The sequence below is a fragment of the Camelina sativa genome, chromosome 11 (assembly GCF_030686135.1).
Source record: "Camelina sativa cultivar CO46 ecotype springtype chromosome 11, ASM3068613v1".
NCBI lineage: Eukaryota > Viridiplantae > Streptophyta > Magnoliopsida > Brassicales > Brassicaceae > Camelina > Camelina sativa.
The window spans coordinates 23,673,272-23,795,167 of NC_141890.1; the positions used below are offsets into that span (position 1 = coordinate 23,673,272).

At 36.2% G+C, this 121,896-nt stretch overlaps 8 protein-coding genes, 2 long non-coding RNA genes, 2 other non-coding genes and 3 pseudogenes across 14 annotated transcripts; 10 read left to right on the top strand and 5 right to left on the bottom strand.

The window, feature by feature from the left end:
• Positions 1-2: 2 nt before the first annotated feature.
• LOC104723947 (phosphoenolpyruvate/phosphate translocator 1, chloroplastic) lies at positions 3-2,745 on the bottom strand. Its single transcript, XM_087472358.1, has 9 exons — positions 2,091-2,745; positions 1,747-1,869; positions 1,489-1,641; positions 1,184-1,269; positions 996-1,080; positions 795-914; positions 642-710; positions 427-556; positions 3-344 (listed from the first exon to the last, which is right to left on the bottom strand). Exons 1-9 carry the CDS (start codon positions 2,472-2,474, stop codon positions 268-270), a joined length of 1,227 nt encoding a protein of 408 aa, XP_087328484.1. The 5' UTR covers positions 2,475-2,745; the 3' UTR covers positions 3-267.
• Positions 2,746-12,323: 9,578 nt separating this feature from the next.
• On the top strand, positions 12,324-14,386 carry LOC104723948 (uncharacterized). Its single transcript, XR_757463.2, has 5 exons — positions 12,324-12,779; positions 12,877-12,938; positions 13,026-13,137; positions 13,336-13,391; positions 13,874-14,386. It is a non-coding gene; the product is annotated as an uncharacterized LOC104723948 (long non-coding RNA).
• A 22,330-nt stretch (positions 14,387-36,716) lies between these two features.
• LOC147934292 (small nucleolar RNA R71) lies at positions 36,717-36,800 on the top strand (annotated as a pseudogene).
• A 3,047-nt stretch (positions 36,801-39,847) lies between these two features.
• On the top strand, positions 39,848-40,867 carry LOC147934293 (uncharacterized). The gene has a single exon (XM_087472574.1). The coding sequence runs from the start codon at positions 39,848-39,850 to the stop codon at positions 40,865-40,867; it is 1,020 nt and encodes a 339-aa protein (XP_087328700.1).
• An 8,826-nt stretch (positions 40,868-49,693) lies between these two features.
• On the bottom strand, positions 49,694-55,347 carry LOC104728173 (uncharacterized; annotated as a pseudogene).
• LOC147934294 (small nucleolar RNA R71) lies at positions 54,692-54,798 on the top strand. Its single transcript, XR_015573309.1, has one exon. It is a non-coding gene; the product is annotated as a small nucleolar RNA R71 (small nucleolar RNA).
• A 7,446-nt stretch (positions 55,348-62,793) lies between the features above and the next one.
• On the top strand, positions 62,794-64,517 carry LOC104723950 (uncharacterized). The gene is made up of 3 exons (XR_757465.3): positions 62,794-63,377; positions 63,867-63,934; positions 64,193-64,517. It is a non-coding gene; the product is annotated as an uncharacterized LOC104723950 (long non-coding RNA).
• Positions 64,518-73,744: 9,227 nt separating this feature from the next.
• LOC104723951 (kinesin-like protein KIN-4C) lies at positions 73,745-76,948 on the top strand. Of its 2 annotated transcripts, XM_010442381.3 has the most exons (12): positions 73,745-74,054; positions 74,341-74,454; positions 74,541-74,657; positions 74,759-74,839; positions 75,080-75,148; positions 75,276-75,369; positions 75,458-75,489; positions 75,728-75,801; positions 75,944-76,021; positions 76,106-76,250; positions 76,347-76,697; positions 76,776-76,948. In XM_010442381.3, the coding sequence occupies exons 1-12, from the start codon at positions 73,944-73,946 to the stop codon at positions 76,830-76,832; spliced, it is 1,323 nt and encodes a 440-aa protein (XP_010440683.1). In that variant the 5' UTR covers positions 73,745-73,943; the 3' UTR covers positions 76,833-76,948. The 2 variants fall into 2 exon arrangements, with proteins under 2 accessions (XP_010440683.1, XP_087332344.1); XM_087476218.1 differs by lacking the exons at positions 73,745-74,054; positions 74,341-74,454; positions 74,541-74,657; positions 74,759-74,839 and having other exon boundaries at positions 74,865-75,176.
• A 422-nt stretch (positions 76,949-77,370) lies between these two features.
• On the bottom strand, positions 77,371-80,610 carry LOC104723952 (xylogalacturonan beta-1,3-xylosyltransferase). The gene is made up of 4 exons (XM_010442382.3): positions 80,022-80,610; positions 79,794-79,915; positions 78,600-78,975; positions 77,371-78,209 (listed from the first exon to the last, which is right to left on the bottom strand). The coding sequence occupies exons 1-4, from the start codon at positions 80,394-80,396 to the stop codon at positions 77,547-77,549; spliced, it is 1,536 nt and encodes a 511-aa protein (XP_010440684.1). The 5' UTR covers positions 80,397-80,610; the 3' UTR covers positions 77,371-77,546.
• An 8,945-nt stretch (positions 80,611-89,555) lies between these two features.
• Positions 89,556-92,759, top strand: LOC147934295 (uncharacterized). The gene is made up of 9 exons (XM_087472575.1): positions 89,556-89,705; positions 89,778-89,867; positions 89,978-90,173; positions 90,603-90,934; positions 91,075-91,278; positions 91,357-91,752; positions 92,025-92,099; positions 92,231-92,316; positions 92,429-92,759. Exons 1-9 carry the CDS (start codon positions 89,556-89,558, stop codon positions 92,757-92,759), a joined length of 1,860 nt encoding a protein of 619 aa, XP_087328701.1.
• A 13,035-nt stretch (positions 92,760-105,794) lies between these two features.
• On the top strand, positions 105,795-106,539 carry LOC104723953 (defensin-like protein 82). Its single transcript, XM_019232566.2, has 3 exons — positions 105,795-105,823; positions 106,007-106,099; positions 106,291-106,539. Exons 2-3 carry the CDS (start codon positions 106,018-106,020, stop codon positions 106,476-106,478), a joined length of 270 nt encoding a protein of 89 aa, XP_019088111.2. The 5' UTR covers positions 105,795-105,823; positions 106,007-106,017; the 3' UTR covers positions 106,479-106,539.
• Positions 106,540-107,472: 933 nt separating this feature from the next.
• Positions 107,473-110,486, top strand: LOC104728174 (uncharacterized; annotated as a pseudogene).
• A 2-nt stretch (positions 110,487-110,488) lies between these two features.
• LOC104723954 (uncharacterized) lies at positions 110,489-111,700 on the bottom strand. The gene is made up of 3 exons (XM_010442384.3): positions 111,541-111,700; positions 110,947-111,158; positions 110,489-110,874 (listed from the first exon to the last, which is right to left on the bottom strand). Exons 2-3 carry the CDS (start codon positions 111,067-111,069, stop codon positions 110,566-110,568), a joined length of 432 nt encoding a protein of 143 aa, XP_010440686.2. The 5' UTR covers positions 111,070-111,158; positions 111,541-111,700; the 3' UTR covers positions 110,489-110,565.
• LOC104723955 (putative chloride channel-like protein CLC-g) lies at positions 111,421-114,881 on the bottom strand. Of its 2 annotated transcripts, XM_087474716.1 has the most exons (7): positions 114,638-114,881; positions 114,347-114,547; positions 114,076-114,253; positions 113,743-114,005; positions 113,299-113,568; positions 112,089-113,217; positions 111,421-111,774 (listed from the first exon to the last, which is right to left on the bottom strand). In XM_087474716.1, the coding sequence occupies exons 4-7, from the start codon at positions 113,751-113,753 to the stop codon at positions 111,619-111,621; spliced, it is 1,566 nt and encodes a 521-aa protein (XP_087330842.1). In that variant the 5' UTR covers positions 113,754-114,005; positions 114,076-114,253; positions 114,347-114,547; positions 114,638-114,881; the 3' UTR covers positions 111,421-111,618. The 2 variants fall into 2 exon arrangements, with proteins under 2 accessions (XP_087330842.1, XP_087330843.1); XM_087474717.1 differs by lacking the exons at positions 114,076-114,253; positions 114,347-114,547; positions 114,638-114,881 and having other exon boundaries at positions 112,089-113,212.
• A 5,766-nt stretch (positions 114,882-120,647) lies between these two features.
• On the top strand, positions 120,648-120,754 carry LOC147934296 (small nucleolar RNA R71). The gene has a single exon (XR_015573405.1). It is a non-coding gene; the product is annotated as a small nucleolar RNA R71 (small nucleolar RNA).
• The last annotated feature ends 1,142 nt before the right edge of the window (positions 120,755-121,896 follow it).

Sequence of the window (121,896 nt, forward strand, 5' to 3'; positions counted from 1 at the left end):
CATTGAGTGTGTTGACAATATATTCTTGGAAAACTGTAAAACATTTTAAAGTGTTTAACATTTGTCTAGACACAGAAGAGAACAAACAACTTAAAGAAATTCTAAGAAGCGATGGCTGCAGTGAAAAAACTTAGAAAGGGATGATGAAACTTCATGACCAACCCGCGAAAGAATAAAACCATCTATCTGAAAACTTCAGCTCGAGAAATTGTATAAAAAACCAAAGGGGCCGGAGTGATATGAGATTAGGCATTAGCAGATATTTTCTTAAGCAGTCTTCGGCTTTGGCTTGATACCCTTCACTCTGGAGTATAAGAAGACACCTGCAAGGGCGATTCCAGTTCCTGCAGCAGAGCAAAATAAACAACAAATGAGCTCCAAAAATTTAGCTTATTCACAGAAGCCAAGAATAAGACTGTATATTACCAAAAGCATTAACAGGCGAGACAGGTGTCTTGAAGAAGATGACAGAGCTCACAATAACCACAACACGTTTCACGCAGTTTCCAACAGAATGTGTAACAGGTGATACTCTCGCCAATATCATGTACGACACCTGTATTTTCCGCGTTCCACAAAAGTCAATTCAAAATTTTTATATGCTCAAGTGAAACAACATAATCTATAAGAAAAAAGCTCACCTGCTGGTACGCGTGGAAGCAGAGTGCAGCAATAAGAGACTTTGTGTATATTTGTTGAACATTCACACCCTGCAAAACCGAAATGGGCTGTTAGTAACTGGAATTATTTGCCAAGGATAATAACAAAATTTGCAATATATAAAATATACTAACAACTGACTGAATGTATGAAGGAGTGAATTTGATGCCTTCAGAGAAGAAGGTCACAGGAGCCATCAGAACGAGAGACATCAATGTTATAATTGAGAAGAGGGTGATGTTGTCCAGAGAATCCTGCCGATACGCAACATCAAATTTAGCTATTTTATTCCACAACACGTCAATGAAAATTTGATCCATGCACAGGAAACTTACATCTTTCTTAACCATGACTTTCTTACTCAGCACATTACGGGATTGGTTAGTCAAGTTTGACGCCATTGCACTCGTAAATCCAGCCCTGCCACAAAAGTTAACATAGTAAATATCTGAAAGTTGTCAGAGGAATAGAGATAATCACAACATAAAAAAAAAAATGTCACAATACTCGTCGACAAACTGACCAGTTAAATGAGACCTCTGAAATTGAAGCAAGTGCAACTCCACCAACAATTGGTATAATGGCACCAATTACCCACGGAGTAGGCGCCTAAGAAGAAGTTGGTAAATAAGTTATGCTTTAAAACTTCAAAACTGGTGAAGACGTTGCACATATTTTACACAAATCAAACAAACGCGATGACTAATATTAACTATCATTAATGGGATGGATGTTCGCAACAAGAGATAGGAACCTAGACAGTATACATGAGTGCATCAATCAACTCCGAGATGTGAAAAAAAAAACACAAATAAAAAAAGAGCTCACCTCCCCAAGAAACATAGCAGACAACAAAACAGAGAAGAAAGGCTCCATGGCTTTAATGGTGTGAGTAAAGGAAACAGAAACTTTCCCGAGGCTCATGTTCGTAAACAGATTACCAAGTGTGTGCACAACGGCAAGCGGCAAGATGGCCGCTAACTATCAAGGTAAACAAATCAAAGTGAGTGACATATCTCCAGAACAAGAAGCTTGTGATAAACAGTATCAATAAAAAATAAAATAAAAAAAGCAAATAAAACACACCTGGGCACCAGTGATCTTGGGTCTCTTGTACAGGTTAAGAGCCCACATGATCGTAATGAGAACACTACCGACAGCAAACTGAACCAAAGTGACAGTCATTGGAGCGTGTAGAGCTTTCAAAACCTGCAGGAATCACAAGAAACAAGAAACTATAATTGGTTCTCTCAGAAATCAAAAATCCACAAACCTCTCTCCCGTTCAATATGACAATAGATTACAATTAGATATATAAACTGTTCCTCTATGCATCCTATACTCAACATATCCGTTCCGATTCAAAGCCGATAGAACAGTGAGTCTTGAGACTAAATCAAAAGCGAAACATTGGAGTTCAGATACAATACCTGCTTATTGTAGATGTTGAAGTAGATATTGAAAAGGTACCACATAGCAAACAACAAGCCAAGTTCTAGTATCTTCGACAATTTCCCACTCTTCTCTCCTTCGTCAGCGCTCTCAGGAACTGCAGTAGCGGCGGTTTTGAAACGATTCGTGTCCAAGGACCGAGAGATCGAAGAAGGGACACCGGACCAAGCTCGGAGAGGCGAATCAGATGAAGAGAGACGCCAAGACCGACGAGATAAAGAAGGAATAGAGACAACATTTGGAGAAACGTCGAGATCGTTGAGGTTCGAAGAAGCGGCGGTTACGGGGTGGCGAAGAGAGAGCCGCCGTGGTTTTAGGAGAGGGAGCGACGGAGAGAGAGAAAACACGGCGGAGCTCTGCATCGTGGTGGAGATCTGAATCAGAAGTTGGTGAGAGTGGAGAAGGAGAAGGAGAAGGAGGAAGGCGTTGGAGACTCCGTCGAGTGGGTTGGTGGGGACTAAAACCAAATACAACAACAACGCTAGTAGCAATTGTGTTGAGGCATCGTCTTATTTATTGAAATGAAATGTGAGAAAGCGTTCTTCTATATTTTTTAACCTTTAGGAAAACCATTATAACCTTCGTTGAAAAGTCCGCCTTTCCAAACTTTTGGTTTGGGGTATAAATCAATACAGTTTATATTATAAGAACCTATACATTATACGCGCTACTAACAAGACTAAGAGGACGATTTGAAATTTATTTTATTTATATTGTAATTTTATATAAAATATATTTTATCGTAATTATTTTTTTTTAAAAAATAAATAAAACATTATGCAATAAAATTATATGTTAAATATGATGGCTTGAAAAAAGACACTCATTTTGTAAGTTTTATATTGTTAAGGATTTTAGATAAGTATTCGTGCTATCACACTGGTTAAATTTTATTTTATACAAAATTTTGTATATTTTATATTTTAAAATAAAATTTTAATATGTTGTATTAGATTATATATGAGAAATTATTTCAACAATGTATATTCTACATCATGACTTGAATGTCATTATAAGACATAATTTTGTAAATTTGGTTTTTAAAAAGCAAGTTATTATATTATGAGTAATTTAATATATTGTTATACTTTTTGTTTTAATATACTTGGTTTCTTGAAATTCTTTCATATTATAGTGACATATTATTGATATTGCTATAACAAATCAATTTAGAGTGTTTATTGTTTCTAACTTTTATATCAAGTTTCAATATATTAAAAATATTTCAAAATAAATTATTTAAAGTTTATTATATTATATAAAATTATAAAATTCAACAAAAAAAATATGAAATTGAAATTAAATATTCAAATTTTGACCTGTTACTCAGTAAAAATTTTAATTCAATAGATATTATTTTAAAAGAATAATATTACTAAAGCTTGAATATTTTATTGATTGAACAATTTATATTTGTTTTTAAGAATTCAACTTATGGTATATCTGGAAATAAAACTATTTTTTAATTATAATAGATAATATGATAATTTATTTGTTTCACAAAATAGAATCATATATAAAAATGAGAGGTGAAGTGTAATGATAATTAACAAATTAATATGTTAAGTTAGATATCAAAAGATTTTATTTGATGAATAATTTAATAAAGTAAATTAATATGGTAAGATAGATGATATGATTTTTTAGAATATTCTCTTTAAGATTTTTGGTATAACCTATTTATAACCAACTTATTGAAATTATATAGTCTACAAAACAATGTTGTACTTCCGTTTTATTATAAAAGGAATTTAATTTTTCATATTTAAATTTATTTTATAGATTTTTTCTTTTGATGATTCAAAATAGTATTAACAACTCTCATACATCGTGTTACCAAAAGATGTTTTGCCTTGCCATATGCACTATTACCTGAAAGGAAAATTGAAAATAAAGAATCTTTTTAATTTTATCTATATATATTTTTATTTGTAAATTATCAACTATGACTAAACTACTATTATAATATAAAACTAGATGATAATCTGCACTGTGCAGTGCGGGGAAATATTTACGTAAATTTTGATTTATTAGTTCAAAATAATAGTATTATCTTTATTTGATTTATTCTACGTATTTTATAATTTATAAACTTAATTTACTTAATTAGTTTCATACTCCTGTTTCGACTATAGTCGGTACAATAAACTTAACGACTTACCATTATTAGGTTTTGGGTATAATTGCTTAAATTTTATAGAATTGGTAGAATCAAGAAAACCCTTATTTACTCGTGATCCGCTTTACAATTTGTAGCGGTATTGAGTCAACGTAAAAAATAAATTAAAGTGCAAGAAAATTATATGAGTGGGAGGTAGAATAGAGTATAACAAAATATTTTTGTTACTAAAACTCATCGATCTCTAAAACTCATTATCCAACTACATATGTCCATCTATCCGCCTCTCTAGGCTCGATACCTCTCGCGAAGAATCTCGCACCGGTCATCTACCACTGCTCCATCCTCCTAACATAAGATGGAAAGTCCTCTACATCTGCAGCCCTTGGCTGCACTCCGCCACATGCGGCACAACTGAGCCTGCACTGGTACCCCTCTCGGTAACCGCTCCAACAGTATGCCAACAGATCCGCCAAGCGATCATCTCGACCCTGGGCTCCATCTGCTGCAACCCCACACCCGGGTTCCCAGCACCCCCGGCACGCTCACCGGCTAACCCCCTCTGGTCCTTCATGATACGCTTGCGACCCTCTGACGTACCTCCTCATGGACCTCTGGACCACACACTCGCTGGCCTCGGGACCCGCCCGACCATGACCACGACCACGTTCCCGTCTACGACCAACAACTCAAACACCTTTATCCACTGCACTTCCAAGAACAGAAGCTAACAAGCAATCTTAACATAATACAAAAGCACAAAAACCAAAACTCACCGTGGAATCACACTGTATGCTCGAAGAGGAAGTTCTAAGACTCCATGCCACACAAAATTGACTAACTCACATAATCAATCAAGACATGCAATCCCAAACATATACAGCACAAAGCCTAGTGAACCCAAACTTAGAACCATAAGGGCTCTAATACCAAACTGAAACGATCCGACCCGTTTTTTTAAAAATAAATAAATAATAAATAATAAATAATAATAATAATAATAATAATAATAATAATAATAATAATAATAATAATAATAAGAATAATAATAATAATAATAATAATAATAATAATAATAATAATAATAATAATAAATAAACTACAACTAGTGGTCTCATACCCACTAGCCACCTAACCACAATCACAACCAACAGCGAAAATAACCAATACCAATATCCAATAAATATCCAATAATAAAACCAATATTATAACATAAACAATATCCAATATTCAACCAACAGAAAACATAGAACAGCAACCTAGCAATGTTTCTAATGACCCAAATCTAGCAACCTAATAATGTCAGACAACAACCAATCGAGTCCCTAGAACATCCTCCTCTTCATTGCCTTGATTCCACGATCACACTTTGTCTTTACCTGCACCACAAACACAAATTGCAATGCATGAGTATTTTATAAACACACAATAAGGCAATCCTCCCATCTACTGGGCTATACACACAAGCAATAGAGACATCTCTAACCAACACCCAACAATCAACAATCAACCATAACAAAATAGGACTCTGCATCGACTGACACCAAGCATGCGTCGACCGACATGTACGGGGTTGCATCGACCGATGCATGCTCGACATAGCACGAAAACCCTAGGTTTTACGCACCGTTCTCGCACTTGCATCGGCCGACGTACAAAGTGCATCGACAGATGCACATGCCGATCATCGTTTTTCCCCGAAGCTTCTCGTCGGATCTTCTTTCCTACAACCACAAAACTTGATCCCAAGCCACAAGAAAGCTTCCTAACGTCCCAAATACATTCTAAAAAGCCAAATAACACATAAACAAGCAGATCAGAGAAATCTCCAGCTTAGATAAGCCATGGTCATGCACTTACCTTTGCCAAGACGATTTTGAACCTTAAACAAGCAAGAAAACCCTTCTAGGAAACTCCTACAACGATCCCAGCTACAGATCTCTACAGGAACAACCTCAAGCTCCCAAAATCTCACCAAGAACACTTAGAACTCTTTTCCTCTCTTCTTTTCTCTTAGAAACGGCTAAACTCGTTGAAAGAGACAAAACACTCGAGTTAAGGGGGTTTTTCCAAACCCAAAACGCAGCGTTTAACTTAAACTCGTCCGCACTAAACCGGCTATGCATCGACCGATGCACCCTCTAAACCGGGATTCCGGTTCGCGGATGTTACAATCTTAGTCAAAATCATAAAATTTAAATATTTATAAGTATCAAATAAGTTAACCTGTAAATATATATACATATATATATGTTTTGAATAGTATGACAGGACAATATATTACCTATTGTACGATAGAAAATTTAGTCGATTTTTTAATCATCTCGTAATATTAAAATATATATATCAAATCCTCTAAAATTTTGAATTAATTTGTGAATGAACGAAATCTTTTAGAAAATAAGATCATCAATTGTAAAAAAAATTCTAAAAAAAAACTTGTAACCCGCACTTTTTAGATAGTGGAGTTTTAATAATTTTCCGTGGATAATTATTTTTATTTTTATTCGAATGATCAAAATAATTATTTAAGGAAAAATAATGTTATGATTGATCATAATTATTATTTACGATTTTCTAGTAAAAATATTTGTGTAGATGTTTTTGAAAAATTAAGGTTAAAATTTTGTGTAAGAAAGATTGGATTTCTAGCTATTCAAATATCATATGTCATAATCTAATATTAATTTTATGAATAATTGTTTTATTGATACTATTAACGAAAGTAGGTTTTTTTATTTTAAATGATTAAAATATCTTTATTATAAAATTGAGATTTTCTGAGTTGATTTATGACTAAATGTATTATGAATTATTTTTTTGTATAAATTCTCTTAATACGGATTAAGTTCAAAATAAAAGCATTAACTTATGTAAATTGGAAACACTATACTTTTGATACCTTTTTATGATTTTGATAATTTGTAATCAAAAAAAGGAAAAAATTGGTTGATATCATGATTTAAGCCTCTTCATTATTTAAATGTTAAACAATTCTTCATATATTATATAAGTAATGTGTTGAAAAATAAAAGAAAAACAATCTAAAAAGCAACTATAATGAGTATATTTTAACTGAAGAATATTTCATTCTAGATAGTTAGCACATGAAAATGTATAGATAGTTCCCGTGCTATACATTTTATAATATTTTATATTTCATTTACTTAGTTTCATACTCTGATTTCAACCCGTCTTGGCTACATGATATAATGTTCAAATCCGTGAATCATATAAATTTGATAAAATCATAAAAATAAACAAAACCTGTATTGAAGTGGTCATGTTTAGAAATCTAGATTTAACTTTTTGATTTTTTTAGTTATATATATTATATTAAACAAAATATAATATTTGTGATTTCTTAGATTTTAATATAATATCTCTGCGTCGATGTGCAGTGTAAATAAATATTTAATAAATTAGATATAATATTTTCTATTTTCAAAATATAAGCGATGTTGTATCTTAGTTTTAAAATATGTATGTCCTTATTAAAAGATTTAGAGATGAATATTTAATCTTAGTTTTATAATAAAATTAAGTTTTATAATTGTTCTAAATAGTTTATTATTGTTTCCTAAGATTTCTGAAACAATAAATGAAATCTGTTTAAATAATTTCAAAAGTATTGGGCTATAAAACATAAAATTGTTTTATAAGATTTTTTATTTTTCTAAAATATTGTTGTTAAAATATTTATAATATATTTTTCAGCTAAATATTTATTGTTCAAAATTTTTCTGATTTTATAAGATTTTTTTAGTTGAAAAATAAAAAGAAAACAATTAATAAACACTAAAAAATAACTATATTAATATTTACGTGAATTTGTTTTCTTTTAATAACTTATTAATAAAAAATATGTTTTATGGTTACAACAAATTAATATTAAGATGAGATTTTATATTTGGTAATTAAATACAGTGGCATTTTGTGTAATATACTACATGGAGTAGGGTTATTTGTTTAAAGAGTTGCTTAAATAATATAATAGAGATTTTAAGACGTTTAAAGAAAAAAACCCAGAAAATCATGTTAATAAACAACTATGCACAAAACAAAAATTAAAAGAGATTTTGTGATTTTGTTAAGGATAATTAGTTTTTTATATCAATGCTTTTTGTTATGTAATGTCTAAAATATATTTTCTCATTTATATATGTTCTAAAAAATTTAGATTATACATTTTATTTTTACATGTTCTACGAATTTCAAAAGTGAAATATGTTTCAAAATTTTCAGAATACAGAATTTTAAATGTTCTACGAAATTCATAATACATATTCTATACTTACTTTATGTTTTACAAAATTTTCCGGTACTTGCAGCGACAAAACGAACAAGCCCATCACATTTAATGAACTGAATTATTGACCATGAGTAGTCATTCTGATAACCACTACAAAACTAGATCATCATCCATTTGCGTACTTACAATGCAGTCAAACTCAAATCCATTTAGTTGAATCCTACATTATTAGTTGTAGGTTACATAGCATCAAAAGCACTCAAGTTATATAGTAATTTCGACTCAAAAGCACTTGTGTCTTGAGTTTTGACTCAACATAATCATAATTTTACAAACATTTTTCCAAATTCGAACATTGAAAAACTGTTGTTTTGTGATTATTATGGTAGGCACTAGGCTGAGTCGCACAAAAGGAAAAAGAAAGCCTCCACTAAATTTCTTTATACACATCAATTTAGAGAAGCGGGTAGGTGGAGAAGCATGGTACAAACAAAACACATGTGTTGGTCAAGAGGGGGCCACAATCCTACCTATTTTCAGAATCAAGGCCTTATTAGGTACATCATGAATCAAATTCTTAGATTTATGTTTGGCAACTCTCTTTGATCGAGATACTCATGACAACATAGTTAGAGGAGTATTTGGTATTGTGGCTTTTATAACGGAACTCTAAATGCTTTAAAAATAAGAGATAGAAATATAGAGTGAATCTTACATTACTAATGGCTTTTTTAAAATTGTTCACATTTCCTACAATCTCTTATGGCGAAGAATGTTCTTTAATTCTAAGTTTGTTATTTTTTTTTTTTTTTAAATATACACTACATAACTCTTATCTTTTTTTTTTTTAATCACATGCCTTATCAAACAAAACAAAAGTCGAAGATAGAGGAAACAATAGAGGAGATGTTGTTGTGAAGACGATTGTTGTCCTCTTTCCATAATCCATATACGTTGATTGTAGCCTGAGAAGCAACTCTTTTGAGGGTTAAAGACACATTAGCAGAAGTCAAAGATAGATGAGGACATACCCGTCGACAAATATGAAAGATGATTGGTCTAGCCTGTGAAGAACAAGCTTCCAAATCTGTTCACTGAACTCACAATAGAAAAGAAGATGGTCTCGGGTTTCTCTCTGAAGATTGCGGGTGCAGCAAAGCGCATTGTTGGTGATAGCCCAAGAGTGAAGCCTTGATCTTGTTGGGAGTTTCTCCAAGTGAGAGATCCAGAAAGTGAAAGCCAAATTGGGAATGTTTCCAGGATACCACACAACTTTTGCCCTAGATTGGTAGAGTCAGTTGGTCTCAAATGATTCTAACTGTGAGATGTTGTAAAGATGGTTTTAGTTATTAAATTTGGCTTTACTGTGGGCTTCCAAGTCAAAACAAATTGGCTATGAGTGGAGAGACCCTAACCTTTTATATATTAGTTTATCCTTTCACATCTTTCCGATGTGGGATATTTAACACTAATACCCCCCTTCACGCTCAGGCATGACCATCTGAAGCGTGGGCATATGTGGGAATAACATCCACGGGGTGGCCCAAGAAACAACCTGCTCTGATACCATGATAAATTTTATAGAAATAGAATAGTTTATTGTGTTGTGTTTCATAAGATTAAGGCATACATATATATAGTGATTAGCTTTGACATATTGCTAACACAACATAATGTAAACTTTCCTAAACACATAAGGAAATAACTTGTACAATAAGTAATATAAAGATCTAGAATATATTCTTCGGATTGGGCTTCACTTCATTAATGGAGCAGGTGATCCTGTCGATCTAGACATTTTCTAAATTCCGCTGTTATAACTTTGTGATCTTCACGCCGATGGAGACGAAGGTGATGGAGACGATGAAGAACCAGCTGAAGACGTGAAACTCTTTTCTTCACGTTCTTCACGTGATTTTGTGTTTAGTTTTAAAATTTCAATAGGTTGTTTAATTTGATTTTGGGGTATGTGTCTCTTTAGTTAAAGTCAACGTTTTTTGGTTTTAAAATAAGTGTTTTTATTTATTTATTTTATTTTATGGATTTAGTGGAAGAATTGAGAGATCTTTGAGAAATTATTATGTTTTAAGGATTTGGATTTTTCACAAATATTTGTTTATTTTTTTTTAGATTATTCTTGATTAAGGGGGAGTTTGGTTATGGTTTAACCATTAGGAGAGTTGGAAGTTTATTGGAACGCTCATGTTTAGGTTATTATTAGTCCGATTTGTGGACTGTCCATGATAAGGACAATTGTTTGTGGAGATGCAGGATTTGCGCCCACGAGATTTTATTATTCCCTTTTACCAAAACCGAAGACGAGCTGAAGTTTCATCCCTCTTCTGAAGATTGAAGTTTATACCTTGAAGATTTTGTTGACATGATTTGTCTGTCCTCGATATAATGTCCACGACATAGGTGTTCCGCTTTGTGGTTGCATAGTTTGCGTTTTGCATCCCACCTTTGTCGTGCGGGGGAGTATTAGGAAAGCAAGATGTGTATCTTGCGGACCAAGTAATATGGACCGTAAAGTCCGTTAATGAAGTGAAGCCCAATCTGAAGAATATATTCTAGATCTTTATATTACTTATTGTACAAGCTATTTCTTTATGTGTTTAGGAAAGTTTACATTATGTTGTGTTAGCAATATGTCAAAGCTAATCACTATATATATGTATGCCTTAATCTTATGAAACACAACACAATAAACTATTCTATTTCTATAATATTTATCACTAGTCTTCTAGAGAAATTACCAGACTTCCAACTGTATATACACCATGTCCTTTTTGACTTGATGGTGGATCGATGGCCAGAAGATTTGATGATTAACATAATTGGTATCGCATCATCATTTGCAGCCTACAAAAAAAAAACACATTAGAGTAAACGAGAAACGATGAAATGACCTTTTGATAAACAAGAACTGAACATCATTATGCTTCCCACCAGAGCTCACACTTCATCCTCTGCTAAAGAGCTGAAATTTGGGCAGTAGTGACTCTGATTGTTTTGGTAGTGACTCTGATGTCGTATTAAACTAAGCTTTTGGGGAACCATGATGCAAACGAGGGTACAAGTGGTTCTGTGGGAAGATACGAGCCTTCATCAGTTCATCTATTGTCGCAGTGATGTTCTCAAATCGGGAAAATGCAGTGGCTATGACGAAAAACAAGAGTCATGTTCATAGGTGGACGATGCAATTGGTCTGACCTTTTTGTTTGGAAATCCTTCAAAATCTGACCTTTAACGGTGTGATTGTATGAGTCACATTTTTCAAGTAAAAAAATTAAAAAGTCTCTTATAATTCTTCAAAGTAACTCTTTTTTAAAAAAGTTGTAATAATTTGAATAACAATATATTTTAATTGAGTTTACAAATTATGGATTAAATAACAATAGATTCTGAATCATTTTAAATGATTTAACATAATTTTCAAGTTGAATAACATAAAACTTTAAAAGAGTTTTAAAAATCATTAATTGAATAACAAGTGATTTTAAGAATACTTAAAAATCTTATAAAATATAAGTTCAATACCCCTCCTAGATTTTCTGAAATATTTTCTTCTTGTTTCGAAATTTTTTTTACACTTCACCATTTTCAGATATAATCTTTTAAGAATACTTTATCTAAAAAAATATGTAAGATCTTTATAATAAAAATTACGAAAATTTAGTTGTATATATCTGGTTGAACGCGTGCGTTTAGAATTTAACCATCTATCTATCTATTTATATATACATTTTTCAAGTATATTTAGCAAATAAATCCTGAACTTGCCACCTATTTACAAAACTGCCATTGGGTAAAAAGATTGGATAGGGTAAAAAAAAACACGCGGACCTTTAACGGGTCGTGTAAACCTAATGAAAATATTATCTTCTTCTGCCGTCATCGTTGTCGAAACCATTTGCAGAGATTTTGTTCTTTTTTGTGCTTCCATTCTCGAGATTTACTTTCCTCATCATGAGAGCGTATCATTGTCGCAAAAAAAAATATTATAGGAGAAGGTCATCAAAGGTATTTAGAGAAAAGATTAAGGAGAGAACTGGATATATCTTCAAAGAGGAATTGGTTTAGTCGATGAATTGGGGGAGAAAGGGGAAGACGAGATATGCGATTCGGAATCAGAATAGAAAATTAGGGATTCAAACACGAACGAAGCTGGAAAGAAGCGACCAGTTCTTGAGACAAGTGATGGCGAGGGGAAAAATGAAAAGAGAGATAAGAAGAGGAAGAAGAAGAGTGATGATTTCAACAATTTTTTATGGTTCCATGAACAAGACAAAGATGGTAACTCTCTTTTTCTTAGTAGAATTTATATTGAGGTAACTTTGCAATGTACGTCTTGGGTTTTAATTGGTGTCACTGTTTTTTTTTTCGTCCCTAGGAATTAGGCAAGAAGAGAATAATTTGATCAACTTCGTGCAGAAAACCAGAGACTCTTGCGAAGTATGTGATACTCTCCAAACATTTTTCCAACGTTTTGCAATGAACTAACAATTGTCTTTGGTTGTTGGTATGTGTTGCTCTTTTTAGGATAGAAAGTAGAGATGTTGTCTTCTGTTATGTTTACCAGTAAAGGGATAATCCCAATGCTCTTGGTAGAGCCGACGGGAGCTGTGTATTGACGACATACGGCATTATCCTGGTAAGTTAGAGTTTTGTTCTGAAACGTTTACGATTATTAGGTGTAGGCGTTTTGTTATTTAGTTTCAAAATTTAGTTTCGTTTCATACTCAATCCAAACAGCTCATCAATCACTTTTGGTTAATTTCGTTTCATATTTGCTCTGTGATTTCCTAACAATTTGTGTTTCCTCTATATATGCTGCCTCGGTTTGCAATAGGAGCTTCTTTTATCCCAGATTGCATATACATCAGCGAGAGACGCCGACTTGCAACAGTGAGTTCTTCTTTCTACTTTTTGACCTCTCATATTAGTTTGTTGTAGAAAAAATGATATCAGTATATATTAACTGTGCCAGTATGTTGCATCGTTAGCAAGGCCTCTCATCTATTGCCATGGCAAGTATGTGATTAGGTATAAAACCAAAAAATCTGTTAATTGGTTGGGAGGAATTGACGTTATTAGATAAAACAAATGTTTTAGTAAATATCTTCAAAAAATTGGATAATCTTTGATGATTTGATGATGTAATGTAAATTATTATCTTGAAAATATTGGTGAGAGAAGCCAACCTTGATTAGCTTGATCTTTGAAGTTATTAGGCCATGTTTTTAAAAATAAGTTGATAAGATATGCTACATAGATGTTTTGATAATGGTGCTTGTGTGATTGTTTCCATTTTCATCGTGTATGTTGAAGTATATCAGCGAGAAGAAGAACTTTATTTGATATTATCAACTCAACTTTTACAATTGCAGGTTATTAGATATATATAGGTTAATACTCCATCTGATGGATTCAGCAACCGGATACGCTCGATCCTCCGTTAAAGACATTCAGTATTTCAGGACTTGGAGGACAACACCGGAACAAGCATGACTCCGTTGTGCGTCTTAAACATCTCCCCACCGGAATCGTAGCTCAGGCCGTCGAGGATCGTTCGCAGCATAAGAATCGTGCTTCTGCTCTGAATCAACTAGAGTCTTCTTTTTCTCGCTAATTAAATATATGGAGTTATTCAAGACGAGAGAAACAAATTTACGTTATGCTCGATGGAATAATGCAGAGCCTAATAGAAGATAGGGTTACCTCTATGAGTGGTATACATGACTATACAATGTGGAGATTTCCATGTGTCCTAACACAAGAAGCTGTTTCACCTATATTAAGTTTTCATGTTATTCGTTACTGTACTACTAAATAACTTAACCACATGTCTATAACAAAAAAGCTTTACCACATGTATCAATAATAGACTGAGGTATATACCACTCATAGAGACACATAGTGCTACAAGTACTTGAAAAGAGATTACCTTACTGACTTTTTTAGCAAAAGAGATTTTAGCATATCATATCATTTCTGTTTGTTCATTTTTTGATTTTTTTGATGTTTGCTTTTCAGTTCATCTTAACAAAATGAGAGGAAAGGAAGAGAAAATAGAAATCTAAGATTTGTCTTGACAATACATTAAGTCAAAAAAGATAATGATTAAATTATTGATTCAAAAATAAAAGTTTGTATCTGGTTCACTTTGGACTTATCGTTTTATACCGGATATAAATTATTATTTTTATTTTTTAACACACTGGATATAGATTATTTTATACTTTAATTTTTAAATATATAGTGAATATTTACACTAATAAAAATTATAATATTACGCGACAAAGTTATATGATGGAAATAGTTTGGTTTAATCTATATATACGTTTTTGGAGACATTTAGCAAATAAATCATGAAGTTGGAACCTATTTACAATTATACCATTGACATTAATTATTAATTTATTTTTTATTTAATTAATTAATATTAAGATTTTATTTTGAAAAACAAGATTTCCCATCCTAATAAAATTTCCAAAACAATAGGAACCACTCCCTTTAATATTAAGTATTAAGTTTATAATTAATTTTATTAATATTAAGTTTTCAATTTTACGAAACAATAGAAATTAATTCTATGAACACACACAATACTTTCTTTCTATAAATAACTACTTATTTAATTGTATGTTATATAGTTCATATACTATAAAACAATAAACCTCAAACAAAATACTTTCTACACTAACTAATACTCTCTCTGTTTCACAAAGAGGGTCATTTTGATACATTGCACACAAATTAAGAAAAACTTGAATATACATATAAATGAATAATTTATCATTTAAATTTAATAAAGAAAGTTTTGGGTTAAGGGTAAATTAGAAAATTTGATGTTAAAAATCACATTGGAAACAGAGAGAGTATATGTCTATATTTGTAAGGTTGTACATTTTAAAAAATACAAATTAAATATTAGTTATTAATATAGTTAATCTACAAAATAATTAACATTTTATTTTTATCAAACAATAGCTCTGCGGTTTACCGCGGGTGAATATCTAGTGTTAAATAATTATGTAACACCTGTAATGTTAAGTTGTTTATGAAAAATACTAGCCTTTTTGTCAATGGTTTCAAACCCGACCCGGAAAGCAAACCGGAACACCTTTTGAATCACCGGATCATCGGGTCGACCCGATCCGACCGTGGGTCAATAATTCACTCAGTTTCATTATATATAATCATATATATATATATATATATGTATTATATCTTGGTTTTATGAATATCAAAACAAAAGTTTTCGTATCTTATCATAGTAAATTAATCTTTGAACATTACTTATTAAATTTCTAAACCTTATGATTTTAAATTCAAAAAAATTGAGTAGCAGTAAAATATAATAATGTTGTAAAACACTTGGAGTGGACTTCCATAACCGGCCCGTTATGTGTCTTGATGTGTAAGGCCCATGGACTATTTAATATTGCCTAGTCGGTTTTAGCCTTTGACATTGCTATATATATATTGTAACCTCTATTCGATTCTAATAATAAGAATAAGAGAATTACAACTTTCGATTCTCTAGTTCACAACACGTTATCAACACGATTGTTCTAAAGATCCAGCTGAGTAAAAACCCTAAAACCCTAACCGCCGCCGTTCATCTTTCTTCTTCCATCAAAACCCTAAACCACCGTCGTTCCTCCCCTTTGTTCGAAACTAGTTCCTGTTTCGAAGATCTATTAGTGTTCACAAGCAAACCTGTGCTCGTGTTCAAGTTTTCATGTGAAACCAGTTCGAGGTTCGTGATCCGGTATGTGGGTGGTTCGCGGTTCCGGGACGTGAGCGGTACAAGGAGCGGTTCGAGATCTGTTCGTGGGAAAGCAGCTTGCAGTTTTGTTCGAGGTTTGTGGTTTGTGATCAAGGAATATCTGAGGTCTTTAGCTCCCAGATCAAAACTGGTCAGACCCCTTTTTGGTGTTAAGGTAAAATCGAAAACTTATGGGACCATATAATCGAACTTGGATCTTAAAACCATTGAACCCTAAAATCTACAAGTACACAATCAACAAACAAAACCCTAAGCTTTTAGACCCTAAACTCAAAATCTTAAAAACTCTAAAATCGATTTGCTGTGAGGTTTAGGGCTACTTAGATTGTTTGAAAATTGAACCAATTATGATATGTTTAAAATCCGGTTGTGTTTGATTGTTTGCTTGGTGCATGAGAACCTTAGAACTTAAACCCTAAAATCGAAAATATTAATCTGTTTGTTCTAAGTTTAAATTCTGATTGTTTTTGATTGTTTGTTTAAAATCAAAACCCTAAAATCCTAATTAAAATCGGAATATTAGAGAAATTCTATTTTCCTAGACTTTGTGTTTATCCTGTTTTAAGAAAAAGGAAATTTTATCTAAGAAAAGGAAAATTGCTAAAACCTGAAATTGTGCATATTTCCTGTTCATTCTAGAACTTGTCTAGGACTGTTTACATGCATAAATAGGCCACGAAATTATGTGATAAAACAAGACATTATCCACGAAAATAATCGGCATGTTTCGGTCTTAAATACCGCATGTCCCAAACGAAAATAAATCCATGGTTCGGTCTTAAATACCACATGGCCTAGACTCAACCTTTCACACCAATAACATACTGCTTCAGCAACAGTATCGTGAAAGGGGTTTCAAAACTTATGCAAGTCTCATCTCTTCTTTACTGCTTGCTGAGCAAAACAATGAGTTGTTGCTAATAAACAGTGCAATGAGACCTCCAGGTTCTGCCCCATTACCGGAAGCCCACAAAGTCGATTTGACATGGCAAAGAAAAACCCTAAAGAACCCTAAAGAGCCAAAAGAGACTAAAGAGCCTAACTATGTCCATAGGGACAAGTGTGGCCGTGGCCATGGGAGAAGTGGACATGGTGGTCCTGGTCGTGGGACCTATCAAGGACACAATTTTGGTGGTCAAGGTCGTGGAAACCGATTCGGCTTCGGCCAGGGTCGGGGTAGAGGCCGCGGGCAATTTAAACCGTAATATAAGACCAAGTCCACTTGCCATAGATGTGGTATGGAGAACCACTGGGTAAAGACATCCATAACTCCTAAGCACCTTGTTGATCTCTATTAAGAGAGTTTGAAAAGGAATCCAGAAACTAACCTGGTTCATCTCGATGGTGAAGAAGATTTCAACCATGAGAATGATGACCAATTGGATTATAAGACTTCAGATTGTCTAGGAGAGGATAATTAAATTTAAAATTGTCTTGATTTAATTTCTATGTTTTATGCTTTGAATTTTATTGAATTATGATTTTGGTTTAAATTCAATTATATTATTACCTTTAAATATGCATTTGTTATGCTTTTATGGCTAAAACATAATTCTTGTCCATATTGAGAAATGGATGAGGACAAGAATATAATTTTGTGGTGGATAGTGGATCAAGCCACACAATTTTGAATGATAAGAGTTATTTTGCATAATCTCATTTTGAAAAATGCCAATATTAGCAGAATAGCGGGTATAACAAGTTTTATTGAAGGCTACGGCCAGGCACACATCTTGAACTAAGTGATGCCTTATATTCACCCAGCTCAAAAGGAGCATATTGAGTTTAAAAGACATTCGTTTGAATGGTTTACATGTTGAAACTAAGGGTGAAGGAAACCAAGAGTTCCTATACATTATTGAAATCACCCAAGGATATAAGAAAATCCTAAGAGTTTACCATGCTAAGATTAATATGATAGAGGCTAATTTGGCAATGAACAAGATGTTCAATGAACAATTCACTTTATGGCATGACCGGCTTGGCCATCCGGGTTCTAACATGATGCGTATGCTGATATTAAATTCAAATGGGCACACTCTTAAAGAGAGAAGAGTTATTCCTAAAATCTCACATATGTAGCATGTACACAAGGGAAACTCATTATAAGGCCATCACCAGGAAAAGTAATTAAAGAGATTTTCCACTTAAGACTATACGTCTAGATAATGCTGGTGAATTTACATCCCAAGCGTTTAATGAATGTTGTATGTCCATGGGGGGAAGTGTGGAACACCCTGTGGAACATGTCCATACACAAAATGGATTAGCTGAATCCTTCATTAAACGGATCCAATTGATTGCTCGACCATTACTCTGAAGGTCGAAGCTTCCTGTGTCGGCTTGGGAACACGCAGTAATACATGGAACAGAGTTTATACGCATCAGGCCATCTAGTGAGAATAAATATTCGCCATCCCAATTATTAACGGGTCATGAGCCAGACATATCCCATCTAAAATATTCGGGTGTGCCGTTTATCACCTAAAATAAATATGGGACCTCAAAAGAGGATGGGAATATATATTGGATATGATTCTCCCACCATTATTAAGTATCTTGAGCCAACTACAGGTGATTTATTTAAGGCCAGATACGCGGATTGTCAGTTTGCTGAATCCGAATTTTCGTTGTTGGGTGGAGAGAATAACAAGCTGGTCAAAGAGATATCATGGAATCAACATCCTTAAATTGGCAAGATCCTCAGACTCTAGCATGTGATGCAGAGGTCCAAAAGATTATACATTTGCAAAAGCTAGCTATTCAATTGCCAGATTCCTTTGCTGACCCAAAGAGAGTAACAAAATCGTACATACCAGCTTGTAATGCACCAGTACGTATTGATGTTCAGAAGGAACACAATAATCAAGTTTCTACAGAATCTAAGGCTCGTTTGAAATGAGGTAGACCGTTAGGTTCCAAAGATAAGAACCCTCGGAAATTTAAGAAAGGTGCAAAACAAACCGAGGTTAAGGAAATTATAGACATGGCCGCAGCAAATCCTAAGGTACCATATGAGGTTTGGGACGCTGAACCTCAAGGACCTGAAGGTATTGATAATAATGAGATCTCAATCAATTATATCATGTCTGGAATAAAATGGAACCGTAAGAATGTCGACATTGATGAAGTATTTGCATATAAGGTAGCACTTGAGATAAATGAGGATCATGAACCCACGTCTATATTAGAGTGCACTCAAAGTAAAGATTGGCTAAAATGGAAAGAAGCCATTGACGTGGAGTTAAACTCTTCAAGGAAGAGAAGTGTGTTTGGTCCGATCTTGAGGACAACACCTAACATAAAACCAGTTGGACATAAGTGGGTCTTTGTAAGGAAGAGAAATGAGAAAAATGAAATCGTGAGATATAAAGCACGGCTTGTAGCACAAGGATTCTCTCAGAGACCAGGAATAGACTATGAGGAGACATACTCCCCTGTGATGGATGCAAAAACATTTAGGTACTTAATAAGTCTGGCTATAAGAGAAAAACTGGATTTGCGGTTAATGGATGTTGTAACCGCATATTTATATGGTCCACTGGATAATGAAATTTATATGAGATTACCAGAGGGTTTTGAGCTCAAAGATAAGAGTGGTTCTCGAGAACAGTACTGCATTAGGCTGAACAAATCCCTTTATGGACTGAAACAAAGTGGTCGAATGTGGTATAATCGATTAAGTGAGTATTTAGCTAAAGAAGGCTATAAGAATGACCCAATCAGTCCATGTATATTTATAAAGAAGTTTGCAAACAAAGGGTTTGTAATAATAGCAGTGTATGTGGATGATTTAAACATCCTTGGGACCTCTGGTGAAATTGCCCAAACAGTAGAATATCTCAGGAAAGAATTTGAAATGAAAAACATAGGTAAGACTAACTTCTGTTTGGGATTGCAGTTTGAGTACATAAATGATGGAATCCTTGTGCGCCAAATGGCATATACAGAAAAAGTACTCAAGAGGTTTAATATGGACCAAGCTCACCCATTGACCAGCCCAATGGTTGTGAGGAGTCTTGATTTGGATAAAGATCCATTTGGTCCAAAGAAAGCCGATGAATAAGTTCTCGGTCCTGAAGTGCCATACCTCAGTGTTATAGGTGCGTTAATGTTCTTGGCTAGCCACACTAGACCGGACATATGTTTTGTCGTGAACCTCCTAGCGAGATTTAGTTCTTGTCCGACTAAAAGGCACTGGAATGGTGTTAACTATAAGGGACGACAGACTTTGGTTTATTTTATACTAACTATAACAAAGAAGGTTTAGTTGGTTTTGCTGATGCAGGTTACTTATCGGATCCACACAACTCTAGGTCTCAAACCGGCTATGTATTTACACACGATGGTACAGCAATCTCGTGGCATTTTATGAAACAAAGTATTGTGGCCACTTCGTCTAACCATGCGGAGATCCTAGCAATTCATGAAGCCGGACGAGAGAGTGTATGGTTGAGGTCAATGACTCAACATATTAGAGCGAATTGCGGTATGGTCAAAGACAAAGAGCCAACCGTAATCTATGAGGACAATACGACCTGCATCGCACAGCTCAAGGAAGGATGCATCAAGGGAGATCGGACGAAGCACATCCTACCCAAGTTCTTCTTCACACATGAACTACAAAAGGCCGGAGAAGTTCAAGTGGTACAAGTGCAATCATGCGACAACTCAGCCGATCTCTTCACCAAAGCATTGCCAACTACTACATTCCAGAAGCTCATGCACCAGATTGGAATGCGGAGGCTTAAGGACTTCAGGGATGCTTAGAACAGGGGGAGCAATGCGTGCTGTACTATTTTAATGAGGCAGCACCCCCAAGCTTATTGCACTGATCCCTTAGCATCGGCACGGTTATGTCTTCCAAGGGGGAGTGTTGTAAAACACTTGGAGTGGACTTCCATAACTGGCCCGTTATGTGTCTTGATGTGTAAGGCCCATGACCTATTTACTATTGCCTAATCAGTCTTAGCATTTGACATTGCTATATATATTATAACCTCTATTCGATTCTAATAATAAGAATAAGAGAATTTCAACTTTCGATTGTCTAGTTCACAACAAATAAGAAATTTCTAATAATAAAAAAGGTTAAATGAACAAATTAAAACAATGGTGAGGGAAGAAATAGAAAAAAAATTACACAGTTTTCATTTTGTCCCACATTGACTGAACAGTGGAAGAAGTACGTGGTTGCTTCACTATATAAGTCAAACCGAGAAATGGATTAGTCAAAGATTAAAAATTATTTGCCAATTAGTCATTGGTTTTAACTCAAACCGCTGTGCCAACCGCCAGGTCAACTGCTGGGTCAACCACCGGTTAACCGAGTTTTCCTTGTTTTATCCAATTTTTTTATTGTCCGAGTTTGAAGTGTAATCTGGACTGGGATACCTTCCGGTTCACGGTTAAACCGGTTCGACCGGCCAGTCCGAGTTTCAAAATATTGTTTTTTATTCACCTCTTCTTCTCTCAATCAATCAGAATCTTCTATCAAATATTTCATTTAAAACTAAATCAAAATAATATTAAAAAGCAAAACAAATTAATGAAACAAATTATGTATACTTTTAATTAAGGAAAGTTAAATATTGGCTAGGTTTAGATTTTTAAAATTAGAACAAAATTATGTGTCTGTTTGGGTTGATGATGTACTTTTACTTCAATTAAATTATCAATCCACAATTTGCATTAATCAACTCACTAAAAATACACAAAGATGCTTAATCTATTCTTAAACAGGACAAAGTTCTTTTGTCACAATCTTAACTGACAAACTGATTCAAGAAATAAAACAAGACAATTCAAAACAAGCAAAATCAAAGAAACAGAACACAACTAGCAACAAGCTTTAAAAATCAAGATTAAACAAGTGAACCTTGGGAAAGGTTATTGACTTGGGAGATAGCTAACCAATCCTAGATGTCTAAGCAACAACCAAGAACAATCCTATGGCTAAGAACACTTATGCAAATCAATCCATTTCCATGATAGAGATTCCTATGCTAATCAAGTGATAATCAACAATTTTCGAAGGCAATCACAAGGCAATCACAAGGCAATCATGCATTATAAACAAGTTTAAATACCACTAAGCACCCTAATCATCAATTTCCATTGGCTAGAAATGCAAAGCTCTTGATTAATTTGGTTCAGGAATTTCATCAAACACCTTATGGGCATGGAAATCCTAATGTCTAGATTCAAGCTTGATCAAGGCTATCTAGCATTAATAACACTAATCAAGATATGAAATACATAAATAAAGCCCTAGACATTAAAGATCAATCATCTATCTCCCTAATCTACCTAGCCCAAAGTTCTAAAAGATCTACTCACTCATGGTTATGATCACACAAAGGTAGAGGTTTGATCTTTGTGAAATCATAATTGGAGATTGTAGAATAGGAGATTTGAATAAGAAATTGCTATTAAAAACTAAAAAGTACTCAATCATTCAGCAAACAAAGAGTAAACAAGCTTAAGAACTCTAAGTGGCTGCTAAACAAAAGATAAGATAAGAGATAAATCTCCCCTTAATAGGGTTAGAGTATTTATAGGAAAGTAGAAGAGAACCCGGGTCAACCCAAAACAAACTGGGTCAAACCCGGTTCAAAAATAAAACAAGTGTGGTGTTGGCTCCAGCGGCCATGGCTTGGCCGCTGGTCCAAACGATCAAATGCATCTCCTCTTCACGCGGCCACCGTTTGGCCGCTGCTCTTGGCCGCTGCTCCAAACGATCATTGCACGTCTATCTTCCATCGGCCAGTGCTTGGCCGTTGGTCCTGACCGATGATGGTCGTGTATGCTTCCTGATCCCTTGTCACTTCTCCAATTCCACTCCTCTTTGCCTCTTTGCATCAAAACAAGTCCAAATGCTCCAAATGTGTTGAGATTACTCCAAGAACCTGAGAGATAACACACTAGATGCAAATGCTCCTAAAACAACCTAGAATGACAAGATTATGCAACAAAACTATGCAAAAACAAGGCTTAAACCCCAACAAAAACACAAGATATCAACTCCCCCAAACTTATCTCTTGCTGGTCCTCAAGCAAGAACCAAACAAAAAGTGAGAGAGAGAGGTTTGAAAAAGGGATTCAGAACCAAAAAGCATCAACAAAGGATTCAAATCACAGTCCTTAAATGTAATTCAATGGTGCTAAGATCAATCAAAGTCCTTACTGATAACAGGTTTTTCGCCCAGGGTATCAATTCCCTACGCACTTGTAGTACAAAGGGTTATCAATCCAAATGGTTGTTTATGCTAGCAGGAAGGATGCAATCAGAACAATGCAAGTCAAGCCAAGCAATAATGGGGTTTTGTCTAACAATCCTAAAATAATAAAAGAAATGAATATAAACAAGGAACCACACGACCTAAGCACTCGATGCAAGCATTAGAGTACAGGATCGGGTGGGGTGATTGAGTAAGCAAAGAAGGTATGAACAACTCGAGGGGTTACTCGAAGCAGGTGATCGTGTACCTGTTCGGGTAAGGGATCGAGTGATGAATAGAAATGCAAGCAATTAAAATACGAAAGCTTCTAAGGATGGGGTAATCGGATCCTAAGTATTCCGAACCAGTACAGATGTCTTACATGCCTCTATAATCTTGTTAAAACACTCTCGTGATAGAAACAATCAACCTTGATCACTCCCCTACCCAACTCTCGTTGGAGAAACATGACCAAGCAGGCATTAAGATCCGATTCATTATTGTCAGTAAACCCCTTACTCATCTAATCTCTTAGGCTAAGTGAGTAAACCTCTAGCATTGGTTGATTCAAGCATCTCATCTACACCTCTCGGTGGTAAAACACCTTAGATATAATCTCACCCTCTCGGTTTGTTGACAACATTAAGAACACCAATCTAGAAGGAAATCTATTAAACATATATAATCAACTAAGACATCCTAACCGATCAAGAACACAAAATCATCTATCCCATCCCTAGAAACTTTACTACACTACTCGGAAATCATAGCAGGAAACATCAAAGCAAATATAAACGAAAATGCATTATATTAAACGATAAAGTAGAGGGATAAGAGTACAAGATAGAAATCTAAAGAAATGATAAAAAGTTATGAAATAAAATCTAAAACAAAAGGGAAAAGTGTTTGAGTCGCTCAGTTCTCTCACAGATGCTCTCGCTCTCTGGTTGGAGGGTCTGCGGCGTGCTCGTTTGCGAGGAAGGAGAGGAGGGGTTTATATATGGAAACCCCTTTGACCTAGCTTCCCAGACCTGCCCGAGGGTCTACTCGATGGGGTACACGAGGATGAGGTCGAGTAAGTCCTCGGGTAGATCTTCGGGTTGGTCTTCATGCTCTTGGATCCTCCTTGATCGTGTTGGGGTTCAGACTCGTTTTTCCAGCTCGATGGCTCCTTAGGGTACATCTTCGGATTTGTCCTTGTTTTTCCCCATTTGAGGCTCTTAAGCACCTGTTTTCATCCACAATATGCAAATGCAAAAATGAAACACCCTAAATGGCCTAAAAGTGAATTTCTACAGTTAATGACCTAAAAATGCTAAGTTAAGGGTATGAATAATGCAAAATATGGACAAAAAGGGATGCTAAAAACATGTAAATTAGAGAGTTATCAGACCCCCAAACTTAAGTCTTGCTAGTCCTCTAGCAAGGAAGTAGGAGAGTGCGGTTTGAAAATGGGGACTCATAACCTTTATATACTAAGCGAAGGATTCAAGCTATAGTCCTTAAAGATAGTTTAATGGTGCTAAAATCAATCAACATACTTACAAATATTTTTCTATGCTTATTACCATGCATCGATCTAGTTCAACCTCCAACTAAAAGTAGAGTACATCTCTTTCACATTCAATTAAGTGTTTGGCGAATTCTTGCAAATGGAAGGTGAATCAAGCTCAATCGGTTTCAAGGGCAAGGCTTTTTAGTAAGGTGGTTTCAAGCAAATTCTTTGGGTGGTTTTCTCTCAAAAGAAGGAATGCTAGACAGTTGTGAAAACTATCTAAGATTGAGAACAATTTGGGCATACAAAGCTTAACTCTTGATAATCTACCCTTTTCTCATTCACTTTCTTTTTTTTTATATATCAAACCCCCTAGAATTACACTACCCACATCCTTGATTTTACTTCTCTTTTTTTTTTTACTCCCTAAGGTTTAAACTTTAATCTTCTAGCTCTCTTCTCTCTCTCTTTTTTACTTAGAGATTTATAGCTAATTGATTCTAACCTTAGGGACTTCTTTTTTTTTTATTATTCCTAAACCCAACCCCAAATAAACATACTAACCACCTATCTTTCAAAACCGAATCTATTAGCTAGTTCAAATTCTAACTTAGCTAAATCAAAAGGCAGTTCTTTGTCGTTCTCAATACTCTCAAGGTTTCACAACCTATAGCACAATGAAAAAGGCCACACTCAACAATTCACAACAAGGTTTGAAAGAAAGTTTTGGGTTCATGGGTAGGACAAACAAATCGGGTTAAACAAAAAAGATTGGTGAAATAGAGTGTTAACCCGAATTTAAAGTTACCATGAGCAAGTATTCGAATTCCATAAGCAAGACAATTTAAGTTCAAATTAAGTCCAATAATATAGAGATGTTCCAATGTTCAAGCAAGTGGAGGAAGCATTCAAAAGACACAAGGTTCTAAGCAAAGATTTTTCATTTTTTTCCAAAGATTGATCTAGCAACAATGAACTGTGACTAAGGGCTATAGCTTCAATCCTAATGTATGATTTTAAACAAGGTAGTTTTAATCATTGTCCCCTAAGATGCGTATGCAACAATCTTATATGAAACAAATTAGACTCAATCCTAATATGTAAATGCAACTACATGAACACTCTCTTTTTTTTTTCCTTAAAATTTTCAATTTTTTTTTTTGGGTTTTTCAATGCACATAGATGCGGACTCAAATGAATAAAACTAGCATGCAAAGATTTGAAATAAGAAAATTAAGAAAATAAAACACAAAGTTAAAAATATTCTGGACCCTCCCCCAAACTTAAATTACATAGTCTCTGTGTAAATAAAAGTTGGAAAAAGAATCCAAGAATCACACAAAATGAAATAAACTAAATGCAATGTTATTTACAAAGATTGGATGAAAGTGGTACCTCATGGGTTGGTGAAGAAGGAGGTTGCAGCAGCCTCCATACTCGCCAACGTGTAGCCAGGGTCGTCTCCGGCTTCAGCAGGTGCCGGTGTTTGCTCGTCAGAGAGCTTGGTGATATGCACGGACGACTTACTCGGACCAGCATCCGAGGGGTTGATCGAGGGGGTATCTCGTAGCTCATCGGGTAGGGCATCAGGTAGTATGACGGGTATGGCGAGAGAGGTCCAAAGTAATCACCCGTATAGCCACTCGCAGGGTGCATCATATACGACATTGTATATGGCATCTGGTAAGGCGGAGGGAAGAGTCCTGAGTAATCACTCGATTGTGTGCTAGATGGGTGCATCGGATATGGCATCGTTACCCCATCGGGTTAGGCATCGGATAGGTGTCTGAATGGCTTCTTCGCGATGCTTCAGGTCGTGTGATGTTCTCCTCAGCTTGGGGCTCGTAGGATGATGCTCTGTGAGGTTCTGGAGGTGGCAGTCCTCGAGTTCCTCCTAGCGGTCCGCTTCTCCCCATCCAAGTTGGTGCATGTGCTGAGGTAGGAGCTAAGGCACAACTTGCCTTGTCTTGCAGCTCCTTGATCTGACCTCCCATAGTCTTCACCGAACCGGTGAGATCCTTCACCTTTCTCACCAAAAACTTGTTCATCCTCTTCTGCCATCCGATCCTCTTGTGGGCTTCCCTCACTCCAACCGGTTGCTTTTGAGAGCAAACATACTCCTCAAAATCAAAATCTTCCGAGCTATCTCCCTGTCTTTGCCCGGTTTCCTCTCTCTTCTCAGCTTCAGATTCCTCCTACAGATTGTACAGCTCCTCCAATGGTGGTGCAAAGTCGATGTTATCTCCCAGCCGGACCTTGGTGCACATTACATTAGGTAGGATCATTTGTGCGGCTCCGGCGGTTGGATGGACGAACTTGAAGAGCATCATGTCGTTAGACCTCTCATAGGCCAAAAATCTCGCCAGCACGAGGTAGTTGACGTCCAGCCATCTCGGATCGTGTACCACTCCCTTCAAAGGCACATCTCAAGCCACTAAAATTGGTGTGATCAGTCCTCCAATGGAGATCTCTTCGCCTCCTTCTCTTCTCTTCATTGCCCATGACTTGAGGTAGAGGAATTGATCGAGAAGCAGAAACACCATGCTAGTATCTGTAACATCCCCAACTAGCGGTGTACCATCCCTAACATTGTCCAAAACTCCAAAAAATACAATGTCCAGCAGCTAAAGCTCATGATCATTCACATTCTCAGTCTCCTTTCTAGCAAAAAGAGTGCATGGGAGGGACTTGTGAAAATACCTCAAGACAGGGCTCCTAATTTGAGCGGATTTGGTGCTTGTGGACTTGTAGGGGAGCTTGTCTCCTATTATCAGCCATAGGGACCTCATTTCCTCCTTGCTAACCTCCATTCCTTCTCCATTACCAGCCTTGAAACCATACAGCTTCTCCATCTCCTTGAAAGTGAGCCAGTACTCCTTGTTCCTCACAGAGAAGGTGATGAACCCGATCCCTCCATCGGGTAGTAGGGTCGGGTGGTCTTTGAAATAATGTAACCGCAGTGTGGAGAGGAAGTGAACCGTCTCCTCCTAATACGCCTCGAGGTTGGCTCACATCATCTGGCCCAGGTGGCACATGTCGAACAGGAACTCGGAATCTCTAGCGATGCCCAACTGCTTCATTGTCTCACGGTGAGGGTAGCGGGTACCAACGAAGCTCATCTTCCGGAAAACCTTAAAGAGTTTTGCCGGAGTCTCCACTTCCTTCTGCTTAAGCCTCCGCGATGCTTGGCGTGTTCTCTCTCTCTGCTCCTCCTCTATGTCACGATCCTCTTCCTCAGCTGCTCTCTCAGCTACCTTCTCAGCCTTCTCGGAAGCTGGTCTCTTTCCTCTTGCAACCGCAGCTCTGCTCCTTAGCCGCGACGTTAGGATCTCCTCTGACTCTTCTCCACCAGCGTCAGAATCGACCTCCATGGGGTCGGTAATGGTTCTCTCGGACGTAGATAGGTCCCTACGTCGAGGAGATTGGCGAATAGCACTCGCTATCGGACTAGGTGAGCGAACTCGATGGTCTACACGATCGGTTGCTCGAGCATCAGATCGGGTGGATGATCGGGTCGAGCATCGGGTTGGGGAAGCAAAACGTCCAGCCAACGGTTGGGAATGCAGAACATTTCCTCTTTCTTGGGATTCTCGAGGTTTGACGGCATCACCTCCGGTTGTAGCAGCGGTGGAGGTTGATCTTCTCCCCTTCCTTAGGTAGGTTTTCGTGTGTGGCTCCATTGTCGAATCCTTGAGAAGAAAAACAACTAAGCCTCAAGATTAATAGGGTTAGTTCCCAAAGAAAATCGAAGGTCACTCGAGTTTGAGAGAGAATAGAAAGTACGGAAAACAAAAAGCTCTAGGGTAGAGAAACTTATCAGTGCTGCTGAGGAGGAAGGGTTCGAAACCCTTAAATAGAGTAGGGTTGGTTGGTGGGCTTCGCCGAGAGTGGGCTTGGCTTGTGGAATTCAGACTCCACTCGCCACCCGAGCAGAGACATGATCAGGCGCGTCGAGTACGGTGTCGGGTTGGCCCTCGCGTTCCTCAATTTCCTTTTTTCACTTTTTTTTATATATATATAAATAAACATGTAAAAATAGAAAATAATATAAAACAAATAAATCAAAATTAAAACAAAATAAAAGATACCTTTGGGACTTTCTCTCAAGTGAGCTTGTTTTAAGTCACTAAGTTTGACTCTTCATGCTTTTTAAGCATGGGATCTAGGGGAAAGAGGTTATGGAATCCTCTCCACTATAGCAGGCTGGTTCAACTGATTCTCCAGGTTTTGTCCAGGTTCCAAAGCAAATGTAGTGTTGACTTCCTCAAGATGTTTGACCTTTATCTGCTTTGTCTAAGTGGAAAAAAACTTGACCATCTATGCTTGGCCTCTTAATCCCCTTATTCATATCAAACTTCATCTTGAAGTGCTCACCATGCTCTATTCTGATCTTGCCTTGCTTTACCTCAATCACAACACCTACTGTTGCGAAGAATGGTCTTCCTAGAATCAGTGGATCGTCTGGTTCCTTGTCCATATCAAGGATCATGAAGTCAGTGGGGACTTCCATTCTCCCGATCCTGAGTGGCAAGTTTTCTAGGATCCCAATAGGATGTCTGACTGTTTTATCAGCTAGAACCAAATACAGACTACTTGATTTAAAACTGGTGAAATCCATCTTGTTGGCAACTGTCAGTGGCATAATGCTAACTGAAGCTCCAAGGTCGTACAAGCAATTTTTGAAAATCCAAAGTCCTATAGCGCATGGCAAAGTAAAAGAGCCAGGATCCTCCAATTTTTCCCGGATTCGCAGCTCAGGATCTAAGCACACTCCACTCCTGAGAATCTTAAACCCAATCTCCTTGAAAGCCTCCTTAACCTCGCTCTCCAGCCGAGCTGCCTCCTTGGCAGCTTCCTCCTGAAGTTTGTGTGGTGGCAAAAGCTTAGGTGGTGGAGCTTTACGCTTGGCCACACGCTCTGCAAGCGCCTCTAGTTGTATGTCAAGTACAGCATTGAACCTTTCCTCTAGTTCCCCTTCTGCTGCTACAGGTGGTTGAGGTTGATCTTTCATCTGAACATCTACCCGATGTATCATCCGATCACCATCATCGGGTGCAGCCTCGGGTGGTTCTTCAATTTGCGATTCTCGAACCAGTGCTCGATCATCAACTCGATCAGGCTCCACGGGTAAACGCTCGGGTTCATACTCGGATATGTAGTGCTTGGCCTCATTTATCCCATAGTGATCCATATCCTCCCCATCTTGATCTTCACTGTCCTCAGTGAGGTAATCCTCATAGTTATCATCAAGGAAGATGGCTTGGGCAGTGGCATAATCCTTAGGGTTCTGAACTGCTTTTCCTGGAAGCTGGTTGATCTTTGGAGCTGGTTGGTTGTTGTGGTGGCCCTCTTGGTACCTCAGCTTATTATTGAGCAAATCATACTTGGCGGTCAAGTCATTGTATCCAGATTCGATCTTGTTGCTCATTTCCGCAAAACGTTTTGCAGTGTCCATAGCAGCAGTAGCCTGGTTTTGAATCATATGCTAAATTAGGCCGCGTAGGTCAGCGTCTTGGGATTGGTGCTGTGGGCCTTGCTATTGTTGGAATCCAGGTGGTGCAATGGGTTGGTGGTAATTTCCAGAATACTGCTGCTTAGGGGCATAGCCTTGGTTGTATTGAACAAAAGGCTTCTGTTGGACCTGGTTCCCTTGAACTGTTGATGGGTAGGTTTGGTCTTGAGGATTGGCAACATTCGGGTTACGGTAAGACAGATTCGGATTTGGCTTGTAGTTGTTGTATCCTTCGTTGTAACCTCCTTGGTTGTTGATGTAGTTCACATCCTCTATTTGAACAGTCTCCCCATCTTGTTGTAAAAACTGCTCTTCCTCTGATATTGCATGAACATGCTGCTGCTGGTTAAGGAGCTTATCGAGCTTGTCATTGAGGGCTTTCATGTCCCTCTTGTACTTGGCATCTTCCTCTCCTGTAGACCGCACCGTACAATCGTATTCCTCATTACAATGCCCATTAGATTGAACCAAGTTCTCCACTAGGTCTTAACCTTCATCAACATCCTTGTTGAGGAAGTTACCATTGCTTGCGGTGTCCAGCAACATTTGTATCTTGGGGACCACTCCTCTTTAAAGTGTACACAGCAATGAAGCATTGCTGAAGCCATGATGAGGACATCGGGTAGTGATGTGATCCTCCCAAGGAATCGACGCTCTAAGGTAGGTAGACTGATAATCCTAGAACTCTGATGGCTCGCGAAGCTGGATGATAAGGCGTGAGATGAACTCGAAAATCCTTATGCCCCAAACTCTCTTAAAACAAACCAAACAAAGCAAGGCAGTGGAACTTTAGATAGAAGCTTAGCGGAGACAGATGACAAGGCGTGAGACGAATCCAAAAAATCCTTGTGCCCTGGACTCTCTTATAACGACTCTTCAATCCTCAGCTAATGAATGGCAACGTCAAGTGCGACGAAATCACTTGATATACCGAAAACTCTTTGATGTAACCCACCAAGGAGAACTCTTTGATGTAACCCACCAAGGAGAAAGAACAAGTTCCAAAGGAACAAAGGAGTATACCACTCTTAATAAAAGATAAAAGATTTCTTGATTGAATTATTTCTCAAATGAGATTACATGTGTTTATATAGGGATAGAAAACTTGGTCACAAAGCCAAGTATTGATTATTCTTGAAACTAAAAACATTAAAGATACTAAGTTGAATGAAGACCCAACTTTTGGTGCATGTTTCCAAAGTGACTCTTGATGCATGTATCTCTTATTTTCGTCACTCTTCTTTGACCACAAAATAAAGTGATTATTTTGGGCTTTCTTGGGCTTGTATTAGGCTCAAAGTGGGCTGGACTTGATAGATATCATCCCCAATAGAAATTCCCATGTTCTCTTTGCTCCAAATATCTTCAAATATCAAATGAACTGCTCCAGCAAGCTGTTTGGTCCTTGCCCTTGTCATTGGTCCAACTGGTACAAGTATAGCATCCTCAGGAATAGGCTCAGCTTCCACTTGACCATCCTCATTGCTTTCCATTATCATATCATGCCCTTCCTCTTCAAAAGGATTTGTCCTCAAATCCGGACAATCTGCAATAAATGGAGCCAAATCATAAACATTAAAAATGGAACTCACTTTGTACTTACCTTGCAAATCAAGCTTGTAAGCATTGTCATTGATTTTCTTCAAGAATTTGAATGGACCATCGACCCTTGGCATTAGTTTAGACTCTCTTTGAGCTGGGAAACGTTCCTTTCTCAGGTGTATCCATACTAGATCTCCCACTTCAAAAACAAGTTGGGGTCTTATTTTTTTTGATTGCTTCTCATACTGCTTTAGAGACTCATGATCTGTGTGAATCAGAAAATTCTTCGGCCAAAGATAGTGTTGCCAAGTTTGTAGAGCTCTAACCAAGGCATACAACTCCTTGTCATAAGTTGGATAATTCAGGGTTGCTCCTCCAAGTTTTTCACTGAAATAAGCAATCGGTTTCTTCTCTTGCATCAGCACAGCTACAATTCCTACATCAGAAGCATCACATTCAATTTCAAAAGTTTTCTTAAAATCTGGTAAAGAAAGAAGAGGTGCGAAAGTGAGTTTTTGTTTCAAGAGTTGAAATGCTTCTTCTTTTGCTGTCTCCCATTTAAATCCAGCGTCTTTCTTGATAACCTCAGTGAGAGGAGCAGCAATGGTGCTGAAATCCTTCACAAATCTCTGATGGAAGCCTGCAAGACCATGGAAACTCCTGACTTCACCAACCGTCTTTGGACTAGGCCATTCTCGAATTTCCTTAACCTTCTCTTCGTCGACCTTAATACCCTGTGCACTCACAACAAATCCTAAAAAAACAAGGTTATCTGTGCAAAAAGTGCATTTTTTGAAATTGGCAAACAGTTGCTCCCTCCTTAGAACATCTAAAACAGTTTTCAAATGCTCTACATGGTCATCTAGGCTTCGACTCTATATCAGGATGTCATCAAAATAAACAACCACAAAAACTCCTATGAATGCTCTCAATACATGATTCATTAACCTCATAAAAGTACTAGGTGCATTTGTTAACCCAAAAGGCATCACAAGCCATTCATATAATCCATGCTTAGTCTTAAATGCAGTTTTCCACTCATCACCCTCCTTCATACAAATTTGGTGATATCCACTCTTAAGATCCATTTTAGAAAACACACAAGACCCATGTAACTCATCTAGCATGTCATCTAAGCGAGGGATAGGGTGGCGATACTTTACAGTGATATTGTTAATGGCTCTTGCAATCCACGCACATTCTCCAACTACCATCGTTTTTTGGCACAAGTAACACCGGCACAGCACATGGGCTCATGCTCTCCCTAATGTATCCCTTTTGCATGAGCTCACTGACTTGTTTCTGCAGCTCCTTTGTCTCCACAGGATTGGTTCTATAGGCTGGCCTATTAGGAAGTGAAGCTCCTGGGACAAAGTCTATTTGATGTTCAATTCCCCGAATTGGTGGCAAACCATCTGGATTTTCTTCTGGGAAAACATCTTCATAGTCCTGCAAAAAGGAAACAATATTGCTCGGAAGTTCCGGCTCAAGATTAGTCAAACTCATGAGAGTTTCCTTGTACATAAGCACAATGATAGGTTGATCCAAAAATAAAGCTCTCTTTATCTCACTTTCTCTCACAAAGAAGTTAGATTGTCTCACGGGGTTACTCTCAAAGGCCTTTTGCTGGGTTTTTCTCAAACTCTCATTCTCTTCTTTATGGTTTTTAGTGTTTAGGGGTTCACTCACATTGTTCTTTCAGGGTTGCAGCTGATCTTGGTAGACCTCTTGTGGTGTTAATGGAACTAGCGTGATCTTCTTCCCTTTGTGCTCAAAAGAATGTTTGTTGGTGTAGCAGTCATGATTAACCTTGCGATCAAACTGCCATGGCCTTCCCAACAGAATGTGACTTGCTTCCATGGGCAATATATCACACAACACTTCATCTTCATACTTTCCAATGGATAAGGGAATCAACACTTGCTGGTTAACCTTCATATTCATCTGGTTATTCAACCACTCAAGATTATATGGTCTGGGATGCTTCTTTGTGTCCAACTTCAGCTTCTCCACCAAAATAGTGCTTGCAACATTAGTACAGCTTCCTCCATCAATGATAAGACTGAACTCTTTATCCTTCACCAAACACCTTGTGTGGAACAAGTTTTCTCGTTGTTCTACTTCCTGGACCTTGTCTTGCATCACCAAAGCTCTTCGCGTAACCAACAATTTCCCCTCTGTAGCACAATCCTCATGTTCTTCCAAAGATGAAGTAGAATCACATTCTTTCTCTTCCTCGGTTTCAATCTCTCCATTCTCCATCAATATCATGGTTCGCTGGTTTGGACATCGGCTAGCATAGTGTCCTATCCCATGACATCTGAAGCATTGGATATCTCGGTTCCTTGTGTGAGTAGCCTCCGCTTTTCCTTTTGAGTTATCATGCTTGTAGTAACTCGGATTTGAACTAGAACCAGCGACTTGTCGAGTATTGCTCTTTCTCTTAAGTTGTTCCTCAATCAGAATCGCCTTGTGCAACATCTCTTCCAAGTCCTAATAGGTCTGCAACTCCATTTGATCTTGAATATTTCTGGCCAATCCTCCTAGAAACCTTGCCATAGTTGCATCTACTTCTTCTTCAATATCAGCTTTAATCATAAGAGACTCCATCTCATGGAAGTAATCCTCTACACTCTTGCTGCCTTGACTTAGACGTCTCAATTTCTGATGCAACTCTTTGTTGTAGTGGCTGGGCACAAACCTCTTTCTCATAAAAGCTTTTAACTCATCCCATGTGTCAACAGGCTGGACTCGTCGGCGCATCCTACTAGTAACCAGTTGAGCCCACCAATTGATCGCATAATCACAAAACTCGGTAGCAGCTACTTGAACCTTCTTGCGGTCTGAATAGTCTTGACATCTAAAGACGAACTCCATTTTCGTTTCCCACTCCAAGTAAGCATCTAGATCATTCTTTCCATAGAATGGTGGTATTTTCAGTTTGATCCCTCTTAAATCATCATCATTTCTCCCTCTAGCCTCTCTGTTTCGTCTTGGACGCCTTTGACCCTCACTAGACGAATTGCCTCTTTGGCTGTAGTAGTCTTCCTCTTCATTTCTGTTACGCCTAGGTCGATCTCTTCCCCTCCGATCATGTTCTCCTTCAAGCTGTTGTTGAGCTCTTTCAATCTGCTGGTGCATAGCCTCCATTTCAGTGCAAAACAACTGAGTAAAATGCCCCTTCAAAGCCTGCATTTGGATAGGCGAAAGACCTGCCACTTGTTCTCTTCTTGGGTTGTTGTTTCCGGAGTTATCACCTTCATTAGAAGACATTTTTCCCTGCAAAACAAGTTCGTAAAACAAAAATCTCACAAGTGTTTCCTACAAGTGTTTCACTCAATTTCTCAAAATGTCCTCACAATAGTGGTTTTCTCCAAGGTTCCAATAGAACTAATCCCACTCAACTCAATTAGATACCAAAGTGTTCCAGTAACTTGTTACCCAAACAGAAGAATTAGAATGGAATGGATCGATGGAAAGAAATATATTAGAAAAGGTTTTTTTTTTTTTTTTTTTTTTTTTTTTTTTTTTTTTTTGTAAGAAAAGAACCTGTTCTTCCTTTTTTTTGTTTTTTTTGATGAATAGAACGGGTTCTTCCTCTTTTTTTCTCTTTTTTTTCTTTTTTTTTTTTTTTACAAAACGGATGACAAAATTAAATAAAAAGATAGAAAATGAAAAAGATAGAAGGTGAAAGAAAGAAGATGAAAAGATAAAAAATGAAAGAAAGAAGATGAAAAGATGGATAGATTTTGATTAGAAGAATACCAAAACTCCTTGAGCGGGCTCTGATACCACTTGATGTGATCTTCCCAAGGAATCGACGCTCTAAGGTAGGTAGAATGATAATCCTAGAACTCCGATGGCTCGCGAAGCTGGATGATAAGGCGTGAGATGAACTCAAAAATCCTTATGCCCCAAACTCTCTTAAAACAAACCAAACAAAGCAAGGCGGTGGAACTTTAGATAGAAGCTTCGCGGAGACAGATGACAAGGCGTGAGACGAATCCCGAAAATCCTTGTGCCTTAGACTCTCTTATAATGACTCTTCAATCCTCAGCTAATGAATGGCAACGTCAAGTGCGGCGGAATCACTTGATATACCGAAAACTCTTTGATGTAACCCACCAAGGAGAACTCTTTGATGTAACCCACCAAGGAGAAAGAACAAGTTCCAAAGGAACAAAGGATTTTACCACCCTCAATAAAAGATAAAAGATTTCTTGATTGAATTATTTCTCAAATGAGATTACATGTGTTTATATAGGGATAGAAAACTTGGTCACAAATCCAAGTATTGATTATTCTTGAAACTAAAAACATTAAAGATACTAAGTTGAATGAAGACCTAACTCTTGGTGCATGTTTCCAAAGTGACTCTTGATGCATGTATCTCTTATTTTCGTCACTCTTCTTTGACCACAAAATAAAGTGATTATTTTGGACTTTCTTGGGCTTGTATTAGGTTCAAAGTGGGCTGGACTTGATAGATATCATCCCCAATAGAAATTTACAAGTTCTCTTTGCTCCAAATATCTTCAAATATCAAATGAACTGCTCCAGCAAGCTGTTTGGTCATTGCCCTTGTCATTGGTCCAATTGGTACAAGTATAGCATCCTCAGGAACAAGCTCAGCTTCCACTTGATCATCCTCATTGCTTTCCATTATCATATAAGGTAGTGTATCCCTTGAAACGTTCCCAAGCTTCACTGAACGTTTCATTGTTCTTCTGAACAAAGCTGGAAGTGTCATTTCGCAGCCTTGCGGTTCTGGAGTTGGAGAAGAATTTGGCCAGAAACGCCTTCTTGCACGCTTCCCAAGTGGTGATGGACTCCTTGGGGAGTGATTTCTCCCAGATGTGTGCTTTGTCGCCCAAAGAGAATGGGAAAAGCCTGAGTTTGAATCCATCCTCACTAACTCAATTTATCTTGGTGAGGCTACGGAGCCTATCAAATTCATCCAGATGATCCAATGGGTCCTCCATTGACAATCCATGAAACTTGTTGCTTTGTATCATCTGGATGAGACTACTCTTGATCTCGAAATTGTTGTTCTGGACAGCAGGTGGCACAATTCCATTCCTTCGAGTGTGAGTAGATGGAGCATCCCCTGCTCCTATGTAGGTCCTTGCTTGAGGAGCTGGTGGACCGTTTTGATCGTTCATTGTCTCCTCAATTGTGGGTGGTTGCGGTTGTGGAACTTGTTTTTGACGAAGTAACCTTGGTTTGTCGATGTTGTCGATGAATGGACTCAAGTTGCGGCTACATTTGGATCGTGTTTGCATGCACAAGTAGGTGACCGAGGGTGTACACGAGGGTCAACTCGATCCAGGTAATTGAGTGACGGGTCGGTGGGTACTCGGGTTGTACCTGAAATGCAAAACGAACAAAAACGAAAGCAAACAAGTCAGATCCTGAACCAATGTAGATAAGAGAACTTGATCTAGCAAGTGCTGAAATCCTAAACGTAGCAAAATTAAATTCAACCAAATGGCAACGACGCCAAATTGATAACAGGTTTTTCACCCAGGGTATCAATTCCCTATGCAGTTGTAGTATAAAGGGTTATCAATCCAAATGGTTGTTTATGCTAGCAGGATGGATGCAATTAGAACAATGCAAGTCAAGCCAAGCAATACTTGAGTTTTGTCTAACAATCCTAAAATAATAAAAGAAAAGAATATAAACAAGGAACCACACGGCCTAAGCACTCGATGCAAGCATTCGAGTACATGATCAGGTGGGGTGATTGAGTAAGCAAAGAAGGTATGAACAAATCGAGGGGTTACTCGAAGCAGGTGATCGTGTACCTGTTCGGGTAAGGAATCGAGTGATGAATAGAAATGCAAGCAATTAAAATACGAAAGCTTCTAAGGATGAGGTAATCGAATCCTAAGTAATCCTAACCAGTACAGATGTCTTACATGCCTCAAGCAAATATTTCCTAGACAATGAATCTCTAAAATCTTGTTAAAACACTCTCGTGATAGAAACAATCAACCTTGATCACTCCCCTACCCAACTCTCGTTGGAGAAACATGACCAAGCATGCATTAAGATCTGATTCATTATTGTCAGTAAACCACTTACTCATCTAATCTCTTAGGCTAAGTGAGTAAACCTCTAGCATTGGTTGATTTAAGCATCTCATCTACACCTCCCGGTGGTAAAACACCTTAGATCTAATCTCACCCTCTCGGTTTGTTGACAGCATTAAGAACACCAATCTAGAAGGAAATCTATTTAAACATATACAATCAACTAAGACATCCTAACCGATCAAGAACACAAAATCATCTATCCCATCCCTAGAAACTTTACTACACTACTCGGAAATCATAGCAAGAAACATCAAAGCAAATATAAACGAAAATTGCATTATATTAAACGATAAAGTAGAGGGATAAGAGTACAAGATAGAAATCTAAAGAAATGATAAAAAGTTATGAAATAAAATCTAAAACAAAAGGAAAAATGTTGTAAAACACTTAGTGGACTCCATAGACCGGCCCATTTACTGTCCATGATATGAGGCCCATGTGCGGCCCGTCCTTGTACGGCCCATCGGACATAGGCCCATTGGCCTTGTTCCTTTTTCTAGTCGGTTTTTACTTAAGTCTTTGTACCCTATATATATGTAACCTCGTTGAGACATTATGAATAAGAACAAGAGATTTCAACCTTTGAATCTTCTAGTTTACAACACGTTATCAGCACGATCGTTTCTAAGATCCAGCTGAGCAAAACCCTAAAAACCCTAAAACCCTAACCGCCGCCGTTTATACTTCTCTTTTCACCAAACCCTAAAACCGCCGCCTCCCTTTTCCCTTGTTCGTGGAAGCTCCTGTTCGGCAATCAGTTTGTGTTCAAGGGCAAGCAAGGTTCGTGATCAAAAGTTTTGTTGGAGTTTTGTTCGAGGTTCGTGGTCCGGGGTAAGTTCTGTTCGGGAATCAAGCAAGGTTAAAACCGAGGTCTTTAGCTCCCGGTTCATATCCAGTCAGATCCCAAACGGTGGAAGGTAAACTATGATCAAACCTCCTTAGAACCTATAAAATCGAATTTGGTACTTAATCTATAAGAACCCTAAACATGCAAGTACACAATCGAACAAAGTTTGAATTCCCTAATTCCTAAGACTTAAAATCGGATTGTTTAGGGTTGTTAGATTACTTGTTAAATTGCACCAAAATTATATCAAGCTTGAAATCGGATTGTTTGAAATTGTTTAAAATTGTTGCTTGATTGATTGTTGCATAAGAACCTAGAACTTGAGTTGTTAAATTCGATTGTTAAATCTAATTGTTCTAGGAATATTAAAAATCCGAATATTGCTTGCATCCTTGAAATAATTAATAGAATTTGGCATAGATTTTTCCTGTAAATTTAGGTTGCATAAGAACCCTAAAATCCTAAATTAAAATCGATTTAGGTGGTTGAGAAATTCAAACCCTAAAACTAAAACATTAAATTCGAAATTATTATGTCTAAAATAAATTAGATAACTTCTAAATTAATTATAATCATTATCCTAAAGTTTAGGAAATATTTTGTTGTTATCTAAATTAAGAAAAAGGAAAATTTCTAAAATTATCTAAGAAAAGGAAATTCTAGCAAAAAGGAAATTATTGCATGCCTTAATCTATTTGATTATGTTGTCTTGATTGCATGGAGTTAAACCACGAAATTTAAAGAGAAACAAGGCATGGTTCGGTCTTAAATACAGCATGACCTAAGATTAAATTGATGGCATGGTTCGGTCTTAAATACCGCATGCTAATCGGTTGTCTATTTCTGTTTATGCAGATGGCAAGGTTGAATAACCTAGACTATGCCGTTTTGGATGTCTCTGGAAACAACTACTTAAAGTGGGCATTGGACACCAAGATAAATTTGAAGTCAAAGGACTTGTTTGAATGGATTGAGGAGGATTACGATCCGACCGAAAAGAAAAAGTACAAGGCCATTCAACACATGCGCCATCACCTTGCTGAGAGTCTCAAAGACCAGTACCTCACAATAGAGAATCCTCTTGACCTTTGGACAGAGCTTAAACGCAGATACGAACACCAACAAACGGTGCTCTTTCCGAAGGCTCAATTTGATTGGAAGAACCTAAGGATCCAGGATTACAAATCCATGGATGGGTATAACTCTGAGCTTTTTAGGATTGTCTCACTCCTTAGGTTGTGTGGTACTGAAGTCACGGAGAGAGAGTTGCTAGAGAAGACTTTGTCTACTTTTAGTACTCACAATATAGTACTTCAGCAACAGTACCGTGAAAAAGGTTTCAAAACCTATGGGGACTTAATCTCATGCTTGCTACTAGCTGAGCAGAATAATGAGCTGTTGTTGATGAATAGTGCTATGAGACCTCCCGGTACAACCCCATTACCGGAAGCACACAAGGTTGATGTGGTAAAACAGAATGAGCCTAAACAGCCTAAAGAGCCCAATGAGACCAACTACGTTCACAGAGAAAGACACTATGGCCGTGGCCGTGGTGGCAGAGGACGTGGTGGTCGTTGGGGCCAGACAAGCCGTTTTGATGGTTACGGCCGTGGTGGCCGTGGCCGCGGTGGTAGGGGCTGTGGGTCCTTTAAACCACAAATCAAGGCTAAATCGGTTTGTCACCGATGTGGTATGTCCAACCACTGGGCTAAGAACTGCAGAACGCCTAGACATCTCATTGATGCATATCAAGAGATTTTGAAGAAAAATCCAGAGGCCAACTATGTGCATCTCGATGGTGAAGAAGACTTCGACCATGAGAATGATGATTCACTAGATTTTGAGACTTCCGATTGTTTAAAGGAAGATAACTAATTTTAGTTATGAATTTGGTTTAATTTCTATGCTTTCATGCTTTAATTTTATTCTATGTATTGGATAATTATTTTGGTTTAAATTCAATGATTTTATTTAAATATTTCTTTGCTTATTTTATTAAGTTTAAAATAAAATAAAATAAAATTATTGTCATTATAGAAATGGCTGAGGATATGAGTGTGCTAGTGGTGGACAGTGGATCCAGCCACACAATTTTGAAAGACAAAAGATATTTTATAAACCTCATATTGAAAAATGCCAATGTTAGTACAATTGCGGGTATAGCAAATTTGATTGAAGGCTACGGCCAGGCACACATATTATTGCCTAATGGCACACATATAGAACTATGTGATGCATTGTACTCACCCAGCTCTAAGAGAAGCTTATTGAGCTTTAAAGACATTCTTTTGAATGGTCATTATGTTGAAATAAAGGGTGAAGGAAACAAAGAGTTTTTATATAGTATTGAAATAGTATAAGGACATAAGAAAGTCCTAGAGATTATACCTGCACTAGCCACTGGTTTATACCAAGCTAAGATTGTTATGATAAAGACTAATTTGGCAATGAATAAGATAATTCACTTTATGGCATGACCGGATTGGCCATCCGGGTTCTAACGTGATGCGTAAGCCGATATTAAAATCGAATGGGCACACTCCTATAAGAGAGAAGAGTTATCCCTAAGAATCTCACGTGTGTAGCATCTACACAAGGAAAACTCATTATAAGGCCATCACCAGTAAATGTAATTAAAGAAATTTTCCACTTAAGACTATATGTCTAGATAGTGCTGGTGAACATATAACCCAAGCGTTTAATATTAATGGTATGTCCATGGGGGGAAGTGTGGAACCTCCTATGGAACATGTACATACAGAGAACGGATTAGATATCCTTCATTAAAAACGCATTTAATTCTTGCTTGACCATTACTAATGAGGTCGAAGCTTCTAGTGTCGGCTTGGGGACACACGATATTACATGCAGTAGAGCTTATACGCATCAGGCCATCTAGTGAGAATAAATATTCCTAATTATTAACGGGTCATAAGCCAGACATATCCCATCTAAAATAATATTGTGCCGTTTATATTGCATCATCACAGAAAACTAAGATGGGATCTCAAAGGAGAATGGGAATATATGTTGATATGAGTCTCCCACCATTATAAAGTATCTTGAGCCAACCACAGGAGATTTATTTAAGGCCAGATACGCGGACTGTCAATTTGCAAATCCGAATTCCCTATGTTGGGTGGAGAGACTAGCAAGCTGGTTAAAGAAATAACATGGAATCAAACATCCTTGAATTGGAAAGATCCTTGGACTTTATCCTGTGATGCAGAGGTCCAGAAAATTATACATTTGCAAAAGCTAGCTATACAATTGCCAGATTCCTTTGCTGACCCAAAGAGAGTAACAAAATCGTACATACCAGCTTGTAATGCACCAGTGCGTATTGATGTTCAGAAGGAACACAATAATCAAGTTGCTACAGTGTCTAACCCACGTTTAAAACGAGGTAGACCATTAGGTTCCAAAGATAAGAACCCTCGGAAGTCTAAAGGTGCAAAACAGACCGAGGTTAAGGGAATTAAAGAAAATACAGACATGGCCGCGGCAAGTCCTAAGGTACCAAGTGAGGTTCGGGACGCTGAACCTCAAGGACCTGAAGGTATAGATAATGATGAGATCTCAATAAACTATATAATGTCTGGAATTAAATGGAACCGTAAAGATGTCGACATCGATGATATATTTGCATACAAGGTAGCACTTGAAGTAAATGAGGATCAGAAACTCACGTCTATATTAGAGTGCACTCAAAGTAAAGATTGGCTAAAATGGAAAGAAGCCATTGACGTGGAGTTAAACTCTTTTAAGAAGAGAAATGTGTTTGGTCCGACCTTAAGGACAACACTTGATATAAAACAAGTTGGACATAAGTTGGTCTTTGTAAGGAAGAGAAATGAGAATAATGAAATCGTGAGATAAAGCACGGCTTGTAGCACAAGGATTCTCTCAAAGACCAGTAATAGATTATGAGGAGACTTACTCCCTGTGATGGATGCAACGACTTTAATAAGTCTGGCTATAAAAGAAAAATTGGATTTACGGTTAATGGATGTTAAAACCATTTACTTACATGGTCCACTGGAAAATGAAATTTATATGAGATTACCAGAGGGTATAGAGCTCAATTATAAGAGTGGTTCTCGAGAAAATACTGCATAAGGCTAGACAAATACCTTTATGGACTGAAACAAAGTGGGTGTATATGGTACAATAGATTAAGCAAGTACCTAGCCAAAGAGGGCTATAAAATGATCCCATCAGTCCATGTATTTATAAAGAAGTTTGCAAACAAAGGGTTTGTAATCATAGCAGTGTATATGGATGATTTAAACATCCTTGGAACCCCTGGTTAAATCGCCCAAACAAGTAGAATATTTAAAGAAAGAATTTGAAATGAAAGACCTAGGCAAAAGAAAAAATTCTGTTTGGGGTTACAACTTGAGTACATAAATGATAGAATCCTTGTGCATCAAATGGCATATACAGAAAGGTACTCAAGAAGTTTAATATGGACTAAGATCACCCATTGACTAGCCCAATGGTTGTAAGGAGCATTGATTTGGATAAAGATCCATTGGTCCAAAGAAGGTCAATGAGGAAGTTCTCGGTCCTGAAATGCCATACCTCAGTGCTATAGGAGAATTAATGTTCTTGGCTAGCCACACTAGACAAGACATAAGTTTTGTCGTGAACCTCCTAGCAAGAATTAGTTCTTGTTTAACCCAAAGGCACTAGAGTGAAATTAAGTATTTATTACGTTACCTACAAGGAGCTTTAAATTTGGGTTTATATTATACTAACTATAACAAAGAAGGTTTTAGTTGGTTTTGCTGATGCAGGTTATAAACAAAGAAAGTTTAAGTATGTATGGTTGAGGTTGAAGACTCTACATATCAGGACGGATTGCGGTATGGTCGAAGACAAGGAAGCAACGGTCATACATGAAGACAATACCGCCTGCATCGCACAGCTTAAAGAAGGTTACATCAAGGGAGATCGGACGAAGCACATACTGCCCAAGTTCTTCTTCATACATGAACTACAAAAGGCCGGAGAAGTTCGAGTGGTACAAGTACAGTCATGCGACAACTCAGCCGATCTCTTCACCAAATCATTGCCGACAACAACATTCAGGAAGCTCACGCACCAGATTGGAATGCGGAGACTTAAGGACTTAGAGTGATGCTTGGAACAGGGGGAGCAATGCGTGATGTACTCTTTTTCCTTCACCATGGTTTTGTCCCATTGGGTTTTCCTGGTAAGGTTTTAATGAGGCAGCACCCCCAAGCGTATTGCATCGATCCCTTAGCATCGGCACGGTCATATTGTCCAAGGGGGAGTGTTGTAAAATACTTAGTGGACTCCATAGACCGGCCCATTTACTGTCCATGATATGAGGCCCATGTGCGGCCCGTCCTTGTACGGCCCATCGGACATAGGCCCATTGGCCTTGTTCCTTTTTCTAGTCGGTTTTTACTTAAGTCTTTGTACCCTATATATATGTAACCTCGTTGAGACATTATGAATAAGAACAAGAGATTTCAACCTTTGAATCTTCTAGTTTACAACAAAAAAGTGTTTGATTCGCTCAGTTCTCTCACAAAAGCTCTCGCTCTCTGGTTTGAGGGTATGCGGCGTGCTCGTTTGCGAGGAAGGAGAGGAGGGATTTATATATGGAAACCCCTTTGACCTAACTTCCCAAACCTGCCCGAGGGTCTACTCGATGGGGTACACGAGGATGAGGTTGAGTTAGTCCTAGGGTAGATCTTCGGGTTGGTCTTCATGCTCTTGGATCCTCCTTGATCGTGTTGGGGTTTGGACTTGTTCTTCCAGCTCGATTGCTCCTTCGGGTACATCTTCGAGTTTGTCCTTGTTTTCCCCCATTTTAGGCTCTTAAGCACCTGTTTTCATCCAAAATATCCAAATGCAAAAATGCAGCACCCTAAATGGCCTAAAAGTGAATTCCTACAGTTAATGACCTAAAAATGCTAAGTTAAGGGTATGAATAATGCAAAATATGGACAAAAAGGGATGCTAAAAACATGTAAATTAGAGAGTTATCACTTACAAATATTTTTCTATGCTTTTCACAATTCACCACTCTAGTTCACTTTCTATCTATTGGTAAAGACTTGCAATCCTATTGAGCATCTCTTTCACATTCATTAAAGTGTTTGGTGTGATCTTGCAAATGGAAAATGAATCAAGCTCAATTAGTTTAAGGGAAAGGCTTTTTATAAAGTGGTTGGTAATGGTGGTTTTTGGGTGGTTTACTCTCAAACAAAGAGGAATGCTAGACAACCGTGAAATCTATCTAAGACAGAGAATAATTTGGGCATACAAAGCTTAGCTCTTGATGTTCTACCCACCTAGAAGCTTTTCTACCCTTTTCTCATCTTTCTTATCTTTCTTTCAAACCCAAAAACTCAACCTTATTCAACTTAAACCCTTTTTCTTCTTTACTTATGGTCTTAAACTTTTGAATATCTCTAAGGCTTCACTTTAAACACAAGCTCTCTAGTTTTTAAAAAAACTTCTTTGAACTTCTTTTGATGAACTCCCATTCTCATTAGACTATGCTTTAGCATACTTTTTCTATGAAGCTTTTCTAGGAGACATAAGCTAGACTTTTCTTTCTCTTTTTCTTCTTAAGAGACTTAGAGCTTTTAACCAAACTTAACCTTAAAGATAAATCTTTTCTTTTCTTTTGACCAAGTAATTCCTTCCTTCTTTTTTGTTTTTTTTTTTCTTAATCTCTCTTATTTCCAAAACTTTACCCAAATCAAAGTTCTAACCACCTATTTCTTTCAAAACCAGTCCTATTATCTAGCTATAAAGATTTCAAACCTAGCTAAAACAAGAGCAAGTTCTTTGTCATTCTCAATACTCTCAAGATTTCACAACCTATAACATTATCAAGAAAAGGCTTCACTCAACAAATCAATACAAGGCTTGAAAGAAAAGGTTGGGGTTGAAAGGTATGGCTGGGTTAAACAAAAGAGAGTGGCAAATAGAGATAGTTAACCCAAATTAAAGTTCCATGAGCTAGCATTCATAGTCCATAAGCAAGATAATTTAAAGATCAAATCAAAGCCCAGATAATATAAAGATGCAGCAATGATCAAGCAAGCTTTACACTAGAAGAAAATGCTTTCAAGTAACATAACGCTTTAAGCTTGGACTCTTCATTTTTTTCCCAAAGATTAAACTAGCACCAACGAACTATAAATGAGGGTTGTGGGTTCAATCCTAAGACTCTACTTTTACAAGGCAACTTTATCATTATCCACAATGCAAATGCATACTAAATGCTTCTAGACTCAATCCTAAACACAAGAATGAATATGCAAAGCTACGTGCATTTTTTTTTTGGTTTTAAAATTTTTTCAATTTTTTTTTCTCAAAATATAGCTATTAACAAATGCATGACACTAAAAATGAAAATAAAAAAATGCATGACACTAAAAATGAAAATCAAAACAAAACACAATGTTAGATGGTTAGTTCTTCCCCCAAACTTATCTCACACAGTCTCTGTGTGAGAAAAGCTGGGAAAAAGACTAACAAGAAAAATAAAGATGAAATGGAGAGAAGACTCTATGTACAAGGATTTGGAGTGTACCTCTAGTTCATGGAGAAGTCAAGAGAGTAGGAGGAGTTACTAGTGCATGGTGTTGGAGACTTCTCTGCTATTCTCTTCCTCCTTTGTCTTCTCTCATATGATGAAGCTCTTGATGGATCATAGAAACCAATGGCAGTACTAGCTTTACCATGGACTGAGTGTCTCTCCATCTCATCCTTAACCTCATCTGCTTGTTCCTCTCTTAAGTCCACAAAAACTTTAGGGTTTAGATTTGAGGTACTTGCAATGTCAAGTTTTGCTTCCACATGCTTCAATCTTCTTTGAAGACTTGTCATTCCCTTGACTAACTTCTTGATGTTCTTCCCTTGCCACTTAGCCAAATGCTGGAGAAGGTGGATGTGGGAGTGTGCTTCTTTAAGAGACTTGCTTGTAGTGGCTTCTTCAAATGGTTGGAAATCATACCTAGCACTACCATAAATTGGGCTGGGAGGAGCTGCATGAGAAGTGTCCTCTGCTTGTTTTAACCCCCTCTTTGAAGTTGTTATTGGAATCACTGGCCCATCATCCTTAAAGGAGTACATGAAGTCATCTTTAATTTGGCAGTATATTCCATACTTGACATAAAGGGTTGTGACATCCTTTTGAGGGAGCAGGAGTGTCTTCTTTTGCATGCTTTTGAAAATGTAGCCATAGTATGCATAGAAACCTTTCTCAGTTTGGCCATCCAAATAAGTAGTCTTCTTGAGGTATACTGGATCAAGCCTTGCAATGTCATGGTCAAACTCACCAAGCTCAACTCCTTTTGCTTGCAAAATGGGGGTGACAAGTCCACCCATACTTAGAACAGGGGTCTTATATGTTGTTGTCCAAACCCAACCTTGGTAGTGAAGCATTTGGTGAAGAAAAACAGCAGCAACACAAGTATTTTCAGCATTGGATAATGGAGGATTCTTTTCTTCATAGGTTCTTATGAAAGGTTGTAGCCCTGCTAGAAGACAGCCAAGTTCATTGGCTAGAACTCCTCCAGCTTCCCTTCTTGCAGAAAGAGTGTGAGAGAGAACCTTGTGAGCATATCTCACTGTAGGATGTTGGATGCCTAAGTTCTTAACTTGACCAGCTATGTATCTTCCCATACCAATATCTTGCCAAAAAGAATCATACTCCTTAGGGTTAGTGTTGTATTCTAGCCTTGTTCCTGGTTGAAAACCATAGATAGCTCCCAACTCTCCAAAGGTATCTTATAGTGCTTCCCTTGAACTTTAAACTCAAAATGCCCAAGATCATTATTCTCCTCCAACATCTCATCTTCATAATAAGTCACTGACAAGGATGCAAGGAACTCTCTTGTTGGCTCTACATAGGTGGGGAAAGCCATATTGAAGAACTGTCCTAATCCCAATGTTGTGAAGATAGTTTGCATGTCTTCAAGGAGGCCAGCATTGTGAAGGAATTCATGATCTGGATATCTAGTTGGAGCAAACTTGATCCTCTTAAGGCACTTCATCAGTTGGGAATAGGTAGGCTTCTTCTTGATTGGTTTAATCTGCTTTTCCTTGCCAGCTGGAGGTGGTGGAGAATCAAACTCACTCTCACTCATATCCCTTTCCTCTGAATCATTATCCTCAATCACAAGCTCCTTACTCTTCTTCTTGCTTGCTAGAGTTTTTTGTTTACCAAGTGAACACTTAGACTGAGTTGATTTCTTCTTCTTCTTCTCAACAACCCTTTATACAACTTCCTTTGCCTTAGTTTGTTTTTCTCCAAGTCTCAAGTTGGTTCTACCCATTATTCCTATTAAAAATACAAAAACACTTGAAAAATATTAGTAAGGCTCATTAGGAGCCACAACTTGAATCCATAACAAACAAGTACTAAGTATTTAAGAGATAAATCAGCAAAATTAAACCAAGGAACAAATGTGAACCAACTAAGATACAAACTTCACAATCAAATTCAAAATTACTTCTTAAAAATTTAAGAACTTAATAAACCACCTAACATGATCAATTGGTCTCCAAATCTGCTAGTCTCTTCCAGGACGTTTAATTGAACAATAGACAAGGTAAAAAAACAATAAAACTTAAATTTCTCCAAATTTTTTGATTTTAAGTATTCTCAAGAACCCTAAATGCTCATAAATCAAAAATTTCAAAAATAAACACCAAACATAGCAATTCAAACGAAATTGGGACCAGCTAACATGAATATCAAGCTAAATAACCTAAAATCAATGCATAAATAACTGGCTGGTCGATTCTAGCACATATTGGGTTCAAACCTGAATGAGAGAGAATGAGAGATAGAATGTCTTACCTTGTTGTTGATGAGTAGTGAAACAGAACTAGCAGGTGGGTTAGAAGTAATTAAAAGAGCTTGCAAAACCGAAACTAACACACCAAAAATCTTTGAAAACAATTGAGAGATGGGAGAGATACAAAGATTTTAGTGCTCTAAGGGTTTTAGGAGCCTGAATTCGACAAAGAGAGAAAAGAGAAGAGAGTTTCGGGTTTTTAGGAGGCTGAGAGAAGGAATAAACCGGCCAAAATTGATTTGAAAAGTTGAAAATCAAACCGGTTTACTCGGATTGGACCGAATTAAACCGAGAAGGAGAAGGAGACTTACATGGATGGACTCGATCGGTTGGCTTTTGGCCGATGGTCTTGAACCGATGGCAGCACGTGAGCATGGTTTGGCCGCGTCTCTTCCCGCTGATGCTCACGATCAAAGTCTCCTGTTTTCACTCATCACCCTCCAGCAGCCGTGTTTTGACCGATGGCCTAGACCGCTGGTGCTTCACGCGGCCACGACTTGACCGATGGTCCTGCCCGCTGGTGCACGCGATCAAAATCCCTCGTTTCACTCTTCATCCTCCAGCGGCCGTGTTTTGACCGATCACCATGGCCGATGCACACATTCGGCTCTCACCTGGCCAATGGGCTAGACCGCGGCTATCTCCGGTTCCCTTGGCCAATTAACCTATCTGTTTAAAGACAAATCCACACAAGTCTCCAAACCTTCCCAATGCTCAATACTCAAAAACACAAAACCTAAAACACACATACTAACAGAAAAGTAGAAGATATTTACATAAGGATACCATGGGAATGCCTCCCAAGTGCGCTTGTTTTACGTCTCTAAGCTTGACGTTACCGCACCGCTTAGGCGTCTTGAGGTTCTGAGAGAGAAACAGTTGTTCCCTCCTCAATGAAGTCATTGGCTAAGTAGTGCTTAAACCTCTGTCCATTAACCACAAACTCTTTTCCAGTCTTGTTCAGCAACACCAAGGCTCCATAAGGTCTAACCTCCTTGATCTAGAATGGTCCTGACCAGCGAGACTTGAGCTTTCTCGGGAATAGTTTCAAGCGGGAATTGAACAGCAACACCAAATCTCCTTCCTTGAAAACCCTTAGAAGAATTCTCTTGTCATGGAATGCTTATTTCCTCTCCTTGTAGATCTTTGAACTCTCATAAGCTTCAAGGCGGATTTCCTCTAACTCATTCAATTGTACCAAGCGTTTCTCATGAGCATTCTTGAAATCAAAGTTAAGAAGCTTGACTGCCCACATTGCCTTATACTCTAACTCAACTGGCAAATGACAAGACTTTTCATAGAAAATATTGAATGGAGTGGTTCCAATTGGTGTCTTGTAGGCAGTTCTATATGCCCATAGAGCATCATCCAACTTCGTTGCCCAATCTTTCCTTGTGATACCAACTGTTTTCTCAAGAATTGACTTGATTTCCATGTTTGAAATCTCAACTTGACCACTAGTTTGGGGATGGTAGAGTGTAGCAACCTTATGCTTCACTCCATGCTTCTTAAGAAAACTCTCAAAGACCTTGTTGACAAAGTGTTTTCCTCCATCACTAATGACCACTATTGGAATACCAAACCTTGGAAAAATGATTGTCTTGAACAACTTCAATACTAACTTTGCATCATTGGTAGGACTAGCTATGGCTTCCACCCATTTAGAAACATAATCAACAGCCACAAGTATGTAATTTTTACCATATGAAGAAGGAAATGGTCCCATGAAGTCAATACCCCATACATCAAACACTTCAACCTCTAAGATAGGAGTTTGTGGCATTTCATTCCTCCTGCTGATGTTGCCTTTTCTTTGACATGAATCACACTTGGAGATGATCTCTTGAGTGTCCTTGAACATAGTTGGCCACCACAAACCAGCTTGAAGAATCTTTGTGACTGTCTTGAATGTAGCAAAATGACCTTCATAGGCTGCTCCATGACAAAGTTCTACTAAACCTTCTATCTCTTCTTTTGTAACACATCTTCCATAAATCTTGTCCTTACAAAGAGTATAGAGGTAAGGTGCATCCCAATAGTAGTTGATGATGTCCCTGAAGAACTTTTTCCTATCATAACCAACCAGATTTGGTGGCTCTATTCCACAAGCAAGATAGTTAACAAAATCAGCATACCAAGGACCATTCTCTTCCAACCTCATGACCTCTCCAAGCTTTTTCCAAGTCTCATTGGTCTTGTCAAGGAGTTGAATTGCCATTATCTGCTCTTCAGGAAGTGCATCATTGATTGGAATCTCATTGTCAATCCTTAATCTTGATAGATGATCAGCTACTCCATTCTCAATACCCTTTTTGTCTTTAATCTCCAAATCAAACTCTTGAAGTAACAATATCCATCTCAACAGCCTTGGTTTAGCATCCTTATTTGCTAAAATATGTTTCAATGTTGCATGATCAGTGTGAACAACTACTTTTGAACCCACCAAGTATTGCCTGAACTTTTCAAATGCAAAGACAATGACTAGGAGCTCTTTTTCTGTTGTAGCATACTTGACTTGAGCTTCATCCAAGGTTCTACTTGCATAGTATATAACATGAAGCTTCTTATCTTTTCTTTGACCAAGAACTGCTCCAACTGCATAATCACTAGCATCACACATGATTTCAAATGGCAAATTCCAATCTGGAGCTTGAACTATTGGAGCACTAACCAACTCTTCCTTTATCTTCTTGAAAGCTTGAAGACACTCCTCATTAAACTCAAATTCAACTTCCTTACACAACAATCTTGTAAGAGGTCTAGCAATCTTTGAGAAGTCTTTAATGAACCTTCTATAGAATCCAGCATGGCCCAAAAAGCTTCTTATTCCCTTGACTGAATTTGGTGGTGCTAGATTGGTCATCACATCAATCTTAGCTTTATCAACTTCAATGCCTTTCTCTGAAATCTTATGTCCCAACACAATTCCTTCTTTCAGCATGAAGTGACACTTCTCCCAATTCAAAACCAGATTTGTTTCCTCACACCTCTTTAAGACCCTGCACAATTTAGAAAGACAACCAGAAAAAGAGTCTCCATAGACAGAAAAGTCATCCATGAAAACCTCCACATCATCCTCAATTAGATCAGAAAAAATTGACATCATGCATCTTTGGAAAGTAGCTGGAGCATTACACAATCCAGATGGCATCCTTCTATAAGCAAAAGTACCATAAGGACATGTGAAAGTAGTCTTTTCCTGATCATTGGGATGTATGGGGATTTGAAAGAAACCAGAATAACCATCAAGAAAGCAATAATGAGTATGAATAGCAAGCCTCTCTAACATTTGATCAATAAATGGTAAAGGAAAGTGATCTTTTCTAGATGCAGCATTAAGTCTCCTATAATCAATACACATGCGATGTCCAGTTATAGTTCTAGTAGGAATCAACTCATCTTTATCATTCTTAACAATTGTAACTCCTCCATTCTTTGGCACCACATGTACAGGTGAAACCCATGTACTATCTGATATAGGATATATGATACCAGCATCAAAGAGTTTAAGAATCTCTTTCCTCACCACATCTCTTAAGTTAGGGTTTAACCTTCTGTGGTTCAATGGAAGTCATTGATTCATCATCTAAATGAATCCTATGCATGCAAAGAGTTTCAGAAATGCCTTTAATATCATCAAGTGAATAACCAATAGCTCTCTTATACTTTTTTAATTCACCTAGAAGAGTAACAGTTTCTTGTTCACTAAGTTCTTCATTGATAATGACAGGATAAGTAGAGTTTTTACCTAGAAAAACATACTTTAGCCCGTTAGGGAATGGATTAAGTTCAATCTTGGGTGCCTTAAGCTCACTCCAATCTTCATTTGAGTCCACTTCAACTGAACACACCATTTGCTCTTTTAACTCAAGGAAGCTTCCATCATCACTAGAAGGCTTGTGAGAGTCAAAAATCTTTTCATACCCTTCACTATCTTCCTTTAGTTAACCAAACTCTCCTTGTTTAACTGTCAAGGTGCTTTGGAGCTCATCTTCTATTGCCAATTCCTCCAAAAGCTCATCAGCTAAAGCTTCCATCTTCTCAATGTAGAAAACTTGACCATCAATTGTAGGCTTCCTCATCACTTTGTTGATGTCAAAAGTCAAGGCTTCATTTCCCAAATTCAATTGAATTGTCCCACTCTTCACATCAATCATTGTTCCTGCAGTCCTTAAGAATGGTCTCCCCAAGATGAGTGGATCCTTTGGTTCTTCATCCATTTCAAGCACAACAAAGTCAGTTGGGTCTCAAAATTGCCAATCATCACTGGTAGATCTTCAAGCACTCCAATTGGTGTTCTAACTGACCTATCAGCAAGAACAAGGGTGATCATGCACTTCTTGTAGTGAGTGAAACTAGTCTTTTGGCAACTGATAGAGACATCAAGCTTACACTAGACCCCATATCACATAAACAATGGCTAAAAGATAGAGGTCCCAATGTGCAAGGGAGAGTGAAGCTACCAGGATCTTCAAGCTTCTTTGCTACTACCTTGTTTTGAATGATAGCACCACACTCATGGGTTAAGATTACCATTCCTTGAAGAGCTTTCTTCTTTTCCAATACTGCATCTTTGAGGAACTTGTTGTATGATGGGTTCAGCAAAAATGCATCAATGATTGGCATTGTGATTGCAACATCTTTCATTTGAGCATCAAACATAGCTCTATACTTGTCCACTTGTTGCTTCTTAAATCTACCAGGAAATGGTAGTCTTGGCTCATAAGGTGGAGGCACAAATAGAGTCTCCTTGGCAATCTCTTTACTCTTCTTGAAAACTTCATTAATGGTGTTGTCTTGCTTTGGTTCCTCAACCACTTTACTCTTGCCTTTGTCAACCACAACTTCATCAGCTTCTTTGTATTTACCTAAGTATTTCACTACCAACTCATCATCATCTTCAATCTCAACCACTACCTCCCCTCCTTTAGTCTCAAAGTCCCTATTGAGCTCATTAGTAGGTAGTTGCTTACCACTTCTCAGCATTATTGCATTGATAATTTCCTTTGGGTTTGGTTCAGGTTTTCCTGCTAATGAACCCATTTGTCTTGTTGATGATGAGGAAGCTTGTCCTTGGACTTGTGTTTGCAGTCTCTCAATCTTAGCATTTAACTCACCATAGACATTTTCAACCTTGTGGTGCATGGCCTTCATTTGTGTGGCAAGTTCAATGGCACCTCTTCCTTGTCCTTCAAGGATTTGTCTAAGTAGAGCAGTTGTGTCATCTACTTGACCTTGAGGATGTGGTGTATTCATTTGTTGTTGAGGTTGGGAATAGCTTTGAGATTTGGCTTGGTAATTCCCTTGAGGTTTTGGATGATAATTCCCTTGAGGTTTTGGATGATAGTTGGGTTGGGAAGGAAAACCAGGTGGTTTTTGTGGTGGATAACTCTGATCTTGTGGGTTATCCACATTGGTGCTGCGGTAAGAGAGGTTAGGGTGGTTGTGGTAATTGGGATTGAACTTGTTATACCCTTGGCCACCTACATAGTTGACCTCTTCTTGTCCCTCAACACAAGCATCCATACCTTCTTGATATCCTTGATAGACATCACTCTCTGTAACAAAGTGGACTATCTTTTGATTGGCAAGAATCATCTTATCCATCTTGTCATTCAATGCTTTGATCTCCTTGCGTTGTTTCTCATTCATATCAGTATAGTCCCTTGGAGTTCTATCATAATCCTCTCCATAGTTCCCATCACTTTGAGCAAGATTCTCAACCAACAACATTCCTTGTGCAGCATTTTGACCCAAGAAGTTCACATTGCTTGCTGTATCAAGTAGCATTCTATACTTAGGCAGAACTCCTCTATAGAGTGTACTCAATTGTGACTCCATGGAGAAACCATGATGTGAACATTGAGAGATGTACCCCTTGAATCTTTCCCATGCTTCACAAAAACTCTCATTTCCCTTTTGAGCAAAGCTTGATATCTCATTTCTTAACCTTGATGTTCTTGTAGTAGAGAAGAATTTGGAGAGGGAAGCCTTCTTACATTGATCCCAAGAGGTGATGGTGTTGTGAGGTAGATTCTTCTCCCATATGTGAGCCTTATCACCAAGAGAGAATGGGAAGAGGCGAAGCTTGAAGGCATCTTCAGAGATATCATTGATCTTAACAGTTCCACAAAACCTATCAAATTGATCCAAGTGATCAAGGGGGTCTTCCATTGCCAAACCATGAAATTTTGATCCTTGCACCATGTTGATAAGACTGGCTTTGATCTCAAAGTGATTGTTCTCAACTGGTGGAGCTCTAATACCAGTTTGGTGTCCATTGACATTTGGTGCATCATAAGCTCCAATGAGAGGAGCTTGTCTTGGTACATGGTGAGGAACTTGTTCATCATTGTGCTGGTCATTTCCATTATGATCAGCAGCAGGAGGAGGATTGTTGTCCATAGCTTGCCTTGCTAACCGGCGGTTCTCTTTTTCAAAACGGTGAATGTCTTCAACACGCTCAAATAAATTGGCTTGGCCTTGAATTCTCTTGTTCATACACCTTGCAAAAGAGAATTCAAAACACCAAACCAAACCAAGTAAGTAACAATGTAAAGTAAATGAATAGGCTCAAGCAAAGTTGAAATCCTAATGGTCAAATTGAATGCAAATGGGCAACGACACCAAATTGATGTAGTACTTTTACTTCAATTAAATTATCAATCCACAATTTGCATTAATCAACTCACTAAGAATACACAAAGATGCTTAATCTATTCTTAAACAGGAAAATGTTCTTTTGTCACAATCTTAACTGACAAACTGATTCAAGAAATAAAACAAGACAATTCAAAACAAGCAAAATCAAAGAAACAAAACACAACTAGCAACAAGCTTTAAAAATCAAAATTAATTAAGTGAACCTTGGGCAAGGTTATTGACTTGGGAGATATCTAACCAATCCTAGATGTCTAAGCAACAAACAAAAACAATCCTATGGCTAAGAACACTTATGCAAATCAATCCATTTCCATGATAGAGATTCCTATGCTAATCAAGTGATAATCAACAATTTCCAAAGGCAATCACAAGGCAAGCATGCATTGTAAACAAGTCTAAATACCACTAAGCACCCTAATCATCAATTTCCATTGGTTAGGAATGCAAAGCTCTTGATTAATTTGGTTCAGGAATTTCATTAAACACCTTATGGGCACGGAAATCCGAATGTCTAGATTCAAGCTTGATCAAGGCTATCTAGCATTAATAACACTAATCAAGATAGGAAACACATAAATAAAGCCCTAGACATCAAAGATCAATCATCTATCTCCCTAATCTACCTAGCTTAAAGTTCTAAAAGATCTACTCACTCATGGTTATGATCACACAAAGGTAAAGGTTTGATCTTTGTGAAATCATAATTAGAAATTGTAGAATAGGAGATTTAAATAAGAAATTGCTATTAAAAACTAAGAAGTACTCAATCATTCAGAAAACCAAGAGTAAACAAGCTTAAGAACCCTAAGTGGCTGCTAAACAAAAGATAAGATAAGAGATAAATCTCCCCTTAATAGGGTTAGAGTATTTATAGGAAAGTAGAAGAGAACCCGGGTCAACCCAAAACAAACTGGGTCAAACCCGGTTCAAAAATAAAACAAGTGTGGTGTTGGCTCCAGCGGCCATGGCTTGGCCGCTGGTCCAAACAATCAAATGCATATCCTCTTCACACGGCCACCGTTTGGCTGCTGCTCCAAACGATCATTGCATGTCTACTCTTCCATCGGCCAGTGCTTGGCCGCTGGTCCTGACCGATGATGGTCGTGTATGCTTCCTGATCCCTTGTCACTTCTCCAATTCCACTCCTCTTTGCCTCTTTGCATCAAAACAAGTCCAAATGCTCCAAATGTGTTGAGATTACTCCAAGAACCTGAGAGATAACACACTAGATGCAAATGCTCCTAAAACAACCTAGAATGACAAGATTATGCAACAAAACTATGCAAAAACAAGGCTTAAAACCCAACAAAAACACAAGATATCAGTTTACAAATAAGGTGATTAGAGTTTAGATTTTACAATGAAAATGAAATTATATGTCGGTTTGGATTTACGAATGAAGTGGTTAGGGGGGAATTGCTTTTTTTAGACATTTATTTGGTCTTGAATGCAAAAGTAGACCCCATATTCGATATTTGAGAAACATAACCACCAAGGGTACTGAAATTATAGTTGACTCTCTTACGACCAAACAAAAAACAGAAGCCGAAATGACAGATGTAACCCGAAGAAGTCTGCAACAGATTTCTTTAAGGTGGATTACAAATTGATGTCAACAAGAAGACATAAAAAGACGTCTACTCCTGCATTGAAATAAAATAAATTTACATATAAACGAGTCAAATCAAAAAAGAAAAAAAGGTTGAGTAGGCTAAAATTATTTGATTTAGGGTTTGCTTAAGTAGACTTCTCCGTAAACTATTAGTGGTTGACTGTTATGTCATCAACCATTAATATTATATTATCTTAATTTCACTGATAATTTAATCAAACCGATAGTTGAACCTAACCGTATGCGTACCGATTCCTTGATTTTAACCTAACCGGATAATTTAACCATATATATACTTCTCTATGTAAGTCAACCCTAGTTTTTTATGTGATCTCTCTCTCTCTCTCCAAAATTTCTCTCTCAAAAATTATGATATTGTTGCTCTCGAAAATTCAGCCACTTATACCCACAAAAATTTCGTGGCTTGCAAAGATAAATATGAAAACCCTAGATTCTCTTTTATTTTACTTGCGTCTCTCTCAAATATATCTCGGCTCTCCAAAAAAAAAAAAATAGATCTAAAAACAGATGTGTCTCAACTCCAATCTATACTCTTTTTTCTCTCTTGTTTTTTTCATTGAAGACGTTCTGCAAATGTGATTGGCCTTTATTCATATTCAAATCTAATCCCAAAGGTTTTGTTTTCATATCTACCTACCTAATCTAAGTTTTTAGTTTTATGTTGGTTGAATTTGGGTTCTACATGGGTTTTCTTATGTGGATCTGAGAATTGTTATTGGGTAGTCCCTTGGAAAAAGTTTAGTTCTTTCTTTTTCGAGTTTGATTTCAACTTTTATTTGGATTTTTATGATTTAATTGCTTGAAATCAGATTTTTTACCAAAGCTTGTTCTTGTCTTTAATTTTACAGGTGGAGGAGAAGATTAAACAGGAGGTGGTGGAGGCCGAGGTGGAAGCGATGAAGTGGCAATTGAGAAGAATGAAGAAGAGACGGAGAAGAAGCTGATTTTGTGTGCAGAGTCGTTAGGATATGTGATGGGGGTGATGGGCGGTGGAGCAGTGATGGTGGAAGAGAATTATCCAGAATATATTTGTAAATAATTGAGATTTTAATTTGTTTTTTTTAACTGAAATCATTCACGGTTGGGTAATTCTTAGAAAGTTTCTATATCACTTCACTTCATACATATAATTGTAGAATTCTATATTTTTAGAAATTTTTGTCCCTATGTCAAAGAAACTCGTTCATCGTCGTTAACGATGTATTAATTTGGTTGATTAGATTTATTTGCAGTTTAAAGTACTGTTTAGTTTTCCATGAAGAAGTCTTCCTGATAAGTCTTCAGCATAATCATTACAAAATTAAATTGATTTGATTGATTTGCAGACGGTTCAGTTTCTCATGCAGAAGTCTTCTTGAGAAGTCTTCAGCATAATCATTACAAATATTAAATTGATTTGATTGATTTGCAGACGGTTCAGTTTCCCTTGCAGAAGTCTGCCAGAGAAGTCGTCGATATAAACATCACAAAGTTTAAATTGATTTAATTGATTTGACGTTAGTTGGTGGTAATTTCTTTTTGTTTAATTGGCCGATAAGCGCGAAAGTCTGTAATTAATAGGCGGGATCCGGGTTTAATCGGTTTCTCTATATTTTTCTGGTACTGTTTCAAATAAACCGGAATTAGTTTTCTAAAACCGGGATTATTATAATTATTATAATTTTACTCATATTATAACAACTATAATTATCTCTAATTATGTCTTGCTCATATTCTTGTCATCAATCTCTTCCTCTTATCTCTTCGGCTTATCTCTTCAACCATGCTGCTTCATCTTCGCCGCCGTTTCATCTTCGAACTAAAAAATCAAAAAAAATTCTTTATATATTTTCAATTAAAGATGTTTTCAATTATACAGACTTCACACAGAACTCCAACACGTTGACTTTCAAAATAAGTCTAAGTTAATGACCTAACTGCCTAAGAAAACCAAAAACTTGATTACTCCATATGTATAATATATAATCATGTCAAAAACATACAAAGGCAAGTACATATAATATATCAAAGAATACAACAAGAAAAATCTTAAAAATTATTCACCAATTTGCAATAAATTGGTTTTCAAATTTTGCCGATTTCATGTTGATGTCAAACGAGTAGACATCAACAAGCCGCTATGCAGAGAAAATAACTCGAAGTCTACTTTGTGGTCTATTTTTGCAATTACAATTTAACAAAGCAGACTGCAAACGAAGTCTACTAGGTTAGTTGATTACTTTTGTGGTCTTCCTTTGTTAATTTTTTTTGTTAGTTTTGCAATTAAATTCATAAAATAGAGTTGACTTCAAAGGAAAGTTTAACAAGTTAATTTCGATTTCAGTCTACTATGACTATTTTTGCAATTGACCAAACCATTGACTTTGCTGTAGACTTCTAGTTACACAGAAGACTTCATCTATCCGTCAACTAAAAAAAGTAGACTTCGTCGTGGTTAGTTTTGCAATTGACCAAGTTTGAATTTCCCCAAGTAAACTTCAAACGAAGTCTCCAGACACGTTGACTTTGTTTGCAATCTGCCGTGATCATTTTTGGGGTTGACCAATATTTTAATTATTTAATTAGTAGACTTCTTTTGCAGTCAACTAATTTATTTTAAATCAATAATATTCCGGTCAATGTTTTTATATTTTGGTCAACCCCAAAAATAGCCAAAATAGAAGTCTACTCTTTTATTATGGTAAGAAGACTTCGTCCGGCAGTCGTAACTAAAAAGTCAAGAATTTGGTCAATTGCAAAAATACACCTTAGTAGACTGCAAACGAAGTATCCAACGGAAAGATTATAATGCAGTCTGAACCATATTTTTTTGTTTTCAAATGAAATTAAGGAGACTGAAATTTCAGTCTACGGGCTCAAAATTTGATAAATTTTTAATTGCAAAACTGACCACATAGTAGACTTTACATGATATTATGACAGTTGGACTAACAAATGAAGTCTAATTTCGCAAAAAAATCGAGGAAAATCACGAAATCGACCGGAAAATAATTTTATCAGTGGTTGTTTCGCAATGTCAAGCACCAAGGACGTCGTCTTTAGTCACCACGGAAGAAACCCAGCACCAATTTAATCTTTATCCAAGGATCACGATATATAATAAGATGAACACACTTGCAAATTTTCTTGGACTAAAATGGAGAAGAGATGGAAGAAAATGAAGTTCTCATAGCATTGGATGTTATTTAAGCTCACAAATTCGGGTTGTTGAAGCATTAAGAGCTTCAAATTTGGTTGTTCATGGTTGTTGGAAAATTGATGGCGGTGGCACAACCGTAAATAAAAGAAGAAGATGAGGATATAGATGTAAATAAACATTTTCGCAAGAAATTCAAATAAATCAAAAATAATGGTATTTTTGTGAATACAATGAACACATAAGGATTTAATTGGGAGAAAGTGGCAAATGTTGGAGAGAGAAAAAGAGATGGTTAGTTTTGCAAATGACTCAAGTTAGGAGTCTAGTTTTGCAAGCACCTCGTGGTTAGGGTTAAGATTTTACAATTAAAACGAAATTATATGTTGGTTTGGGTTTACAAATGAGGTGGTTAGGGTTTAGATTTTACAATTAAAACGAAATTATATGTCGGTTTGGGTTTACAAATGAGATGGTTAGGCTTTAGATTTTATAATTAGAACGAAATTATATGTTGTTTGGGTTTACAAATGAGATGGTAAGAATTTATATTTTACAATTAGAATGAAATTATATATCGGTTTGGATTTATAAAAAAGCGGTTTAAACTTTTAATTTTATAATAATGGATACAAATTTTATTTCATTATTTTATAAAAAGGTGAATTAAGACGTTCACCCTATAAGTGAACCCAAGTATCGTTCATTGTTGATTGGAATTCGCCAAATATAAAAAAGACAAAGTATTTTTATACCAACAATATTTTGACATGTTATATTAAACATCCAAAAAATAATAGATAAGGTATTTTTCTGTTTTTTCCCAATACAAAGTGGAAAAAAATAATTTTGAGGTTAAGTTATTAAATATTGTGGAGTTCAGCGAAGAATCATTTTTCTTGCGCCAAATACGAATCCTAAAAGTATGACTATGCAACCATGTGCAAAAAGAATGAGACCTATACAACCTTGGATTAATTATAGAATTAGCCATTTTTCAGAATTTTATGGAACTATGACTATTTGTCCAGATTTACAGAAATATAGGGCTTTTAATTCGTTCAAAAAGACAGAATCGCCCTCTTCACATAAACCATCAACTTTCTCTCTCTTTCTTTCGCTTTATCTCATTCGTGAACAAATTTTTTCTTTCAGATTGTCAAATCGTCGTGAAGACAGACTTGCCGGCCGTCGATGGTGAGTTTTGCCTTAATGATGGTTACTTTACCTTTGTTCAACGCTGGTGATTGAACCAATTAATAACTTATTTTTTCTGGGATTTGTCAATTACAAAATATGTATTTTTCAAATTTGCAATAGATTTGAAGATGAATTGGAAACTTTAATTCAATTAGTGTTTATGATTGGAATATTTGGGTTTAGTAGACATGATCTCCTTAGGGTTTAGCTTTCTTAATGAATTCATCAACAGATCTCCAAAAGGAAATAGATTGAATCCATGAATTTATGAGATAAAAAAAATGAATTGACCGGATTGGAGATCTGTTGGCAGTGCTGGAGGCGGTGTAGTGATTTTGTTTTTCAGAGGCCAAGGAGGTTGTTGAAAGTGATCAAGATGGTGTTGATGGAGCCTAATCGTGAGAAGCCATGGTTGTCATGGGAAAAGGAAGCGACAGTTTTAATTGGCGTAGGAGAGAGTAAGGAAGGAGAAGGCCAAAACTGTCTTTGAGCCTAACGCAAAAATACTTAATCACAAGAGTCCGAACAATCATCCCCAAATTCTAATTTTCGGTCCAATAAAGCATCTTTTCTATAAATACTAGTATTCGGTCTGCACTACACGCTGGAGTTAGATTGGGTGTGTTTTGGTTTTTTTTTTTGTATATTATATATTTGTTATGTTAATTTCTTTTCATGTTTGGTTTATGTTTCTTTGGTTTGTTTTTGTTGTTTTTTTTGGTTATTTTTTTAAAAAAATTTCCTCGTCTTTGCATTAAGCACATTATAGTGAGATTTTTTAAAAAATAATTATAAATAATGTTGTGTTTCTTTACAAAATTGGTTTTGTTCTTGCTTTACTTTAATTTCATAAGTTTATATTCTATAGTGTATGTTGATTTGTGGCTGTAGTTGTTTTTGGTCCATTTTCAAAATTTCCTCGTCATCCATTAGTTAGATTGTTTATTGCATTTTTCTATATGTGGTTGTAGTTCCTTGTTTGTTTTTTTGGGTAGGTATTTAATAAAATGTGTGAGGATTGTTTGTGAATGATTTAGTGATTGTGTTACATTCTTATTGGGTGAGTAATTTGCTTCAAAGTTTTAAAATTACTTACATTTGGTTGTTTATTGTGTTAATTTTGTGTGACATCAATTGGGTCAATTATCACTTTAGGCCTTAAACTCTTAGGGTATATTGGGTCAACAGTGGAATTTAATTGAGTTAGGATTGTATTACTCATGTTTGAAAATGGCACGTGTCTTGTAACTGGTTGTTTTCTTCTTTGCCGTCGATCTCTTCCTGAACGGATAAGAGATAATCATTCTTTGGATCTATGGGACAGTAAGGCCCATGTGTGCTTTTTTGTTTGGATTGAATGTGATTTGTGTTTTGCTCTATTTTAATTTTTAGTTTTTTTTATTTGGTTTTGTTTGAGTTGGTATTGATTTTCAAATTGTAATGTTGTTGCTCTTATATAAATGTTTTGGGGAGGTTTTGTTCGGCTCGATTTGATTTACAGACATTGATGTTCTAGGGTGAACTAAATGTAGAACTCTAATTTGAGCATCTGTTTGGTGTGGTAACAGTGTTTGCATCTCTTACCTTCTTTATGTTTGGTGTTGTTTGCGTCAACGGCCGCCAAATTAGATTGATTTTGTTTTAGTTTTGTGACCTTGTGCCTGTGTTTTGGTTCTTTTTTTCCCCCTGTTTTGATCGGTATTTCCTTTTGTATTTTTGTATCCCTGCTTTTCTTAGCTGTTTTTTCTTTGAATTTCTTCTTCCTGCATAACAATTTAAGTTCTTCAAGGTATTCTTGTGGCCACAAGAAGATTGTGCACTCCGGCTCATGGTGTAGTCCAAGAAGATCATGTGTATTGTTGTAGTGAAAGCGTATAACCATTGTCTCATTTCTTGAAGGTAAAGACCACTTTGCTAATATCTTTATCCTGGTGGTCATAATTATTCCAATTCTCTGTTCGAATTGTTTTGTGACCAAATTCTGGAATATATTTCGATCTTCTTGTGATGCTACGCTTGGCTTTTGTTAATATTTTCCCATCTTTGATTTTTTTTTTCAAGATTTTTAGTTAGGACCCATCATAAATAAAAAGAAATAGAATTGGTAAACTCGAACATTGTAAATATAGGAAATTATTAAAGCATGATAACATTGGGAAACCTTATTATTGGTCCTTCAGCTAAAATTAATAGACAAACTTGATCATTTGTTTGAAGTAGTAGCAGTGTCCGCATCTATTTTCCATGTCATTGATGCTACAGATGATGCTTGGTTGAGCTTCTGCCAATGTAGTGTAGTAGCATTGTAGTTTTGGTACATTAACTTTGTGTAACGACTTCTTGTTATCTTTCCAGCACTGATCACTCTTTACTTTGTTTTCTTTCCAGTCTTGCTTATCCAACCACAATTTTCCTTCCACTGTGTCACCCCTGCACAACTTCACAATTCCGTAAAGGTAAATACCATTTTCGTAACTACCTTTTGCTGCCTTTTTCAAGTGTTCCAACCCTTGTTATGTGTTGTTCTTGTGAAAATACTCCTGGACTCCTTTCATGTAGTGTGTCTCCATATTTCCATTTGCAATACATTTTTCCATTGCAATACATTTTTCCATGAGGTCTTGGTATTTGCTTATTGCTGCAAGTGGATTCATGGCTAGTGGCCTTAGGTTGATGTTCTTGTAAACTCGATGATCTTGTGTTGCCTTTGCTAGGTCGGGTGATGCTTGCATAAGATGTCTGACTGTTGTGTGTGAAATCCGAGCTACTCTTGAGATTATATCTCCTAGCACGTCGTTTGGTAGTTGTTGAAGTGAGTAGGGTGGTTTCGTTGCATTTTTGCAAAGTTGGAGAGTATATTTTTCTGTGTTTTCTGTAGCGTGCTTTATAGTGTGGACGTGTGTTACGTTTATGGGTGTTTAAAATATAACTCTTGGCCTCCCATTATTTAGTTTTAACTGGACCTTTGATGTTGAAGTTGTAATGATTTTTTTCTGTTACCTTCTTAATCATTAATTTAAGACATCATTGTTTGAGTTATTTTGCTGAGTGGGGATTGTTTTTAATTTTGGTGTCCTATAGTTTGTAACGTTTTTAAATTATGAATAATTTAGAAGGTTTATTTTAAAAATTTGAATGGTAAGACATTCTGGATTTTTTAGGTGTCTAGAATACTATTTGTTATTTATATGTATGATAAGAAAGGGCTGTAACTGAATAATTATTTTGATTGTTATAAACATTAATAACGTTGTCAAGCGGCCGCTCCTACAACAATGATATATCCGCAACCTCCAGTCAGAGGATACAACAGTTTCCAACCGTATTTCATTTGTCGATCAAGATTGCCAAACAGTTTCTCTCCAATGCCTATCCCTAATTTCATGGTGCCACAACCATTTCGTCCAGCACTATACCCATCTGCTCCTCCTGTCGGGCTCCACCCTAATTATAGTTGATGACGTGTGACAACCCGTCCCGTTGACCCCACTAGCCCATTGCTAACTTGTCCCTATAAACCCCAAGCTGACCCTGCAGGGCATCGATCCTAACTTCTCAGTGTGGATAGGAACTATTCATCCAAATCCACCAGTAGGTTATTAGTGCGTCAGGCGTTCCTCGAACCCTGGTCTCCACCCTTTAACAACCTTTCCACAGGACAAGCTGTCACTAATTGATCTCTATTTTTATGTGACAACCCGTCCCGTGGACCCCACTAGCCTACCCGCTAGCTTGCCCCCATAGGCCCCAAGTTGGCCCTATAGGGCATCGATCCTAACCCCTCACCGTGGACAGGAACTATTCATCCAAATCCACCAGTGGGGTCCACGGGACGGGTTGTCACATAAAAATCGAGATCAATTGGTGACTGCTTGTCCTGTGGGAAGGTTGTTAAAGGTTGGGGACCAGCGTTCGAGGAACGCCTGGCGCACCAATAACCTACTGGTGGATTTGGATGAATAGTTCCTATCCACAGTGAGGGGTTAGGATCGATGCCCTGCAGGGCCATCTTGGGCCTATGGGGGCAAGTTAGTAATGGGCTAGTGGGATCAACGGGACGGGTTGTCACATAACGAAACAACGTTTGGTGGTGATAGGTTATTAAATCAAGTTTGTAAATCATGAAACCTACGTTCCTCTTTACATTGTGCCAAAAAAAACATAGATAGGTTTGTTTCCCACCATCTTCCCATCCATCTTGAGCATCTATGTTAAAAAAACGAACAAAGATAATAATAATTAGACGTGAGTTTCTTGATGAAAAGGCAACACTAAAAAACCTTGTTTACAAACTTACAGCTTGAGTCTTTGCTCGTTGAGAACTCTACAAACCCAACACCTTTGCTCATACGATAGGAATGGACCATGACCTACAAAATTCATATGTTAAATTCATAAGTCAAATAAGAAAATTTACTAAGAGATTGCATATGTACCTTGCAGGAAGTGATGGTTCCAAACTCATAAAATAATTCTTGAAGCTTTTTGTTATCAACAGAATCCTCAAGATTCTTCACATAAAGATTCAACCCTTTATTTGTTCTCACATCCCGTTCTGTTTTCTCTACTTTGAATTTGGCTTTCAAATCCTCAACTCTATCATTTTTCCTTTGAGCCCTCCCTCCCTCCCTTCCATTTTGTTATGCTTTTCTGGAACATACTTGGCACATGACATCCAATGTGCGACCAAAAACTGGTGTCAACAGGAAATCATTAGGCTTAAAGATCTAAATTGATAAGAATAGCTACTACGTTAATTTATTTCAAATACAAAAGGAGAAGACGTACGACTATAAACTGTAGACTTGCATTTGAAACTATTGTATTTAACTAGCGTTCAAAATAGATGCAGGCAAATCATGTTTCAGTTTTTTTTACAGAAAATTGACATCATTTTTTTCCAAAGACAACTTATCAGAGACAGTTTATGAAATTAAAACTTTAGAGAGATGAACTAAATATTGAAAGAGTGAAATACAGAAGGAGTGAAAAACGTGGACAAACCTGGGAGATCTGTATTGGTGTTTGCAAGGGAGATCAATTGATCATGAGTCCGAAACAAAAAAAAACTCATTCGGAAAAAGACTTAGAGACTCGTCAACCACATCTAAAACAGTGGAAGGTGTGAAGCGTATAGAGAAAGGGGAATCGGTGAGCTTAAAACGGGCGCTGCTTCTTGTGACTTCAAAGTCCGAGATAATATATTTTGCCTCTTCAAGGAGAGAATTCTCGAATTTGGGAAGATGGGTGACATTGATCTACCCTTGCATGACCGTACTCTAGAAAACAACTTCAAATTAGATTAAGTAAATAAGGTAGAATAATGGAAGAGGGAAATTGAGATGGTTAGTACCTTCTCATCAATTAGTAGGAAATCGACGCCCATGAGTTGGCCTCCTTTTTTAACATTGCGGGCAGGCCAGTGACAGAGCATCTCATCAATGAGTAGGAAATCGACGCCCATGAGTTGACCTCCTTTTTTGACATTGCGGGCAGGCCAGTGAGAGAGCATTCTTCCGACGATCTGTTGGTGAAGACGGCCAGCTTTGAGATTAACGAATGAAACAACAGTGGAATTCATGTTATTCAGAGAAGAATTCAAAAACCTAGTTAAATCTAAGCAGCATGAAATTACAGGAGATAAGATTATATAAGCATGCAACTTACACGAATTGAAGAAAGAGTAGTGGGTAGCGAAATAAAAGTGAGAGCATTGAACGACATGAATTTCCGTTATAGATTGAGCTGTTACTATGGAGATGGAAGACATGGAAGGCAATGAGAGGGAGTGGCGGAGTGGCAAACATTAATTTCAATTCTATGCATTAAAGCTTTAGTAAGTAAAATGGAAAGAACAAATAATGAAGAAGGAGAGGATGGTTGAAGTCGGCGATTGTAAGACGACATAGTGGAGTTTGGGAAAGGGTATGTTTATTAGGGCAAATACAACATCTATAAATTATAAAGAGATTTGGCCTTCAAAGAGATTTGAGCCAGATAAAATAGAAAATGATTAGTGGATAATTTCGGAAATATGGCGTAGTTAAACAAAAAAAACGTTGACGTGGCTGCACTAGAAGTGAGGAAACTGCACTTTATATATATATAGATCCTTTAAAAGTTAAAACCTTCTCATTGACACAATAAACTAAAATAAACTAAGGGTTTATTGAAACTAGAATTTTGAAAGATTTTAGATTTTTGTTCAAATCATCTGTTATTCAAATCTATCTTAACATTTTTGTAGTACATTTTTGTGCTACATTTTTTTCCAAATGATTCCCATTAATACCCTTTTATTTTGACAATTAATCAAATGTCATTAAGGTTATTTGTGTAAACCTTATTGTTGGGTCAGGTTAAATACAAACTAACAAACCCGATTGCTGTAAACGGATCCTCTTTAATTGTGTTGTGTCGGTTTACAATCGATAAACAACATCCGATTTCCACACTCAGATCGTCTTTAATTCTTAATATAATGTTAAGATAGAAAGATTTTTATGACTTTACTAAGCAGATTCTCTTTTATTTACAATATTTAATCATCCAAAATCGTAACAAATTGAAGTCGACTAATTTCAATTCCTTTAATTTAGCAATTCGTTTATGTTTATAGAAACACGATTACATCTTTGAATAATATCTTAATAATCTCCTAAATATATAGAAACTCGATTACATCTTTGGTAAGATCTCATTACCGTTAAATATGCAGTATAAATCCAATATACCAACTTGCTATAAATTATAAGCCTAACTTATCGGACCTATAATGGTAGTCGCAATGAAATCTATAACTGATCATATATACTGGAAGATTATTCCATACCAATCTTCCCTAAATCAGATCAAATCAGATAGCAAAAAAAAGTTTCTAACCTTGCGAATCAAGGCTTTGTGCTACTAACAGTGACGAAACTCTACCTACCACCTTAAACACTATATAAGGGTGCCATTCACCATTCAGACATCCACCGCCACACACACATAACCATATTTCCTTGCAAAAACCCACCCCTACGAAAATCTGAAATGGATGCTTCATTTGCCTACTTAAAAGACGTTTTTGATATAGATATAGATTATTATTTTTGTTATACTATAACTAAATAATTTTTTTTTTCTAGCTGTGCTTGGCCAAATTGTTACTATTAGGAGATACAAATGCTAGAGTTGAACAACAAGCCAACAAGCTTCATTTCGAAATAAGAGATTGAAAGTGAGTTTAATAGTCTTTGATATATATAATTTAGAGCTCTTTTCATTGTATGATAGCAGTATAGTGATGAGAGACAAATATTGTCGTGTACTTAGTGGGGTATGTTTACTGAATAAGTTTTTGATAATTTTAGGCAGCAAACGGAATTATGATAAACGGTTTGATCATATTAGTAACTCTCCAACATCTATTTCTATATGAAGTTAATTTTGAATCAAATCATTTTATCACTTCTGTTTCTTCGATTTATTTTTACTTTTACTGAGTATTGTTGTTCTTTTATTAAGTCAGTTTCCTTAGTCACAAAATCAAATATATGTCACTAGATAAGGGCCCACACAATGTGCGAGTTTAAAAATTGTTGAAGAAAATAAGTCCTAAACCTTAAACAATTTTTTAAAAATATATAAAGAAATTTTCTTTCCTAAAGTAAATATATAAATAAATAAAGTTAAAGAATTTTTGTAATATATTCACATCTTTTGCATCATTTGCTATCTAGTTTCACCATATTAGCATAGCTTTTAGGACTGTTCATGCATTAGAGTATAGTTGCATTGCATTTGCATATTTTCTTGCATAAACAGGTGATTTTGGAGCCTAAGGAGCATGGAAGCAATGCTGAAGAGGAGTGAAGCTATCAAGAGAAGAAAGCAAGGGAGTTAGAGGTGAAGAATCAAGGTCCGGAGTTCCACTCGACCGCCCACTCGACCGTGTGCGGAGAAGGACTCGACCGAGTGGAAGGAGCACAAGAAGAGCCAACTCGACCCGTCACTCGACCGAGCACCAGGTCGAGTTGACCGAGCCGCCTAGCTATTTTGTCTTTTAGCATTTTTAGGGCTTCCACTACTTTTTCTATAAAAGGGCCTTGTACCCTTCAGCCACCAGAGAGCCACCTTGGAGAAAATCTAAAAACTTAATTTTTACCCTTTTGGGAATTTATGCTTTTTGTTTTTTACATTTCTTAGATTTTGTTCTACTTTTAAAGGAGAAAACAAGAGATTTCTTCATACTTGTTTGTTCAATAATTCTCAAAGTATAAAGAATTCGAGTTTGATTCCTTCTTCAATATTGTAGATCTCTGCTTTATCTTTCTAATGATGCAAGTTTCGTTATTTTCTAAGTTTATGACTTTGTTCATCATGTTTAGCATTTGTGAGTAGTTGCTTAGGATCTTGAGGATGGGTTAGGCTGGATTGTGGTTAAGGTTTGTTTAGCTAGGTCAAGCTTGATTGTTATAGATCTCTTCTAGGCTAGATGTACTCTATGCTGATCCTATAACTGAGAGGGTAGGATTTGATTTTAAGCTTCTTAGCATCACACCAATGTCTAGGTTGCAAGATAAGGCTAGATCTAGAGATTATCATTAGGCATGCTAAGAGATTAGATGTCTTTGTTTGATTTTTAACATAAATGATCTGTTGCTTAATGCTTGCTTGTATAAGTTCTTTGCTTTGTGAGAACAAGTCTAGAAATATATGAGCTTGATTGTTTTTGCCATGAGAGTGGATTAACATGTTCTAGGAGATCATTGTCTAGAGATTAGCTCAAGTTGATTGAGATTTGTTGACCAAGTTAGATGACCTTAATAATTAGTCCAGCCCATGAATCCCTCCTCAAAACCTTTCTTGTCTATTGATTTCTTAGTCTAAATCATGTTGTTTGGTCGTTGTTTGATTTAGTTTTGTCTTGCTATGTTTTGTTTGCATTGCTCTGTCTCTCGCATTTGTCTGACTCGACCCTGTACTCGATCGCACACTCGATCGAGTGCTTGCTCGAGCTCATCCCCAGAATTCTTGTTTATGCTTTGTGTTTGTCCTGTTTCAATTCCTATTTCATTTTAGTTGCTTTTCTGTTACATTCATTTAGTTTCCTGTTAATTACTTGCCTTGCATTAGTTTATTACTTGCATTACTATAGTTTCTATTTCTGTTTCATTGCATTGTTGTTTAGATCATCCTGTTCTCTTTACTTTTAGCATCTAGTTTTATAAGCTTTTACATTCTGCATTTTACATTCATCATTAGGTTGTTAGTGACAAACATCCTACATATTTGGCTTGACTTAGACAAATATTCATAAACTGATTGCTTGCATAACACTCATTTAGGATTGACATCTCTGATACTACAACAACATATGGGAAATTGAAACTCCTTGCATTCCACCTGTTCATCATCACATCATATCATCTCATTCATCATCACCCACCATAAAACCACAAGTTTCACCTTCATACATTTATTTATATTTATATATTTTTAATATATTATAACAATTATTGCAATAATCGTAAGCTAAATTATATCCTACTAAAACTTTTGCCAAATACTCATCTTTACAAATTTTATTATTGTCAAATTTTAAAAACGTTTTATAACTTATTCACAAAATATTTTACATGCAACAAATTCATCAAAGCAACATCTAATAAGTAACCACGTACAATTTTACTCTATATTTTACCATTAAAAATATGTTCTTACACCCAAAATTATTTTATTGTTAAAGTATGCTCTTTATCACCGCCTATAAAATGTCTTCTAAACAAATTAACCAAATATTATGTTGCTTTACTTTGATTTTGGCATAATTATAGTTCTTATAATTACTAAAATTATTTTGTGACATAATTTTTTTAACCATGAAGTTTTTTTACTCCAAAGATATTTTGGATGAACAACTGGTGAAAATTATCTACTCGATTACAATGATTTTATGACTAACCCAATAAAAGTTGAGAAATTGAAAGAAAATTAATATAATATAAGAAAAATAAAAATTTGAAAATTATAATCAGAATGGTATATAGAAGTCTTAGATAATTCAGATATACAAAATAGAAACTTTATATACAATCCAAAACATGACATATGTCATAATCACGTTAAGGATCAACGACCTATCTACTCTTCAGAAGTATCCAAATATACCAAAACAACTTAAAGCTATAACCTGTCTCAAATATTCTCGAATCATAAATTCTCAACTTATTTTTACCCGAATCAAAAGTTCTCATATATTTCTCCATATATCTGGTTTAAACGGTTTACGAACCTAATCCGATAGAAAACCACATAAATCCGGTTTGAAACCAATTTTAAAATGGTATACCATTCCAACTTCCCAAATTTGAAACCACTTCTCAATTACTCGATCAAGCAGCTCTTGTTTCAGTACCAGCATCATCAACATTATTCAGAAAAGACAACTCTAAATTTTGACTAGAAACATCAACCATCGACTTATCTTCCAAACTTATAATGCTACTAACTGTAGAATCACTTTTGGAATCTCCATCCGTGTCTCCATCCTCGATTAAATTAGCGGGCATTATATACTTCGATTTCATTTTATTGCATCTGATATCTTCCATTGAAAAACCCACACGAATTAAAGACCCACACAATAATAATATGCATGCTTAGTGAATTAATTTTTTGTTTATACATGTCAAAATTTTATTGAGAAAACGCGTACAATGGAAAATAGATTAGGTTTGTTAATTTTCTTTTTTTATTTATAATTTTTTTTAGATATAAACATGTAAATTTTATTTAGATTTAATGTTATTTTCTTAATTATCTGTTTTGAAAAATAATAATTTTTGACATATGTCAATATCTCATCAGTGTACTTGACACGTGTCATGATCATGTTAATGGCTAATTTGAAAACCCAACTTTATATAATAAGATTTTTAATATAATAAAAAGATTAGTTCAGACTCAATTCAAGTTTTTTTCCTAAGACTGCCTTCACAAATCTTGTTGCAGTACTCAGTGTCTGAAATTGGCTAACCATAGAGACATAAAAATTTTTTTATTTTTTCTGTGCAAACAAAGACATAAAAATTAATGTGTTAGGTTATATAGTATGATTATACGACCAAATATGGATGGTCATGTAGTGGTTGAGAATCTTTGTAATAATGAAACTTTGATATGGATGGCACATAGTATATTTATCATAGTTGTTTTTTTAAATATAATAAGATTACAATTATCTTATGCTTTGTTTTACCAAGCTTGAAAACTATAATTTCTGATCGTTAAAATTGACACGTGTCATGATCTGATGAGTTACTAACTTTGATATTTAATCGTTAAAATTGACATGTGTCACGATCTGGTGAGTTTTAAATTTTGATCTCTAATTATTAAAACTAACATGTGTCACGATCTGGTGAGTTACTAACTTTGAGAACCAAGGTTTATATAATAAGATATACATATTTAAAACATTAAACTATTATAAAACGGGGTTATATGGTGAGATAGGTTATTATAATAAAATATATATAAGTAAAAATCATCGAGCATTGGTTAAATCGTCATTATTTATTTGGTTTACACCTCAACATTTATAATAATAATAATTATAATAACTAAAGAATTATAATTTTCCACTAAGTTTATTTCTCAGATATTTAAAATTGAAAACTTAAATATAACATAATACCCACTCTTTTGAATTTATGTATAATTTGTGATTCATTCAGAATATTTTTATATAGTTCTCAAGTTATATATAAAATTTGATACATTATGATAACTTTTGTAAATAAATCTATTTTATTCATTAGAAAATTTAATATAGACTCTTAGAGTTTAAAATTACTATTTAATTTAAAAATACAAATACTTATACTCTTAGAGTTTAAAATTACTATTTAATTTATACAAATACTTATATTTAATTCAAATTTAACTCAAAGAAACCGATTTATGGGTTGTATTAAGTCTTACAAATATAAATATATTGACAGATAGAAACGTATTTTACAAATATGAGTTTTATTATATTATAAATACACATATAGTAATTATAATTCTTTCAGATCCAATACATATAAATTCAATAACAATTAACACCGCAACATCTATATTTAAAATCAAACAAATTTAATAATTCTATAACACAAAATCATAAAAATTATATATAAAAAAAAACATTTATCTTGTGGTATACCATAGTTGGGATTTTAAAATATGTTACCAAATCTCACAAATTCTATAAATTCCACAAAATCTTTTAAAATCATGGTTTGAATACATCTGTTAATGGTGGGTTTTTGTTATTCAAGGCCCATAATGAAAATAAAACGAAATAGTTAAAAAATAGTGAATTCAAATACTTCCTCTGTCCGCACCTTTTCACCTATTAGGAAATAAAAAGAGAGAGAGAGAAGGAGCGTTGTTGCCCCACTCACATCGAGAAAAATTAAGAACTCATCGCCGGAGATGACGAAGAAGCTAAATCTCCGATCAAAAGAGTCATCTCTCGGAGGCGATGCTGAGAAACTCTACGAGATGAAGATTCGAGATCTGGAGTCAGTGAACGAAGCTCTCAAGGTTTTCCCCATTTCTGTTTTTGAAAATTTCCTCGGTTTTTCAAATCTAGAATTGCTTCTTTTGGAACAGTGATTTCGCTTTGATTTTCTCGTTTAATTCATGATGATGTTTCGTCGCTTCAGTTTCCAATTTTGCAGAGAAGTGTGAAATTTAGTGGTTGATAATAATGGGATTAGTTTGATCTGGAATCAGTAGTGCTATGATTTGATTACTCCTGAATTTTTTTATACATCTGTGTGGATTCATCTTTAATGTGTAACTGATTATTTTTTTTCGATTTTGGCAGTGTGATGTGGAGGAGTTAAAGTCAAAACTGGCTGATGTATCGATTAGCTCTTCGGTTGGTACGTTACAGTCAAGCAGAGAGTTTTCTCAGAAGTCTATTGCTACGAAAGTTGAGGTGAAGTTTATTTTTCAGGTTCCAGTTTATAAAGAAGAATACTTAATGCTATACATGTACATTTCTAACCTTAATACTTTGTCTAGGGTATGAGTTCAAGGAGTAAGTCAAATTTGCACTCTATGTGCTCAACGAAGAAGTATAAAACTGAGAGTTCTGTTAAGCTGTTTGATGGTGAAGTTCAGAAATTAAAAGCGCAAAAGGTAAAGCATCTTGTTGCAAATATTGTTTAAGTTCAATGAAAAATTGCAGCAGTTTCTTTTTGTTTTTTTTTTTACTTTTGTGAGTTGTGGCTATTCTTCAGGTTAAGTTGCACTGCAAAAACAAGCTAGCCTCTATGCACTTCAGACAAGTGAAAGCTTCACTAGAAAAGGAAGTTTATCAGGTAAAGAGAGTGGTATTTCTTATTATCATACATTCTCTATGGTTTATGAGTGTATCTCAAATTATGAAGTTGTAGATTCCAGATGGAATCTGGTTACCTGTCTTACTATACTTATCTATGATTGATAAAACGTTCTTGAAAACCTTTTCTTGATGGGTTTGGTCGACAATTGTGATTGCCTTATCTAGTTCTTTGTAACACCTCAGGCTTTTTAGTTTAGTAGTGCTTCTCTTCTAACAGCTCAAAAAAGAGCTAAGGAAAAGCGAGTTTGAGAAAAACGTCCTGTCAGCTTTAAACAATCGCCATCCTGTCAGCTTTAAACAATCGCCAGAAGCTGGTATGACTTTTGCTGATTGTACTGTTCTGTATGTATATTTCAGCAACCGTGGTTTACTGAGTCCATGTGGCTTGTTAATTTCTATATTCTTTTACTCAGATTTTGCAGCTGAAGAATACTCATGCTTTGACAGCCCTGAATCGCCGAAAGTTGCTGCTCCAATCTAAAAAGATTTCTTCCAACAAAAATAAAGGTCAGATAACAGATAGATAGTATACATTCCTTTTTTTTCCTTTTATCTTTTGCTAAATTGTTTAGGTGTCTTCTTTTTAATATGCCAGGTCCATTAAAAGGAACAAGCTCTGGGATTCAGGTATGGATACCTTAGCCAATGTAACATCTTAGTTTCAACAAGAATTTAAGAACTTGGTTAAGTTTACATAGGCTTTCAACTGCACTATTTCTTGAATTTTTTTTATTTAGTATCTTTAGCATTTGTACCTTACACTTCCACAGGAAGATATAGAGACTTGATATTCCATAATATATGTGGCTGTGTATTGATTTCTATAAGTTGGAACTCCAAATGGTTTCTGATTCTGGTTGTGCAGGAGTCTAGCAGTGAACTGGGGCTACTAATGAAGTTGAATAAGATCCATTCTGATTACGAACGCCAAATGAAAGAGTAAGCTTTCCATAGAAAATTTGTGGGATTTTCTTTCTTTTTGCTATTACAACTCTACGAAAAGAACACTGTATGTGGAGCCTAATAAAACTTCTTATTACTTCAGTAGCTGAAATTATGAGTTCTTAACTACTCTTATCAGAATGGCTGAAGAGGTCAAACGGTTCAGCTTAGAGGCCGGTGTGCTGAAGGCAGAATTTGAGGGAGAGCAAAGCTCATGGTAAGTTTGATCGTAGCTAAACTTTTGTTGTAGCTTAAATTGTGTTTACTTACGTAATTGATTATCGTTGCTTCTCTTATTTAGCTCTGCGTCATGTGACAACCAAATAAACCATACTCCAATGGACTTAGAGCTGAAGGAACTCAAAGAGGAATTTAACAAATTGAGTACTCTGGTCAGCCAGATGGAAATGACCAAATCCCAATTCAGTGAAACAGATAAAGTTCAGGTTATCAATCTGGAACTGAATATTTAGTTATACCTACAAGCCAAGGCCAATTGTTCTGGTTTGTGGTCTGATTTATTTATTCTAATTGTTCATCAGGGTGAACCAGTTGAACGCTTTATTACCAGCAAGAATACCGACGATCAATCCACCTTGGAGCCATCTCAACCTGAAAATTCTGAGGAAACACTTTGCAAAAAGGAGCAGAGCAAAGCAGAGGTGTGTTGCTCTTGCACTAAAAAATCTTTGTGCAAGACCAAAAGTTGCAAATGCAGGGCAAATGGAAGCGGATGTGGGGACTCTTGTGGCTGCTTAGCCTCCAAATGTAGCAACAGAGAAGAAGAAAATGTAAAACCAATGCAACCAGTAGATGCTAAGAAACCCGCTGGGATTAGTCATGACGACAAAGACGCAAACAAACAACCATTACGCGACATAGGGAATATACAAGTAAGCTTCTTCTTCTGTGAACCTCTAATTTTTATGGCAAACCTTTTTACATATTTAATTTAAATTTGGTTTCTACAGGAAGCTGTAAAAGTTGGTACGCTGAGGAAAGTGCAGAAACGGGTTTCTAAGAAATAATGAAAATGGCAAAAAAGGATATGAATGTAAACAGAGAACTCTTCAAGAAGCTGAAAACGTCTATCTTTTGTTTTTTGCCAAAACCGTTGCAACAATATTATCTAAGAGTTGTAAAAGATAAGGTGTCAGACATCTGGTTGTTTTAAAAAAAAAGTTTGAACACAAAAAAAAAACAACTAGATTTAAATAGATTAACATATACCCCAAGCTCAAAGTTTACTAATTGACATTATATTTACTAAACTATCACTTGTGATATATGAATGTATATATCATTAGTACAAAACACTCCTCAATTCAACTTTCACAGGTTGAGAATTTAGTTGTCATATGATTTGAAAATGTAATCGAACACTTTTGGTGTTGGTGTATGAAAACATTTAAAACCATCCCTTAGTGAAACAATAAAATGACGAAATGCGCCTAGATGATGCAAATTGGGTTACGCCGGTTCTCAAATAACATTTACACAATAATATCAAGTATAGTTCATAAGGGAACACAATAACTAAGAAAGAGAAGAACGTTAGAACAAGAATAACAAATGCTTTGTGTCTCTTATTAACATGAAACTCTTTGATCTTGTGTTTGTTGTAGTGTATATATACAAGAGAGAACTATGCAAATTTATAGAAAGAATACAAAGCTATGGTAACTCATATGAGTTTAGACACTTAAAAGTTTATTTGTAACAAAACAAAACAATAATGTATACTATGTACCAAGCCTAAGATTAAGTCGCCTTAACCAGATAGAGTGAAGCATCATATGCATCACATCGTAGGGTTTAGCTGGACGATTCAGCACGAAATGCTTCTTCACTTCTAACACTCTCTTATACATCTTCAAGTATCTTACAAGTGAGACACTCTGTAGAATGGTTTTAATCTCTGGTATCCTGGAAACAGGGATTTGTATTGAGAAGGAATCCCAATTAAGCACATCACTGAATGGTAATGAATAATTATTCGATATGATCACCGGTACACAACCAGCATATATCGCCTCAACCTCTCTAGGGCTAGCGACCTCCCAACCACTCGGACAGAGACAAAACTTGCTCATTCCCATTAATTTTGTATAGTCTTTTCCCGGGGGAAGATGGTCATAGACTTGGACTTCATTGTCCATTTCTTTCCAATGTTTAAATAAGATTTTTCGGATATCACCGTGACTTCTTCCAGCAAAAAATGCGAGTATAGATCGAATTCTCGGCGATATACCGAGAAAAGATGGACCCAATTTACCTTTAGGAAGGTAGATCTCTGGAATGGATACGTCCACATTAGGCCGGAATCCTTCCGAGGTGTTAGCATTGCAAAGTCCCCTTATAAATTTTTCAAATAACTTTGGATTCCCGTCGATCACGTCTGGTGCCTATATATACACACACAAAAAAAAGGTAATCATATTTCTATGCAAAGTTATAAAATAGATAATAGATTCTTGATTACATATTAATCAAATTACAATATTCAAGCAACTACGTGAAAACCAAAAACAATATATGATATCGATCAGAGTTGGAGAGTTTCAGGCCAATTTCAATACGTAAATCTCTAATTCGTTTCTTGTTTAGTTATGTATCTAACAAGATCATCGGGTATATAATAATTTTTGTATTATACGGCTTAAATCTTAGCCAAATTGGTTTTACTAATTACAAAAACTATCTAAGATATTAATTTAAGATGTCTAATATTATTACTACGATACTATCAAGTCTCAACGGTGAAAAAGAAAAGCGTGAGTATAAAATATACGTACCCAGTCATGGCATGATACCATGAAATGATCGCCTCCCTGGCTTCTGTTCCAATAGGGATGTTTAGTAGCAACTACGTCAACGTAATCCTCTATAAGACGGTGTAGGCGCGTCCGCGAAAATCCTTCAACAGAGCGGATGGGCTTGTAGACGTAGTGGATAACCTTGGCGACACTAAACGGTACGAAGAAAACGTGAGCATTCTCGGGGCGATCCGCCCGAAAACGGCTTCTACTCTTGGGGCCGTCCACGCACATTTCGTCCATGAATTGACCTTCTATGCCGTAAATGTCATTCACAGGGCCGTCATGGAACAGTGGGACCTCTCCCTCTGTGTATGTCCACACCTTAAACCGATTCATCATTTCCGTGTGACTCCTGATTTTTGTGCATACAAAAGTGTGACATCAATGTTTATTTTACACAAATGTAATTTAAAAAGCATCAAGAAAGATCACGGAGGTGAACTACCTACGCCACGTTGTTAGTCACTAAATATCTCATATTCTGTATCCTTCTTGTTTATAAAGAATCGCATAGTCTTTTATCGAATGAACCAACATCTCTTTATTTCAATTTTATATTAAAATCTTAATTTGATACGAAATTTGTTTTAAAGAAGACAAAAAAAAAAGTCTAAATGGTTTTGTTTTTAATTAGTTTTTTTAATAACACATACTTAATGATTAAAACCTTTTCACGGAAGCTTTTTAACTAAAAAGTTTATATATATGTTAAAAAGGTCATTTGAATCATTTTCGTATGAAAGTAGTTGAATATAATAAAAACTTCTTTTTAGTTTTGTAAAAACCTTAATCTCAAAATTCAATTGCATTAAAACTCTAGGAACTGAAAAAAAAAAAAATAGTAAGAATAGAAGTCTTTTGCTTAAATTGAGGCATCTCATCGGAGCCGTTGTATAACACGAGTACGTTGCGTAATTGTGTTCTTTTGTCTTTATTGCAACTTTATTAAATGTTGAGTTCTTTGATGAAATCGATGCTTAAATAGTTGGAAAAATAAAAATCCATGTGAACATTCATAATTGTCAGCGGTATATCACCTTTGACTAATAAATCTAAGTACTTTCAAATACTGTACTTATATAATTACTAAATGGAGAAATTTATTTGTATGGAGTATTTTCTTTTATAACTTTTGGTTAAAAATAGAAGAGAAGAATAGTGAAACTCAACTGATGAAAGGCGGCTGGATTTTTGTAGAGGGAGCTAACATAATTTTGTGTTGAAGCTGCTTTCTTAATTGCTGCTCTTGCTTTTGCTAAATCTGATTCTATTTTATCCAACCCACTTCTCTTCTGATCGTACCAAACAGAAACAGTTTTTAAATATTATTAGAAAAAGAAGTTTTGATAGAAAAGTTTGTGAGAGTTGAAAATAAAAACTAAAAGAATAATTACATACCCTGATAATAACTTTTTTACTTGTAGGACTTGGAGACTTATTTTGGTTTTGTTGATCATCGTATAAAGAAGAAGGGGAGACTGAAGAAAGAGTAGTGTTTGTTGTGTTGCTCTCTCTAGGAAGAGGCAGTAGTAGTTGAGAAGGAGAAGAGGCTGGAGCAAAACTAGTGTTTGTTGTGTTGTCCTGTCCAAGAGGAGACAGAGAAGGAGGAAAAGAGACAGAGACAACAGAGAATTGGTTTCTGTAATCGATCAAGGGCTTATTATTAGTTGGCTTTGTGAAGACAAATAGTGAAACAGAAATAAGAATAAGAGATATGGAGAAAAGGGTTAACAGAGAAAGAGAGCATCTTCTTGATGATCTTGGAGCAGCCATGGATATGTTTCTTTTTTTTTCTTTTTCGTTTACTCACAAGAGGAAGACATCAGAGAATTTTGGAAGTGATATGAGGAGAAAGGAAGAAAAGTCACGAAAGATTCTTTGTTATGTCTCAGTCATATATCATTAGTGGGAGAAATGAGTTTTTGCTTCACCAAGCAACTTGTTCTCTCTCTTTTTTTTTCTTTGATATTTAAATTCAAATTGTTTTTTTATTCTTTTTGTCATGTTTATTAAAAAAAGAAAAGATATTTTTCTGTATTAAACAAGGAAAAAAACTGCTGCGATAAAATAAATAAATAGATACTTTAATCTGCTAAATGGCAAAAATGACAATTTGAAATGTCTTTATCTGGAAATGAAACAGAATGATCAACATTATTTTTGTTTGACCAATGCTTATGCCATCTTATATTATCGAGTGGTTCTTAATAAATATATTTATTCTTAACATTTATATGGAGCTTATTCAATGATCAACAACGCATTATTTTGTTGAATCAAAAATATTTTTGGTCATTTGTTTAGTAGTATACAAATGACAGGTAATGCGTTTAAGTTGTTTAATACCAGTAAACTTGATTCAGTAATACTGTGGGAGTGGGACAGAAAAGTTTGAAAAAGTTTTGTTTATCTCTTTAACGTCAGTTAGACACAAAGATTTATAATCCTACAATCAATGCGTTTGTTGAATTGATAACTACTGTATATATTTTTAAATTAGACTATACAATATAATAATACAGTAACAGTATAGAGCTAAGTCATATTATACGTATACTGCTAGTCTTTATCATTGTGACATTGCTTACCAAATTAATTTCAAGTCTTTTTCTGGTAGATAAGAACAATATAATTATAAATTATAATATGATTTTGTAAAATCAGCCTATATAAGCAATACAAAGTATTCGCTAAATCTATGTTTTTCCCAACAAAAACATGTGAACATAAACTACTTTATTTATAATTTGTATGAACGCTTAAGCAAAGAATAAACAATATATTGAAGAAAAAAAAAAGTTAATGCAAGAATGTTAACACCTTCACTATTATGATTCACACTAACAGAGTTAATTTAACATTACAGATTTTAGGTTATATAATACAAGCATGCATTAATTAAACATTAGAGATTAAACACACTAAATTTAGTGACTTAAAAGTATATTTGTATGTTAAAGACTTAAAAGTATTTGTATTGACGACATTTTAAAAGAAAGTATGTGCGTGAAGTATTCTGAAGCAATACGAGAACGTGGAAAAAGGAAACATGTTTAAGATCTCCGTACAATAAAAGTTTCTGGATCTTTTTACCCGATGCACCTCCTCTCCTCTTTTAAGATCCGATGTCAAAACTCTACGTTATGGTGTAGGTCTTAACAAAAATCAAAAAAAACTTTTTTTTCTCTCTTTCGTGACTGAAAAAGTGATCGATAACTCTATATTTTACCATGTTTTACCATACATTTATCTCCTGTTTTACATTGTTTAGAGTTAGTTTTAGCACATTTATGTTTCTTATTCTCAGTTTATGCATTAGAATATATTTTGCATAGCAATTGCATATTCTTGTGCATAAACAGGTGAATTAGGTGCTTTGGAAACGCCAAGGAGAAGTTGTGATCAAAAGGAGTCATCTAGCAAAGAAATAGGGCTCAAAAGAGGAGAAAAGCAATCACTCGACCAAGGACTCGAGCACACACTCGATCGTTGCCAAAGAACACTTGGTCGGATTCAAGACGAGCCTCTCAAAGATCGACTAGAATAAAGATCTTCCGTTGGCATTCAGCTTCCGCGTTCTTCATCAAAGTTTTAGACAATCGAGTTAGCTTTCCAATGTGGGTGGTCTCAGGCCGATCTGAGTAGGGGGTGCAAGAGTTATCACTGTTTCACTGAACGGTTATCATACCAGATCGACGACTGGAACTACTTGACAAACAACTAGACCATGCACTCGACCGAGCACATGGTCGAGCACTTGCCACCGGTTCTCTATTTTGTCTTCTAGCTAACTAGAGCTTCCCTTCTTTCCTATAAATAGACCTCTCCCGCTCTCGTCCTCCCCTCCAAATAAGAGAACGCCGCAGTCGCCCGAAGTCTCAGCTTCTGTCCTCAACCATAATGCCTCAGCTAAAGCGCAGCCTCCAGTCTCAGCCATTACCCCACGGATCTATCCCTTCCTGTCAAGGAAATTTTAGATCTGTTGGTACAAATTGCTACTGTGAGTCCCCGTTTGGCAATACTCCCATTACCAACTCAAAATACCTCGTTTATCTTGAGGAATGCTTTGGAGGTAGCTCTTGCTGTTCCCAATGGGGACGCCAGAGTTTCCCCGAACCCAGAACAGGGAACCTCCCGCATTGAACCTGACTCGTCAGCTTAGGCTTGAGATTCAGCTTCAGATCGCAACGAAAACCAAGAAGATAATTGGCTTGATGTTCATATATTTTACCTTGTTTTCCCTTAGTTTATTCACAACTTTTGCATCTTTTGCTATCCATTTAGGCCATTATTGTGTAGCTTTAGGACTAATCATGCATTAGAGTATAGTTGCATTGCATTTGCATCTTTTCATGCATAAACAGGTGATTTTGGAGCTTAAGGAGCATGGAAGCAATGCTGAAGAGAAGTGAAGCAATCATGAGGAGAAAACAAGAGAGTTAAGGCTGAAGAATCAAGGTCCAGAGTCCAACTCGACCGCACACTCGACCAGACACTCGACCGTGTGCTAAGAAGGACTCGACCGAGTGGAGAATGCACGAGAGAAGCCAGCTCGACCAGCCACTCGACCGAGCACTGGTCGAGTTGACCGAGCCGTTGACTGCTTTGACTTTTTGTATTTTTAGGGCTTCCACCTCATCTCCTATATAAGGTCCTTGTACCTGCAGCCACCAAAGAGTCCAGCTTTTTAGAGAGTCTAAAACCTAGTTTTTACCTTTTTTAGATTTATTCCTTTTGCACTTTCTTTTATTTTTTAGATTTTGTACTTGTTTAAGAAAGAAAGACTAGATTCTTGTATTTTGTTGGTTACATAACTTTCAAGATATTAAGATTTCGAGTTTCATTTCTTTATCAATATTGTAGATCTCTATTTCATCTTTCTAATAATGCAAGTTTCAATATTTTCTGGGTTTTTGACTTATTTCACCATGTGTTCTTGTGAGTAGTTTGTTTAGGACCTTGAGGATGGGTTAGGCTGGGTTGATCTTGTGGTTTATTTGATTTGGTCAAGCTTGATTGTTGTAGGTCTCTTCTAGGCTAGATGTTCTTAATGCTGATCCTATATCTGAGAAGGTAGGGTTTGATTTCAAGCATCTTAGCATCACACTAATGTCTAAGGAGCATAGATAAGGCTAGATCTAGAGCTTACCATTAGGCTTGCTAAGAGATTAGAGGTCTTGTTTGGTTTGAGATGTATTGCTTAATGCCTGCTTGTGTAGATTCTTTACTTTGTGAGAAAAAGTCTAGAAATGCATAGGTTTGATTGTTTCTTGCCATGAGAGTGGATTAAACATGTCTTAGAATAGTATGTCTAGAGATTAGCTCAAAGTTTGCTTGAGATTTGTTGACCAAGTTAGATAACCACAATGATTAGTTCAGCCCATGAATCCCTCCTCAAGGCCTTCTTTGTTTATTAATATCTTAGTCTAAATATCATTGCTTGCTTGTTGTTTGATTCGTTTTTGCATTGCTCTGTTTTTATTGTGTTGCTCTGTTTTCACGTTTAGTCTAGCTCGACCCTGTACTCGACCTACACTCGGTCGAGTGCCGCTCGAGTTCGTCCCCAGAACTTGTGTTTATGATTTGTGATTGTCCTGTTTTATTCCTGTTTTATTCATGTTGCATTCATTTAGCTTTCTGTTCATTACTTATCTTGCATTAGTTCTTCATCAACATAGTTTCTATTTCTGTTCTTGCTATTATAATCATTTTGTTTCATTTGCATTTAGTTCTTAGTTCTTGTAGTTTGCTTTCTGCACTTTGCATTTTCATTATAGGATTGTTAGTGACAAACATCCTTTACATCTGACTTGACTTAGTCTCATATGCACATCTTAATTGTTCACAAACACTCAAATTGGATTGACACCTCTTATACTACAATTGCATAAGGGGAATTGAAACACCCTGACATCCATTCATTCATAAATCATCATTTCATTCATCATTCACCACACCACAAAAATAGTCAGTTTCAATTTGGCGCTGTTGCCCATTTGAGTGTGTTTTTGTGACAATTAGGATCAAAAGAAGTCTAAGATTAAGTTCGTTTATCCACTTGTTCACTACTGATCTTGTTTCTTCTACTGCTTATCTGTGATTGAGTTTCAGGTACCAGCTCGACCACCAACTCGACCACCACTCGACCGAGTGCGTGATCGAGTACTTGATCGAGTCAGAAGCCGGATTCAAATAGACTTCACATCTCAGTCTACTCGACCTTCAACTCGTGCCAGTGCTCGACCGAGTGTCCGTTCGAGTCTGTAACCATGTTTCAAAGCAGTCAGTTCCATTATGCACCCATGCACCATCAACAAGGTTTCCAGACTCAATGGTGTCACCCTCCAGCGTTTCAGACCTACCAAGCCCAAGAACCTGACTTAAGAGCTATGTTGCAACAGCTGTTGCTTGGGCAAGCCAATAAGTAGATTGAGGAAGCAAGGCAGTTTGAAGAGCTGACCCAGAAGTTGAATTCTTATTCTAATGACCTGAGTAACAAGCTTGAAAGTCTGACCTCTACATTCCAGTACATGGAGAGCTCCATTGCTTCTACTTCAACTCCTAAGCCCCACCAATTTCCTGAACAAGCTAGTCAAAACCAAAGGGATTTCACTGTTAACGCCATCCATCTCCATGAGGAAAATGTCACTACGGACAGTGCGATTCAAGGTGGGGAGGGTTCGTCACTAATTGAAGCCCAGAGTGAAGGTTTTACTGAGCAGACTGAAGCAGAAGAACAACTCGACCAGGTGCTCGACCACACACACGGCCGAGTACCTGATCGAGTGGTCGATCGAGTTGAAGACACAAAAGCTGTCAAGCCTGCTAAGTACATTCCTCCTGCTTACAAGCCACCTCTACCATTCCCAGGACGTTTCAAGGCACAAAAGATAAGGGAACTGAGGGAGATCATTGAGCAAAAGGAAAAGATGGCTTTACAACAAGCGGAAGAGAAAGCTTTGAAGGAAGAAGCTGTGATTGAGAAGAAGGAAGTGATGGGCATACAAGAGGTCATCATTGCTTACCAAGAAGAAGAGAGAGGACCTGCCTTGGAACAGTATGCTCCATATCCTCTCTATCAAGATTTTTTGCTTGAGATGTCAAAGACGAAGGCTCATGATCAAGACATGAGGGATTTGAAAAAGATTGGGAAAGCTGTTATCCCAACAAAGCTTAAGGATCCATGCTCATTCAACCTACCCTGCTCCATCAGCTACATGCATTTCAACAAGTGCCTTTGTGATTTAGGGGCTTCAGTGAGTTTGATGCCATACTCAGTGGCTGAGAAGTTAGGTTATGAAGATTTCAAGGCAAGCAACTTCTATATGACTCTAGCAGATGGGTCCAAGAGGGATGTGGCTGGAGTGATCGAGAGCTTCCCAGTCAAGATAGGAGAAGCAAGGATCCCAACTGATTTTGCAATCATGAGCATGGAACATGAGCCTGAAGACCCTCTTATCTTGGGAAGGCCATTCTTAGCCACAGCTGGGGCTGTAATTGATGTGAATATGGGGACTATCAAGCTCCACCTGACTGAAGACTTCACTATGAAATTTGACATTAACAACCCTACTAATCTGCCTTCCATCAATGATCCACCTTACACTATCAAAAGAAACGAGGATCATGAGGTCTCAAGTAAAGAAACACCTTCAAGTGCTAAGCTATCCTTTCAAGAAGAATCAGTGGAGAGGCTTAAGAATTCTCTTCAAGAACTGACTAATTTGGTGAAGGAACTCCAAGTTAAGCTGAACAAGAGGTCTTTGAAGAAGGCAAGACTAAGACTCAAGCTTAAGAAGAAGCAAAGTTCAAGTGTTAAGGAAGTAGTGATCAAGAAGGAACACCAAGGTTACCAAGTCGAACCAGGGGGGATTTCATCACCTCCTTGGTATCTAAACAAAGCCTAAGAAGGCAATCAAAAGTCAAGCTTAGTGACTTTAAACAAGCTTACTAGGGAGGAAATCCCTAAGGTATCCATGTACATATTGTTTAAGGTTTTTGGTATTTTGATTTTAGTTTTGGTATTTTCATGATCAGGGAAGCAAGAGAGGCCAGATAGAAGAAGAAAAGGAGACTCGCGGTCCAGCTCGACCCCCCCACTCGAGCACGTACTCGACCGAGTCCCGGTCGATTCCCATCGTCGAGCTGCCCCAATCTCCACCTCCAAGTCATCAACAAGACCCCAACTACTCCTATGACAACATGCAGATGGATGTGGACAACTACTTCCACAATCCCTAAGGTACCACTATCACCTTCACTTGTAAATATCAATGCATTTGATGTTGTGTTTTGTGATTTGTTTTTAATCCTGAATCCTCAATCAAATTTCTTTCACACAGAGGACTGTGTGATTTAAGTTTGGGGGAGGGTTTGAGATAGCATTTGATGTTGTGTTTTGTTTTCTTATTTCAAATTTTTAGCATCATCATGTTAGTATTTGCATATCATCTAAGGCATAGAAAAACCCTAAAAATTTGAAAATTTTTGAAAAAATCTTTATTAAAAAAAAAAGAGTGTTCATGTAGTTTGCATTGCATATTAGGATCTTGTTTAGCATGTTTCATATAGGATTGTATAGTATTTGCATTAGGTATCTATGATGAGTATTCCCTTGTTAGCTTGTTTATTCACTAGACTAGGATCAATGCCCAAGTTAATAGTACTTTGATGCTAGTTGAGTGGTTAGAAGCATAAGATTGAACCAAGCCTTGAATTCCTACATTGCATTTGGTCTAAATTGAAGCATGTTGAGATTTGAAACCATTTCCTATTTATAAGAACCTAATATTGACCTTCAATTATCAATGTGTGCATTGCTTTAAACTCATGGATACCATATACATATTTGGATCATCTTCTTCCTTTTTACCACTCTTGTTGATCCAAGTAGCTGATTTCCTCATTAGGAATCAGTTCCCCTACCCCTAAACCAAACTGTCTTTCAAGCCATGTTTATTCTTGTGTGTTTGAGGCCTATTTTTGGGATTGAGCTTGGTAGAAAGTGTTAGGTTTGAACTGACAAGAGTAAAGCCTTGTGTAGTTCTAGTTTGCATTTTTCAAACTAGATAGGACTAGGTGGTTCACTTGTTGGGTTTGGGACTTGGCTGTTATGAAAAGAAAAGAGGAAAAAGAGAAAGAAAAGAGGGTAGAGTCTTTAAGAGGAGAATGTGTTTAAGTAAAAGTCTAGTGAAAGGATGGGAAGTAAAAAAAAATGTTGAGAATGGTTCTAATTAGAGGTCTTGTTTGGTTTGAGATGTATTGCTTAATGCCTGCTTGTGTAGATTCTTTACTTTGTGAGAACAAGTCTAGAAATGCATAGGTTTGATTGTTTCTTGCCATGAGAGTGGATTAAACATGTCTTAGAATAGTATGTCTAGAGATTAGCTCAAAGTTTGCTTGAGATTTGTTGACCAAGTTAGATAACCACAATGATTAGTTCAGCCCATGAATCCCTCCTCAAGGCCTTCTTTGTTTATTAATATCTTAGTCTAAATATCATTGCTTGCTTGTTGTTTGATTCGTTTTTGCATTGCTCTGTTTTTATTGTGTTGCTCTGTTTTCACGTTTAGTCTAGCTCGACCCTGTACTCGACCTACACTCGGTCGAGTGCTGCTCGAGTTCGTCCCCAGAACTTGTGTTTATGATTTGTGATTGTCCTGTTTAATTCCTGTTTTATTCCTGTTGCATTCATTTAGCTTTCTGTTCATTACTTATCTTGCATTAGTTCTTCATCAACATAGTTTCTATTTCTGTTCTTGCTATTATAATCATTCTGTTTTATTTGCATTTAGTTCTTAGTTCTTGTAGTTTGCTTTCTGCACTTTGCATTTTCATTATAGGATTGTTAGTGACAAACATCCTTTACATCTGGCTTGACTTAGTCTCATATACACATCTTAATTGTTCACAAACACTCAGATTGGATTGACACCTCTTATACTACAATTGCCTAAGGGGAATTGAAACACCCTGACATCCATTCATTCATAAATCATCATTCCATTCATCATTCACCACACCACAAAAATAGTCAGTTTCATGGCTCAAGCTCTTCAAAGGACCTACCAAATCACTGTCAAAGAAGGGTAAGGCTTTTACTCTCCCTTCAGGCGAAGCTTGTGTCGAGATGCCAAAATCTATCATTGAAAAGCATCAAAAATCTTGGGATTCATTCATTATCGGTCAGTTTTACTCTGATCCTCCATCGCAAGGAACAATCCACACCATTGTAAATGGAATCTGGAGCAATAGGTTTAGGGATATCTCGGTCTCTAAGTTTGAGGGTAATGCTTTCCTTTTTAGATTCCAAATGCCCAGACCCGTTCTCGTGTTCTCAACCAGCGCCTCTAGAGTATTGATGGCCAGACTATGTTTGTTGCGGACTAGACTCCAGGAATAATTCCAGCAAAACCAGAGCTCTCGTCAGCTCCTATATGGCTGGAACTCCAGAATGTGCCATTGCAATGTTTCAACGATGACGGCCTTGAACATATTACAAGTTTGGTCGGGGACCCAAAATATTTGCACCCATCCACCATAAACAAGTCGAACTTAGAGGTCGCAAAGGTTTTCACAATTATTGACCCCAGGACCACTCCAGAGGCAATTAATGTGAAGTTTCAGTCAAGTGAGATCAAAAGAGTTCTTGTCTCGAGTCTCTGGATGCCCCCAATCTTTTCACACTGTAAGGAGATCGGACACAGTGTCAAGCATTGCAAGCATGCTCCTATATCCTGCTCAGGGTGCCGCTCATCTGCGCATACTGTTGATGTCTGCCCGAGAGCCAAAAAAAAGAAGAAAGCCCCGCTTTATCATATGAAGGCAACCTAACCTTCAGCGCCTTCACGTCAACCATGCAGCTCTAGGGATGCTCCAAAAGAATCAGGTATCCTCTCAAGAGTTTCGTCGACTCTCACAGGTCCTACACAAATGGGAGAGTCGAGTAAGTCTGTAAAGTCCACTAGCTCCGCAGGTGTCTCTGCTGCAGAACTGGATTCATCAGATGCTTTTTCAAGTAATCGCAGTGACTCTGAGATTTCCGAACACTCAGAGGAGTATGATGACTTTGAGTTCACGAAGGTGGTGTCACAAAGGCAATGCAAGCGTAAGCGAGGCAAATGTCTCAACTAAACCCATCTTCAATGTGTGTAGATATCTTTTGTTGGAATGCCTGAGGCTTTAATAAGCTACCCCACCGTACCTGATTTAAGAAATGGCTTCGAAGAGATAAGCCTATTTTTGGTAGTCTTATAGAGACCCATGTGTAGCAGCATAAGTGTTCAAAGCTTATTAGCAGTGTCACATCGGGCTGGCTGCATGATAATAACTATGTATTTTTGGCTTTTGGGAAGATTTGGGTCCTCTGGCACCCCATTGTCAAAGCCATTGTTTTGTCTAAATCCCACCAAATGGTAACCTACGAAGCTCAGCTCCCCGAATCTGTTTCAACCATGGTGGTTTCTTTTGTTTATGCCTCAAACGAAGAGGCAGAGCGAGGTCTCCTCTGGGACGAGATTCTCTCACTTTTTAGAGACCCTGCGGTTCAAGGTAAAGTCTGGTCTGTCATATGCGATTTTAACCAAATCCTGAATCCCTACGAACATTCTGCATCAGATGTTTTCTCGGTGGATAGACCTTGTAGAGATTTCAGAGAATGCATTTTCAATGCCTCTCTACACGACCTCACTTTTAGAGGATGCCTGTTTACCTGGTGGAATAAGAGAAGAGAAGACCCTATAGCCAAGAAACTAGATAGAGTAAATGAACACTCGTCTGCTACTTTCCCTCTTTCCTTTGGTGAACTAGACTTCTCTGATCACGCGTGCTCTTCAATAAACCTCTCAACACCAAAATAAACCCAAAAGAAGGCTTTTAAGCTATATAACTATCTCTTGCAGGATACTGCTTTCATTGACCTTATCCGTGAGCAGTGGTTCTCTTTAAATTTTGTGGGTTCTGATACGTTTCGAGTTTCAGGAAAGCTCAGAGCTCTTAAGAAACCTATCCGCGATTTTAGCAGATCAAATTATTCCGGGACTGAAAAAAGGGTTTCTGAAGCGCACGAGGTGGTAATCCAGAGTCAGAGTAAGACTCTATCTTCTCCTTCACTACAAGTGGCAGCTCAACTTCTACATGATGAGTGTAGATGGCAGTTCCTGGTTTCCGCAGAAGAAAGGTTTTTCAGACAAAGATCGAGTGTGACTTGGCTGAGAGATGGTGACTGCAATTCTAGTTATTTCCACAAAATAGCAAATTCTCGCCAAGCCACTAATCTCATTCATTATCTGGAAAACGAATTTGGAGATAAGGTTGACTATCCTGTCGACATCCAAGAAATCTTTAAGGACTACTTCACCTCCTTGCTTGGTGGACCTTTCTCCCCCCCCCCTGATTTACTCAGGACGACGTCTCTACCTTGCTCGACTTCTGATGCTCTGAGGATCAACAGGCTCAGTTATCTAAGGACTTCACTTCTCAGGAGATGAAAGATGATTTTTGCTCCCTTCCTAAAAATAAGACAAGCGGACCTAATGGATATCCGGTGGAGTTCTTCACTAAATGCTGGAGTATTGTCGGAGGTGAAATCCTCGCTGCAGTAAAGGAATTTTTCTCTTCAGGGAAGTTGCTCAAACAGTGGAATGCCACTACTCTGGTTTTAATTCCCAAGATTTTGAACCTCTAAAAGCCTTCAGAGTTTAAGCCTATTTCCTGCCTCAATACCCTGTACAAGGTCATTTCAAAGCTTCTGGCGAACAGACTCAAACAACTACTCCCTGATATCATCTCCCCTCACCACACCGCTTTTATCAAGGGCCGAAGCCTGTCAGAAAATGTCTTACTCGCTACGGAGATTGTTCATGGCTACAACAGATCAAACATAACCCCTCGTGGTATGCTCAAAGTAGACCTTCACAAAGCTTTTGATTCGATTAGATGGGATTTTGTCATCTCCACTCTTTGTGCAATAAACCTCCCGGAGATTTTTATCAATTGGATTGAGGAGTGTCTCACCTCTCCGACTTTCTCCATCGCCATAAATGGAGCTTCCGTAGGTTTTTTCAAAAGCACTAGAGGCCTCAGACAGGGTGATCCCTTGTCTCCCTACCTCTTTGACTTGGCAATGGAAGTCTTTTCAAAACTCATCTCCTCTCGGTACTCTTCAGGGTATATCTTCCATCATCCTAAAACATCATAATTGAATCTCTCACACCTGATGTTTGCGGATGATGTTATGATCTTCTTTGATTGCGGGAGTTCTTCGCTTCATGGTATTACCAAAACTTTGGATGACTTTGCTAGCTGGTCGAGTTTAACCATGAATAGGAACAAGACAGAGCTCTTTTTGGCGGGTGTGGATGAGATTGAAAGAACAGCAATATCGAACTATGGTTCCCACAGGAGGATTTGCCCATAAGATACTTGGGGTTACCTCTTATGAGTAGAAAGCTAAAGATATCGGAGTATGCCCCCTTGGTGAACAAACTTAAGTGCAGATTTAATCATTGGACTACCAAAGCCCTGTCCTTTGCAGGAAAACTCCAACTTCTAGCTATTGTTATCTCTGGAATTGTAGTTTTCTGGATCTCCACCTTTAAACTTCCCAGGGGCTGTATCAGGGAGATCAAATTATTGATCATTGTGCTCTCGGTTATTGTGGTCTGGCGGCATTGACAACCATCATAAAGCAAAGGTATCTTGGGCCCAAGTTTGTCTCCAAAATCTGAAGGGGGATTAGGCCTCAGACGCTTTACTGAGTGGAATTTAACTGTTAACCTGAAGTTTATCTGGCTTATTTTTTCTAGAAATAATTCTCTGTGGGTTTCTTGGCATAGACTACACCACTTCTCAGATGGGCTGTCTGGTCGTGTTTCCGATTTATGGTTCATCAAGGAAAGCCCCAATGATATTTGGAACTGGCGTTGCCTCCTGCGATTGCGACCCATTGCGCAGAGATTCTTAGCGACCACCCTAGGTAATGGCCTTACTGCAAGTTTCTGGCAAGACTCCTGGACCCCGCTTGGGCTGCTTCTAGAGGTGTTTGGCGTTGAGGTTCCTAGACACTTAAGGATTTCCCTTTTTGTTTCGATTGCCGAGGCAACAAACGGTGCCATCTGGATTCTCCCTTCTCCTTGATCACAACACGCTCTGGATCTCCACACTTTCCTTACTACCATTCCCCTTCCTCTACAGAAGCAAACCGACGACTTATATGGCTGGTCTGTCAATGGTACTGCTAATGACAGTTACTCTTCCTCGAAGACTTGGGAGGCTATAAGGCAGAACGACTCTGTTATACCGTGGTCAAATCTTATATGATTTAAGGGTGCAACCCCAAGAAACTCCTTCCACTTCTGGGTTGCTCACCTGAACCGTCTGACTACAAGATCATGGTTGATGTCTTGGGGTATGAAGATCTCTCCGCAATGTTGCATGTGCTCCCTGAGCGTGGAATCAAGGGACCATCTGCTCCTTTCCTGCGACTTTAGTGATACTATCTGGCGAGCCATCAAACTCAGACTTGGCCTCCCTCTAGCTACCTTCCATAACTGGGAGAGCTTACTAGACTGGCTCAGACTAACTACTGCTTTCTCTCCTTTTGCCCTTCGTAAGCTCGTAGCCCACGCGGCAATTTATGATCTGGAAGCAAAGGAACAACATCCTGCACAACTCCTAAATCATTCCTCTGTCTACCATTTTCAAATCAATAGACCGAGAAATCATTAACACCACCATCACCAAAGGACATAGCAAGATCTTCAAAAAGTTTTTCAACCTCTGGGTCAGTTGACTCGTATTTAGGCTCACCACCTCTCTGTTTGGGCAATTGTTGCTTCCTTGTTTTTTTTTTTTTGGCCAAATAACCAATATATTGATTATTTCCTATGTAAATACAAACTTTTTCATTTTTAATGATATTTACTCATTTAGCAAAAAAAAAAAAAAAAAAAAAATCGGATGTGAGTTGAGGTAAATGTGAGTTGTGTACCTGTGTGTGTCAAAACGATAGCGTTACTCTTAAGCTCAATCTCGGTCAATTTAACCTCACATTAAATGCCTAGATACATACCACTGTTTCATACTAAACATTTGAATCAATCTGGAGGTGATATTGGACTGACGAAGTGACGAACTCGAGTATTTGGCTTCTCACGATCAAATGCAAGTAAGCTTTCCACCTCGAATGAGCTATATATATATATATATTTTAATAGGAATTATGGATCTTACAAAGACTCAATAGCTTAAATGGTAAAAAAAATTGACAAAAAATATTGAGGTCATTGGTTCAAATTTATTCTTGGGACAAAACCATATGTTTTGATTACGGGTCTGAAGAGATACATGGGCCTAGATCCATAAATTCTTAGTTAGAATTATGGACTTTATTTTTTTGAGGACAAACTCTCAAATGAAAATCCAATATAAATTGCTAATAGTAGTATTAACATTCCAAGAATAGTTACAAATTTTTGTGCCATAAAAACATAATCGGCCTACTTTTTTCAAACATGTAGCTATAGCCTATATTTATAGAAATTATAACAGTACAAGGAGATTGGCTTGGTCACAAAAGAAACCAAACATGAAAAAGAGAATTTAGCCAAAAATGTCATGAACAGTAACATTGTTTCTCACAAATGTCATTTTCACCTTTGTCTTTTCCCGCCTGCCATAAAGGAAAGGCAAGAATACCCTTATACCCTTCTCCCATTAATGTCGAAAATGAAACACTTTTGATTAAAAAATAAAATAAAAAAACATGTGCAGTTAATGGTTTATTGGGTAATGCAACGATCCAGACAAAGGCGAAGTTATAATTTTACTTTCCCATAATTCCATCTCTCTCTCCTCTCATTATTCTGATTTCACCAAGGACGTCGGCTTTTCATCTTCTCTTGGCCACAATCGAATCGAGTGAAGAAAACGTTCGATTAAGAGGCTTCGAGTAGGTGCACGTCGAATCGAGTGACGGAAGCGTTGGATTAAGAGGTTGTGAGAGATGAATTTCTTCATCCAGAAAATGCTACGAGGTAATCCCCCGGCTTTGCCTCCGTCCACCGCCACGCCCGAACCTCCCGAGACTACTTCCTGGGTTCAAAATCCTCCCTCCTGGTATGAAAGGAAACTATTTCCTTTGTGTTCGTTGTCTTGTTGGCCAAAATTGTTTAGCATACATTTAATTAGTTTCAGTAGGGATTCCGAGTTAGATCTTGCCGTTCTTAGTTCTCGAAATCTTACTGCCGTTGACGTTCATAGGTAAAGTTGGCAAACCACGTAAACCAGTCTATTTCGTTATGCGTTATATGGCTTTTCATAGAAAACATATTTTTTCGATAGACCAAGTTCTCCGATGGACAAGAGGCAAGCCCCCAGGTAATATCCTCTAACTTCCTGTGACTCCTATTATGGTGTCCCAGTTTTGGGGGCTTTTTTTGGCTGGTTTGTAACACAGATTTTGTCCAACTTGCAGTTCTCCTGAGGCGGAGGACATTAATCAAAATCAAAGGTATTGGTCCACCAATATGCTTGGATGGACCAGATCCAACTTGATTGGTTTTGTCCACCGATCATACCATCCTCATAGAGGTTGTCCATAGTGTCCACTAGGATATTGGGTTTTACAACTTAAGGTTAAACGATAAAATGAAAATGTCCACCAGTAGTCCAAAGAGGAGCAGATCAACCTCAAAAGTTTGTGAACCAGCGTTTGAATGCAAGGACAAAGCAAGCGAGGCCGATAACAATTGCCATAATAACAGCAAAGTGAGAAATATTGCGTCTCAGAGGTGAGGGCGGAGGCTGGAAACCTTGAACAGATGCCCTGAAGTCCGTATAGCCTGCACTTAACTCTTCGACCATCTCGTGCAGGTTATTGATTTGTTCCTCAGTCGCGGTTATACGAGACAGAATCGTACGGGGGTCACAACGTTCTCCTTCGTCAGTGTAGGTGAGGTACTGCATCATCCGGTCATCATTCATCGTCAGAGTCCATAACCGGACATTCTTCACCAACACTCGGAACTTCCTTTCCCGAGCCATTGTTGTCCTTTTCCACGGTAGACATGACGTTATTCTCTACCTCCTGTCCACCACCGAGAGACATTGGAGGTATACCACCATAAGACATTATGTTCAACTCGCGGTTTTGTCCATCTTCTGTAGGCAATTGGGGAAGTCCATCGTCGCTAGCATTCCCCACACTCATATATTTCCCGGTGGACAACATATGTTGTCCATCATCGCATGATATCGTCTTATCCTTCTGAATTGAGACATACAAATACAGCCCACCACACTCCTCATTCTTTGCTTTAAACTGTTCAAACTCAACTTCAATGCAAACTGAGACGGGGACATCTTACCTTGTGTGAATACAATAGTTTCCCCTGGGTGCTAGAAACTTAACTCTACATTACTTTCTTCAGGATTGACCCATAACATCTCTACTATCTTTTCCTTCGCCACTATATAAGTAGTTTCTCTGTTGATAGAAAAAAACCTAGCCATTTGTCCACGCCGCACAACAAACTTCCACACCCCCATATCTGAGCATGTCCACTCACCCACAAGAAGACACACTTTACCATCCATCTGCACCAACATGGAACCCACGTTAAAACACAATCAATGCAACTTTCCACACCCCAACCACATTTTATCAAGTGCCCCAACTTAATGCATGTTTAATGGACATGTCTCTTCGAAAACAACATATTTAATGCAAACCCATACTTCCGATTTGCCGACAAAGACCAACTCCACCTTCTCTTTAGGAATAACCTTCTTCAGATCTGTTTCTGTTTACCAAGACATTTGTTTATGTTTACTAACCTACCATTATCTTATCCTTAAACCTACGAACCACCCTATGGACCATAGCTTTGCTCCCATTAATTCATGTCCTATTGCCATTAATGCTACCTTTCATTTGAATTGCCCACCAACGTTTCAACTCTACATTGCCCAGGGCAAATTCGTCTTTACTAAGCTTTCCAAACACGAAAAACTGGCATTTCTCACGAAGTGATGCGAAAATGGCATTTTAAAAAAGTTTCTAATCAAAAATGGCATTTCTCGCCAAAATCCCAATAGTGTGTTTTGTAGATATTCACCTACTAGAATTACCATATTCATTATCATACATTTGGTAACATTTTTCTTTACTCATGTCATAACCACAAACATTTTAAAATACATCATACTGACATGACAAAAAGGAAATGAAACGTGAGGGTGGGGGGGACCGATGACCAAAAAGGATTCACGTGAAGTATTTTTTTATTTGGGAAACTAAAAACCACACGAGTAATATTGAGGAAAATTCATTCTAGTATTAGGTAAGAAACATTCCATAAATTTTCTCCACACGAGTAATACTCACGTCGACATTTTTATAGAATGTTTGAGGCTTTAACCAAGTTTCCGAAACATAAAATGTTGGGGCTTTAAACTCTCTTCCATTTTGTAAATTTTGGTTGTTTCTTCAAAATATAGAAGTATACCGGAGCATAAAAGCAGCTTGGATTTTATTTTCAACTTTGTTTTGGCTTGGATTTTATTTTCAACTTTGTTTTGGTTGGAATATTTTGATTCAATAGTCTTGGTAGAATATGAGTTATAGTCTAGAGAACGATAAAGTAAATCTAACTTCACATTTCGATATATATTACTAGAAGTAGACTCGCGCATCGCGCGAGATAATTTTATAATAATTTTAACATATCTTAGATTTATTAAAATATTTAAAATTTTACATTTTGTGTTTCACTAAATTATCTTATATTTGTTACTTGTTATGTTTTTAAATAAGTATTCTTAGTCACTTAAAATGAATGACTATCGATTAGTTAAGCATTAAACTAAAATTTTTTGTTAATTTGGAAAGCTACTTTAAAATATTTAGTCTGTATCCCATAATATATAGAGCTCTTCATGTAATGATGCACAATCAAGACGTACAAACATTTTTTACGTTGGAAAAAGAACATTGATTACATATAAAATAAAATGCAGCTGAGCATGGTCATTATGTGTTAGTTTGTCCGCTTTTAACATAATCTTTAAAACATCAATATCTTCTAAAACCAGACACCTCCAAGAAGGACGAGACAATAGCTTGAATTTCTCGAATAACCTCTTCTTGAGCCGAAACTCATGATCTTCCTTCACTCTCTGTGTAATAAATTTCATCAGTTAGATAACTAAAGGTAGCATAAATAATTTTGATATTTATATATTACCAGCATGCTTCACACATGCTTAAAACTTTTATTATTATAATTTGAATGTTTTAGCAATAAAATATTTTAACCTTAATAAACTATACAAATGACTTCAAACACATTTGTGTTATACAAGTAGAATTCTTTCTGTTTCTTGATTAATTGCATTTGGAAAAGAAAGTTTTCTGTTAGATATTTCTATATTTTTATCACATACTTTATATCTATTGAACATACTAAATGCAAACTGAATTTTAGTTTAGAATTGAGTTAAAAAATGTTATTAATATATATTGATATATTATTATATCAAATAAAACTTGCTTTTTTGTGTTATACTTTTCTCTTTAAATATATATATATATATATATATGTTGTATTATATGCAAAATGACCAACGAAAAAGAGTAAAATACCATTGTATTATCGAGTTACTTTTTTTAGTGTTAACTGCATAACCTAAGAAAACAATAAAATAATTGTTCACCAGATATTCTTTTTTTTCTTCTATGTTTTTATTTCTAAAAATCATGTAATGGATGGAAGAAGAGATAACTCAAATCTTCCTACTTCTCGAAAACATTGTTTTTTCTCTCTTGTTCCCTCTGTCTCTATCTCTAGAATGCAACTGGGATTAGCTTAATTAGGGTAATCTTTGGATCTTTCGACTTGATAAACACATGGTAGAAGTGAGTCTTGTTAAATGCGTATTGGTTAAACTTGCACACATGGTCAAATCTCATTGCCTTGCTCTGCTTGCGGGTAAGCACTATCATCACATCATCAACAATCGATCATGGCTAGAAAAAATAATGGAACATATGAGAAGAGAAAAAAGTGTATTCATAGTGAAACAATAATGTTGTGAAAAGAAATTAGATGTTAATTATATATTAAGAAAATAATTAAGACTAAACTGTGTAAGAAAATAAAAAATGAATTTGGAAGAATCACATGGCTTTGGAAACCCATATATTGAGTTATATATCACCTAGACATCCAAATCTTCCTCGACCCTAAATCCTAAACCATCGCAAAACCTTTCTCATCATAAGTCATAACCTATATATACAATAAAGGACTATGGAAATGGTTATCGGAAACAAAGTTAATAAATACATAGAAACAAAGTTGTAACAACATTAAGGAACAAATTTAAAGTAATATTATTCGAAACAGTTAATATTTGTTTCAACTCATTTTCATGGGTAATACATACAAACACACTTGTATAAAATATAGTATGGGTAATAAGTAGCATAAATATTGTGACTAAGATATAAAATCTATTAGGATTTATGAATTATGATCAAAAACTAAATTTTGTATATTAAAAAATTATCAAATGGATCAAAAGAAAAACAAATTACAACATTGATATACAAAATAGGCATTCGAAACAACATTTACCAACATTTACAAGTGAGAATGTGTTATGTGCCTAAGACCTTCTACATCTAACTCTTTCTAATAAATAACCACATTTCACATGTTCACTTCTATATATGCTCCAAAATTTCGACTGAACTTATTTATTTCAAAACCTATAAATGTCACATAAAGGAAAAAGTTAAATATTAAAAAATTTAGAAAATTATGTGAGAAGTAGAGTATGATGTTTGATGAAGACTTTGTCTACCTATTTATAGATAAATTTGTAGTAGTATGAGAGGTTTTTCAGTTTTTTTTTGGTCAAATATCATGGAAGCTATGGTTACATTTCAAAGAATAAATATACCATAGGTTCTGTCTGTATTTTTTTTTTTATGTAAAACTTTAATTGTATTGCAATTAATACATTAAAGTGTATTCATATGATGAAAGATTTGTTTTTAATTTTTTTCAAACATCATGGGAGTTATATTTTAAAGAAATAATATGCAATAATTGTGTTAATGATTACTATTAAAGAAATATAAAATATCATATTGTTTTATATCTTGAAATTATTTTAGAATAAAATGATTTGATCTTTTGGTACAAAAACTGTGAAACAAATATTATACTTTTTTTTGTCAAAATAACCATCACATTATATTTTTCCAAAATTATGATATTAATATTTAAATCTTTAATTATCAGAAATTTAATTATGACATAATATTTAATTCTTTCTTATTTACAAAATTATAATGTTATGGTTAAGGAACAAATTTAAAGTAATATTATTCGAAACAGTTAATATTTGTGTAAACTCATTTTCATGGGTAATACATACAAACACACTTGTATAAAATATAGCATGGGTAATAAGTAGCATAAATATTGTGACTAAGATATAAAATCTATTAGGGTTTATGAAATATGATCAAAAACGAATTTTTTTATATAAAAAAATTATCAAATGGATCAAAAGAAAAACAAATTACAACATTGATATACAAATAGGCATTCGAAACAACATTTACCAACATTTACAAGTGAGAATGTGTTATGTGCCTAAGACCTTCTTCATCTAACTCTTTCTAATAAATAACAACATTTCACATGTTCACTTCTATATATGCTCCAAAATTTCGACTCAACTTATTTATTTCAAAACCTATAAATATCACATAAAGAAAAAAGTTAAATATTAAAAATTTAGAAAATTATGTGAGGTAGAGTATGATGTTTAATGAAGATTTTGTCTACCTATTTATAGATAAATTTGTCGTAGTATGAGAGGTTTTTCAGTTTCTTTTTTGGTTACACATCATGGAAGTTATGGTTACATTTCAAAGAATAAATATACCATAGGTTCTATCTGTATTTTTTTTTTTGTAAAAATATAATTGTATTGCAATTAATACATTAAAGTGTATTCATATGATGAAAGATTTGTTTTTAATTTTTTTCAAACATCATGGGAGTTACATTTTAAAGAAATAATATGCAATTAATTGTGTTAATGATTACTATTAAAGAAATATAAAATATCATATTGTTTTATATCTTGAAATTATTTTAGAATAAATTGATTTGATCTCTTGGTACAAAAACTGTGAAACAAATATTACAATTTTTTGTCGAAATAACCATCACATTATATTTTTCCAAAATTATGATATTAATATTTAAATATTTAATTATCGGAAATGTAATTATGACATAATATTTAATTCTTTCTTATTTACAAAATTAAAATGTTATGGTAATTATATAATATATTGATAAATATAAAAAAAAATGTATGTACTTTTAAGAAAAATAAATTAAAAGAAATTAATAATTAAGAAGTGAGGACATGTGTCGAAAATATACGCTGCCAAATGTCGTCGTGTTATGCAAAATTAGGAGAAAACCTTCTTATATTATATAAGATATATATATATATATATAATATTTGAATGTAAATCTAACTTTGCTATTTAAAATAAAAATTTAGAACGATAAAGTAGCCAACTCACCTCTTATTCTCAGTGTGTATATAGAGAATGTCATAATGTAGTTATGTTAATCGAGAATATATATTTACTATATATTCTTAACTGGTGTAACGGATGTGAGGAAATAAATAGAAACACAATGACCATATGTATATAACACATATAAAGTAGTTACGCTTAGAAGGTAATTAGAAAACTGTTTCTTGTGTAGTCAAGCGAGTCTGTCACTTGTTCAACTACCTGTACAACTTGTTATACAGTAGTAGTTCCAGAGTGATATAAGAATTGTATTTTCTTCTACAGTCTTAGCAGTTGGAAGTTTGGTTTTTCCATTAATTGTTTGACTCTCTTGGCATGTATTTTCAACCTCGCCTCTGATGTGGCCGGAGCTCTATTGGTCGGTGGCGCTAGAGTTTCCGATACGGAAGAAAGAGAAAACAATTACTATAAAAAAAACATCAAAAAGTTTGGGTTTTTTTTTTGGGTATTGGACCAGGTTACTAAAGTGGTTTTTAACCCACATATTACCACAAAAGAGACCAAGAAAATATATTAGTAAGATTGACAAAAAAAAAAAAAAAACAATATATTCATAAAAACATACTAGATTTTAACCCGCGGTACACCGCGGGATAATTTTTTATGTGTAAGTTATATTGATTAATTTTATTTGTTTTATTTAGTGTTTAGGATTATATAATTATATTTTGATTGTTAATTCAAAATTAAGATATTTTGTGTGCTTTAGTATAATAGACAACCCATAAAAACTATATAATCATATTTGTATAAATTCTAACCTGCTCCATTAAATGACCGGCGAGCATTTAAATTTCTTTTAGCAAATTAAAATATTTAGAATATATATATATATATATATATATTTAAAAAAATATTGTAATTATGGGATACTAATTAATGTTAATTAGATTCATTTCAAATATATTTTTTGAAACTAATATAAAGTATGATGTAAACTAATTTTGATACACAAAAAAAAATCTTTCGAAATGCTAATTTTTGGTTTTCAAGAGAGGTATTATATATCATTATTTAAATCACAAATTTATTTTCTAATAGTTAAACAAATACTAAAAAGTGTAGAATGATCAAGTCTAAGTGCTATGATCAATAAAACATTTACTCTACTGTTACATACACCTTGATACAATGGATAGTCATCAATACTTCATGTCTTAAACCAAAATATTGAAAATAATAATGTCAGTCTATATAATAAACTTTGTAATTACAATTTTGTGCATTGAATAGCTTCCATAATACACGTGGATAAGTATATTGAACTCACAAGCTATCCCTCTTGTTAGGAGTAAAATTAACCGAGAGATTTGTGATAAATACAATACGAAGGCCAATAAACAAAAATTAAGTAAACTTAATTTCAAAAATCTGATAGTAAACCATTCTCTTACTTCTACATATCGGCATATCCAAAAGAATCACTTACTTATAAGGGTTTGATACTTATTTTTATTGAATGTTGCTTGATGAAAAAACAAAACAAATTTTGGTATATGGGATTGAGATATGTGAAAATATATTGTAAATCAAAACTTTAATAATGAATTAGGAAAGCCATAGAATAACATAGATCTTAATAATAATAGATATAAAGATGATACCAAGGTAGGTATACTAAACTCAAAATTGGCCATGTTCTCAACATTGCCTTTGCAAGGACTCACCTATAGGGAAAAAATGAAACATGTTTTAATTGGCCCTGTTCTTGTGAAAAACATAATTTCAAAAGCCAAGTAAGCAATTAAAAAAAAAAGTAACAATTCTAAAGTAAACGTACCTGTGCTAAATCATTTTCTTAGTTCTTCAAATTCGAGCTCCTCTTTTGAACATCACTTGAGTTGTTTGCCTTTCAATCTTGCTTTGTTTGTTAACAATAAGAAATGTTTATATTTTCTTGAAGTGAACTTAGATAAAACCCATCCCACCATATAACTATGCACGAAAATCACAATCAAGCCTTCTCAAATTACAAAAAAATAAAAATAAATTATATATAATACAATAGTTTCTTAACCAATAAATCAATAATGCTTGATGAGCAAGGAATCAAACGATCCTTAGCAATAAACACGAGATTTTTCTGTATGCCTATGTGAGTTGGTAACATTATTGCAGAACAATATTCAGTTTCTAAAGGAGATATCTACCAAATTAAATGTATTTTTTGGTGACAAAGTTAAATATTTGCTAAAATTGATTTTCTTAATTTGGGTTCTCGTGTTTATGAACGTTATATACGTCATAATAATCATTGAAATTGTAATCCTTTGTTTCTCAAAGTCGGTCGATTTACATTCAACTATCACATATAATCTTTTAAGATCTATTAAAATAAGTTTTCAGATTTTAATCTTGTTTTAAAATTTAATGCGTAGAGTTGTGTTTGGAAACATCAAAAAGTATTGATGGTGTCAATATTATTATGGCAATAAGTGTAAATAAATTTGTTCGATTAATATAGTTCCATTAAATGTGTTTCCAGGAATTGTTATTTTAGGGAAATAGTTAGGGATTAATGTTGTAAATAAAACAAATTAAATAACCAAAACTTCAAGGGCCTAACACGGGAAAACGTCCTATTTCCTCCTGAGAACTATCATATCATACCAGATTCACCCCGAACTTTGACCCCGTTCTATATCTCCCTCAAACTTAAGTATTTCGTTTATTTTTCCCCGAATCGATAGTTTTCTATCAATTTCCCCAATTTTCTCGGTTTAAATGGTTTACAAACCAAACCCAAAAATAACCGACACAAATTCGGTATGAAACCAATTTTTAAACCAGACCCGACCCATAAATAAATCCAATATCTTCTTCTGCTTGACCGGGTTCTTCTTCTACCTTCCGTTACGAGGATCAAGAAAACACCATCCGTGAATTCATGCCTAATAACAGGAGAATCAAGGTCTACTTTAAACACAATCCTTTCAATTCTTTTTTTTGCTTTTACTTCTTCAAATGTGCAATGGTTTCTCATTTCTTTGATTCTCTTCTTTTTAATTTCTGGGTTTGGCAATTAACAGAAAGAAAAAAAAATCTGGGTTTGGGTTTCTGATTAAATTTGAAATTCAAAAGTCTTGAACTTCAATCACAAGATCAATTCCAAAGAATATGAGATCACTATTTGGTGAATCGTTCAAATTTGTTCAACGTGATAATTGGGAATTTGGAGAGAGAGAGAGAGTTGGGTGGTGTGTCTCGTTGGTTGGTTTTTTAGTTTGATTTTTGGGCTTTGTTGTTTTGATATGGAATTGAAATTTTGAGATTTTGGGATTTTTCCTCCATGGTTGATTGCTTCACAATCTTGCTTTCATTGTTTAAGAGCTAGATGTTGTACATGATTTGATCAATAGCAAACAATTATGTATGGGGAGTCTCATGTCGGAGATGATGAAGAAAATTAATTAGGTTTATTGATATTTTTAATTTTTGGGTTTGATGGGTTTAATTTTGAAATCGGATTGAAAGTAGGTTTAATCCGGTTAATAGGATTTGTTAATTGGTTAACCAAATATTAAACCAACCGTGAACCATATAAACCATATTTATGGAGAATTAGATGAGAAGTTTTAATCTGGGGAGAAATAGCAATTGAACTATCGATAAGGGAGAAAATAGAAAAAGAACTTAAGTTTGAAGGAGATATAGAACGAGGTGAAAGTTCGGGGTGGATCTGGTACGATATGATAGTTTTAAAGGGGAAATAAGACGTTCATTCGCATAACACATAATGTACTTCAAAAATAATAATATAGATGGAGTAAACATTTAACATCATTAAATGATTACATAATGCTCGTAAATTAACTGCTGCTACGTCGAGAGTTTGAATCCACCAACAATAAAAATATGAGGTATTTTAAGATCAAAGATATTTAAGTGGTAAAATTTTTATTCCAACAAAAACCTTAACTATTAACCAGCCAAGATCGATGATGATTTTTTTGGGGATCTTTTTCGATCAACTATTAATTGAGATACATGAACATTCATCTAGGCCTCTAGAGAAAAAGCTAAGGATATCAAAATTTACTTTCTAGACTATTAAAACTTAAAATATAATCTTAATAATTTTAGAACTTTATTTGTAAAATATATTTTGTTTCTCTTTTTTTTTGGTAGCACATATTGTAGATATTCTAGCCACTCAATAAAAAACAATGTATGATTGGAACATATTAAGAAAGCTTATAACATGAATTTTTTTAATTTTTTTAAAAATTTAAAATAATTTTTTGTTTTTTTTTTTGAAAATTGTATCATTACAATTAAATGAATATGCATAATTAATGAATGTTATTAATATATCTCATATATGCCTAAAATTTTGAATAAAAAGATAATAACTTTACATTTCTTGAGAGTCACATATGGAATTTACATAAGTGAATGAAAGCTTTTGACAAACTTTCTAGTCTAGGTTTAAGTATAGTATAAAATTTATTATTTTCATTATATGGAATATCAATAAATTTATATATGTAATGTTATATCATTATATATATATATGTATATAATACACACAAGACCAACACACTCAACTTTTGTATAGAGAAGAAAGGTAAATCAGATTACAAATATGCAAATACCATAAGTTAAAAGTTTTTATGTTGAAGAAGGCAACATGAATATTTATACTATAATTTTCTTATGTGAAAAAAAAATTTTGAATCTAAATTTCTTAAATGTTTTTTTTTGTGAAATTAAACGTTAATTTCTAAAGAGATTTTTTGTTTATTTTCAGAAACATATTTAATGGCTACCAAGAAATTTTCAACTATTATATTACCTTTGTTTGTGATATTTACTCTCGTGCTATTGCTGCCCATAACATCAGGTATCCCAATTATTTATTACGTATTGATTTTAGTTTAAAAAAGAAAAATAGCTTTGAGATTTCCTTGGTAATTTAGTTAAAGTCAGTGAACACAAATAGTTGTATTATTATTGGTCATTTTATTTTCAAATACTAATTTTTTTTTATATGTACTTATCTTTGCAATTTTTTTTTATAAACATACATAACAGGAAAACGGAAGCCATGTCAGGATTGGAGATATGGATGTAGCAGCAGAGTTGCATGTAATGCAAAGTGCTTATCTCTCGGTTACAAAGGAGGAGACTGTCTAACATTTGCTTTTCCTGTTTGTTGCTGCAAAATCAATTTGGAATTTCAAGATGATTCTCCTACTTCTAGTCCGATCATGACAGATTAATCTTCAACTACTTTGTATTTTAAATTATATAAAAAACATATATTAAAATATCTTTTATTCATCTTACCATTATCACATAATTATATTCTTTTGCGGACATTTTTGGAATCACTGAAGTTTCAGCTTTCGACTCAAAAATCATGATCCTATTGTTTGACCATATGGGCCCAACGTTTTTGAGATTTCTAATAATTTCTCAAAACACATAGGGTAAGGGAGAGTTTTACTATTTCGATGATTACATCAATAATGATAATTTATCAATTGTATAGTTCACAAGATAAAATCCACCATGACGTTGCTTTTGCGTATCGTCATTAGATTTTGGATACCGACGTATGACATAATTCAGGGCAATCACAACAATTTGTTTCGTGTTAAGTGGAGCGCAAAAAAAAATGACAACGAGTCAAAACAAGTCAATCAAAGAATTTTGGTACAAAATTAAAGATTATCTCTTTTGATAAGTGACATATTAATAATTGATGACACCTAAAGAAAAGTGTGGTGGTAATAAAAGAGGAAAACGGCTTATTCCCCTCTAAACTTAGTTACTTTATCGCACACATTTCTGAAACTTTCAACTGTGCCAATTCCCCTCTAAACTCTAATAAAATTTAAATTTTCCACACCAATTATACAAATATGGATTAAACCCCCAAACCGTGAAACGGAGTTAATGTGCCGTTAACGGGATGATGACTAGGACTACACGTAAGCATTAAAACGATGTCGTTTAACACTCAAAAACATTCTTAGGCCAAAAGCAAAACGACGTCGTTTATAGAATTGGGTGTTTTTTTCTCGATTTAGGGTTCGTCTTCTTCCTTCCTTCACAAACGAAATTGGAAAATTGAGAGAGTAAAACAAAGAGAAACATTGAGAGATGGAGGAGCGAAGGAGAAATTGAACGAGTCCTTTGTTTGATTTGTGTTTGATTTGGAGATTAACTCAGTTTTGTTGGTTGCTTTGTACGAAATCAGTGAGCTCGACAATGAGGTACATGGAGTTTTTTTTACTTGTATTTGTTAGATCTCTATTCAATTTTGTTGTTGTAGTTGATATGTTTTTTCTAGCATTCATCGTATGATATAACTCATGTCTTGTCTATAAGATTTACATGATTAGTTGTAATTTTATTTAGTGTCCACCATGTGTTCGACGAAATGTGTGAAAGAGTTAATAACATTAAAATTGTGGACATTTGATGCAGTGTTCTCGAAGAGGAGGCCTCAGTCGCCAAATTTGCTTATTACCACAGTGGAAAATTTGTAAAGATTGGTCGCCATGTCTACTACGATGGTGGTTGTGTTCGATATATAGAAGCAAAAGCGAGTGAGCTATTTGAACAAATGATGAATCATCTTCCAGTTAGTTTGTATGGCCAACGAGTATGGTATAAGTTGCCTTTTGAAGAACAAGAAGACCAGAAAGCAGTGGCAAATGGTGATGCAAATTTCAAGAAAATGTGTTTAGCATAAGCTTATATCAAAAACTTTGATATATTTGTGGAGCCTTATTATGATGGAGCTGAGGAAGAAGCCAATGAAGAAGAAAGAGTTTGTGAAGCTGAACAGTTTGAAGAAGAAGTAAGAGTGGAAAGAAATGTGGCTGGTTTTGTTGATTTAGATGATGAGTATGATGAGTATGCGACACCTGTGGAGTCTGGTGGTGAAGATGATGAGACTGAGGAGTATGTAAGATATGTGAAAGGTAGTGGTGAGCTGAAATTTAAGCAAGTGTTTGACAGCTTAGAGGCGTTCAAGAAAGCAATTGTGGACTATGTGTTGAAGACAGGAAGAAATATTAAATATGTGTGATGGGATAAAGACAGATCAGAACTTAAATGTGCAAGTGGATGTGCACATAAAGGAGAGGATCCAAATACCAGTGATGGACAAGAAACCGTAGAGCAAGGAGGGACCGCATATAAAGATCAAGGAGAAACCAGAGATAAGGAACAAGGAGAAAATCCCAAAAATGAAGAAGAAGAAGAGACCGAACCCTGTGCATGGAGAATTTATTGTTCTTATGAAACAACATTGTAGAAGTGGATGGTAAAAGCCTTCAATGATGATCACAGCTGCAACGTTACTGATTATAGCAAGATTATTACTCAAGAGGTTATTGCTAGGTTGTTTTTGGATGAATTCAGAGAGAACCCGAAACTGATTCCTAAGGTCATTCAAGCGGATATGATGAAGCGTTGGAATTTGATCGCACCTGGTGATCAATGTAGGAAGGCAAAGGCAAGAGCATTGGAGATTATTCAAGAAGAGCATGATGAGCAATACTCAAGACTCAAAGATTATCGACTTGAGCTATTAGAGTAAGTCACTCTTTCACTCTTTCTTTGTTAATTTTGTATGTGTTATAAATTTGTGCATTGATAATTTTTGTGTTTTTCGTTTTTTTGTAGTTCTAATGTAGGATCAACTGTGGAGGTAGATACATTTGAGGGAGAAGGTGGAGGACTAGATGTCTTCTACAGATTTTACGTGTGCTTTGCTAGGATTAAGAAAACATGGTGTCAATATTCTCGTCCAATATTTGGCATTGATGGTTGCTTTCTCAAATACTACACAAAAGGACAGTTGTTGGCTGCTGTGGGACGCGATTCAAATAATCAAATGTATCCACTTGCATGGGCTGTGGTGGACAAAGAGGATGAAGAAAACTGGAAGTGGTTCATTGGGAAGTTGCAGTCTGATTTGAATCTGCGAGATGGTGTTGGTTTTACACTGATTTCAGATAGACAAAAGGTTATTACAAGGGACTCTACAACTTTCATCTTGTTATTATTTACTGCATAATAATTATTCTTTGATGATTTCAGGGTTTATTGAATGTTGTTTCTGAGTTATTGCCACAAGTTGAGCATCGTATGTGTGCAAGACACATATATGCTAACCTAAAGAAGAAGCATCCACATAGGGCTGACATGAAAGCAAAGTTCTGGAAGGTTGCCAAGAGTTATAACAGCACACAATACATCAAACGTTTGGAGAAGTTGAAAATGTATGACATGAATGTCTACAAATCAGTGATGCAGAAGAATCCAAAAAACTGTAGTCTTGCCTATTTCAAGTCAACATCCTCTTGTGATGATGTAAGTAACAACATCAATGAGTCATTTAACAATGCCATTAACGTTACACGAGAGTTGCCATTGGTGGAAATGCTTGAAACTATCAGGAGAAGAGCAATGGTGCACATAGATATTAGAAGAAAGAAGGCAAATAATCACAAAGGTCAGTATAGTATAAAGGCGATGGAGAGGGTGAATCTAGAGCAGAAGAAGATATTAAACTGTACAGTCATTCCTGCTGGTCCAGGTGAGTATGAGGTAAGGAAAAGAAATCATCATATAAGGTTCACATGGCCATGCATTCTTGCATATGCCGGAAGTGGGAGATGTCAGGCATTCCTTGTCGGCATGCTTTGAAGGTGATTTATATCAAGAAACTCAAGGTAGAGGACTATATTTCATCTTGGTATTTGACTTCTAGGTGGAGGAATGAGTACAATGCACATATAGATGCGGTTAGAGGACCAAACTTTTGGCTTAAGTCCGGTCAGACTGAGATACAGCCACCACCAAGACCGATAACTAAAGGTAGAAAAAGTGTCCCTAAAAGAATCAAGGAGAGGAATGAGTCACCACAAAAGAAGAAGAGCAAGGGAAAAGAGCTTAAAGTTACTAGAGAAAGGAGGATCATCCATTATGGAAGATGTTTTGAGGCTGGACATAACACAAAGGGCTGCAAGCAAAGTGGACCTCTGGATTATAAACATTCAAAAAAGTCTAAAGTGGCTGGAACAACAGAGTTGTGCATGGGATCAAGGCAGCAACCTCAAAGCCAAGTTATTGATTGAATTTGCGGGTTCGCGTGCTTTTGAGTTCATGTTTTGTTTCTAGGTGAACTTTGTTTGGTCTTTTGTAAGAACCTTTGAATCATGTTTTGGTCTTTTGTAACAATTATTAGGTTCACTTTGTTTGGTCTTAAATATTGTCTCAAACACAACATCTCATTTCTTAGATATTGTCTCAAACACAATAACTTGTACATCTACCATACCATACACATTACAATACAAACACATAAACAAGAACCATCAACACAACACAAACCATAATGTTCTTCAACCCACGCAATTCCATCTTGCATCCTTGAAGCTCTTTCTCAAAACCCCTTAGCTCTTTCTCAAATCCGCAGATCACCACTTCACAGGTGCGAGTCTCCATTGCAAGAGATTCCATTTCTGATTCGCATACTTGTAAACCTTTTCTTAATGTCAATGAAGCACCTTCAAGATCATCAATTCTCGGAATCATATCTTCAATCTCTTCAACCATTGATTCATCTGTCCACTTGAACAAGTGACCACGACTATTCTGCAACATAATTAAAGAATGTATCAGAATTTTACAATTTCTAGCTTAACTACCCAACAATTAAACCATTACCTCATCTCCATTTGGACAAGCATTAAAAAGTCTCCCTGGATTTTTCACAGTCTTTGATGTCCTCAAAAATGCATTCTCTCCACATCTACATTTCTTCGGAAATCCTCTTCCTCTTTCACCCATTTCAGCTACAACAGCTTCGATTCTCGATCTCTCAGTGTTTCTCTTTGTTTCAGTTTCTCACTTTTGCGAAGGAAGAAGAAATAAGAACCCTAAATCGAATAAACCCCCAATTCGTTATACGACGTCGTTTTGTGTCTGTAAAACCATGGGTTTAGTGCTAAAACACAATCGTTTTAGTGCTTACGTGTCGTCCTAATCATCATCTGTTAACGGCAAATTAACTCCGTTTCACGATTTGGGGGTTTAATCCGTATTTGTATAATTGGTGTGGGAAATTCAAATTTTATTAGAGTTTAGAGGGGAATTGGCATAGTTGAAAGTTTCAGGAATGTGTGCGATAAAGTAACTAAGTTTAGCGGGGAATAGGCTGTTTCCCTAATAAAAGATATATACCTATTAAGTTCTAGTGTACAACTTTATAAAATGAAAATATTACTTGGAGTCCCATTGTTTTGTTCCAACATAGTGTACCTTAGTTTTCTTTCATTTTGTGGTTAGCAATCAATGACAAATTCTCAACGGAGTTCGTATCAGAGCATAATGTTTTGTTCAGCATTGTGTGTTTTTGGTGAAAGGGAGAGTGGAGTTGATATTGCTTTGAATTCGAAGCCTTTTCCACCTGCTCCGAAACTGGGACGGATGCAGGCCTAGTATATGTTCCGGCATGAAGTCATGCCGGGTCAATATACCTACCACTGGAGGTCTCTGCAATACAAATTAACTACTTTCTTTAGTTACAAATTAACGAATTTTATACAAACTGAATATTTGACAACTGATGAACCAAAAAAAAAACAAGAACTATGGGATATATAGAGAATGAAGTGATGGTTTGAGAGCTGTTATTGATTCTTCAAACAAACCAATGCTTAAAATCCAAAAGACTCTAATCTGTTCTATCTCCTATCTATTTATACTCTGCCTTAATATGTATCGTGTCTTACGAACTAGTGCCCATCAGAAACTGATAAGGTGATGATAACGGTCAGGGAGGGAAAAGGAGAACCAAAATCACTTACATTGGAGGTTTTTGGTATGACCAGTAAGTGCCTTATCCCAACTTCACGGAAGAGGACAAGGGCCTTCGCAAGTGACATTGTCTCGACAACAGTGTAAGGCGAGGCATTAGAGAACGGATGTAAATCCAAATACATATACAATTTTTCCTCGCTTAGTTCCACATCTTCTATTTTATCACCCCTCCCAGAACCCTTCTTAGCAAATTCACCAGCCTTGAACTGGGCAAGGGTATTGGAGTCACAAGCCATCGGACTAGACAAGAATACCCGTTTCTTTAGCAGAGTCAGAATATGAGCCCGGAGGATTAAACCGTATAGAACAGGAGCTGCAGCGAGTGGTGGCCCATCAATCACAGGGAAGCCATTGTGATTGGTGGTTTTTAGAACATGTAGAATAGTTTCGACTTTCTCGATGCCATTGAAGACTTGAAGTGGGCCTGTGACTACATCACCAACTAGAAGCTGCCTCATGTAAGGCTCTGCATGGCTATAGAGGTAGGGAAACCCTTTTAACTTCATGATGAGGTTATAGATGTTAGCATTGAAACCATCGGCAACTGTTTTTGAAATCAGAAGGACCACCATCATCATAGGTAGTAATAACAGATTGTTGGTCAGCTCTAGGAGAATAACACACGTGGAAACTGTCATCCTCATTGTTCCACCAAGAAAGGAGGCAGCACCCAGCACAGCAAACAGACCATGATTAAGATTTGAGTTTGAACCAAGCGGCATCCCTACAAACCGTCCATACGATGCTCCTGTTACGATAACGGGTACAAAGAGCCCTGCTGGAGCAACAATGCCATAGCTAAAGATACTGAGGAAGAAGCAGGTGACAAAAAATAGGAGAACTGAGAAATAATGAAACTCGAAGTCAGTGTTTTTGCTGAAAAGGTTTTTGATAGCATCATCATTTGTGTTGAAAATGAGGCTAGCTAGATCATTGTAGTGACCAGGGGGGCATTGGTATTTCTTGAAGTTTCCAGACCGGCCAATTGTTGGGCACTCTTCTAAGGCATCAGCAGGGCAAGGTTGGCATGATGCAAGAAATGGTAATCCAAAAAGAAGACAGGACGTGAAAATTGATATCGCACAAGCTACGAGGATTTTCCAAGCAACCCCTTTCCTGGACAGAAAATGTTTGGCGATCAAGATTTTTATTTACTCTGTTGTCTGTGTTATAAATATATCCAAAAAGATAGCTTACTCATATATGTAGTTGTAAGCTCGCAACACCTTATCCAGTAGAAAGTTGTAAAAGCTTCCTAAAATACCACCGACAACTCCAAGGAGAAGAACAGGAAGTACATCCCCCAAGTGATAAGACGCATTTTCTGAATAGACATCGAACATTATTAGGCCTCCTTTACCAAATAACCCGCACCTTCCACTTAAACACACATCGATTAGAGCTCTGAGGACAATTGCCACAACAGCCGTTGAAAAGAATATTCTCCATAAAAGTGCACTCCTCCACCTACAACGACATCCTAGCTTAATTAATCATTCACAAAATAACGGTGTGAAGGACAGATATAGTGACTAGAAAAACCAACGAGCCAATCAGTTCAACAACAATAATGGTAACTAATGAATTTAAGATAAGAAACCCATTGAGCTCAATAGAATAACTTGACACAACTTAACATACCAAGATGACATCTCCTCAAGGGCGAACAGTACCCCACCAACTGGAGCACGAAACGAGGCAGCAATACCAGCAGCTGACCCACAAGTGACAAGATCTCTTCGGTCTCTATCATTTTAAAAAAATCTGAGCCATCTCCAATTCAGTCCATATCTTTTGGAGCCGCCCTGACCCAGTATAGATGCAACACAAGCACCAGTGTGCACCATAGGCCCTGCCTTACCAATGAGAAGAGACGCCGACACTGCAGATATGTTCCCAATGACCTGTACCCCAAGAAAAGAGCAATCAAAAACAAATATCTGACCCCATCTTGCGCAATTTACAAATCCTTACCTTAACGACCAAAGTGCGAAGTGAGAATATATCTGGAGCATCAACACCGTTCAAATAGGCCTTAACTTCTGGTATACCGGAACCTGCCGCGGCAGGCGCAACAAAAGCGGTGATGACCGACGCAAAGAGAGTAAGAACCAGGTTTGTAGCAGTGAAAACAACAAATCCCATACCGAACCTGTGAAACAATTTTCAACTCTCTCTCCATATAAAAACCAATCAATCAACATTGCAAGCAAAAACACAAATCGGAAAAGCAGAGTCCATTCACCTTCCGGCTATCATCATGTTAGAAGTAAAGACGAACTTAATACCGGCGAGATTCTCAACGGCGAGATTGTTAGCAAATCCGATGAGACTTACAATGATACCGATACAAAAACACAGCAGCCACTTCATAACCACGTATTGGAAAATCTCAACCTTACTACGACCTCTCCAATCTTGTTTGAAGAAATCATTCTCCGCGATCCTAAAATCGAAAGCGTAACGACCAAAAATTAAAAGCTTAAGAAGAAGCAAAATTGAGAAAGAAGAAGCAACGGTGAGAGTGTTTTCGTACTCGTAATCGAGGCTTTCGATGGGACAGACGTCGGAGCCGACGATTGCGACTTGAGAAGTAGAGTTAGTAGCGCGGCGGAGGGAGGAAAGCAACGGAACGGCGACGGAGTCCTCCGTAGTGGAGTTCGACATATCGAAACTTCAACGATTGAATGATTCAACGGGAAGTGAACTTCACAGGATAGAGAGAATGATTGGGGGAAGATATTGAACTCTCTTTCACTGACAGTTACATGTGCTTCTTTGTTTTTACATACTTTAATACAAAATAAATATAAAAAAATGGGTCAAAATTTAAGAGTAATGGTCCCAAAAGGAAAAACTGCCTAATTTTGGAAAACATATTTGAGAAATTAAATATTTTTATGGGCATTTTCAAAAATATCTTTTTTTTATATCACTTTTAAAAATACTCTTTTATATTATCTATTTTCAAAAATACCTTTTTCTATATATAAAATAGCTAAATTCTAAACCCTAAACTCTAATGAAAAATACTTAGGTTCATCCCTCTCAACCAATCAGAATGTTCTATCTAATATTTTATTTAAAAAATAAATCAAAATTAAATTAAAAAGCAAAACAAATTAAGAAAATAAATTATGTATACTTTTATATAAAGAAAGTTAAATATTAGCTTGGTTTAAATTTTACAATTAAACGACGTTATATATCAGTTTGGGGTATAAATGAGAATTAGAGTTTGAATTTTATAATTAAAACAAAATTATATGTTGGTTTGGGTTGACAAATGAGGTGGTTAGGGTTTAGATTTTACAATTAGAACAAAATTATATGTCGGTTTGGGTTTACAAATACGATGGTTAGGGTTTAGATTTTACAATTAAAACAAAATTATATGTCGGTTTGGATTAACAAATGAGATGGTTAGGGTTTAGATTTTACAATTATAATAAAATTATATGTCGGTTTGGGTTTACAAATGAAATGGTTAGGGTTTAGATGTTACAATTAGAACAGAATTATATGTCGGTTTGGGTTTATAAAAGAGCAGTTTAAGTTTCTAATTTTATAATAATGTATAAAGATTTTATTTCCTTATTTTATAAGGGGGTGAATGAAGAGGTTCACCCCTAGGGGTGAACCCAAGTATTGTCCGAGGGGTGAACCCATGTATAACCATCTCATTTGTAAACCCAAACCGACATATAATTTCGTTCTAATTGTAAAATCTAAACTCTAACCATCTCATTTGTAAACCCAAACCGACATATAATTTTGTTTTAATTGTAAAATCTAAACCCTAACCACTTCATTTGTAAACCCAAACCAACATATAATTTCGTTTTAATTGTAAAATCTAAACCCTAACCACTTCATTTGTAAACCCAAACCGACAAATAATTTGTTTGAATTGTAAAATCTAAACCCTAATCACCTTATTTGTAAACCCAAACCGATATATCATTTCATTCTAATTGTAAAATCTAAACCAAGCCAATATATAACTTTCCTTAAAAAAAAGTTATACAGAATTTGTTTCCTTAATATGTATTGCGTTTTTATTTAATTTTGATTTAGTTTTTTTAAACAAGATAATGTATAGAAGATTCTCATTGGTTGATAAGAAAGAAGTGAACAAGAAGGTTCACCCTAGGAGTGAACCTAACTATTTTTCAACTCTAAATACTAAACTCCAACCCTTTCAAACTATATCCTAAATGTTAAAAAAAGAACCCAAACCTATAAAAAAAGTTTTAAAATTAATTTAACATATTGGAATTGCGTAAAAAATGGTAAAAATGAAAATGTTCAAAAAAAATTGAAAGGGGTATCCAAAAAAGGTATTTCTAACAAATTCGCATTCTCAAAAATACCCCTTTTCCATGTCCATTTTTAAAAATATCCCTCCATGTAAACCATAGCAAAATGTAAACAGAATTCAAGTTGAAAGAATAACAAAAACTAGAGAATTTGTTCAAAGAAAAGTGTAAAAACTACTGTCGGTTCTTTTCTCTCGAAAATATGGTTAAGAAGGAGTATTTATAAGAAAACAGGTTGACCTAGCCAAGTCAGCAGGCATCCGACCATGCTACACGAGGTGGAAATCGAGCTCCACTTCGGATGCATGATCGGATAGGCGATCGGGTGGTTATATTCTTCGATCTGGATGTATATACGCTCACTAAAACAGTAACAACTCTTAAACCACACATCCAATTGGCCTGAAATCACCACCATTGAAAAAAGAACTCGATTTCCTATAACTTTGATGAAGAACCAAGAAGCTGAATCCTAACGTAAAATCTTCATTCGAGACGATATTTGAAGGTCTCATCATGAACTCAACCAGGTGCTATGTGGCAATGATCGGATGGTATGGTCGGGCACCTCCTTTTTCTTTCTTGATGCTTCAGATCCTTTTGTGTAAAACCTATAAATGTAACCAGATCCTTCCTTGTGATAGCTGCAACTTGTCAACCCTTCTTTTTGCTTATTTTAGGCTCTAAAATACCTGTTTTCATCCAAAATGCAACAATGCACCAATGCAACAGCCTAAAACACCTAAATGCAAATATCTAAAGTTAAGAAGCTAAAAACACTAAGGACAGACTCTTAACAATGCAAAACTTGACTAAAAAAGTGTAAAATAGAGTCTTATCAACACCCCCAAACTTATCTCTTGCTAGTTCTCTAGCAAGGAAGTAAGAGGATGAGGTTTGAAAATGTTGACTCATAACCTCATAGTATCAAGCGAAGGGTTCAAGCTATAGTCCTTAAAGATAGTTTAAAGGTGCTAAGATCAATCAACATACTTACAGATATTTTTCTATGCTTATCACCATGCATCGATCTAGTTCATCCTCCAACTAAAAGTAAAGACTTGCAATTCCAAAAGAACATCTCTTTCACATTCATTAAGTGTTTGGCAAATTCTTGCAAATGAAAAGTGAATCAAGCTCAATCTGTTTTAATGGTAAGGCATTTGGAGGTAGGTTTCAGGTAGTATTTTTAGGTGGCTTACTCTCAAACAAGAAGGAATGCTAGACAATAGTGAAAATGTCTAAGACTAAGAACAATTTGGGCATACAAAGCTTAGCTCTTGATAATCTCCCCGTTCTCATTCCTTTTTTTTATTTAGCACCCAAAAACATGAACCGTTAACACCCTTTTTTTTGTAATCCCTAAGGTATTAACTTTGAACAACTAGCTCTCTTTTACAACCTTTTTCTTTATTTGCTATACTTTTATTTTTTTGTTTTCTTTTTTTTTTACTTAGAGACTTAGAGCTATTTAAAGTGAACCTTAGGGACTCTCTTCTTTTTATTTCTATTTTGATCCTCAACCCAACCCTAAATAAACATCCTAACCACCTATCTTTCAAAACCGATTCTATTAGCTAGTTCAAATGGTTCTAAACCTAGCTAAAACAAGAGTCAATTCTCTGTTGTTCTCAATACTCTCAAGGTTTCACAACCTATAGGACTATAAAAACTGAAAAGGCCTCACTCAACAAATCACAACAAGGCTTGAAAGAAAAGGTTTGGGTTCAAGGGTAGGGAAAAACAATTCGAGTTAAACGAAAAGATTGGCAGAAATGGAGTGTTAACACGAGTTTAGAGTTACCATGAGCAAGCATTCAAGTTCCATAAGCAAGATAATTGAAGTTCAGGTTAAGTCCAATAATATAGAGATGATACAATGTTCAAGCAAGTTTCACACAAGTGGAAAAAGCTTTCAAAAGACACAAGGTTTTAAACAAAGATTCTTCATTTTTTTCCAGAGATTGATTAAGCAACAATGAACTGTGATTAAGGGCTATAACTTCAATCCTAATGTTGGACTTTAAACAAGGTGGTTTTAATCATTGCCTCCTAAAATGCATAAACAACAGCCTTATATGAAACAATCTATACTCATCCTATCATACAAATGCAACTACATGAACACTCTTTTTTTTATTCAAATTTTTCAATTTTTTTGGGTTTTTCTATGCAAATAGATGCAGACTCAAATGAATAAAACTAGTATGCAAAAATTTGAAATAAGAAAATAAAACACAATATTAAATATATTATAGGACTCTACCCCAAACTTAAATTACACATTCCCTGTGTAAATAAAAGTCTGGAAAAGAATCCAAGAATCACAAAATGGAACAAACTTTAATGCAATGTTATTTACAAAGGTTGGATGAATGTGGTACCTTATGGGTTGGTGAAGAAAGAAGTCACAACAGCTTCGATGCTTCCTAATGTATACTCAGGCTTGTTCTCAGCTCCAGCGGTAGCTGGATTTGGCTCATCAGTGAGCTCGTTGATGTGCGTGGACCTGTTGCTCGGACCAGCATCCGAGTCATGCATCGGTTAAGGCATATGATAGGCTCTAGCTCATTCAAATGTCCCCTTAACACTTTTTATTCCTAGAAGTTAAAAACACTGAAGTAACAAAACCAAAAAAAAAAAAAAACTTAAGCCATATTTACAAGGATACCTTTGGGACTTCCTTCCAAATGAGCTTGTTTAAAGTCACTAAGCTTGATTGTGCATACTTCTCATGCTTCAGAAGGGTCATAGAGAGGAGATAAATTCCTCTCTATTCCATGAGATTTCATTTTTCCTCTTTTTCCAGCGTCAATGCTAAAAGAGTGGATCTTCCTCTTTATACTCAGCCCTTGCTTTGCTTTCTTTGAGGAATAACCACTAACTTTCCTTTGGAGTGTTTTGATTTGCCCACTCATCTTCTTCACTGTAGATGTTAAATCCCTCACAAAATCATTGGGAATGTTAGTAGTTTGAAGTGCGGACAACCCAACAAATGAGAGATTTCTTGACTCTAGCTGTTCGGGAAGGTTGGAGATTGAATCTGGGCATTCTACGAGAGCTGGAGTATGAACCGACCACGGACCCAAACATGAACTCGACCATGGGGTCGTGTTATGGGGTCGTACTCTCATTGGAGCTTCCTCACATGCTGCAAAAATCTCTACTTTTGGACCATTTACACCCTCAAAGATTTCATACTCTGTTTCATGATCTTCCTCTTTAATCTAGAAAGTCTGCCCATAAATAGTTGACTTCTTCTGCTCAAGCTCTTTAACTTGTGACTTATCCTTCATTTCAGCATGTTCTAACAAAGGTTCATGACTCAAGACCATCATTGCTTGCTTATCAATATAAGCCTTGTACTTTTCAGCATTTGCTCTTTAAACCGTCTTGGAAATGACAAAGGTGGCTGATAGGGAGGAGGAATGAACCGATCTGGATTTTCAGGATCTTGAGCAATGACTCGATCAAGCACTCGATCATGTGCTCGACCATGTGTATGGTCGAATGGTGTCTTAAGCTCAGTTCTCTTCTCATTCTGCACTTCTGGTTGGAGAAAATCCTCCCATCTTGGTTGTCACTGTCCACAGTGAGCTTTGTAGATAGTTCTTTGAGAGATATAGCTTGGGCAGTGGCAAACTCTTTGAGATTGTTAATTGTTGTCCCATTGAATAGTCCAGAAGAAGGAGATGTACTTTGCTCTCTAGGTGAAGCATTCTTCAGGTTAAAGCTTCAATCTTGATATTAAAGGCACCATATGTGCAGTCTATCTTGTTATTCATCTCTGTGAGCTTTTTACTTGTTTCCATAGCTCCATTAGCTTGACCTTGTATGAGTTGCTGAAGCATACTCTTCATCTCCTGATCTTGTGCAGGAGCCTGCTTTGGTTGTTGTGGAGGATAGTTTGGGACCATAAACTGCTCATCTTCACAAACAACATGTACTTGCTTCTGTTGGGTTATAAGGAGTTTATCTAGCTTCTCAAGATTCTCATTTAAGGCTTTTAATTCCTTTCTATGCCCTTCCTCATAATCAACACCTCCCCTTAAGTTGGGATCATATTCCTCACTGTAATTTCCATTGCATTGAGCAAGATTCTCTACTAATTCCCAGCCCTCAGCTACATCTCTATTCATGAAGCTTCCATTGGAGGCTATGTCTAGAAGTATTCTGTTACTGGGAAGAACACCTCTATACAAAGTACACAACAAAGATTCATTGTTGAATCCATGATATGGGCATTGTCTCTGGTAGCATTTGAAGCGCTCCCATGCTTCACTGAAAGACTCGCCATTCTGTTGGAGAAAACCTGAAATTTTGTTCCTCAAAACGTGCAGTCCTTGAACCAGAGAAGAACTTTGCAAGGAATACCTTCTTACAGTCAATCCAAGACATGATTTTTCTAGAAGGTATAGTCTTCTCCCAATGATGGACTTTATCTCTTAGAGAAAAAGGAAACAATCTCAGCTCCAAGGCGTCCTCACTAACTCCATTTATATTGGTGAGGCTACAGAGCCTGTCAAACTCATCAAGATGTGCAAGGGGGTCTTCAGTAGGCAGTCCATGAAATATGTTGCTCAAAACCATTGAGATCAGACTTCTCTTGATTGTGAAGGTTGTGTGGACAGCAGGAGGCACTATCCCATACCTCTGAGTATGAGTAGTGGGAGCATCGCTATCACCAATCTTCCTTCTCCTTAGAAGTTCAGTTTGATCCTGTGGGTTTTCCATTCCCACTTCTTCTTATTCTACTCTGATACTGTCCTTTGATGTCTCAGTTCTCTTGGCAAACGGTTGGTGTATACAAGTACCCAATCAAGTATCCAAATGGTTACACAAGCAGGTGCTCGAGTAGACAGGTTCGGGTATGGATTGGGTAGGGGGTCGCATTGGTTCACTTGAGATCCAAAACAGACAAGCAAACACTCAGTACCAAGATATAATAAAAAGAACTTGATCTAGCAAGTGCTAAAATCCTCAATGTAACAAGAAACAACCAAATGGCAACAGTGCCAAATTGATAACAAGATTTTCACCCAGGGTATCAATTTCCTATGCAGTTGTAGTACAAAGGGTTATCAATCCAAATGGTTGTTATGCTAGCAGATAAGATGTGATCAGAACAATGCAAGTCAAGCCAAACAATAATATGAGTTTTGACTATCAACCTAAAGAACAAAAATCAACAACAACTCGAAATACCACACGATGCAAGTGATCGAGTACCAGATCGGGTTGGTGATCGGGTTGATATAAAAATAGTAAACAATCAAGATGTGAAAGCTCTTAAGGATGGGGTAATTGGTTCATAAGTATTCCTAATCAACCTAGAATGTTTTACAAGCCTCAAGCAATCTATTCCCTAGACAATGAATCTCTAAACCTTGCTAATCCACTCTCGTGGTAGAAACAACTAACCCTAATCACTCCCTTACCCAACTCTCGTTGGAGAAACATGATTAAGCAGTCATTA

Excerpts from the sequence above, each read along its gene's own strand:
- LOC104723947 (XM_087472358.1), bottom strand. The coding sequence starts at position 2,474 with ATGCAGAGCTCCGCCGTGTTTTCTCTCTCTCCGTCGCTCCCTCTCCTA. Across the intron at positions 1,870-2,090 it reads TCAACATCTACAATAAGCAG|GTTTTGAAAGCTCTACACGC; the intron begins GTATTGTATCTG and ends TGATTCCTGCAG. Across the intron at positions 711-794 it reads CTTCATACATTCAGTCAGTT|GGTGTGAATGTTCAACAAAT; the intron begins GTTAGTATATTT and ends TCGGTTTTGCAG.
- LOC147934293 (XM_087472574.1), top strand. The coding sequence starts at position 39,848 with ATGGCAAGGTTGAATAACCTAGACTATGCCGTTTTGGATGTCTCTGGA.
- LOC104723951 (XM_010442381.3), top strand. The coding sequence starts at position 73,944 with ATGACGAAGAAGCTAAATCTCCGATCAAAAGAGTCATCTCTCGGAGGC. Across the intron at positions 74,055-74,340 it reads CAGTGAACGAAGCTCTCAAG|TGTGATGTGGAGGAGTTAAA; the intron begins GTTTTCCCCATT and ends CGATTTTGGCAG. Across the intron at positions 76,698-76,775 it reads GCGACATAGGGAATATACAA|GAAGCTGTAAAAGTTGGTAC; the intron begins GTAAGCTTCTTC and ends TGGTTTCTACAG.
- LOC104723952 (XM_010442382.3), bottom strand. The coding sequence starts at position 80,396 with ATGGCTGCTCCAAGATCATCAAGAAGATGCTCTCTTTCTCTGTTAACC. Across the intron at positions 79,916-80,021 it reads GTAAAAAAGTTATTATCAGG|AAGAGAAGTGGGTTGGATAA; the intron begins GTATGTAATTAT and ends TGGTACGATCAG. Across the intron at positions 78,976-79,793 it reads AATCCAGCCGCCTTTCATCA|GAGTCACACGGAAATGATGA; the intron begins GTTGAGTTTCAC and ends CACAAAAATCAG.
- LOC147934295 (XM_087472575.1), top strand. The coding sequence starts at position 89,556 with ATGGGAGAGTCGAGTAAGTCTGTAAAGTCCACTAGCTCCGCAGGTGTC. Across the intron at positions 89,706-89,777 it reads ATGACTTTGAGTTCACGAAG|ATATCTTTTGTTGGAATGCC; the intron begins GTGGTGTCACAA and ends CAATGTGTGTAG. Across the intron at positions 92,100-92,230 it reads TATCGGAGTATGCCCCCTTG|GGGCTGTATCAGGGAGATCA; the intron begins GTGAACAAACTT and ends TAAACTTCCCAG.
- LOC104723953 (XM_019232566.2), top strand. The coding sequence starts at position 106,018 with ATGGCTACCAAGAAATTTTCAACTATTATATTACCTTTGTTTGTGATA. Across the intron at positions 106,100-106,290 it reads ATTGCTGCCCATAACATCAG|GAAAACGGAAGCCATGTCAG; the intron begins GTATCCCAATTA and ends CATACATAACAG.
- LOC104723954 (XM_010442384.3), bottom strand. The coding sequence starts at position 111,069 with ATGGGTGAAAGAGGAAGAGGATTTCCGAAGAAATGTAGATGTGGAGAG. Across the intron at positions 110,875-110,946 it reads CTTGTCCAAATGGAGATGAG|AATAGTCGTGGTCACTTGTT; the intron begins GTAATGGTTTAA and ends ATTATGTTGCAG.
- LOC104723955 (XM_087474716.1), bottom strand. Across the intron at positions 113,218-113,298 it reads GCTTACAACTACATATATGA|GAAAGGGGTTGCTTGGAAAA; the intron begins GTAAGCTATCTT and ends TTTTCTGTCCAG. Across the intron at positions 111,775-112,088 it reads TCATACCAAAAACCTCCAAT|AGACCTCCAGTGGTAGGTAT; the intron begins GTAAGTGATTTT and ends TTTGTATTGCAG.